General features: G+C 54.8%; 5 protein-coding genes and 4 long non-coding RNA genes across 10 annotated transcripts in view; 3 read left to right on the top strand and 6 right to left on the bottom strand.

Annotated features, from left to right (window-relative positions):
• The window catches only part of LOC138435679 (oxaloacetate tautomerase FAHD2B, mitochondrial), a 10,521-nt gene extending 841 nt beyond the window's left edge, over window positions 1–9,680 (top strand). Inside the window, exons 2-9 of one of the 2 annotated variants that reach the window (XM_069580604.1) lie at window positions 153–196; window positions 2,046–2,296; window positions 3,630–3,846; window positions 7,619–7,678; window positions 7,883–8,045; window positions 9,033–9,141; window positions 9,252–9,339; window positions 9,474–9,680. In XM_069580604.1, the coding sequence (XP_069436705.1) occupies window positions 2,052–2,296; window positions 3,630–3,846; window positions 7,619–7,678; window positions 7,883–8,045; window positions 9,033–9,141; window positions 9,252–9,339; window positions 9,474–9,536 (945 nt within the window). In that variant the 5' untranslated portion in view covers window positions 153–196; window positions 2,046–2,051 and the 3' untranslated portion in view covers window positions 9,537–9,680. The remainder of the gene's footprint in view (window positions 1–152; window positions 197–2,045; window positions 2,297–3,629; window positions 3,847–7,618; window positions 7,679–7,882; window positions 8,046–9,032; window positions 9,142–9,251; window positions 9,340–9,473) is intronic. The other variant, XM_069580603.1, reaches the window with a different exon arrangement.
• An 80-nt stretch (window positions 9,681–9,760) lies between these two features.
• Window positions 9,761–22,452, bottom strand: GPAT2 (glycerol-3-phosphate acyltransferase 2, mitochondrial). Its single transcript, XM_069580601.1, has 22 exons — window positions 22,393–22,452; window positions 19,820–19,948; window positions 19,579–19,692; window positions 18,830–18,903; window positions 18,318–18,422; window positions 17,948–18,076; window positions 15,529–15,628; window positions 14,974–15,107; window positions 14,562–14,661; window positions 14,248–14,460; window positions 13,790–13,909; window positions 13,540–13,622; window positions 13,079–13,197; window positions 12,318–12,388; window positions 11,987–12,245; window positions 11,752–11,900; window positions 11,542–11,619; window positions 11,001–11,132; window positions 10,803–10,923; window positions 10,637–10,702; window positions 10,352–10,407; window positions 9,761–10,059 (listed from the first exon to the last, which is right to left on the bottom strand). The coding sequence occupies exons 2-22, from the start codon at window positions 19,880–19,882 to the stop codon at window positions 9,943–9,945; spliced, it is 2,403 nt and encodes an 800-aa protein (XP_069436702.1). The 5' UTR covers window positions 19,883–19,948; window positions 22,393–22,452; the 3' UTR covers window positions 9,761–9,942.
• On the top strand, window positions 10,477–12,660 carry LOC138435680 (uncharacterized). Its single transcript, XR_011255177.1, has 2 exons — window positions 10,477–10,666; window positions 10,779–12,660. It is a non-coding gene; the product is annotated as an uncharacterized lncRNA (long non-coding RNA).
• Window positions 22,453–40,631: 18,179 nt separating the features above from the next.
• Window positions 40,632–41,372, top strand: LOC138438156 (uncharacterized). Its single transcript, XR_011256276.1, has 2 exons — window positions 40,632–40,883; window positions 41,002–41,372. It is a non-coding gene; the product is annotated as an uncharacterized lncRNA (long non-coding RNA).
• Window positions 41,373–65,119: 23,747 nt separating this feature from the next.
• Window positions 65,120–67,149, bottom strand: LOC138435677 (uncharacterized). The gene is made up of 3 exons (XR_011255176.1): window positions 67,067–67,149; window positions 66,834–66,975; window positions 65,120–65,899 (listed from the first exon to the last, which is right to left on the bottom strand). It is a non-coding gene; the product is annotated as an uncharacterized lncRNA (long non-coding RNA).
• A 5,296-nt stretch (window positions 67,150–72,445) lies between these two features.
• On the bottom strand, window positions 72,446–76,853 carry LOC138435676 (uncharacterized). Its single transcript, XR_011255175.1, has 2 exons — window positions 75,720–76,853; window positions 72,446–73,159 (listed from the first exon to the last, which is right to left on the bottom strand). It is a non-coding gene; the product is annotated as an uncharacterized lncRNA (long non-coding RNA).
• Window positions 76,854–89,806: 12,953 nt separating this feature from the next.
• On the bottom strand, window positions 89,807–94,225 carry ADRA2B (adrenoceptor alpha 2B). The gene has a single exon (XM_069583955.1). The coding sequence runs from the start codon at window positions 93,000–93,002 to the stop codon at window positions 91,659–91,661; it is 1,344 nt and encodes a 447-aa protein (XP_069440056.1). The 5' UTR covers window positions 93,003–94,225; the 3' UTR covers window positions 89,807–91,658.
• An 8,103-nt stretch (window positions 94,226–102,328) lies between these two features.
• Window positions 102,329–121,387, bottom strand: ASTL (astacin like metalloendopeptidase). The gene is made up of 9 exons (XM_069581936.1): window positions 121,369–121,387; window positions 116,383–116,508; window positions 114,246–114,307; window positions 112,763–112,853; window positions 111,665–111,782; window positions 110,755–110,936; window positions 108,081–108,162; window positions 107,837–107,991; window positions 102,329–103,659 (listed from the first exon to the last, which is right to left on the bottom strand). The coding sequence occupies exons 1-9, from the start codon at window positions 121,385–121,387 to the stop codon at window positions 103,415–103,417; spliced, it is 1,080 nt and encodes a 359-aa protein (XP_069438037.1). The 3' UTR covers window positions 102,329–103,414.
• Window positions 121,388–121,981: 594 nt separating this feature from the next.
• On the bottom strand, window positions 121,982–137,738 carry DUSP2 (dual specificity phosphatase 2). Its single transcript, XM_069583954.1, has 5 exons — window positions 137,691–137,738; window positions 124,231–126,394; window positions 123,999–124,117; window positions 123,009–123,228; window positions 121,982–122,878 (listed from the first exon to the last, which is right to left on the bottom strand). Exons 2-5 carry the CDS (start codon window positions 124,616–124,618, stop codon window positions 122,664–122,666), a joined length of 942 nt encoding a protein of 313 aa, XP_069440055.1. The 5' UTR covers window positions 124,619–126,394; window positions 137,691–137,738; the 3' UTR covers window positions 121,982–122,663.
• Between the last annotated feature and the right edge of the window lie 680 nt (window positions 137,739–138,418).

The raw sequence follows: 138,418 nt of genomic DNA, 5'->3' as shown, positions 1-138,418 counted from the left end.
TAAAGTGTCCCATGCTTAACACCCCGAGGACACGAGGACATGTTAACCCAAATCAAGAACTCCAGTGTCACCCGGACCTGGATTCAGGTCCCAGCACTTTACTGTAGATTGTGTATCTGTGAAATGGGACCAACAGACCCTACCTTCCACAGTTGTCAGGAGAATTAAATCAGACATCGCAGGTAAAGCACTTAAGGTAAGACCTGGCATTCAGTGGGATCTGTTTAATCTTAGTGTGTGAAGTATCTGGGTGCTAACACTGTAGCTTGAACATCCCTTGCCCGTGGCGTGGTAGGTGCTTGTGTAAGGTAGGAGGGTGGGAGGTTTTAAACTCCTGGTTTTCTGGTTAAACTCATCAGCCAGCACAGTGAGCAATCAGAACAAGAGACCTGGATCTAATCAGTGTTTAACTTCTCAAGGCAGATCAAATCATCAGACAACCAGGAATCTGGGATTACCTCCAAGTGCCTGAACATAATGCATGCTAAGTCGCTTCAGTTGTATCTGCTCTGTGACCCCATGGGCTGTAGCCCACCAGGCTTCTCTGTCCATAGGATTCTCCAGGCAAGAATCCTCGAGTGGGTTGCCATGCCTTCCTCCAGGAGATCTTGCTGACCCAGGGATTGAACCCATGCCTCTTACATTCCCTGCATTGGCAGGCAGGTTCTTTACTCAGGCGCCACCTGGGAAGCCCAAGCATAAAGGGCTACTTTTAAAAGCACGGAACCAAGAAGAGGAGGGACTTTGGGAACAGAGGCCAGACTTAGAAACAAAAAAAGAAGAATGGGTTTTGTCTTTGAGTGGAGCCTAGAGCTCAAGATGGGACCTGAGCCGTGTTGATACTTTCTCAGTGATTTGAGGAGGGATGGCACCTCCTCCTGAGATGGATAATCACCGAGCTTTCCCAAGTAGTGAAAAGTTAAGCCCCTGCTCCGACATTCCTGCTTTCAGCTGAGACTAGCTGAGACCCTGCTGCGTGGCGGGCACAGTACTAGGCACCATGCACCCAGTAATGAAAGAGACAGTCATGGCCCAGGGACCCAGAGAGGAGAAAGCCCCTGTCAGGCTTGGCCCCTGAACTCTCCTGCAGCCTCTCCCCAGGCAGCCTGTACTCTCGCCCATGCGTGCGTGCTTATTTGCTCAGTCATATCCAACTCATTGGGACCCCATGGACTGTAGCCTGCCAGGCTCCTCTGGCCATGGGATTTCCCAGGCCAGAATACTAAAGCAGGTTGCTATTTCCTACTCTAGGGGATTTTCCTGACTCAGGAATCAAACCTGTGTCTCTTGCATCTCGTGCATTGGCAGGCGGGTTCTTTACCATAGCACCATCTGGGAAGGCCAAATAGAGTAACAGGATCAAATTGGCGTTAAAAAAACATTGCTTCTGTCAGCTTGTCTTTGAGTGGAGCCTGTTTCACCTGTGGTCTCTTGTTCATGGTGGGCCCCCTTTAATGAATTCCTCGTCCTATTCATTTTAGCCTAGCCCACACTTCCTCAAGAAACTTAACCAAGGCAGGGCCCTCAGGCTCCCGAGCAGTGGTCTCAGCTGCTGAATCGTACTTAACCACATCAGTGAACATCAGCCTTCCCTGCAGGCAGGACGGCGGGGCTGAGCGTGTCTGACCTGCATTGTTTTCCTTCGGCGGTGCCAGGAACAGCGTAAGCTGTCAGGAAGCGCTGGGTGAGGGAAGACTGGAATCCTTGGGACCTAACTTAGTGGCTGGCATGAAGTAGTTGCTTCTCCAGAAGTGTTTCATTGTTGTTCAGTTGCTAAGGCATGCTCGGCTCTTTGAGACCCCGTGAACTGCAGCATGCCAGGCTTCCTGGTCCTTCACTTCTCAGTGTTTCATTACAGGCACAGAATTGAGCAAAACATGACCTTATATTCATGGTGAAATAACTTAAAATCTGGACCACTTCCCATGCCATGTGCCAGGAAAGGCTGATGGGGCAAAAAGCCTTGGGCTGCAGCTCGAGGAGCTTCGGGAACCCCAGCGATGGTCTCAGGCCCTCTGTCCTCGGGACCCACTTTCTCCCCATAGGGGCTGATGCTGGGGTCTGGTGGAAGGAGGTTGCTCACGACCGTCCTGCAGGCGCAGAGGTGGCCCTTTCAGCTCTCCAGAGACATGAGGTTGGTGCAGTTCCAGGCACCCCGCCTAACGGGACCCCGTCTGGGCCTGGAGTCGGGGGATGGCGGCGGTGTCATCGACCTCAACGCCTTTGAGCCCACACTGCCCAAGACGATGGTGGAGTTCCTGGAGCAGGGAGAGGCCACTCTGTCAGTGGTGAGAAGGTAAGTCAGCAGGCAGCACGACCCTGCCTTAGCTGCCCCGTTCTCTCTCGCTCCTTACCATCCCATCCCTGCCCTGGGAAACAGAACCAGGGTAGTTCTTTTGCAAAGGATCAGAGTAATGCAGGCTTCCTCTCTCTTAGCAGAGAGCCTTAGGAATCTTGTGTGTCAATAGCCTCGGTTTACAGGGGGACCCAGGGGGGATGACTGACCTCCCCAAGGCCACACACTTGGTGAGGGGAACAGGATTCTACTCTGTCCCCCTGCCTTCCCGAGGGGGCTAAGTCCTGCTTGCCTGAGGGGCTGGAACCTGGGATCCTAAGAGGGGAGAGGGCTGCAAAGATGTTCTTAGAGACAGTTCTTGGGTTTGAGTTGGATTAGGTGGGTGCCTCTCTGAACCCAGGAGCCCCATGGGATCTGGTCTAAAGATGTTGACGCACAGTAAATTAAAAACTAAATTAAAAAACTCAAAACACTCTGAGGTGTCATTTTCACCTGTTAAGCTGATATAAATACAGATGTTTGACAGCACACAGTGTTGGTAACAGTATTTTTCCCCTACTTTCATATTTTTGCAAGATTAGAAACTCCTTCCATGTCCTTTATTAGAGAATTGGGCGTATCTACTGTGCAGTAATATACAACCGTACAAAAGAGAGGAAGCTAATAGACTAACTAGCCAATAGCTAATACCGTAAGATCTCTAAAATATATATATTTAAAAAGGTGTATATAACATGCTGTCATTGGCATGAAAAAGATGGGAGAAGAGTGTACAGAGTGACTGAAGATCCATACAGGACACAGCACTTGTCTGTGGGGAGGGAGTGGGTGACTAGGAGAAGGGGCGGAAGACAGAGCTTTCCCTTATCCCCAGTTGCACCCTTTGAATTCACTTACATGGAAATCATCATGTATTTCTGTATTATGTAATTCCATATCATGTTGTTGTTTAGTCGCTAAGTAGTATCAGACTCTTTGCGACCCCACAGACTGTAGCTCGCCAGGCCCCTCTGTCCATGAGATTTTCCAGGCAAGAATACCAGAGTGGGTTGCCATTTCCTTCTCCCGGCTATCTTCCCAACCCAGGGATTGAACCCTCGTCTCCTGCGTTGGCAGGTGGATTCTTTACCACTGAGCCACCTGCAAAAGCCCATATTACCTAATGGGGGAGAGGAAATCGACACTGGATGAGCATATCAAGGGGCAATAGCTGGGCTTGATTTTCAACGCTGACTCTGATGGTTGATCTAGAAAGTATGTTTTAAAAAGCAGAGCTTGGTAGCAGCTGCAGGATCTCCCCAGCACGCCCCTCTCTCCTGTCTGGTTTTTGAAGAGCACTGGTCACCCAGCTGCCAGTCCTCCCACGGTCAGAGGTGACGTTCCTGGCCCCAGTCACTCGGCCAGACAAGGTGGTGTGCGTGGGCATGAACTATGCGGACCACTGCAGAGAGCAGAACGTGCCTGTGCCCAAGGAGCCCATCATCTTCAGCAAGTTCGCCAGCGCCATCGTGGGGCCCTACGATGACATCATCCTTCCGCCCGAGAGCCAGGTGGGTGCCTGCCCTCCATTCCCCACCCCGAGTCCCTAAGGCCATCACAGGAGCTCAGCGTCCAGCCTCAGGGAACCACCTGTTGCTCAGTAGCACGTTAAACAGAAACTTCAGGGTATTACACAGTGATAAGACAGCTCCTGGGGGAAAAAAAGACATTAATTGTTTTCCTGTTTGATTATAAAAGTAATATACTTGTTTTATAGAAAATAAATAAAATGTGTAAAGAAATTACATAATTTTCAAAATTATATAAATACATAAAGAAATGAAAAGCTGCACATGTCCCCACTGTTCAGGGCCTGCAACATTTATGTTTTACTGTAGATCTTCCCAGAATTTTTTTTTTCCTTTTTAACTTTTGTTTTGGGGGAATAGCCAATTAACCGTGTTGTGATGGTTTCAGGTGAACAGCAGAGGGACTCGGCCGTACTTATACATGTGTCCATTCTCCTGCAAACTCCCCTCCCATCCAGGCTGCCACCTGACATTGAGCAGGGTTCCATGTGCTGTACAGAAGGTCTGACCTTGTTGGTTACCCATTTTAAACACAGCAGTGTGTTCATGTTCATTCCAAAGTCCCTAACCATCGCTTCCCCCCTGCCCCAGCACCCGTCAGTTCATTGCAGCCAGTGAGCCTCTGCTGTGTGAGTGAGTTCATCTGTGTCGCTTCCCTTTATCCCACACACAGTCCCCAGGGCTTCTCTGTTCCTGTCTCTGTCTGTGCTGTGCATATGCCTACCATTTACTTAAGTTCCCCACCACGGACATTTTTCATGCCATGGAATATTCTCCCCAGCGGTTTTAGGTCACTGCCTAGTTTCCTATTGTGTCAGTGGCCATAATTCATTCCGTAGTCCTCATATTGCTAAATAGGTTGTTTCCAGTTTTTAGCTTTTATAATGTTGCAGTGAATATCCTTATAGAAGAGACTTTGCATATTCATGAATGTGTGATTATTTCCTTTAAATTAACTCTTAGAATGTGAATGTCTTTGTCAGAGTATAGGCAGGGTTTCAAAAATTAGCCAGAGTGACCTTCGGCTGCAAAAGCAGTTTACATGTCCACCAGCACTGTGCGTACCCTTACTCGTACTTTTAAATTTTTAGTTTAGAAATACTTTGAAAATTATAGGAAAGTTGGGGGGAAAATTGCAGTGACTGCCCAGAGTCTTTACCTGGAGTCACCATGTGCGTCTTGTTTGCTTTTCTCTGGCCTCCCCGCCCTGCTTTCCCGCTTCTCTGCTTCTTTCCTTCCCTCATGCCCCACAGGCACACACACTGTTTAAAGGGGGGTTAGGTAGAAAGAACTTTACAAAGGAAATTATAGACATTAAGACAGTTCACTCATAGTTGCAAGCCATATAGCGGAGCAGTCCTCTTCCTGGGTTTCCTTACCCTCCTGCTCTCCACCCAGGCGCCCCTGCCCAGTGAAGTGAAGTGAAGTCACTCAGTCGTGTCCGACTCTTTGCAACCCCATGGACTGTGGCCTACCAGGCTCCTCCCTCCATGGAATTCTCCAGGCAAGAGGACTGGAGTGGGGTGCCATTTCCCTCTCCAGTAAAGTCTGTTGCTTTGTCAGCAAAAAAAAAAAAAAAAGAATTCACTCATATAAACTTCAGCATACATCTCCTGAAAATAAGGACAATGTCCTACATGACCATAATACCATTACAACAAAGAAAGTTAATATGGACCATATCTAATATATAGTGCAGCTGGGAATATTACCAGTTGCCTCCAAAGGTGACTTTTAATTTGGGTCCCGTTTTGATTTTTGGTGTTGGTCCAGGATCAGTCAGGGTCACACGTTGTTTTTGGTTGTATCTCTAAGTGCCTTTCGTCTAGAACAGGGATTCACAGACTTTTCCTCAAAGGGCCAGTTAGTAGTAAGTGTTCGGCTTTGAGCACCCAGTAGTGTCTGCAGTAACAGCTCAGCTTCGCCACTGCTGTGTGAGAGCAGCCTGGCTGGTCCGTGAAGGGACATGTATCCCAGGAAAACTTCACTTACAGGAACAGAGCCGCAAGCAAGCGAGGGTGTGGCCGGTGGGCCACAGCTTGCTGGCCCCTGGTCTCAAGCAGCTTTCCTCCCTTTTTATCTTTCACGACGGGCTTCTTGAAGAAATCGGGCACATTGTCTCATAGCGTGTCTCATGCTCTGGATTTGTCCGGTCGGCTCGTCATGATTAGCTGCGGGTTAAACACTTCTGTCGAGCTCTGCACAGGTTAATCTGTCAGGCTGCTGTAAAAACACTGTGGAATGGGTGACTTATAAAGCAAGACGCTGAGTTCCTGAAATTCTAGAGGCTGGGAAGAGGCCAAGAGCAGGGAGCAGCAGATTGTGTGCCTGGCGAGGGCGCCCTTCTGGCCCACAGGCGCCTGTCTTCAGCATGGTCATGGGAGTGCGCTCTCTGACATCTCTTTCCTCACGGGGGCTCTGCCCTCGCGACTGCATCGCCTCTCACGCCGTCACAGTGGGGTCTGGCTCTCAGTCTGGGAGGGGCGTGGGGCGGGGCGCCGACGTCCCATGACCGCATCGCCTCTCACGCCGTCACAGTGGGGTCTGGCTCTCAGTCTGGGAGGGGGCGTGGGGCGGGACAGCAGCATTGTCTGAGGCAGCAGGTGCGTGCTTGCACCACATCCAGTTTCTCCTGGTCCTGAAGTTTGGCCGCCTAGGTTCCTTGGTGCTCACGTCGCCTCTGCGTGGAAAGGCGCCTTTCCCTGTGGTGACTAGTAAACCGTCTGCAGAGGAGTCCCTGAAACCGCGTGGCTATCTTATTTGCCCCGCAGGTGCTCTTCAGGGATCATCTGGTCGTCCTACCCTGAGTCCATTACTGCAGTGAGGATTAGAAGAAGGTGACTTTTTTCTTTCTGTCATGCCTTCTACTTTTATTAGCCGGTATTCTGTGGAGAAACACTGCTTGTTTTTTTGTTTTAGCCCTGTCCCTTTATCACTGTAAATTCCTGACTTTTACTTTTATCCAGTATGTCATGGTCCATAGTCCATCATTGACATTCTTTCCGATACTGAGAGGAGCTCAGTTTGGTCATGGGGCGGCTTTCGAACGGCCCCCACCGCATCACTGAGCACTTCCTTCCTCTGGCCGAGCAGTTCCAGGCTTCTTGCACTCTCCTTGCCGACATAGACTTGGCCACATCCCCAAGGAATCCAGTTCTTTGTGTTCATGGTGGTTACTATTAGAAAAGTCAGTTTGCCTGGCTAACTTGTGACTACTTCATATTTGCACTTTGCTGATTATGGAACTGGAACGGGCTGAGCATGTTTTCCTTTTTGTGGCCCTGTGTATTTTTGTGAACTGCTTATTCAAGCCTTTGGCCCATGTTTATTTTGGCATGTCGATCTTGTTATTATTTAAGTGAGTTAGTGCATTAAAGCACTTAGAATAGTGCCTGGCAAACCAGTAGGGTTAGCTATTGTTATTCGGTGTTTATCCTTTTTTGGAAGTATCAAGAGTGATTTTGGTTGAATGCCCCCACCCCGCCTGACCCCAGAAAAACGTTGCTCTTCCGCCGTCACTGGAGTCACTCTGCCTGCCTCCAGCGGGGCTGCCTCCACTGCCCCAAGGCTGTGGCCTGCGCGTGACACCTCCCCTGCGGGCCCTCCCCTATGGCCCTCCCCTAGGGTTGTGGTCTTCCACACCCGGGCCGGCAGCCACCCCACCGTTCAGAGGCCTGGCCCCGTGGCAGGAGCCCCTCAGCGGAATAACGGAGCCCAGAGCCAGGCAGCTTACTGCCCCTTTCCCGCCCTACAGGAGGTGGACTGGGAGGTGGAGCTGGCCGTGGTCATTGGAAAGAGAGGCAAGTACATCAAGGTGAGGGAGAGAGGGCCCACTGTCCTGGCACTGGGAAGTGGTTGGCATCTGTGGGCTCCCGATGCTGCCTTGCCCCTCACCCACCACCACCTCTGGCTATCTCCAGCCACTAACATGGGATCAAGGCTTTGAGACCCTTTGTGACAGGGCTTGGTGTCACCACGAGCTGACCTCCAATCTGGCCAAATCCCCTGCCCCCCACAGGCTGCAGACGCCATGGCCCATGTGGCTGGCTTCACTGTGGCACACGACGTGAGTGCCCGTGACTGGCAGATGAGGCGCAATGGAAAGCAGTGGCTGCTGGGGAAAACCTTTGACACCTTCTGCCCTCTGGGCCCTGCCTTGGTGACCAAGGACAGTGTGCCAGGTAGGTCTCTGGCGGCCCGCTTGGAAACTCCTCTCCTTGCTCCTGCATAGATGCCTCAGCGAAGCCGCTCTCCAGAAGGGGAGGGGGCGTGGCCCGCCGAGGGCCCGTCCCCAGAGCAGCTCTCTCCACCGGCCTCCCTCCCCATCCCCACTGCAGAGGCGTACAGCAGCAGAGGCGGTGACTCTGCACTCAGGACATGAATTACAGGGGAGGGCTCTCTCCTGATGGCTGGGTCAGGCTTCCTCTGGCTGCCACCATCTGGGAGAGTCCTTACGTAGCAAGGAAGCAGAGACGGCCGTGGAGCGTCACAGGAACAGCTGTTCCTGAGCCCCCGGCCCTCTTTAGTAAAGGAGATGGGAGCTAAGCCCTAGGGCCTCCCCCAGCCACCGTGTGGCCTGGCGGCAGCAGCTGCAGCAAGGGCACAGTGGGAGCCTGGAGAAGACGGGTGGAGAGGACGGCACAGCCCCCGGCGGGACTTGTCTGTGGAGTTCAGCCTCAGGGTGCCCCGTGCAGTCAGTCACCAATGAGGTTAAACCGCGCTCCTGGGTGTGCTTGTGCTTGTGTGAAACGCCAGAAAGCAGGACGGAAGTGCTGGTTGCCCAGGGCTCCTTCGCAGGTGAGCGTCAGGTGCAGGGGTCTGCACTCTGCTCAGGCTGTTACCCTGTTGCTTTATAACGCCCAGTCAGCCTCTGCTGCAGATAGGATCTGTTCTTTAAGGCAAAACCCAGCCACTGTTCTCTGCCCCTTGAGTCTGGAACACCCCCTCGTTAACCCACCCAGTGACCACTGGTGGGCGCTCTGCTGGGTGGTGGGCACAGGGAGGCCTGGGCAGGCCAGGGTCCACACAGACTCCAGGGTGGGGAGCCCAGCAGACAAGCCTCTCCCCTGGCAAGTTACAAGGCCACCCTGTGCTTCCGTTTCCTGGTTGTCAGGAGGGGGTTGGGGGTCAGAAGGGAGAATCCCAAACGTGTCGTTTTTGTGTTTCAGACCCGCACAACCTAAAGATCTGCTGCCGAGTGAATGGGGAGGTGGTGCAGAGCAGCAACACCAACCAGATGGTGTTTAAGACGGAAGAGCTGATAGCCTGGGTCTCCCAGTAAGTGGGGTGGAGCCTGGCCCCAACCACCACCTGGGGGCTTCACTGGGCCCCCCAGGCCAGGCTGTGGCACCCCAGCCCCTGACCTCACCTGGCCCTTCTGCCCGTAGGTTCGTTACTCTTTACCCAGGGGACATAATACTGACCGGGACGCCCCCAGGTGTGGGTGTGTTCAGGAAGCCTCCTGTCTTCCTCAAGGTAGGTTGGCTGAGTGAGGACAGGCAGAAGCCTGGCACGGTTGGCTCAGACCTGAGAAACCCAGGTCTGTATATGTGTCGCCGTGTGTGCGCCACACCTCAGGCCTGACAGCCCCATGGCCCGCTCTGTTGCAGAAGGGCGATGAAGTCCAGTGTGAGATTGAAGAACTGGGTGTCATCATCAACAAGGTGGCGTGATGCCTTCTGCTGCAGGCAGGCGGGGCATTTGTTCCCATGGAGCCCAACATGGCGAGAGGCCCAGTGCCAGCCCCCTTGAGGCTTCTCTTCAGGTAGAGGGGGAGGCGATGGTGCTCACCTCAATAAACTTTTTATCTTCCTTTAGGATGTGTTTCAAGGAGTGAGAGGTCATTCCCACCCAGTGGGGAAGGAGAGCAGATACATACACGTGACCACACCAGAGAAACAGTGCTGAGCCTGGGCACAGAGGGCTCGCCCAGTCCTCTAGTTTATTGCGGCAAAGGGTGCAGAAAGCAAGGCACAGTCGAGCCGCAAAGACGTGACGGTCCAGCTAGCAAGTCTTCTCCCCAAGGCAGGGCTGCGGTCCAGGGCTGAAAAGGCTCGACTCAGGCCCCTCCCCATGGCTCTAGCTGCAGATGAACTGCTGGATGAACCGTTGCAGCCTTTCCTGGCTGTCCCGGCTGGCGAAGGCCGGGGACAGGTGGAGCAGGGGGCCTGCGGGGCCAGGCATCTGCTGCAGCACCTGAGCCACAGAGAGGGGCTCTGAGTGCCCATGGGCGCTGGGCCCCGCCCCTGTCAGATGCCGCCTCTCAGACATCCCGATGCCCCACCTGGGAGCACGACGAGCCAGGGGTCAGGGAGACAGAGGGGCAGGAAAACTATCCTACCTGCCCCAGCTACTGTCCACACGCCTGTTCTTGGGAAACCCTGGGTAAATCCCCGAGTGGGTACAGCCAGCTCCCCTCAGCAGCTCTGTCAGGGTATGGGGGTGGGAGGCAGGGGGACAGGAGGATGGAGAGACCAGCCCCTCTCACCCCCAAGTCTCTGAAGGTCCAGATGGCACTGATGGCAAGATTTGGGTCCGCACACTCTGGATGAAAGAGAAGTGAAGGCTGTAGGTGGGGACAGCCCCCCGGCACAGCTTCTCTTCTCTTTAAAGAAGGAACAACCCAAGGAGAGGACTCAAGCTGGACCCAAAGGCCTCTGTACGCCGCAGCCAGTACTCCTGACCTTGGGCTTTCACTGCCCACTAGGGGGCAGCAGCCAGCAGCTGACCTCCTCCTGCATCCCGGGGCCTGGGCCTAGCTGCTGGGACTCACCGAAGAGCCCTTCCTCCTGGGCTGTGGCCTGTAAGAACTGGAACAGCTGCTCAGCGTAGCCGGACTCTGTGAGGGAGAGGGTTTGAGACCTGGGCCCCATGCAGGCAGAGCTCACCCCACACCGTGTTCGGCCTCTCCTTAGGATGGCACGGTGTGCGGGCCTCACCAGTATCCGGGAGCCGTCCCTGATGGAGGAAGGCCGCGGCCTGCGCAAAAGCCTTCAGCACTGGGCTGAGCAGGCGGCAGAGGAAGAGAAAGAAGTCGGGGCAGCGCGACTGCTGGCTGAGCTGGAAGGAGACAGGCCAGGGTGAGGGCAGCTCCCACCACCTCCCCTGCGCCCTCCCCAGCAGTGCCCCCAACGCACCCGGAAGTAGCGGCCCTCCGCCTCCTCAAAGTCGTCGCTGTCGCTGTCGGTGAAGTCCCCGCTCAGTCTCCACAGCAGTCTCGCACTCAAACGCTGCCTCCCCGTGTCACAGGCTGGCTGGGAGCCCGGGGTCTGAGGGCCGGGAGAGCCACGGGGCCCTGTCAGGCTGGCCAAGGTCCAGTCTCGAGGCCCCCCACCGGGGTACATGGCCATCCAGACGCAGAGCTGTGGGCGCCGAGGAGGATGCCCCAGGCCACGCCAGACGGTGACAGCTGCTGAGGACATGAGCACCTACCCTCAAGGGCCACAGCCCCTGTGGACAAGAGATGTGGAGGGCAGGGGGTCTGCAGAAGCCCCCTGAGAGGCGCCTGCCAAGTCCTGCCAGTGCAGGCGTGGTGACGGACCCCGAGGTGGAGTGTGGTGGCGGCAGGACCCGGGCGTCTGTTCAGCTGGGCGGGGGCTGCCCTCCCCCATCCCCCACATGGGGCAGAGGAGGAGCCGGGCCCCAGGCAGGCGCTTCCGTCTGCAGCCCCCTTCCTACCTCCTCAGCCACGAGGAGCCCACACTGGATGAGCCGGTCCAGCACCTCCTGACAGTAGCAGTAGGAAGACTGGCAGGGCTGAGGGGCGACAGGCATCCGCGTGACCTCAGGCAAGCCCGACCAGGCCTGCCGCCACAGGGCTCGGGCAGGCAGGGCCCGCCCCCGGCCCGGCGGGGAGGCGCAGGACTGAGTGGGCTGCGGAGGCCCGACCTGCAGCAGCAGCAGGTCCTGTGGCAGCAAGTGCAGCAGCAGCAGGATCTGGCCGTGCAGCTCCTTCTGGCTCAGCAGCTCGATGCCCTGCAGCTCCCAGGGGCCCTCGGGCGGCACCTTGCCTGCCAGCAGCCCTCGCACAGCACAGGCTGGGGGAGGAGGCGGCGGACATGAGGAGGTGCGCCACGCCCCTCACCCCTACAAGTTCCACCCACCGCAAGCCCTGGGGACTCACCACCCACAGCCTCGCTCAGGAAAGTGGGCAGCAGCTCGGCGCTCAGGCGTGCCAGGGACGTGAGGCCTGGGCCAGGGCGCGGAACCACCAGCAAGTCCCCCTGCTGGATGCGCAGCAGGGCCACGTGTGGCCGCAGCAGGCCCAGCGTGTGCTGCACCAGGCACCGCAGCTGCCCTGAGAAGCCCACGTCAAAGCCACGCAGCAGCGTCTCCTCTGTCAGCCAGGAGAACTCCCCCAGGAGCTGCGACAGGAACACGCCCTGGGTGGGCAGAGGGGCACTGAGCCAAGGGCCGTGGCTCCTCCCCGGGGCCCTGAGCACCCCGGGCCCTACCTTCTGGTGCTTGAACAGCAGCAGCGTCGCCATGATGGCCGTGCTCATCACCGCGGAGCTCGCCACGCTGGCTGGAGCCAGAGGTCGGGGATGCTGGTCAGGGCCGAGGCCCAGCAGCCCCGTCCCTCTGTCCCCGGGGAAGTTTTCCAAGCCAAGAACACACCTCCCTGCCAGCAGCCACATACACACTCCCACACAACTCCACCCTGGGAAGGGCAGGGCAGGCCTGGTCCTTGCGTGCCACCCTCCCTGGTGGAGAACTGACATTTATCAAATACATGCTGCAACCCAGGCTGGGAGCTCAGAAACCCTCCCTGCCTCCTGCAGGCCTGTGCTGTGCTTAGTCGCTCAGTCATGTCTGACTCTTTGCAACCCCATGGCGCTACCCACCAACTCACAGTCTCTGCCATGGCAGAGACACTTAAGAAGATGGTAACTATGCTGTTAAGAGCCCCCTCTGTTCCAGGTACCTGTTAAGCCCCTGACATACATTATTCAGTTCAGCCAATGTCACCTCAAAGTGTGCAGTGGGCCGGGCAGCTGCTTGCTGTGTGCTCTGACTTGGTGGCTCATGCTCCCCCTGGCTGCCCCTCCTCAGGGGCAGAGACAGGGACAGGCTCCACTCTTCCTGTGCCCGAGGTGGGCCTGCAGGAGGGGCAGTGCAGAAACCCACCTGGAACGGAGGGCCCTGACCCACTGGCCAACTCGGAGAACACAGTGCTCAGGAGCCTCCCCCAGAGGCCAGACCGAGGGCCCCTCACCATTCAGGACGTGCCAGCTCAGCCTCCTGACCAACAGCTGGTCCTCCTCCCTGAGGGCCCGAAGGGGCCCGGTTACGGGTGTCCACTCCTGCTCCTTCTCCGTGTCGGGGACAGCAGTACTAGGATAGAGACACAGGTCACAGGATGAGGGGACCAAACGTAAAGACAACCACGGGGGCACCCAGAGCTTTCCAAATACAAAGGTGAGGGTGCTTCCCATCCCTGCAAGAGCGGGCCCATGTACCCTTAGTGCTTTCCAGGCCAGTGTGCCATAACCCACACCCAACTTACAGGCGGGGTGGGGGGCACCTGGATGGTTTGAGATGAAAAAGATTAGCTGGTGAGGGAGGGCTGGGGCTGGTGATGTGTCTGTGGTCAGGAGAGGACGGGGTGCCAGCTCACAAGCCGGGGTCTGAGAGCTGCCTCCCTTGCCCAAGACCTTCACACTCCTCTGCCCTTACCACTGGCCCAGCACGATGGGCTGCAGCAGCTGCTCCAGGGTCTGCCTGCTGCCCCAGCAGCTTCTGGCATTGATGGTATATTCCTGCCCAGGACAAGGCTCTCAGGTGGTCTGCCCTGGCCCACCTGGAAGCCTACATACAGCCCATCTGAAGTAGGCCAGGCCGTCCTTGCAGTGGCCTGAGGGCCAGGCTGCCAGAAGCCTTAGGACAGACCACAAGTACGCCCAGCCTTGCCCAACAGGGCCCACACCTGCAGGGAGAAGGGCTGGGCCAGATGCACACGGACGCAGACTCGGCGGCCGCAGCCCCAGCGTCGCAGGCTCCGCAGAACAGCCAGAGCACCTGTCCACAGCCCCAGCGGGGCCAAGGCCTGCAGGGAGGAGGAGGGCGCTGAGGGAGCCAGCTTGCCTGGGGCACGCTTTCTGCTCCACTCCATCTTAGGCCCAGCCTGGTGCATGGCCATGACCTCTCCAGGCTCACCTTCTTGCCTGTGGAGCAGGAGACCCTTCCCTAGCAAGGTCTTTTGGGAATGAAGTGGGAGGATGGCTGTCACAGCCTTGGCGGGTGCCACAGGATAATGACCGTAGGGGGAAATCCCTTTGCACTCCCCCTTAACCCCAGCCCCGAGGGGCCTCAGTCACAGGGTACAACACTGCCTCCTCTCTGGAGACGGCATCCACCTGGGGACCCAGGGCAGGAAGGTCTTACGTGGCATGCGTCATGGGGTGCCTCTGGAACCAAGTCATAGGCGACAGCCACTGGCACAAGCAGAGCGTCTGGGACGATGCCTGCCTGGACCACCTGCACCACCAGGCCCAGCCAGGACAGGCCCAGAGCTGAGAGCCGAGGCCCCCGAGCCCCAGGGGGCTCCTCCAGGAAGATGAGCAGGGGCTGCCTGCTGGCCAGCAGCTGCTCCACAGTCTGGAAGTAGGTGGAGGGAGGCAGGTGTCAGAACCAGAACAGCCAAGGCCCCTGTTCCTTGGCCTGGCCCCATAAACCACCACTGGGGGCACAGCACTCACCGCGTGGACCACAGCTCTTGCAAGAACCCCCTCAGGGCTGTCCGGAGAGAGGTTGGCCTCAGGGGGCAGAAAAAGCCCCCCAAGTTTCTTCAGCAGAGCTCTGTGGGGCACAGGGCAGAGGAGGTAAGGTGCTCAGGAGATGGGACCAAGCGGGAGGCTAGTGAGAGCCGGGGCCCCCTCAGGGCCAGCCGGGGTCCTGCCTCACCACCTTGAGGCCGGGCATGGCCCTAGAGCCCACAGCTGACCCTCCAGCTGAGCCCCACAGGCTGGGCTGCACAATATGCTGAGAGCAGAGGGGCCAGGAAGAGACCCTCTGGGGAGCTGATGCTAGCAACACCACCTTCCCTCCCCAACACCTCTATCCCAGTCTGGGGACCTCGCCGCTGTACATCTAAGGGCACAAGCCTTTTACCTGAGGATGGGGGAACAGGTGCGGGGGTCCCAAGCCACACGGAGCACGCCCATGCCCTGGGAGAGCAGCACAAAGGGCAGCAGGATGCCATCCAGGACTGACTTGTGGGTAGAGAGGAAGACGAGCGGCGAGCCCTGCTCCGGGGAGAGCCAGAGGGAAGTGCCAAGCCACACCCCCGCCCTGAAGATGCAGGCAGCTGAAACCTAGCGCCTCCAGACCCAGGGCAGTCCCAGAGGGAGGGAGGGTTCGGCTGAGCAGGCTTTCTCTGAGTACATTTCCCAAAAGCGGAGGAGCTCTGTCAACAACTTTTAAGGTAATGCATTGACGTAATGGTTGTTAAGACATGATGAAAAGCCGTTAGAGGAAGCCTCTAGGGAGCAGGACCGTGAGACACGAAGACAAGGTCGTCAAAGAGCAGTGCACTTTTCCCACCCAGCTGACGGGGCTGGTCCCGACTCAGGGCTTGGCCTAGCCTCTGCTCCTGTCCCCGCCCTCCCACCCCATCCCCATCCCCGTCCCCGTCCCCATCCCCATCCCAGTGAGGGCGGGCCTTACTGCCTGGGCAGCCTTGTGGACCATCTTCATCTGGCCCCTGTACAGCTGCACGCTCAGGAAGAGGCAGTTCAGGAACCGCAGCAGTGCCCAGCTAAACAGCCTGCAGAGCAGGGCCCAGTCTGAGGTATGGGCCCCCCAGAGGGCCGCCCAGAACTCCTCTAAAGCAGGCACTACTACTGTCCTCATTTTACAGAAGAGGAAAGTGAGGTTCAGAGTGGCTGTAGAAGCTGCTGGGTCGGAGAGAAAGCCACGAAGTGGGGGTGCTGGGACTGGAAGGTGGGCCTGACATCAGGGCCCACCTCTGCAAGGTGCTGATACTCCCCTAGGAAGACGTCATGGGCCAGCTGCCTCAGAGCACGTCTGTGCCCCCATGCATCCCAAAGGAGATCAGAGAACCGAGACTCTCTCTAGGCATAACCAGCCTTGTCTTTGCAAAGTGCTGGGGCAAGTGAACTAAAAGGGAGGGGTTAGTGATTCAAGAAGGAAAGCGGACAATGAAGGGGCAGAACCTCCGGGGAGGGGATGTCCAGAGCCTGATGAGAGGACTGGCTTTAAGCGGGGACAGAAGCCTAGATACAGGTAGCATGGCGATATGGAGGACACGTGGCATGTCCCCGTCAGATGGCTCCTGTTTCTCCATAAGTGCGATCGGGACACAACGCGTGAGTCAGAGAAGCAGCGGTCCAGATCAGAGCCTTGGAGAGCGCGCTGTGCTCCTCTGAGAATCACACTTAAAAAGGAAGCAGGTCGACCCACTGTGCGTCTCTCCAGTGACATTCGGCTGCTTCGACGCAGAGAAGGCAGGTGGCTGGGTTCAAACACAACTGGGTTGTGCCCAGTGACTCCCTCCCAAGGACACTTCTGTCACCAGGGGCCCTGGAATCTAAGCTAGGCCTGGAGGGCAGGAAAGACAGGAGGTGGGCTGATGGCTGGTGTAAGGTGCTCAGGTCAAGGGACTGGAAGTCGTGGACGCATGGAAGGCTGGTCATAGGTCACCAACAACCTCTGCTTCCTCTTCCTGTTCACTTGACCTTTCAGTACTTTCAGGACAGCTGAGCCTCACATGTGCTACCCTGCACCCTTTCCCCCAGTGACTCACTCCTCCCTGGCTTTAAGCATCACCTACGTGCTAAAGATCTGCAAAGACCCATTCCTGGCCTCAACCTGTTTTTTGCACTCCAGACTCATATATTAATATATAAGCCGCTGCCTCAGTGTCTCCACCAGAATGTCAGGTGTCAGAAGACTTCTATGTCCAAAACACCTTTTGTGGGCCAAACTCACTCCCCCACAAGCCTGCCTCCTCCCCTCCAACCACACTGCCAGGCGCTCAGCCAGACGCCCCGCTCACCTGCAGCCCCCTTTCCCTCCACTGGCCCCATTCCAACCCTCCTGTACATCAGTGAGTCCTGTTAATTTCACTTTGGTTTCTCAATCCATTTTCCCAAGTTCTACTGCCATCCCCACCCCCCATCATCTCACCTGGACTAACAAACCAGCCTCCCCAGAGGACCTGTTCTCTATTCTTGACCTCAATTAACCTTGTTGTCATTCTCTGTCTAAAACCTTTCCGTTGGTTTTCACTGCACTTAGAAATCAAATCCAAACATCTTGTATACCGCTCTGCATATCTGTTCCCTTCTACTTCTCGATTTTGTTTCCAACAACTCCCTCTCTCACTTGCCAGCTTCCAACCACATCAGCTTCTTGAGCACACCTGGCCTTTTCCTGCAGCCACAGCTCACGCTGTTCCCTCGGGGAGAACTGCTCCCTGACGTCCTTACTTCCCCAAGGCTGGCTCAATTTCCCCTCTGTCCCTGGCTTACAGGTCTCCTCCCCGCCTTCAGGTTTTCTCAGTCCTGCCCTTGTTCCGTCCTTCCTGTAAGCATGTGCCACCTCCACTTCCCCAGAGGCTCGCTCTGCATCTAAGAGGAGCTGCACCCTGTGCAGGACGCACGTGGGAGGAGCCAGGGGGTGAGAGCGGCAGGTGTGTGTGAGTGAGTGGGCAGGCCTGCAAGACGGGGGACCACCGTCTCCTCTCGCCATAGGAGCCGGACCCGGGGCGAGGTGCAGGGACAGAGGAGGCACTGAAGTCCAGGTCACAACCAGGGGCTCCTGAGGTGATCCCCCTACGCCCCCACCCTCTCAGGACAGATACACACAGGACAGCAGTGTGAGAACCTGAACTGGAATCTAGGAGCTGGCTCAGATCAAAGCCCCTCCCCTCCCCCAACTGGTCGCCTGAAGGAGCCAGCTGTTTTCAAAATTCTTAGTGTCCAGATCAGGGCTCCCCCAGGCTGTCTGGCAAATACACCACCCAGCTCCCCCAGGAGGGGAGTCTAGTCTTTCCCCAAGCCCAGCCAATGCTCTCTCCCCAAGGGCAGAGGCCCCAGCCCAGGGCGCCCTTCGGCAGAGTTACCTGAGCAGGAAGGGGCGGGGCGGGGCCTGGATGTGGCCCAAGATGCGCTGTACCTCTTTCCTCACGTGGCTGGGCACCTGGCCTTCCCCAGCCCCTCCCGGGGCCCTCCCTGAGATGATATTCCGCACCCTGAGGAGTAGGGGGAGGTGTTGGTTGCGGTGTAAGGCTGAAGCAGGCCTAAGGTCACTTCCCTCAGCCCTGCAGTCCCCAGGGCACAGCCTCCAGCCTTCACCCTCCATCTTTAAAAAAGGGCCCCTGACCAAGCTAACACTCTTGAAACCAGCCCTTTCAACCAGCCCCACCTAGAGCCTTTGTCATCCCTTTAAGGATCCCAGAAGTACCAACCAGATCCCAATCCCTGCCTCCTCACCCAGCGCTTTCCATGATCTTCTGTGAGGCATCCTGGCAGGGTGGTATGTGTTGCTCCAGTGACCACAAGAAATAGCAGAGCCTCCGAACCAGCCAGCCCCGAAACCTGGACACAGCCCCCAGAGCAGGGGGTAGATATCTCAGAGGGCGCCCCCCCCAACTAGGGCCCACAGAGGGTATTCCATCAGGAAGGGATCACACCCTAGTCCCGTGGGCTGGGAACACCTGAGCTTGGCTTATCATGGTGCAGGAAGAGGAAGCACTTGCCCACCTGTGGCCCAGTCCTATCCCCTCTCCCCAGGGAACAGGGTACAGGTTCGGGGCTTGAAAGCTCACAAAAGGAGCTGCAGGAAAACTCCAAGCCTGCCTGTCCCCACCCGTGGGTTTGGAGCAGAGGGCACAGTCCATTCTTGTCCCATCAAAACAAGAAAATGATACCACAAAGCAGGGCCCCAGCAGCCCTGTACCCAAGGGCCCTGCCCACCACCCGGCCCCACCCCCAGCTCTGACTACCTGGTGTTTTCCTCCTTCACCAGGATCACATTGCAGAAGCCGAGGTCCATTATGCTTCTGTGGAAGAGGGACTCCTGCCGGAAAGGGGCAGAGAGCATGTCCTTGGGGGGGCCTTTGCAAAGCGGCAAAGGCAAGCTCCTGCTCTGTCTTCTGCAGTCTTTCCCTGATGGGCTACACAGTCTACCGAGAGATGGATTATAGCACTGCAGTTCCCAAAAGCTGTCTGACCTCAGATCCTGAAGTTCACTTAGGAGAGAGGGCTCCATGGTCAAAAGGGAAGGGCTGCATCCTCTACAGAATCACCCTTTTGGAGAGGAGCACATCATCTCTGAGAAGTTCCCTCACCAACAGCAGGGAACACGTAGCCTGGATCTCCACAAGAGCCCTGAGTCCCACCAGCACCAGCACACAGCATGGACCTACAGAGGCCCCAAGCACGTGCCAAGTGCTCGCTGACTTCGAGTGGACAGTGTCTCCAGGCCCTCCGCTCTGAGTGCAGGCATGCTCAGACCCCAGCCCTCTGGCCTCTCAGATCCCCCTGTACCTCCCCACCCAACTCTCCTGGGCCTGGGAGCCAGAAGCCAGGCCCAAACCAACAAACACTAGTGCACCCATTCCCCTGAAAGACAATGGGCATGGGGAAGGGCTGGGCTTGGAAGACATAAAGGAAACTGCTTCCCAGGGCTGCGGCAGCTGTGGCTCCCAGAACCAAGCTTCCCAAGGTAGGGCCTGGCTTGACAGTCACTCACCCAGCTCTTAGGGGTACAGGTCTGGCAGCAGCGACCCACAAAGGGGCGGTATTTTCCCAAGAATGGGGTGACAGCCTCCAGCTTCATCCCAAAGCCTGAGGACCACAGGCTGGTCTGGAAAAGGGCCACAGGGAGAGATGAGAGGACTCAAAGTCCTTGACAGAGGGAGGTGGGCTCCAGGAGTGAGGGGCACAAGGGGGAGGCAGGAGGGTAGAGGGTGTTCTGGGAACGGGAACACTACCTCCTGACCATCCTGGCTGCTTTTCTGCTGGGTTTGGAGTCTGGCTTCCGCCATGGTGTTCATGGGGGTCTACAGCATCTGGGAACCAGGCACCTCTGTGCCCCTCTTCTCTCTCCAGAAGAACCTGACCTGGGAAGAGCAAACAGGATGGAGGAGGTACTGGAATCTGGGCCACAACCAGAGGTTACTGGAGGGACCCCCACCCCAAAAGAGACAGACAACATGCAAGCCAGCAGTCGTTTGATCCAGGGCTGGAATCTGGCGGCTGCCTCAGATCAAAGCCTTTCCCCTCAATACCCAACCGATCCCACCAAGGAGCCAACTATCCTCAAAATATCTCACAGTGTCCAGATCAGGGCTCCCTCAGGCTAGCACTCAGAAGATGGGTTGTCTAAACATTGATATCCACTCTGCCTTCTCACAGCACAGATGGGGCTGTATTAGAGACTCTGACACTTTCTGTGCACCAGGAGGGAACAAGGCTGGACTGGCAGCAAGGAGGCATGAGGCTGCCAAATAGGAACAGGACCACTGTCCCGAGGCCACCAGGGCCTGCTCAGCACCAGAAGACGACCCTTTTCCTCTCAATCATTACAAGAATGAAGGCCGAGGGTACTGGATGGGTGACCGTTCTCTGGGTCAGAACTCAAAGAAATGCCACACAGACCTGTCCCCAAGGAATGGTCTTCTGGTTGGGGATAAGACACCTTTCCACAACTGGTATCCTCTCACACAGCACTCTCTACAGAAGATCCCACTTGGCATCGCCTCAGCCTCCTCCTTTCTACCACAATATAACATCCATCTTCCAAAAGACAGCATCGAACCCCTCCTAGTCCAGAAACTGGGCCCTAAAACCCTTCTCCCCTGATCTCTCTCCATGTCCTCGATGGATAGGCTGATCCAATTATTGCTATCATCTCTACCCTCACTACACAGCTCCTACTCCTACCTGGGAATGCCTTCTTCCTTCCCATCACCTCCCCAAATTCTAAGTCCACGGCTCTAAGTCCGTGACGCTCCTGCATCACCTTCTAGGTTTTTCCTCCCTTCCTTGGTTCCCCCAGCCCAAGCCTGCCAGGCAAGAAGCCTCCTCCAGGGTTAGCCCACATCGTCTGAAAGTATCCTGAGGGCAAGAGCTACAATGCACTCATCTTCGTATGCCCAGCCTTCTGCCCTGCCCAGAGGAGGGACCCAGGAGATGCTAGTTAACTGCCTGTAACTTCGTCTCCCAGAATTCCTCTGCATCTCTCCTCTTCTCCTCAGTTAGCAGTTTAGAACACAAGACCAAGCGGTACCAGGATCACAGTTCCCCACTGAACAGCTCTGGTAGATTCATCTGGAACATACCTCCTCCTTTGAAAATGTTCTCCCAGCCCAATTCACTGACACTTGGCGCAGGAAGTCCCCAAGACCCGGCTCCAGTCTGGAGTCCTGCCTGCTTGCCAAGGAGGGTGTCTGCTCCCCAGCTTCAGAACACCCCAACTCCCCAATCTAATCCCCCAAGATCTGGGCTAATGCTACAGGGACAGAGAAGGGAAGGATATGTTAAGACAAGGCAAGGGACAACTCCCAGTCACCAACCAAGTCAGCTACTCAGCTCACACAATCCAGGGCTCAGTTCTGGGCTACATCTTTCTAGCACCCCAGCCCCATAAATGGGGACTTCTCTGCAAGTCTGCAACTCCTGCCTGGACACCGCTCCCTGCAGGACCCCAACAGCAGAGACGGCAAACTGGCCACTAGATGGCCAAATGCAGTTCACAGATGTACTTTCTTTGGCCCTGCAATCTTCTACAACTTGATGGATTAACCTCAACATTTAAAACTAGAGAGCTTGTCAGTCATAAATCAATTAAAAATAAATAAACACTTTTTAAAAGCCAGAGAGCTTGTTACTTTAAAACAACAGCAACAAAACAAAGAAGAAAAAAAACCCCACGTCTCCAGCGGCTGTTGTTAAAAAAAAACAAACCAGTGACCTGGCGTCTCTGGCACACACCCCACAGGGCCTCGGCTGGCCAGAGCCCAGCGCCACTGTCCCTGTGCCCCTCGCCCCGGCCGCACGCGCCCTCCCGTCCACCACCACCTCAGTCACACCTGATGCCCGGCCCCTGTGCGCATCTGAGTTCGCATCCCTGATCAAAAGATCGCATCCAAACCCCTTCGCCTGTCTGGTATGCCTGTTCCCTACAAAGAACCACAGGCTGAACATGACCTCTTCACCCTGCAGCCCGCACCTGGAGTTGGGGGAGAGGGGACTCAACTCAGCCTCTCACAGACCCACAGCGAGCGTCCCCCGAGCTGCCATTAGACGGAAGGAAAGGGTCCTGCCACACTGGCTCTGCGTCCAGGGTGACGAGAAGCCGAGGACCACACTCAGCTAGGCTCTCTGAGGGGCTGCCCTTCACACCAAGGACCCCGCAGTGGGCCCACAGGGCCAGCCGCCCGTCCAACCCTCACCAATCCCCAGAAAGGCCCTCTGGGTTGGCACCCAAAGCGGGAAGGCCCCTGAGCAGCCCTGAGCCTGGCCCGATCCAGCCCAACCCCGGAGCAACTCCCTTGAATCCTACCTCACACCCGGCGCCAACTCCCGCCAAAGCAGCATCCGGAAGTGCACACCGACAGCCTCTGCGCGCCGCCTGAAAGGCATCTCTGAGAGCCAATTGGAAAGTGAGCAGGGCCCGAAGCCCCGCCCCTGGCGCCCAGCCGCGACGCACGCTGCGTGGCCTCGCGGCCCTGAGGGTGGGTGGGCGGGGCTGCTTGTGTGGGCGGGGGTGTGGGGTCGTCTGGTTGTGGAGTGTTAGTCTGGTCACGTGTTGCTCACTTTCCCAGGCAGGCTCCGCAGGTGCATGAGATGTCCGTGAGACCCAGAGTACTTAAAGAATGGGGATACGTTGGCTGCCAAGTTCTAATGAAAGCAGTTCCCAGGGTTCGTGAGTGCGTGGTGAGTCGTGTGCGACTCTTTGAGGGCCCATGGACTGAGGGTCCTCTGCCCATGGGATTATCCCAGCAAGGATACTGGAGCGGATTGCCTTTTCCTACTCCCAGGGATCTTCCCAACCCAGGGATCGAACCCGCGCTTCCTGCTGCTCCAGCATTGACAGGCAGGTTATTATTATATATTTGGTACACCTGCTGCCAAATTGACGTGAAGGCTCTAGCAAAATCCCAAATTAGGGACACTTGGAAAAGAAACCCCCAGAAGCCAGTTTTGGATCATGAAAAACAAGGCAGGCCTCCTCGGTGTCCTTTACTTTGTTGATTAGAATGCTAGATCACAATTAGGAATATACTGCAGTCACTGGATGCCTGAGTTTCAGCTAGCCCTGTGACTAGTGTGCTTATTGGTGTGGTTGTTCGGTAAATATCCAACTCCTATCTCCACCCTAACATCCCTTTGTTCTGGGAACACCATCTGTCTATGCAGTTGAATTTCACAGTTGTCAGTAGGACCCCACCATTCCTTCTTAGGGAGATTTAATGCTCAGAAGTAGCCCAAAACAGGTATTTCACACCCAAAAGTTGCATGGAATACTGATGGTAGAGACCAGGTCTGTCATCTAGCAGAGTTTCTCTCCTCGGTCATTTTGCTTCTTTGGAAGAAGTGTTTTTTGTTCATGTTGTTTGCTGCAATTTGGACATTCTAATAGAAGCATACTTCTCAGGCCTGGATTTTAGCTGGGATACCGAGAATTCAGTGTGCCCATCAAGCAGTGCACAGAAAACGTGGAACTCCCATGCCATGCGACCTGTGGGCCAGCTGCTGTGCAGACTGACTGGCTGACTGGGACCCTGGGAGAAACAGAGAAACTCTTTGGGTCTTCTTGGCCCCACCCGACCTGAACTGGACTTCAGGAGCCCCACCCCAGGCTCAGGCCAGATAGCATCGCCCAGAACATCCTGATGCACGTAACTGAGCCTCTGGACCCAGAAGGATGAAGAGCCTCCCTGTGGTTGGGAGCCAGTGTCCCCTGAATTAGACGGGCTTTCCTGCTGCATGTCACCTGGAGAAGAGGACTTGGGCTGGCGTCATCTGGGCAGGAGGGCTCTTGGCCCTCTCTGTGGGGTCGCCGGGTGTGTCCTCTCTTTTGTCAGACTTGGCGAGCAATGGAGGGCGTGGTGCTGAGGAACATTCCAGGCCCACTCCTCATCTCCCCATGGAAATTTCCTCCCTAGCATTTACTTATCAAAGGACTGAGTGCCTGCTCATTGCTGAGTGAGCACAAAGTCAAGATGAAGACACCGCCTCAAGTAGCCAGCTCATGCTCTTGGGAGGGGTGGCCCAATATATGACTGTGTTAAGCTAAGCCACTTCAGTCGTGTCTGACTCTGTGCGACCCCATAGACGGCAGCCCGCCAGGCTCCCCCGTCCCTGGGATTCTCCAAGCAAGAACACTGGAGTGGGTTGCCATTTCCTTCTCCAATGCATCAAAGTGAAAGTGAAAGGGAAGTCGCTCAGTCGTGTCCGACTCTTAGCGATCCCATGGACTGCAGCCTACAGGGCTCCTCCATCCATGGGATTTTCCAGGCAAGAGTACTGGAGTGGGGTGCCATTGCCTTCTCCGATATGACTGTGTGTGTTCTCCCTAAATTAATTTCTAACTCCACTATAATCACAGTGAAAATTCCAGCTGTGTAAACTTGCTCTGAAATCTGTGAGGAGAGATTAAAGGTCTCTAGATGTCTAAGTAAACAGAGGTGGGCAGGAAACTGCCTTACACAGATATTCAGATGTATGACAGTGATGTCGTTTTAAAAACAAATGAAAAACCAAGATGGTGTCAGTGAAAGAAGGGACAACTCCCTGGAACACCATGGAGAGCTCAGAGTTGGATCCTTGGTTATAGGGGAGCTTTGTATGTGATAAGAGGTGCACCACAAGCCAATGGAGAAAGAGTTGTTCTTATTGGGAAAACTCTGACTCACTTTATAGAGAAAAATGATGTTATCCTATATAAGATGGTGGATTAAAGAATCAATGTGAACAGACAAATTATAGCATTGATAAAAAATACATAAAGGGAACATCTTTGAGACCCAGAGGGAAGAAAGGTTTTCTTAGACAAAACTTCAAAGCACAATCCATAAAGAAAAATAAAGGGAGGAATTTATTGTGTCACAATTAAAAATATCTGTTCCAAATGATACATTACACAATGAGAGAAGATACATGCTAAGTCTAAAACAACAACAAATCCTTTGTCCATTTATTTTTCCTGTTAATTTGGAGGAGGCTCAATTAAAAGACGCTTACTCCTTGGAAGAAAAGTTATGACCAACCTAGATAGTATATTCAAAAGCAGAGACATTACTTTGCCGACCAAGGTCCGTCTAGTCAAGGCTATGGTTTTTCCTGTGGTCATGTATGGATCTGAGAGTTGGACTGTGAAGAAAGCTGAGCACCGAAGAATTGATGCTTTTGAACTGTGGTGTTGGAGAAGACTCTTGAGAGTCCCTTGGACTGCAAGGAGATCAACCCTGGGATTTCTTTGAAAGGAATGATGCTGAAGCTGAAGCTCCAGTACTTTGGCCACCTCATGAGAAGAGTTGACATTGGAAAAGACTCTGATGCTGGGAGGGATTGGGGGCAGGAGGAGAAGGGGACGACCAAGGATGAGATGGCTGGATGGCATCACGGACTCAATGGACATGAGTCTGAGTGAACTCCAGGAGATGGTGATGGACAGGGAGGTCTGGCGTGCTGCGATTCATGGGGTCGCAAAGAGTCGGACACGACTGAGCGGCTGAACTGAACTGAACTCAATATTCAAGGAACTCCTGCAAATTAACAAGAAAAATAAAGGGACAAAGGATTTGTTGTTTTAGTCTCTAAGTGAAGTCCTACTCTTTTCGATCCCCTGGACTGTATACCCCACAGAGCTCCTCTGTCTATGGGGTTTTCCAGGCAAGAGTACGGGAGTAGATTGCCATACCCTTCTCCAGGGGATCTTCCTGACCTAGGGATCAAACCTGGGCCTCCTGCATTGCAGGCAGATTCTTTATCATCTCAGCCATGAGAGAAGGTTCTTCCTTGATGGCCCAATGGTTAAGAATTTGCCTACTAATGCAGGGGACACGGGTTTGATCCCTGATCCCTTATGCCAAGGAGCAACTAAGCCCATGCGCCACAACTAACAAGCCCAAGCACCACAACTACTGAAGCCCACACACCCTAGAGCCTGTGCTCCGCAACAAGAGAAGCCACCGAAATGAGAAGTTCCCACTCACAACAGCTTGGGAAAACCTGCATGCAGCAACAAAGACCCAGTGCAACCATAAATTAATTAGTTAAATTTAAAAAATAAAGAGTATCTCTGTATTAAAAAAAAAAAAGATCTTGCAGGCCTTGACTAAGAGCTCATGCAGCCAAATAAATATTTTTAAAAATATATATCTCACACCATCCCTATGTGGTAGGCAGAATTCCAAGATGAGCCCCAGTGCCCAAGCCCTTTTATGAGCCTCTTCCCTTGAGCATAGTCAGGGCCCACAACTTGCTTCTAACTAATAGGATATAATGAAGAAGGTGATGGACTGTCAACCCATGGTTAGGTTACTCTGGAAGAAAAAGGTGAAGGGAATTTGCTGATGTAATTAAAGGCCCTAATAAGTTGATTTTCAGTTCATCAACAGGGAGATTATCCTAGGTGGATAGAACCTAGTCTGGTGAGCTCTTTTAAGAGGGAAATAGAGGTCAAAGACTCTCTCTCCCGCTGACCTTGAAGAAGCAAGTTTCCTTGATTTCTGTGAGCACAAGTTGATGATCTCTGCTCACCACCTGAGGCAGCCTAGAAGCAGGTCTTTCTCTAGGTAAGCCTCTGATGAGAATGCAGCCTGGCTATTATCTTGATTGCAGCTCGAGCAGAAGACCCAGCAAAGCCATGCCCAGGCTCCTGGCCCACAGAAAACGCAAGATTAAAAATGTATGTTCTTTTAAACCACTAAGTTTGTGGCAACATGTTACACGGCAGCAGAGAACTGATGCAGCCTGTTACACCGGGTCAAACACAGCTGGATAAAGTCTGCTGGTGGTGTTGGGTGGGCACGTGGGGATGTTCATCAGGGTAGGAGAGAAGCTACTGTGGAAGTATTTTGGTTAATAGCACATCTCCCCTGTGCTGTGCTTAGCCGCTCTGTCATGTCGAACTCTTTGCGACCCCATGGACTGTAGCCCATCTGGCTCCTCTGTCCACAGGGATTCTCCAGCAAGAGTACTGGAGTGGGTTGTCATGCCCTCCTCCAGGGAATCTTCCCAACCCAGGAATCAAACTGAGGTCACTTGCATTGCAGGCAGATTATTTACCATCTGAGCCACCAGGGAAGCCCAAGAATACTGGAGTAAGTAGCCTATCCCTTCTCCAGGGGATCTTTCCAACCCAGGAATCGAACCGGGGTCTCCTGCATTGCAAGCGGATTCTTTACAAGCTGAGCTACCAGGGAAGCCCAGTACATCTCCCCTACAACCTGCAATTTCATTGCCAGGTATAGATGTATGTCATGATGTTCACTGCAGAGTTCTTTGGCGGGGATCGGGAGCGGGCAGGCAAGGGTTGTTGGAGGCAAACTAGGTGGAAAGAAAAGTGAGAGTGATTCGCAGCATGGAGAACTATGTGGCAGCTAGAGGAGAGTAAATGCACACGGAGCAACACAGATGGGCCTTAAAACAATGCTGCGTTGTGTAGACTAAGAAGCAGCATGAGAGTCAAAACACTGCCATTGGCATAAATTTAAAAATACACAACAACAATAGTCATTTTGCACGAACATATATAGTAGGGGGGAAAGGTCCATTAGCACGCTGCCTGTGCAGAGGAGGAGAATGAGAGAGCGATAGATACAAGAGAATGAATAGAACAAGAGAGGGGCTTTATGGGACCAAAGATGAAGTTGTGCCAAGGAATTCAACTCAGCCTGAGAGCATAATGCGCTGCCCCTGAGGTCCAGTGGCAGCCGAGGTCGCAGCACTGTCCACTCCTTCAAAGGGGATGGTTCTGTTGGGCAGGCAGAGAAAGAAACAGCCAGTGCTGCCCAAGTGGGTAAGTGCTGTGTGAGCAGCATACGGACAGTGAGGAAGGAGCAGTTAATCCTGCCTGATAGGGAGTACTGGCTTTCTGTTTGCAGTGAATGACTTTCAATGTGAATGCCTGAAAGCCCTGCTCAAATTGTGTTTTTATTTTCAGGGTTTGCTTGTTTGTTTGTTTTTGTTTTCTTTGAACAAAGGGAATTTCTTGACTCAAATGACTGAGAAGTTCAGAGGTAAGTTTCAGGCATAGATGGATTCAGGTGCCGTAATCATGTCATCAGGATGTCCCCTAATGCCTTTCCAGTGTGCTTCCCTCTGGGTTGGTTTCATTCTTGGGCTGAGCCCCTTGGGGGACAAAGATGGTCCCTGGCAATACCAGCTGTATATTCTCCAGCTAACAAACCCAGCGGTGTGGGTGTCCCTTTCCTAGAGGTTCCCACAGAATCCCCAAGGCTGATGCTCCTGGGCCCAGAAGGAATCACATGTGCAAGCCTGAACCAATTCATATGATTCTGATGGCCACACTGGAGAGGCACAACTGTCTAGGATGAGTAAGGGGATTCTGGCGTGGGGAATGGCATAAGCAGAAAGCCCAGCATCATGAAGCAGGACCAGCAGAACATGAAGTTCCCTACTCCCCAACAGTTCCAGGGCAGCAGGCACCATCAGAGTTTCTGGGCATGGGAAGGTCTGATCATATCTGCAATTTGCAGGCTTCACTTGGCAGCTGGGGTGAGTATCCTAGAGGAGCAGAGACATTCAGGCCCTGTAGCATTTCCCCCAGGAAAGAAAGTGCCTCAAGAAATACCTTCCAAAAAAATAAATAAATGAAAGAAATACCTTCCTCTAGGGACTTCCATGGTGGGTCGGTGGTAAAGAATCCGCCTGTCAATGCAGGAGGCACGGGTTCGATCCCTGATTTGGAAAGACCCCACATGCCGAGAAGCAGCTAAGCTCTTTCACCACAACTACTGAGCCTGTGCTCTAGAGCTCAGGAGCCGTAACTCCCGAAGCCCGTGTGCCCTACAGCCCATGCTCTGCAGCAAGAGAAGCCACAGCAGTGAGAAGCCAGCTCACCACAACTAGGGTAGCCCCCACCTGCCAAACTAGAGAAGAGCCCGCGCAGCCAGATCCAGGGCAGCCAAAAGTGAAGAATCTGCCTTGCGGTGCAGGGGATGCAGGTTCAACCCTTGGCTGGGGAAACAAGATCCCATGTGCTGTGGAGCAACTACGATGGTGAGCCACAACTAGAGAGTCCGTGCATCCTACGATGAAGGTCCTACGTGTCACAATGAAGGTCCTGCATGCTGCAACTATGACCCAGCACAGTGAGGGAAAGAAGGAAAGAGACCTTCTTCTAGGCCCTTCTTTCTACCAAAGAGGCTAACCTGTTCAATGCTTCAGCACAAGTGGCCCTCATGGCGTCCTGGATCATTGCAAGAGAGAGTCCACATGGAAGCAAATCTTCATAATCAGTCACCCCAAAAACACTTAACTGGCCTGTATTCATTCTGCACCAGGCAGGCTGCGAGGACAGAATGGCCACACTCTAGCAGCAAAAGCCCATTCTGGGCCAGCCCCAAACGCTGGGAGCTCTCCAGCACTTAACCAACAGCCCTTCTACCCCACCTAGCATACGAACAGCTGGGAGGATGGCTAATGGCATTGTCTCCAGGGTCACTGAGGGCCACACTGGGTTGGGCAGGGCATGGTGGGGGGCAGCATGGGGGTTCTGAGGGGCAGGAACAGCCTTTTATGCAGCCCCCACAACATCCCTTTCAAAACCACTCCTCACCACTGCCTGGGGTTTTGAATGCAGTTCTCAGCCCCTTCCTGGCTGTGGTGAGCAACTAAATGCAAGAGGCTGAGCTCCAGCCATGTGGGCCCATAACGGGTAGCGTTGCTTTTTCCCAGTGGGGCTGGTTGGTGCTAGTCTGCACCTTCCTCCAGAGCAGGACACAGAGCAGAAGGAAACGTGGGTTCTTTAGAAGGATTTCACCTGCAAGGAAGAGAAGGCCCACCTTAAAGGGGCTTAAACAATAAGGGAGATGGGCCTTCTGTGCAAAGAAGCCCCAAGGTAGGACAGCCTGGGGCTGTTTAACTCAGGGCTGCAGTGGCAGCAACAGAGACCTAAGCCTCTTGCACCTTTTGTGCTGCCTGCCTCTGTCCTCAGACCAGCTTCCCTCATGATCCCAAGGTGGCTGCCTCAGTTCCAGCCATCACATCCAGCAGGGGATGGCATTCAGGAGAGGAGATCACCTCTTTCTGGATATGTCTTTTTAAGAGTGAGGGAACTTTCCCCAGAATCCCCTAAGCAGCTTTTCTGTTACAGCTCAAGTGACCAGAACTACATTACACACCCATTCTTGGTTGGTCTCCAGCAGAGGGCACAGGAAAACCACAACTGGCTTACATGGACTCCCCCCAATAGCACAGAATTCTAATGCCCCAGCAGCATCTGCTGCACCAGGACACAGGTTCTTCCCACTCAGAGAGCAGTAGAAAGGAGATTGGAATTCCAGTCTTGTTTTCTACACCAGTCACTGTGACCCTGGATACATCAGGTCCCCCACTGGTCCTCCATCCACAGGCATCCTCTCCTCACACCTTGTCGACACTACTCTGATATGACTTGGTGGCAAAGTGCCCAGCCAGGGCATGGCTCATGACTGTGGAAAGAGTTGTGGAGTACCTCTGGCTTTTATGGGGCTTCCCTGGGGGCTCAGATGGCAAAGAATCTGCCTGCAATGCAGGAGACCTGGGTTTGATCCCTGGGTCAGAAAGATCTCCTGGAGAAGCGAATGGCAACTCACTCCAGTATTCTTACCTAGAGAATTCTGTAAACAGAGGAGCCTGGGTAGGCTACAGTCCATGGGGTCACAAAGAGTCAAACATGACTGAGTGACTAACACTCATTTTCACAGTTTCTGCACTTTGTTAACTGCTTGCCTGGACAGCCTCCAGTGAAACTAGGGGTAAACACATGATCAACTCCCAGGCAAAGAGAAAGAAGGAGGACTCTGCTAGAGTCTGGGAGATTTTTTTTCTGTAAGAAAAGCCTCCTTCATTTTTCTCTCCTCTATCCTCCCTTCTTTCCAGTTTTATTTGCCATTAAATGAGAATGTGATGATTGGCACGTTGGCAGCCATCTTGCAGTCATGAGGGAAATACTAAGAAAATTTCAGACTTGCCATCCTCATGCTTCGGCTTTTGGGGGCTGTGGGACAGTCCTGCAACCACATTGATTTGTTATGTGAGTAAAATAAACTCCAGTTTAGTTAAGCCCACATTACTTGAGCTTTATTTACTTATAGCCAAGCGTATCCGAACTGACATGGAGCTCAGTTTCTTCATCAGTAAAGTGAAGCAGGTGGTTCTGAGGGTGGCCACCCTCCTTTGGGCTCTCATGTTCTGTGATGAGGGGTCATCCTAGAGCTCACCCGCCAGGGCACTGAGTAAAACCAGGTTCCTCTTAACTGTCCATCTGCCCTTGTGAACTTGAGAGGACAAAATGGTGTGATTGGAGGGTCCCTGAGCCCTATCCTTTGCTACCAGGAATCTCCACCCATCACCCAAATTCCCAGAGGACAAGGGTGAGGATCAGTTCAAACTGCACATGAGAAAAACCCAGAAACCTGACGGCAGTGTCTGAAGCAAACAGGGCTCGGGGGCTCTCTCCTGCAGTAATAAGAGGTCCAGAGGCCAGGAGGCCATGGGTGGTCACCTCCAAGGATGGACGTGAAGGTCCTTTCGGCTCTGCCATTTGCAGCGGGCCTCGTCCTCATGGTCAGAGGATGGCTTATGCCCCGGAGAGGAATAAGTGGCGGGACTTCCCTGAGGGTCCAGGGTTTAAGAATCTGCTTTCCAATGCAGGGAATGCCGGTTAAAAGATCCCACATTCCTCAGGGCAACTAAACCCAGACGCCTCAACTATTGAGCTCAGTTGCCTCAACTAGAGAGAAGCCCGCACACCCCAAGGAATGATCCCGCCTGCCACAACTAAGACCAAATAAATAAATAAGTTGAAAGCAAACGGAAAAGGGGGTGGCAGAGGACGAGATGGTTGGGTGGCATCACTGATTCAATGGACATGAATTTGGGCAAACTCCAGGAGACGGTGATGGACAGCGACGCCTGGTGTGTTGCAGTCCATGGGGTTGCAAAGAGTTGGACACAATTCGGCAACTGAAGAACAGCAAATATATATATGTATATAGAAGGTTAAGTGGTGGGTGAAGGACAAAGTTGAAGAGCCACTGGGTCTGACAGGAAAGCAGCAGCCCTCCTGGAAACCCCGCTGAGAGGAGACGCCTGTCATCAGGCTTCCTGAGTTGTGCAGCCGTCCTCTGCTTTGAGGGAGAGGAAGGGGAGAGTGGCTGGTAGGCAGACAGCTAGCCACGGAGCCGCCAGGTTTGGGGTCAGAAGACCTGGAACTCAGGCCAGCACTGCTTCTTGTCACCCTCCGGCCCTGGTGCTCAGTTAATACTTTAGCCTCAGCGGTCTCACCTGCCTGGCACAGAGGAAGGGGGCCACATTTCAAGTGCCCAAAGCCACATGTGGTCAGTGGCTACTGTGGTGGACAGCGCAGGCCTGGTGGCTATTCCTCTCGTTGTTAGGCTGGCAGTGGTGGGCATTAACCAGAACAGGGATTCATTTGTTAAGTTAATTTATTTATTTTAATTGGAGGCTCATTACTTTACAATACTGTAGTGGTTTTGCCGTACACTGACATGAATTCGCCACGGGTGTACATGTGTTCCCCATCCTGAACCCCCCTCCCACCTCCCTCTCCATCCCATCCCTCAGGGTCATCCCAGTGCACCAGCCCTGAGCGCCCTGCCTCATGCATCGAACCTGGACTGGCGGTTCATTTCACATATGATCATCTTCATGTTTCAACGCTATTCTCTCAAATCACAGGGATTCATTTGTTAGAGAGACAAGAGGGAAACTGCCAGCCCCTGCGGATCTATGGCTGTGAGCAAGACCGCTGAGAAGCGAGTTCTCTCCTGATGGGGCATGTTTCCGATTATGTTTATGCGTCTCAGAGTCCAGAGCTGTGGGCTCAGTCATGTGAGCAGGAAGGCCCTAGAAGAAGTGACTGCTTGTTGGGGCGGATGACAGTTCCTTGGGTTAAGGGCAGGGGGAGGAGTCCCAATGGAACACACATAGGTTAGGAAGGAAATTTTTTAAAGGCCTGTGCCTGGAAAGCTGCCTTTAAAAAAATCAGATGAACTCAGAGCATGGAGCCAACTACAGAGGGAGGGCGAGAAGCCTTCATATTTGGAAGAAATGGTTGTTCAGGTTTTGGACACAAAGCATCAGAAACTCCAGGAGGAATGAGATCAATTGGAAAAAAAAAAATGGGTTTGATCTTGTAGATCAAAAGGGAACAGTGGCGAACAGGCCAATAAACGGAGAGGAAAGTAGTCAGCCACTTCCGTGACTGCAACCCTGCCCCTCTTCAATGGAGGACAGTGGGGCCGGTTCAGAAACAGGCTGAAGGGGTTGCTGGAGAAGTGGCAGAGTAAGGGGGTGGCTGGGAGAGGAAGCGAAGCTGCGGACGTCGTGGGAGTGGGGTCGGAGGAAAAGCCTGGCTCCTGACAGGTCACTAGCATCACGTGTGGCTTGAGGACTTCAAGAACCAAGGGAAGCCTGTCTGGGTCCTAGACTCTCAGGGAGGAGCACTTACTGGTCCAGCCAGCCCTCCCGAGGCATGGACAAGGGCAGCAGCCCTCGGCGTCTCTCCCCACACTGTCGAAAAAAGAGAGCCGGAGAAGGCCAAGAGGGAGGGAGCTGGCTAGGATCCCCCCTGGGACGGTCAACCCAGGCCTCCTGCATCCCATGGACCTTGCCCATCACCCTGGGGGCTCAACCTTTAAACTCTTTTCTCAGCACTAGAAGAGTTCCAACCATTAGCAAGGGCCAAGCAAATGCCCCTGGCCTTTGACCTTGATACATGGCAGTGTTTCTCTTTTTCAGAGGAGGTGTGGGGCCTTCCCTAGGGGCTCAGTGGTAAAAATCCACCTGCCAAGTGGGAGACATAGGTTCGATCCCTGGGTCGGGAAGATCCCCTGGAAAAGGAAATGGCAACCTGCTCCAGTATTCTTGCCTGGGGAACCCCATGGACAGAGGAGCCTCCGGACTACAGTCCATAGGGTTGCAGATGAGTCAGACATGACTTAGTGACTAAATGGCAGCAGCAGGGACCCAGGAATGGAGAAGATCCTTCAGCCAACTTGTATATCAGCTCACTTAACTTCCCAACAAACATTCACGGTGGGCGTCATTCTTACTCACTTTATGGATTAGGAAGCAGAGTCTCATGGAGGTAAGGGTCACCCTGTGTAATAGCCAGGATAGGCTTGGTTATGCTGCTGTGACAAACAGCTGTAAAATCTCATACTGTAACACAACGCTTCTCATTCCCACTAGATATATCCTGGAGGCTGGCAAGGGATCTGCTCCACGCAGGCTGATAGGGACTCAGGCTGATAAAAGCTCTATTCTCCGGAGCAGCCCGTGCATGTGTGCTTAGACGCTAAGTTGTGTCTGACTCTTTTGGGACGCTGTGGACTGGAGCCTGCCAGGCTCCTCTGTCCAGGGGGTTCCCCAGACAAGAGTACTGGAGTGGGTTGCCATTCCCTTCTCTAGGGGATCTTCCCAACCCAGGGAGTGAACCTGTGTCTCCTGCTTGGCAGGCAGAGTCTTTACCACTGAGCCACGGGGGAAGACTCCTCTGGAGAAGTGTCCTTCTCAAACTCTCCAGCAAGGGAAGACACAGCCAGAGGGCCCACACACCGGCTCTTTGATGTTTTGGTGCGACACTGTCTAACTAGAAAGGAGCTGAGGAGTCCAGGAGAGCAGCTGGGATGTCGGATGAGCCACCCCAGTTAGGAAGCAGGAGCAAGATAAGCCCAGGAGAGTCTGATGTCAGTCTGCTCTCACCCCCCACATCAGGAAGCCCTGGATGACTGTGCAAGCTCGCTGTGAGCCGCGTGGCCACACGCAAATTCAAGGGGGTGTCAACACCGTGACGCCCAGACATTCTCATCCACCCCCTCCTTAGCCCATACCCAGGCAGACATTTCTGCAACCCTAGGGCCCTTGCAGGCCAGGGGGCAGTTGATGGCCCCTCCCCTGCCCTGCCGGTTCTGCCCTCCCGCCCTCCAGCTGCCCTCTGGCTCCTGAAGCTTAAGTCACGTTTTCATTCTGGTAAAACCTGGAGCCCCACCTCCAGCCCCCCATCCCACACCAGGCTCAGGCACCTGCCCACTCCTCCTCCCTGGCTGCAGCCTCACTAACAGCCTTGCTAATCTGTTAATTATCTACTGCTAGCGGAGATGCCTGTTAATTGAAAACTCAGCCCCCTCCTTTAATTGCTTGCCTGCCTCCTGGCTGTCTCCGGGTTGTCTGGGTTTCTTCTGGGTCCTTTCCATGCCCCCCGGGGCTCTCGGTTCTCAGTCTTGGGCTCCTGATTTCTTCCTGGTCAACACTGGCCTCCTGCAGAGCTCAGTCAGTAAGGCTTCTCAGGTCGGGGATGCAGGAGGCACACCCTCAGCAGGCAGGAGACATCACACCCCTGCCTGGTCTTTTGTGGGAGGCCAGAGCGGTTACAGCAATTTGCCTGGGGAATTAGTGGAGAGGCGCTGGGCCAGGGGGAGGACTCAATAGGGGAGCAGATTTCTACTTAAACAAAAGGCCGGACTCCTCTGGGACAGAGCTACCTGGAGGAGCTGCTGCCTGGAGGGCTGTAAGTTAGTTCAGTCACTTAGTCGTATCCGACTCTTTGTGACCCCATGAATCGCAGCACGCCAGACCTCCCTGTCCATCACCAACTCCCGGAGCTTACTCAAACTCATGTCCATTGAGTCGGTGGTGCCATCCAGCCATCTCATCCTCTGTCGTCCCCTTTTCCTTCTGCCCCCAATCCCTCCCAGCATCAGAGTCTTTTCCAGTGAGTTAACTCTTCACATGCAGTGGCCAAAGTACTGGAGCTTCAGCTTTAGCATCATTCCTTCCAATGAACACCCAGGGCTGATCTCCTTCAGAATGGACTGGTTGGATCTCCTTGCAGTCCAAGGGACTCTCAAGAGTCTTCTCTGGCTGTTAGCAGTCCTGAAAGGGGCTGAATCAGGCTCTGCCCTGCCTCTCCCCACGCCCCCCAGTTCAGTTCAGTCGCTCAGTCAGGTGCGACTCTTTGCAGCCCCATGGAGTGCAGCATGCCAGGCTTCCCTTCCATCGCCAACTCCTGGAGCTTACTCAGACTCATGTCCATCAAGTCAGTGATGCCATCCACCCATCTCATCTTCTGTCATCCGCTTCTCCTCCTGCCCTCCATCTATCCCAGCATCAGGGTCTTTTCCAATGAGTCAGGTCTTTGCATCCGGTGGCCAAAGTATTGGAGTCTCAGTTTCAGCATCAGTCCTTCCTGAATGAATATTCAGGACTGATTTCCTTTAAGATTGACTGGTTGGATCTCCTTGCAGTGCAAGGTATTCTCAAGAGTCTTTTCCAACACCACAGGTCAAATGCATCAGTTCCTTAGCTCCCAGCTTTCTTTTGGCCCAACTCTCACATCCGTCCATGACCACTGGAAAAACCATAGCTTTGACTAGATGCACCTTTGTCGGCAAAGTAATGTCTCTGCTTTTTAATATGCTGTCTAGGTGGGTCAGAGCTTTCCCTCCAAGGAGCAAGTGTCTTTTAATTTCATGGCTGCAGTCACCATCTGCAGTGATTTTGGAGCCCCCAAAATTTAAAATCTCTCACTGTTTCCATTTTTTCCCCATCTATTTGCCATGAAGTCATGGAACCAGATGCCATGATCTTCGTATTGTTCCAATGTTAGCATATGTGCTGCTGAAGTGAGTACCCACACCCGCCACCCCCAGGATTTTCTGACCTAATATCTTTGAGGCCCCTGACCTCATTCACCACCTCTCTCCCTGCATAACACCAGATGGGACAGGTATAGATACTAGGTTGGTGCCAAAGTAATTGCGGTTTTGCATTGTTGAACTTTGCCATTTGATATTGGAATACATTCTTAAACAAATGTGGTTATACTATACATCATTGTAACGCACATTTCCCACTTTATGGGTTTTTTTTTTCCTAATGACATTACTTGCTGTTTATTTTATATTGATTTTAGACTAAGGAAATGGTGTTAGACAAAAAGCAGATTTGAGTGATTTTCTTATTCGAGTTCAAAATGGGTCGCAAAGCAGCAGAGACGACTTGCAACATCAACAATGTATTTGGCCCATAAACTGCTAATGAACATAGAGTGCAGTGGTGGTTCAAGAAGTTTTGCAAAGGAGAGACTTAAAGATGAAGAGTGCAGTGGCCGGCCACTGGAAGTCGATAACGACTGATCGTGAGCCATCACCAAAGCTGATCCTCTTACAGCAACACAAGAAGTTGCGGAAGAGCTCAACATCGCCCGCTCTGCGGTCATTCAGCGTTTGAAACAAAGCGGAATAGTGAGAAAGCTCAGTAAGTGCGCACCTCGTGAGACAACCGCACATCAAAAAAGCATCATTTCAGTGTCATCTTCTCTTACTCTACTCAACAACAGTGAACCATTTCTCGGTTGGATTGTGATGTGCCATGAAAAGTGGGTTTTATACGACAACCGGCGACAACCAGCTCAGTGGTTGGACCGGGAAGAAGCTCCGGAGCACTTCCCAAAGCCACACTTGCAGCGGAAAAGGTCATGGCCACTGTTTGGTGGTCTGATCCACTACAGCCTTCTGCACCCCAGAAAAACCATTGCATCGGAGAACTATGCTCAGCAAATCAGTGAGATGCACTGAAAAACTGCAGTGTGGCAGCCACACTGGTCAACAGAAGGGGTCCAATTCTCCTGCACAACCGCACCCGACTGCTGACCAGTAGGACAGCCTTCTTCCCAATCCAATCTTTCCCCTCCTCCAGAAGGAAAGACTTCTGAAGGTGGAGGAAAGTGGGGGGTGCAGGGAGTGGGCACAGTGTTTGGTAAATCTTGCCTGAGGATTCAAAACACAAAGGTAGCTGCTGTTCACTCAGATGGTCCCTCCCCTGCTTCATCTTCAGAAACACCATCTCCATGTGGTCATTTTAGGAGGAGTCACCAAGCAAACAGGAACTTGAGGACCCAGAGGTCTGGGTTCAGGCCCAGGCTCTCCCACTAACTGGCTCTGTGGTCTGGGCAAGTCGGCTAATCCCTTTGAGCCTCAGTTTCCTCATCTGTAAACTGGGCTCATTACAATATCTGCCCACCTGATGGTCCCTCTGGATTTTTTTTTTTTTTCTCTTTTGGCTGCATTGGGTCTTCCTTGCTATGTGCAGGCTTTCTCTAGTTACAGCGAGTGGGGGCCACTCTTCATCATGGTACACAGGCTCTAGGCCCGAGGGCGTAAGTACTGATGGTTGTGGAACGTGGGCTCAGTAGTTGTGGCACGTGGGCTCAGTAGTTGTGGCGCACGGGCTTAGTTGCTCTGTGGCACGTGACCTCTTCCCCAACCAGGGATCAAACCCATATCCTCTGCCTTGGCAGGTGGCTTCCCAACCACTGAGCCACCAGGGAAGTCTGGGCCCTCTGGATTCTTGTGAGGACTGTCGTTCTGGCTGTTTTGGCTCCTCATAAGGGGTGACACCCAGGCAAACAGAAGATATCATGGTTGCTGTGGGTTCCTGGGTTCCTTCCCCCAAACCCCACCCTATCTCGGGCCTCCCCACCCAGACATGAAGCAGTCATTCTGCAACTCAAGAGAAGAGCTCGTCTCTGAGATTTTAGACAGGATAATTTCGTCTACCTCTCACACCTGCCTGTCCGGGAAAATCACACAACCCACACAGCAACCCCCCGTGGGCACCCACACGCTCCCGCAGCCATTGTTCCCCTCATCTGCCAGCAAAAAATCTCCCCATCTCTGCGAAACAGGGTGAGGCATGGGGAAGGAGGGGGAAGCTGAAGAAAGGAAGGGGGCTGACAGCCCTAGCCCCCGAGGGGCCCCCCATGCCAGGCCGCCATCAGGAGGCAGGGACCAGCTTCCTTTCAGAACCCCACCCCATCTGGGTTCCAGCAACATGGCTAGCTCTGTGCCGGGTCAGCCATCTGCAAGGCTCACCCGGCTGAGACCTCGTCCCAAGCCACCGCAGGAGCCGCACAAGGCAGGAGTGAGTGAGCGTCAGCGCCCTGGTGTCACGCCTGCAGGCCGAGAGGGCCTGGATCACACAGCCAGTTAGTGGCAGGGACCCAATGAGAGCTGCCGGGTCCTGTGCTCTTTCTGCACTGGAGGCCTGGAAGCCAGAAGGGCCAGGGAAGGAGGCACAGAGAGAGCCTGCACCCCGCTCTGGAGAGGAGAGTCCAGGGACACAGCACCCCAACTCCTTGCGCCCAGCCCTGACCGCACCCAGGTCCCTGCTGCCCGTCACTGCCTGGGCTGGGGCTCCGCCAGTTCTCAGAAACAGCAGGCCCCTCCCTCCCCACACTACTGTTTCCAGTGTACCATGCCATCCGTGCAGTGAAACCTCAGAAGTGAAAGTCACTCAGTCGTGTCTGACTCTCTGCAACCCCACGGACTGTAGCCCACCAGGCTCCTCTGTCCATGGGATTCTCCAGGCAAGAATACTGGAGTGGAGAGCCATTCCCTTCTCCAAGGGATCTTCCCCAAGGGATCTTCCCCACGCAGAGATCAAACCCAGGTCTCCTGCATTACAGGCAGATTCTTTTCCATCTGAGCCACGTTATTCCTGAGGTCCCCATTAAGTCTCCCCAACAGGGAAGGCATGCCTGGGAAGGGGTGCACCCTGGCCACCCTGCCCTCATGTAGGAAGTGAGCTCTGGGGCCGGGACTCAGGGACTGCTGTGAACCCCTCCCCCTCCCCCTCCAGGCCCTGGGCTGGGTGCTAATGATGGGCTAAGTGGGCTCGGGGAGCTGCAGAAATGGAGGTGGCGGCTGAGGGCTGGGTAGAAGGCAAACAGCATGCTGGGAGACTGGATCTCAGACCGGTTTTTTATTAAAACAATGGTACAAACTTCTGCTCAAAATCACTTTCCACATCTGTTTCTCTCAGGCACAGCCTTCTACTGAGGGTCTGGCAGAGTGAAGTCAGGAGTAGCTGTGGCGCCAGAGTCCCCCTCCCTTCTTCCAGTGGACCCCCTGGTGGAGACTGCTCCCCGCTCTGAGACTGAGTGGGGCAGGGTGGGGGGTGCTGCAAGACAGGAGAGAGCTGACCCAGCAGAAAGAAGAGGGTCTGGGAGAGGCAGGGCCTTCCTGTGCCCCCAAACAGGGCTGCTGGCCCCAGAAATGGGGACAGGCTTCATCTCTACCCTCCCCACTGACGCCTCTGTCCACCCCCATGAGCTCCCGCACCACTGCCCCTGGCCCCCACCCATCAGGAGATGGAGAGTGAGTGCCTCAGCATGCCAGGGTCACATCTGGCACCAAAGGGAAGGGACTTTCATGGGAGTCACTCAGAGGCAAACCTTGGGGCAGCATGGCTGGCCTGGGGGCTGAGAATTAGCCAGTCCCACCGTATCCACAGCCATAAATACTCCATGATCTTTGACCCACAGTAATCCCACTGTTTGGAATCCTCCCAAAGACATAATTGCAAAGGGAGAAATAGCTATATGTGCACAGCTGTTTATAGCAACATTATTTATAATAGTACAAAAGTGAACTCAGCCAAAATGCTCTGCAAGTTGTGGAAGGGAGGGGATGACATGTCAATAAGGCAGAACATTTATTACCCAGCCAAGAAAAATGGCAAACTTGGGAAATTCGTCGTGAAATAATGTTAAGGGGAAAAAGAACACAAAGTTTTACATACTTATTCTGTCGACAAATGATGACTACCCTGTCTCGGCAACTGGTCTAGGCACTAGAGAGACCACTGTGACTGCATAGAGCTGCTCGCCTCCAGGAGCGGACATTCCAGCACTGAGCCATGTGGTCAAGGAAGCAAGGCATTATGAGTGCCACCCCCGGAGACGGGAGATGGACAAACAGACAAGCGTCTTGGGACTTCCCTGGTGGTCCACTGGTAAGACTTGGCACTCCCAATGCAGGGAGCCTGGGGTGGATCCCTGGTTGGGAGGCTAGATCCCACTTGCTGCAACTAAGAGTTCTCATGCTGCAACTAAAGATCCCTTGCGCCACAGCTAAGACCCGGAGCTCCCCTGGCAGTGCAGTGAATAAGAATCCGCCTGCCAGTGCAGGGTACACTGGCTCAGTCGCTGGTCCGGGGAGATTCCACGGGCCACAGAACGACTAAGCCCACGCGCGGCAGCTACGGAGCCCACACTCTACGGCCTGTGATGCGTAACGACTGAAGCGGCGCGCTGCAGCTACTGACGCCCGCGCACCTAGAGCCTGCGCTCTGCCAGGAGAGACCCCACCGCAGTGAGAAACCCGTGCACCACCGCGGAGAGTAGCCCTCTCACCCCAACCAGAGACCGCCTCATGCATCAACAAAGACCCTGCACAACCAAAAAGCTTTCTAATTAATTACATTAAAAAAAATTTTTTTTAAGTGTCCTCACCCCAGCCCTCTGATACCCACTGTGGGGTCTGGTCTGTCTGGCTGGTGGGTCACCAAGGAGTGGCCCAGCAGAGGCCATGGACGTAAGGGAAAGCCATTCACCAGGCAGGAGCTGAGCCCAGGCGCAAAGAAGCCAGGGCCCCCACGAAGGCACCCGGCCCCTCAGTGGGCACAGCCAGGCTGAGGGTCTTCTCCCGGGGGAGGGGAATCTGTCAGGCTCCTCTGGGGAAGCATACGAACCCTTAAGGGTCTCTAGAGTGTGGGCTGGGTTTTCTACTGACCTGGCAAGTGGGGCCTGAGGACTGGGGGTTGGTTTTGCTCCCAGGGTGAAATGTGGCCTGTGGAGGTCTGGGGGATGTAATGGGGTTGGAGGGAGGGGTGGAAGTGTCATCTGAAGGGGGGCTGGCCCCCTTCCTGCCTGTCTAAGATATCCAGTCTGTGCAGAAGGGCTCAGAACCTTCCCACACTTGTCCTGTGTGTAGACAAGAGATTTCATGGAGTGCTGAGCTGAGAGGGCTGGGACACCCAGGTCTTCAGGAGCAGGAAGCCCTTTCACTCTCCCAGAGCCTGGAGGGAGCTCCCTGGGAGGTGGCGAGGAGCCGAGGCACAGAACTGCAAGGGGGTCCTCTGAGGCCCTGGGTGGACCAGGGCTGGGGAACGGGCAGGCCCCCTCCACCACACTATTCCACCCTAAGCAGGAGCGGAGACTCCCAATTCCGGGCCCGTGGGAGGCACCAGGCAAACAGAAGACTCAGCGAGCTAAGCATGCTATTAGCAGCAATGGAGATGTGCCGATTATCTGCACAGCTGTCAGCATCTCCGGCCCCCTCACACCCGCCCTCGGGGAAGGGCCGCTGTTCCTCTGCCTCCCAGGGACCGGATGGCCCTGGTGAGGGTCTGGTGAAAGGGGCCCTGCAGGCGAAACTAGCCCCTGAGCCTGTGCCCCTGTAGCTGGACCTTTGTTTCTCAAACTGTAAGTGTGGGGTAAGGGCCAGGGATGAGTGAGCCACCACCTACAGGGTCGTCAGGAGCACCCTGATGACATGTTTTAAGTGAAAGCACCTTGCAGATGATAAAGGGCTAATGGGCTCACTGGTGTTACCGTTTTTCCATCAAAAAACTGATCTTCAGCAGCTCTCACTATGTTTGCTCCACCCGAAAGGTAATAGAGGCTATGGAAGGTCAAGTGATTTGACCAAAGTCGCAGCTGCAAACAGAGGTGGGTCTTGGTTTCTGATGTAGAACCAGGAGGAAGCTCAAAGAACACCCTTCTTTCACCTTTGTTGCAAAAGGGGACCTGATGGAGTAGGAAACTGCAACCCACTGCAGTATTCTGCCTGGGAAATCCTCCGGAAAGGGGAGCCTGTCGAGTTACAATCCATGGGGTCACGAGAGAGTTGGACACGCCCAAGGAACTGAGCACACACTTATATCTGTGTATAACTGCTTCACTTTGCTGTACATCTGAAACTAACACAGCACTGTAAATCAACCATACTCCAATGAAAATTATTTTTTAAAAAAAAAGGACCCAAGATTCAGAAAGGTGGCTGCAGAGCAGGATGGAGGGCCCAAAGCAGGGAGGCCAGCTCTGCCTGCTCCTGCCAGGCTCGCTCCCCAGCGGGGCCTTGTCCTGAGTGGGGAGCAGATGGGGTAAAGGCAAAGTCAAGAATTAAAGCAACCCAGCCCGGGTCCCTTCATCTCAAGGGGACTCTCTTGGAGCCCCAGTGCCTAGCCTGGAGTAATACTCCTCTTATGGTGTGAATGTGGGCTCTACCAGCTGAAGGGAGGGCAGGCCTGCAGCAGAGCACTGAAAAGCCTGCCCAGACACCTTGGGGGTCATGCCGTCTGGAGCCTCTCGCTCCGACTGAGGCCCTTAGGCACCCAGCCTGTTTCCCAGACCCTGCCCCTGCCCTCACCTCTCCAACTCTGTCAGTGTCCACACCTGACGAGAGACAGCACTGGGGCCCCGGGGGAGGCCCAGGAGATGGACAGGTAAGTGAGAGGCTGGGTGAGTGCCCTGCCCACCTGCCCACCCCGCCTCCAGTCAGCCTTTGCTTTCTGAAAGCGCTCATGCGGGGAGGGTGGGCCGGGGAGGCGGGATGATGCTGGATCACAGAGTGGGAGGGATGCTGAGGGTGGAGAGGTGACTCACGGGACAGTGGGGGGCAGGAAGCATCTCAGAGAAGCACGTGGGAGAGAAGTTGCTCGTGGCTCAGGGACGGTGCGGGAGGAGCTCGCTCCCCGGAAGCTGCCAGACGTGTGCCCAGCACTGCGCACACAGGGTCCTCGGACTCCTGCTGGCTCTGGGGGCAGCGTTCACCCGGAGCCTCCCAGAGGCTCTGGTAGAGTTTCAGAGACCCGCACTCACAGCTGCCAGCGGACTCTTGGGGAAACTTGCTGAGAGGACTGGGGTGGCTGCAGACACCCCCGTAAGACCATTCCCCACAAACAGCAAGTGCCCTGGGCTCCCTGGCTCCCTGGCACCCTCTGCACCCCTGCCCTGTGCTGGGCTCCAAGACTGGTGGCCTGTTTTACTTTCTCTTAGTTTTGCCTGCTGCCTACAAGGCCCCTCTGGTCTCTTCTAATCAGTGCACTCTTAGCCATCCCTGAAGGCCCAGATCAAACGCCCCCTCCTCTGCCAAGCTTCTGAACTCCTCTCAGCAGAAGCCCACAGTCCTGCTGCTTCAAATTCCTTCATGTGGAACTTCCACACAATTCTCTGTCCACTTGTCACGTGGCCACCCCACTGCGCTGCGAACTCTTCAGTGGGAAAGACCCTTTCCACTTTATCTGGGTCTCCCCTCGCATTGCACCTGGTAGGCTGCAGGTGCTTCGTAAATGCTGAGTATCAAGTGAGTGAAAACTGCTTCCTTGGCCTCCTCCAGCCCTCAGCTCTCCCAAGGTTCTTGCCGAGGGGGCAGGGAAGTGGCGCATCTCTCACTCTCCAGGGAAAAGGATGCCCGAGGTCACCAGGCTGGGTGGGGCAGAGTGAGAGCACTGAGCTGGGCTTCCTGGCTCCTGTCCAGGGCCCTTTCCAGAACCAGGTCGGGGGAAATGGGCACGTTTCAGACCTGATGTGACAGCTGTCCAGGCTGGCGAGACAGTGCGGGAGGCAGGAGCTGAGGGAGCCGAGGGAGCTGAGCACTGCCACCGCCTGCTGCTGCCTGCCACCGAGGAGCGGAGGGGCGAGGAGGGCGGTGGGCGCTGGTCCCGGGAAGGGGCCCTGGGCCTCCTCCTGTAAATGCACAGTCCTCCCCGCGCCCTGCCCATGCTGGGTTAAACCTCACTCCAGGCAAAGGTGTGGGCCCTCGGACTGGTGGGCTCAGGGACCACCAGGGCACCGTTGGGGGGCCCAACGAGGGGGCCTTGGAGGGCTTGGGAGATTGGAATGGTGCTTCACCTATGTAGCCGGGCAGAGATTGGTGTCAGGAGCACCATCCAAGACTTCCCTGGTGGTCCAGTGGCTAAGCCTCCACACTCCCAGTGCAGGGGCCCAGGTCCAATCCCTGGTCAGGGAACCAGATGGCACGTGCCACAACTAAGACCTGGCACCAAATAAATTTGTTTAAAATTTGTTTTAAAAGAGAGAGAGAGCATCCTCCATTTCTGGGGAGCTCCAATGGGCTCTCGGGTCCAGCTCTGCTCCTCTGAAGTTGACTGCAGGATTGGGTAGGTGCTGTGACCTCTGAGTCCCACCCGAGCCCCATGAGAGCTGGCATGCTGAGCGCTGAGCTTCGCTGACCAGAGCACACAGCTTCTCTGGGCCTGGTCCCTGCTAGAGCCCAGCCAGTAAGGCCTCTGTAGGCCTTCTTCCAACTGCAAAGATCTACATTCCTGAGACCTGAGCCTCCCAAGCAGAGTGGAAGTGGAGGAGGTGGAGGAAGCACGGGGAAAGGGGAGAGCAGAAGCCACAGCCAAGAATTTATTTTTTATTTATTTACTAGGTTTTTAAGAATTTTCTTAAATTGCTCAAGAATATCTCTTTGCAAAAAAAAAAAAAAATTAAAAGTTCTAAACAATGCTAATGTGTCTCTCAACTACCTCCCTTTCCTCAAAACATGTTTCTGACTCCAGAGGTAATGACTAAAGCTAGTTTTTTTTTTTTTCTTTTTTAACAAAAGTCATACACCATAGAAAACATACGCGTGTTCATGGTAACAACTGAAGCAAATACCAAATGTCTGAGATGAAACATCTCTCTTGCCCGAATAAGCATTATTATTAACAATTTAGGGGGTATGCCTCTGTCTCTTTTAAAAGTCACATACAGGGCAGAAAAAGTTCGCTGTTTCCTCATAAAATATACATTCATTTTTTTTCTGCACAAATGAGGTCACACTCGGCACGCAGTCCTGCTCCTGTCTGTCTCACAAACACTCTCGGAGGTCTATCCTCACATACCCTGTGTTGGCACCGCACCCCATTTAACCCTCTCCCTGGCCTGGGCCGCTGGGGTGTCTCCAGCTCCCCTGGCAGCCTGGGGAGGAGCTTAGGAACCGTGATTCCACGTGGCTGTGCCAGGCACCATCAGCGCTTGGGGCTCCATGATGAGCACTCAGAGGGACCCAGGCAGCCAGCCAGGAGAGAGGGCTGCCTCTGTGGGGACCCAGGGCAGCCCTGAGTGGGAGGGAGGCGGGGACGGGTCCTGCCACCTCCTGGCTGCTAGTGACCTCAAACCAGCCACCAGCCTCGAGATCCCCCGCTGGGGCTGGGGGTGAGTGGAGTGAGTGGAGTCGACCTGCCCCTTCCAGCCTCCCTAAAGGTGGGCAGCGGGTCATAGCGGCCGCATCTTTCCTAGCAGGCGATGCCTCCCGCCAGAACCTCGGCTAGGGTTCCACTGCACCTGGGCCCGCTTCTCTTTACTCCTCTGTTTGTCCTAACGGCTGAACCCCTCAGCAGTGTCACGCACGGACTGGGAGTGTGTGTGCCCAGTGTGGCCTCTGAGGGCCAGGGCAGCAGGCTTGAGGGCCACCCTCAGGCCACCCCCAGCCACGGCAGACACCTCGAGCCAGCTTCTAGTTTCTCCCATTTCTCTCTCTACCACTGCTGCTACTGGTTCAACAGATAAAGTAAACACCCTCTCCACCGAGAAAATAAAAAATAAAAAGGAACAATAAAAAATGTAATACTCCTGGGATGTAGGTCTTCTCAAACAGGAGGCAGCTGTAGCTAGAGCCGAGTCTGGCAGAGGCCGGGAAGGGCTGTTTCATTCTAATCGGCATTTTTCAATTTTTCCCCAGGAGGTGCGTCTAGTTAAGACACATTCCTAGAATGGGAGCTCCATGCGCTTGGCTGGTAATTAAAGCCGCTGTTTGTTAATGTTTCCTCTGCCTATTTACCTAGATCGTCTGTAATGACGGCTGAAGGCTTCTGAGTGACAGGATGGTACAGTGGAGATCGGAAAGGGACACGTTTGCAAGGTCAAGGGGATGCTGCACTCGTAGCTAGGGGCCCACAGGGTCAACCAGCCAGGGAGGTCAAATCCGCCCTGGAGCCAGCCGTCTGAACACACTGACCAGACTATCTGTTGAATGGGATGAATGAAGACATTCTCAGGCATACCTGCCTCTTCTGTGCCTTTTCCCAGGAAATTTTTGGAACCGGTCTTTCACCAAAACAAGAGACTATTATTAAGAGATAGTTGGCAGCGCCCAGACGTGTCATTTTCAGTTGCCTGGAGGTGGCGACTCTTCCTCTGTCTTTGCTCCACAAGTAACGCCAAGGCCAGGGTGGGGAGCGCCAGGGAGAAGCTGGGTTAGTGAACAGCATACAAACCCAGACAGCCCAGCCGAGTGGTTCACAGGGAGAGGAAGAACATAGGAGTGAATTCAGGATTCATGTTCCCAAGACCCCTTGGCTGTGCTCCGTGATGGCACTTGGCAAGCAACCCATTATATGGGTTGGTCGCTGCACAGTCAAATATGGCAGCCTGCAGAGACCAGCCTCACACCCACAGAGTCCACCCGCCGTGCGCCCCGTGCTCCACGCCCCACCACGGTGCTGCTATGAAACAAACGTGTAGCCCAATATTGCCCCTCGCCCTTGACCCCAAGAGCTCAGTGACGCTGCTTGGAGCCCCTTCCTGCCCCCCTCCTTGAGCTGCGGTGGGGAGTCCAGGGCCCTTCTCTAAGGACAGTTTGGGACCACCTCCCGCCTGTCAACCCCGTATCCCCGGCTCAGGGGACGTCTAGTCTCAGCCCCGTGACTGAGGACCAGGGAGCCTCAGGCAAGGCCTCCTACTGTGCTGTGTACAGCCTCTCCCTCCCTTTCCTCTCTCTGACCCTCTGTTCCTCCCTGCCTCCTTGGGAGTCCAGAGTGGCCTCCCTACCCCCAGCCCCAACACATACATCTCTCCCCCCTACATGTGACCTGTGTTATACCCCTGGGGATGTTTGAACTCCTAACTCTGTTCAACTCTATACAGAGGAGTCAACTTTCATTCATGGGGCCCAAATGGGACAAACCCTGTCCTTTCGATGCCCCAGATCAATGAGCAAAGACATGACGGGGAAAGAACCGGTGGACGGCACACTGGCTTTCCCAGAGCTGAAGACCAGAGCTCCAGCTCACCCCGGTGTGGACTTGCGTGGACTTTTGGCGACATGAGGACTCAGTACATCTCCTGGCCTGAGCCAGAAGGAACAGGACTCAGGACAAGGATGTCCAGCAGCTGCTCGGGTCCCTCAGCCGGGCCCAGGTCCCCGCTTCCTCCCTGTGCTCGGCGAGCTGCAGATGGACCCAGCCACACTGCGCTGCACTAGGGGCACCCTAGCACCACCCTGGGGTGTTGCTGTGGCTCTCCGCCCCTTCACTGGCGCTGCAGTCTGCTGTGGCATTTCAAGAGGAATTCTAAGGCTGCCCTTGGGATCAGCAGGGGTAGATGTGTGATGGGCACAGGAATAGTTATGTGTGGACAAGGATTTTCGAAATCTAGTCCAAACAGCCTCTAAGATCCTGGCCCACGTCCATTGCTTTTCTCATGAGACAGCAAGGACCAGACACCTGGCCACAAGCCACCTGAGACGGCCCTAAGAGGCCAAGACAAGGGAGCAGCGGCCCCGGGGTTCTGCTGCTGACCCTTTTTCCCCCCTGGAACCCCTCTCCCAGAGGAGAGTCTGCAGCCCAGGGGAAGGGGCCAGGCAGGCGTGCCTCCCAGGCTCTCCCCATGGCCCCTCCCCTCCTCCTGGACCCTTGGGGAGTGGCACCATAATTCTGTGACAGTTGGCACTGGCAGTTGTCAGAGCTGTCTCCGTTCCTAAACGCACCTCTTAAGGAGAACCCATTAAGCCTTCTTTTATTATTGCATACTTACTGCCATTAGAGGGGCTTTGTGCTCTTTATTTTGGAAAGAAAACAGTTTTAAATCCCCAAAGCAAGAGAGGAGCACACTCCAACTTGGGGGTTCTTTGTGGGGAAGGTGTGGAGGCAGGCAGAGGTTCCTGGGGTGGGGCTCCGGGTCCCTAGGCTCCTGTGGACCTAGTCAGGGGACCAACACAGCTTGGAGCCGACAGAACTCCAAGTGGCTGGTGGGCCTGCCGCCGGAGGCGAGTGGTGGGACAGCTCACCTCCTGGCCCAGAGTCGTGGGATGCGGCCACGGGCCCCGTCAGGCATCAGAGTCTCCCCGCTACTCCTGCCCCACCATCATCACACAAACAGCCTCTAAGCCACTCCAGGGCCTGGCGAGGCAGGCAGGGCGGGGGTCAATATTCCCTTTACAGCAAGAAAACAGAGGATGGCAGGGGTCTTGCAGGAGGCATTGGGGATATTTTCAGTAAGAATAAGACTTGTCGTTCACTGAGCGTTCTCCTTCACAGACACCATCTCGCTTAGCCGTCGCCACGGCCTACAAAGGAGGCCCTGGTGTTCCTTATTTGGGGAGGCGCAGAGGCATAAGGCAGTGTCCCGCTTCACCAGCTCCTACGCGATGAGCTGGGATTTGAACCCGGAGTTTTCTGCCTTTGGAGCTTCTCAGCCTGTTCGTTCCTCAGTCTCCCAAGAGTGTGACTGGCCAGGGCCAGGCCTCCCAGGGTGCTCAGGGATGCTGTGCTCTGCCAGCCTCTGAGGGATCAGAATGCATGTCCTGAACCCCGACTGTGTGCAGGTGCTCTGTGCTGGGTGGGCAGGAGGAAGTGGGCACAGCCCTCTGCCAGGGAGGCCTGGAGAGCAAGGAAAACCCCTGGGGAAGCTCCAAATGGCTGTTCCTGCAGTCACTGGGCACCGCACCCCTGCCAGGGTGAGAAGAGGCGGGGAGAGGGCAACAGAGGCACAGAGGAGCAGAGGGTGCGGGCCCCGGGGGGCTTCACAGGCGGCTCAGCGGTGAAGAACCCGCCTGCCAGTGCTGGAGACTCGGGTTCAACCCCTGGGTTGGGACGATCCCTGGAGAGGGAAGGGTAGCCCACTCCAGTATTCCTGCCTGGGAAATCCCATGGACAGAGGAGCCTGGGGGATTACAGTCCATGGGGTCGCAAAGAGTAGGAAATGACTGAGCACGCATTGAGTGCATTAGAGGGGCTTCGATGTCTGAGGTTGAGACGGAACTGAGAGGGAAGAGCCCCCCTGGCAGGGGTCCCCTACTTGCCTCTGGGGCTTCGAGTAGGACTCCCCACCCCCTCACCCCTGTCCAGGGAGGGCTTTGCTGCCTGGAGCTGGCCAGAGAGGCAGACAGGATTCAGGTGTGAAAAGAAGTCTCCTCCAGCTCCTTTCATGAGGCAGCCTGGACGTGGTGGGGACAGAGGAACTCAGAATCCACCCCACGGCGTGGCCTTCCTTCTCTGCCCCACGGATTCCGTCTACAATCTTCCACGGTAGTCTTGAGGGCCAAAGCAGATAACAAGACCACTTCTATAAAATGAACACACTAGAAGGATGTATTGAGTTGGCCAAAAAGTTTGTTCGAGTGTTTCATAAAATCTTAGGGGAAAACCCAAGTGAACTTCTTGGCCGATCCAGTAAGAGAAAAGGGCTGGGATGTCAGGGAGGAAGAGCTTCTGAGCTATCCTAGAGTCCAATTCTCATTTTGTGGAGGAAGAGTCAGACCCAGGGAAGTCAGAACGTTTGTTCAGGGTAGTTAAGTGGAGACAGAACCTTGCCTTTCCTCTTACCCCATGCTGCTCCAAAATGGTGACTCTTCCCACTTTCTTTGCCTACTCCTGCCCCCAATTATTTCTCCCTGTCCTCCCATGCTGGATGGGATCACATTATTAAGACAGTTTCTCGGAGGCAGTTAATACGCATGGCCTTTCAGGCAGGTTTTAAATCAATATCAGTCGCTCATACCGTAGTATGAATTAGTTTCATCAGCTGCTTTCCCCAGAGCTAACAAAGCAAGGGTATTGGTGGGATGAAGATCTATTCTTTCATTTGGCTCCACCAGGTCCTGGTTGCAGCATACAGGATGTTCGATCTTCTTGGGGGCATGTGAGATCTCTAGTTGCAGTGTGTGGGGTCTAGTTCCCTAACCAGGGATCAAACCCAGGCACCCTGCACTGGGAATGCAGAGTCCCAGCCTCTGGACCACCAGGGAAGTCCCAGGATGGAGATTTTTTTTTAGAAAAGGGCAGAGAAACAGATAGCTATGGATCCTCCAGCTTTGTTCAGGAGGGCAAGCTTATATGGGCCCAAGGCAGCTTTTCTATTAATCGTGCAAAGAGAAGGCCTGATTTCAAATCCAGTTTCTCGAGTTTATTCATTCTGAGCTCCAAGTCCTATCTCCGTAAAACGGCAGCAGGGAACTGACTGAATCCGAAGTCTTTTCCAGGCTGACGCCCCACCACAAGAGAGGGTCCCAGGAAGGGGGTAGGCTATCTTCCAGCCTCCCCGTTCTCACCCCTGCCTGAGTCCCAGAAAGGCCAGACCTCGAGGCCCTGCGTGTCATTGTCCAAGCCCTGTCGTATCTCTTCCTGAAGACAGGAGGACAGGCTCCAGCAGGAGTCAGCCACAGAAGGACATTCCGGCCTTGTCTGCGCAACAGGAGGCTGATTCAACCTCAGCTCAACTCCATCTTTGCCTTGTAACGGCCTCTTCCAGGGAAAAGGACTTGACTCCCTCATGACGAACGTAAACTCACTCTATTTGTGAGTTCAGCTTACAGAGCTCTGTCATGTCCATTATTTCTCTCTTTTTATGTTAACAGAAGCACAGTATAATTAACATATAATGAAGCACATCAATCTTAACTACAGCTCCGTGAATCTCTGCAAATGCATATACATCCCTGTAGCCATCATTCACATCAAGAAAGGAGCCCTGCAACAGTATAATTTACTTACTCTCTCTATCTTTCGTGCTATGGTCCCGTATATTTTACTTTTATTATTTTTGCTTCAAACAGCCAAAAGTCTTCCTTGTTGTTGTTGCTATGAAAACAGTCTCTTGCATTTGTCTACATCTTTACAATGTCTCCCCATTTCTTTCTGGTAGTCTAGACTTCCCTCTGGAAATCTTTTCTTGGCCTGAAGGACTTCCTTTATCATTCCTTTCTCTTTTTTCTCTTTCTTTGCTTTTTGGTCATGCCTCACGGCTTACAGGATCTTGGTTCCCTGACCAGGGACTAAACCCAGACCCGCAGCAGTGAAAATGTAGAGTCCTAAATATTGGACTGCCAGGAAATTCCCCTTTAGCATTTCTTCCCAGGTGACTCAGTGGTAAGGTATCCACCTGTCAATGCAGGAGACACAGGAGACACGAGTTGGATCCCTGGGTTAGGAAGATCCCCTGAAGGAGGAGGAAATGGCAAGCTGCTCCAGTATTCTTTCCTGAATAATCACGTGGTTGGAGAAGCCTGGCGGGCTACAGTCCATGAGGTCGCAAAGAGTCAGACATGATTTACCAGCTGAGCACGCATGCACGCACAGGTTTCCTAACAAAGAATTCTCCAAGCTTTTGTCTGAAAATGTTTTAACCTGGCCTCTATTTTTGAAGGAGATTATTATTGCATATAGACTTCTAAGTTTGCAGGGTTTTTTTTTTCCTTTAAATCCTTTAAAATTGTTCTTCAGTTGTCTTCTGGCTTCAATTTCTAGTAAGAAGTCAGCTATAGTTATTAGTTTTCCTTTGAATGTAATAAGACTATACTTTCTGGGTGATTTTAAGACTTTCTCTTTACTTCTGATTTCTAGCTTGATAATAATGTTATCCTAGAAACAGCCTTTCTTGTCTTCATCCTGCTTGTTTTACAGAGATTCTTAAATGTATGGGTTAATATCTTTCATCAGTTCTGGAAAATGCTCTTTCTCTAGTTGTTTACTCTCTCCCCATTCTCTCTCCTTTTCATCTTAGACTCCAGTCATACTACTTAATATTGTTTCATAGGTTTTTGTTGCTCTGTTCCAAGGGCTGGCAAAGTTTTTTTCTGAAGAGTGTAAATATGTTAGGCTTTTCAGGGCCCTGTCACAATCACTCAGCGATGCCATAGGAGTCCTAAGCCAGCCATTCAGTTCAGTTGCTCATTAGTGTCTGACTCTTTGCAACCCCATGGACTGTGGCACACCAGGCCTCCCTGTCCATCACCAACTCCCAGAGTTTACTCAAACTGATGTCCATTGAGTTGGTGATGCCATCCAACCATCTCATCCTCTGTTGTCCTCTTCTCCTCCCGCCTTTAATCTTTCCCAGCATCAGGGTCTTTTCCAAGGAGTCAGTTCTTCATATCAGGTGGCCAAAGTATTGGAGCTTCAGCTTCAGCATCAGTCCTTCCAATGAATATTCAGAACTGATTTCCTTTAGGATTGACTGGTTTGAGCTCCTTGCTGTCCAAGGGACTCTCAAGAGTCTTTTCCAATACCACAGTTCAAAAGCATCAATTCTTTGGTGCTCAGTTTTCTTTATAGTCCAACTCTCACATCCATACATGACAATTCCATACAAGCCAGCCATAGACAATACTTAAGTAGAAATGCCTGTGTTTCAATAAAACTTCATTTACAGTTATAAACAGCAGGCCAGTCCATGTGTCCATAGACTGCTGAATCTTCCTCTGCTCTGCTCTTGGTGATGGTTTCTTTCTACGCTTCAGTCTGGATGCTTTATTTTGCCCTGCACTGAAGTTTCACTGATCCCCTCTTCTGCTGTATTCAATATGTTACTAAGCCTGTTAAGGGAATACGTCATTTCAGATGTTACCTTTTAATTCCAGAGTTTCAATTTGCTAATTTTTTGATTAATGTGTTTATTTTTATTATTTATTTCTGGCTCCACTGGCTTTTTGCACGGGCTTTCCCTAGCTCCGGTGAGCGGGGACTACCCCTCGCTGTGGTGCGTGAGCTGCTCATGTGTGGTGGCGTCCCTTGTTGCGGGGCACAGGCTGTAGGCACACAGGCTTCAGTAGTTGCACTGCACAGACTTAGTTGCTCTGTGGCACATGGGATCTTCCTGGGCCAGGGATCAAACCTGTGTCCCCCGCATCGGCAGGCAAATTCTTAACCACTGGACCACCAAAGAAGTCTCTGTTTATTTTTTAATAGACTTTATTTTTTATAGCAGTTTTATATTCATAGTAAAATTCACAGTAGAAGGTTCAGAGAATTCCCATATACTGCCTGTTCCCCGCTGTCAACATCCCTCACCAGAATGGTACATTTTTTATCATCAATAAACCCACGTTAAGACATCACGGTCACCCAGAGTCTACAGTTTGCTTTAGAGATTACTCTTGCTGCTGTTCTATGGGTTTCAGCAAATGTATGATGAGAGGTGTCCACCACTGTAGTGTCGTGTAGTAATACAGTATCACTGAGCAGTTTCAGTACCTTAAAAATTTGTCCGTCACCACCTCACTCAACCCCTGACAACCACTGATCTTTTTACTGTCTTCAAAGTTTCGCCTTTTCTATAATAGAATACAGTTGGAAGGCCACTATGTTCACCACGATACCACCAACACTGCACCGGAATAGTCAGTGTTCAGAATGGCTTCTTTCACAGAATAAAATGTGCTTAAGATTCTTCTATGTCTTTTAATGGCTTGGAATCTCATTTATTTTTAGCACTGAATAATATTCCATGAGCTTCCCAGGTGGTGCTTGTGGTAAAGAACCTGGAGATGTAAGAGACAGGGGCTCAATCCCTGGGTTGGGAAGATCCCCTGGAGGAGAGCATGGCAACCCACTCCAGTATTCTTGCCTGGGAAATCCCATGGACAGAGAAGCCTAGCAGGCTCCCAATCTATGGGGTCGCAAAGAGTCAGATACAACTGAGCAACTAAACAACAAAGCTTTGGCAGATTATCCAGGTTATCAAATTCATGGGCATAGAGTTCTTCATAATATTCCTTAAACCTATGGTTTTTCCAGTGGTCATGTATGGATGTGAGAGTTGGACTCTAAAGAAAGCTGAGCACCGAAGAATTGATGCTTTTGAACTGCGGTGTTGGAGAAGACTCTTGAGAATCCCTTGGACAGCAAGGAGATCAAACCAGTCCGTCCTAAAGGAAATCAGTCCTCAATATTCATCAGAAGGACTGATGCTGAAGCTGAAGCTCCAATACTTTGGCCACCTGATACGAAGAACTGACTCCTTGGAAAAGACCCTGATGCTGGGAAAGATTGAAGGCAGGAGGAGAAGGGGATGACAGAGGATGAGATGGTGAGTTTATTTTCATTTTTATTTAGTTTAAAATATATGTTGAGAAATGCATTGACCCATGTATTATTTGGAAATGTGCTCCTGGATCTCCAGTTATTCGGGGCTGTTTTTCCAGCTAGCTTTCTGTTATTGATTTCAAGTTTAGTTCAGGTTTGGTTTGAAAGCCGATATTGCATGATTTCTGTTGTTTTAAATTTTTTCAGGTATTTTTATGGCCCGAATGTGATCGACGTTTGTGAATATTTCATGTAAGCTTGACAAGAAGGTGCTGTTGTTGATGGCTATGTTTTTCTGCCAGATGGATCTGTCCGTTTCTGATAGAGGAGTGCTGAAGCCTAGATGGCTTCATCTATTTGTGCAGTTCTATCAGTTTTTGCCTCACATATTTTGATGCTCTGTTTCAGATGCATATGCATTAAGAATTTTTATGATTTCTTAAACAATTGACTGCTTTTTAAAAAGTATTTAAGATTCATTCCTTTTTTGACATGCACACACTGCTATATTTATTTATTATATAATATTTATTATTTATATTATATTTATATATTATATAATATATTATTAATATAATTAATATTATATGACAAATTAATTTACATATGTATGTATATATCTATGTGTTTTATATAAATATATATTTATATAAATATATTTCATATGTTTATGTGAGGTTGTTCTGGTTTTGCTTTTTTTTTTTTTACAGTGTTATACTTGGTGTTCTCTGAGTAAGTGCTAAGTGCTAAGGGAACCTGGCACTTACCAAGCCAAATGCTATGATCTGAGAGTTTGTATTCCCCCAGAATTCTTATGTTGAAACCTAGTGCCCAATTTGGCGTATTAGGAGGTAGGGTCTGAGAGGTGATTATCATGAGGGGAGAGATCTCATGAATAGAATTCAGTTCAGTTCAGTCGCTCAGTCGTGTCCGACTCTCTGCGACCCCGTGAATCGCAGCACGCCAGGCCTCCCTGTCCATCACCAGCTCCCAGAGTTCACTCAGACTCACGTCCATCGAGTCCGTGATGCCATCCAGCCATCTCATCCTCTGTCGTCCCCTTCTCCTCCTGCCCCCAATCCCTCCCAGCATCAGAGTCTTTTCCAACGAGCCAGCTCTTCGCATGAGGTGACCAAAGTACTGGAGCTTCAGCTTTAGCATCATTCCTTCCAAAGAAATCCCAGGGCTGATCTCCTTCAGAATGGACTGGTTGGATCTCCTTGCAGTCCAAGGGACTCTCAAGAGTCTTCTCCAACACCACAGTTCAAAAGCATCGATTCTTAGAGACCTAATAAAAGAAGCTGGAGAATCCTCCGTTACTTCTTCCACCACGTGAGGTTACAGCGAGAAAGTCGCCACTTACGAACTAGGAAGCCGGCTCTCACCAGGCGCAGTGCTTGTGCCTAGCACCCTGCCAGTACAGTACCTGCCAATACCCTGATCTCAGACTGCCAGCCTCCAAAACCGTGAAAAGTAAGTCTGTGTTTATCAGCCACTCAGCCTGCAGTATTTTGATATAGCGGCCTGAACTAAGACACCGAACTTCCCGGATCTGGGGTTTGGTGTCTGACATAACGTGGAGACATCTTCAGCCGTTCCTCACTGCTGTGGACACTCCCTCTGTTTCCTCTTCTTCCGGCACTCCTATTATGCATATATTACATCTGTGGCACTTGTCCCGCAGCTCTTAGATATCCCATACGTTTTGTTTTTTTTTTTGTCTTTTTGCGCTTTGCTTTTCCATTTTGGAAATTTCTATTGACATATCCTCAAGCTCAGAGATTCTTTTCTCAGCCATGTCCAGTCTACTAATGAGTCCATCCAAGGCATTCTTCATTTCTGTTACAGCATTATCTCTAGCATTTCTTTTCAAGTCTGAGAATTTACATCTACCTGCTTTTATTGCCCAGATGTTGTATGCTGTCTACTTTATCCATTAGTGCCCTTGACATGCTAATCATTGTTGTTTTACATTTCTGATCTAATTATTCAAACATCCCTTCCTTATCTGAGGGTTGCTTCTGATATTTGTTCTGTTTCTTCAAAACTCTTGCTTTTTCTCCTGGGCATATATCCAGGAAAAAAAAAAACAACCTCTGATTCAAAAAGATACTTGCATCTGAATATTCACGGCAACATTATTAACAATAGCCACGACAGGGAAGCAACCTAAATGTCCATCAACAGATGAAGGATAAAGAAGACGTGGTTCACATGTACAATGGAATATTATTCAATCATAAAAAGAACAAAATAATGCCGTTTGCAGCAACATGGATGCAACTAGAGATTATCATACTAAATGAAGCCAGAAAGAGAAAGACAAAATACCATATGATAGCATTTATCTGCGGAATCTAAAATATGGCACAAATGAGCTTATCTCTGAAACAGAATCACAGACAAAGAGAACAGACAGGCTGTTGACAAGGGGAAGGTGCGTGGGGAGGGATGGAGTGGAAGGTTGGGGTTAGCCAAAGGAAGCTTTTATATACAGAATGGACAAGCAACAAGGTTCTACTGTACGGCACAAGAAACTCTATTCAGTATGATAAGCTGTAATGGAAAATAATATTTTTTAAAAGGAATACATATATATATACAAATATATATATATATATATATAACAGGATTACTTTGATGTACAGCTTAAACACAACACTGTAAATCAACTATTCTTCAATAAACAACAGCAAAAACAATATTTCAAAGGTGAGTTCAGCACCTTCCCCCCATCCAGCAGGACTCTGGATCTAAGCCCTCTTTCTAGCTTTCTATTCTCCAGCTCTGCCCCCAATTGGTGCTTCCTCAGTCAAACCCCTATGGAGTTGGCAGGCCAGCTAGTCGGGAGTAGCTCCATGCTGCAGGCTGCCCCAGTTCAGACTACATACAAGTTCACCCAGGTGGTGAGAGTTGGGGCCTTTCCTCCTTTCCCGGCAAAGTCCCCCCACCTGTGTCAGGCCTGTTCCTCCACTCCCTGGTTTAAGCAGCCACCCCCATAAGGCAGCACAAAAGCAGCTGCCAGACTCTCCTCTCCGAAGGGCTCATCCTCTCTGTAACTTGGCTCCTTTTGACTCTGTGTGTGTGCGCACAGAGCTTTCCTTCGGCTTTAAAGAAAGCATTTAAAATTTTTGTCTGCTGTGCTCTTCGGTTTGGATAATTTATTTTAACCTGCCTTTGAGCTCACTGGTTGTTGTTGCTATGGAAGGAACAATGGTCTTTCACAATCATCTACATCCTACCAGAGCACTATCTATTATCTCTTTTCAGTCTCCCATTAGCTCTGAGGATTGGTCAGGTCAGGGGTTGGCTTCATTGTCCCCATTTCACAGTTGAGGTCACAAAAGAGGAGAAGGGTCTGAGAATGCGCAGAAGACACAATGAGACCTGGCCTAGAGTCCAGTCTCCCATCCCAGCTCCCTTCCCCACAGCACTCTGCCTCAGGGCCCCTGCCCCTGAGATCAGCCTCCTGTCCTCTCAGCTTAAGGTGGGCCCTAGGGTTCCGGTCCCCCTACCTGGAGTTCCCTGATCTCTGTGCCCAGTCCTGTCTCTCGGATTGGAAGGAGGGCTCAGGCATCCTTAGTGAGGCTTTTTCGTTCAGTTGTTCAGTCATGCAGACTGCGACTCTACAGACTGCAGCACGCCAGCCTTCCCTGTCCTTCACCGTCTCCTGGAGCTTGCTCAAACTCATGTCCATTGAGTCGGTGATGCCATCCAACCATCTCGCCCTCTGTCATCCCCTTCTCCTTCTGCCCTCAACCTTTCCCAGCATCAGGGTCTTTTCCAATGAGTTGGCTCTTTGCATCAGGTGGCCAAAGTACTGAAGCTTCAGCATCAGTCCCTCCAATGAATATTCAGGGTTTATTTCCTTTAGGATTGACTGGTTTAATCTCCTTGCTGTCCAAAGGACTCTGAAGAGTCTTCTTCAGCACCACAGTTCAAAACCATCAATTCTTCGGTACTCAGCCTTCTTCATGGTCCAATTCTCACATCCACACATGACTCCTGGAAAAACCATAGGCTTGCGTGCCCCCAAACTGAAGGTCCCTACAGGACATTCCCAGAATCCAGTGGGGCACACAAGCCTGCTCATCCTTAGACACGTGGACAAGTGTTCTCCATTTTCATCCAGGCTCCAAATATCCCTGCTTTTTCCTCCCCAACCTCTGCAGTTAAACCCTCTAAACCCAGGTTTTCAAGCCAATAGCTCAGCTAACAGCTAATGCCACAAAGGTGCCACAGATGAATCAGGGGACCATCTCTGGTATCCAGGTCCTCATCTGCTGGACTTTTCCTTCCAAGATATATAGTAAATGAATGTAATGAATAAATACCCCAGTTTGTCTTATACAATTTTGTCTAATTAAGTGCCCACTGTATGCCAGGTTTTGGGCACTAATGCCACAGTTCTTCACCTTAATATGCAATCTGGCATTTCAACCCTGTCCTCCCAAATTCCACTGCCCCTCACATGTCTGGAAATGAAGTATACCTCAAGATCATCCCTGATTTGCAATTTCATGGTGACCGACAACCTTAAACAATCTTATTAACTCTAAGACCGAGTCATCACCTCCTCCCCTTCCCTGAAGCATCCTCACTAAGCCCGTCGTGCTCGCAGTAGGGCTGATTGCAGGGCCCCAATATCAGACACTGATCTTGCCATATAATTTGTGTTACTTGCTCAGTCATGTCCAACTGTTTGCACCCCAAGGACTGCAGCCCGCCAGGCTCCTCTGTCCATGGAATTCTCCAAGCAAGAATACTGGAGTGAGCAGCCACGCCCTTCTCCAGAGGATATTCCAAACCCAGGGATGAAGCTCACATCTCTTAGCCTCCTGCTTCGGCAGGCAGGTTCTCTACCACTAGCGCCATCTAAGGATCATGCAAACTTTCAAATCCCAGTCTGCCGCTAATCACCGCTGTGACCTTGGGGCAATTACTTGACTTCACGGAGCTGGATTTCCTTATCTGAAAAGGAGGATGATAACAGCACCTGAGATGAGATGGTCCATGCAGAATGCACACCAGTGCACAGATGTGTTCGCTGGTGTCCACTGTCTGCCTTCTTCCTTTCTCTCCCCTCCCCCAGACCCAGGGAACTACAGAAACCTGCAGACATGATCAAGCAGACCTCTGAAAAGTCAGCGTGACTTGAGAGGTGTCCACAGATAAGTGACGGAGAAATCTGTGCCCATTTTCAAAGAGGAGAGTCAGGAACCTGCACAAAGATATGCTCGAATTTTATCTCTGGCAAGGTTCTTGAATTATTCAACAGCTTTATTTACAAGAGCTGAACACAGCATCTGCAGGCTCTTCTAGAGGGAGGCAATGGTCCCTTTCTCCGCTTTGATATGTGACTGGCATTAGCAGGAGAAGGTTAAAAGCGCAGCATTTCTCGATTTGGCAAACTACCTCATGACTCCCTGGAGGTGATATACACAGGCTACAGCGCAATAGCGTATTTTCATGTGTGTCTGAACAGCAAATTATTTACAGAGTGGGCCTCTGATACTCAGCCACAGGGGTCCATCCTGCCCAACAATCTAGGCAGTGAGTTAGATGGGCCATGGTCTCATATTAATCAACCTTGAGGATCACACTGACTGGAACAGATGGTGAGCTCATTGAACGATGGGATCGAGATTCAAAATTAACCCAAGAGGGACCTCCCTGATGGTCCAGCGGTTAAGAATCTACCTTCCCATGCAGGAGATGTGGGTTCCATGCCTGGTCAGGGAACTAAGATCCCATGCGCCGTGTGGTAATCAAGCCTGCTTGCCCAGATCCCATGGCTAGAGAACCTGGGACTGAATGGCTAAGCTGGCTCTCACAGCGTCAGTCTTTTAAGATCAGCGTAGTGTTTCTGAGACTCACCCACACTGCTGCTTGTCCCTGTAGTTTATTTCCTTTTGTCATTGAAAAGCTTTCAATTGTACGATTATATCATAACATGTTTATCTGTTCTGTTAAAGCTATTTCTAGTTGTTGGCTATTATAAATGAAGCTGCTAAGAACTGTTGTATATAAGCCTTTGCGTGGAAATATGTCTTCATTTCTCTTGAGTAAATATCTCATATTAGAATTGCTGGCTCATAGGTAGATATATACTTAACTTTAAAAGAAACGAACAGATCTTTTCCAGTGTGGCGGTGTCTGAGCGTGCAGCCACTGCTCCACACTGGGGTTAATTTTTAAAAAATATTTATTTACTTATGGCTGCATTTGATCTGGGGAAGAGGGACAACATGATGGTTTCCTTCAGATTCTTTAAAGGACACAGGACAAGATTTGCTCTGTGCAGCTCCAAAGGGAAGCCTGAGGACACTTCCAACACCTGGGAGTCACTGGCTTTGGGTCACAACAGGAAGCGCTTTCTAGAGAACACCCATGACCCTGAGACCTGCATGGCCCAGCACAGCGCCCGACACTGGAGAGCTGACTGCGCCCGTCCTCCCTATTCACCTGGAAGCACCAGGCCGGCGCACGCACGTGTGCGTGCCGAGCCGCTTCAGCCGCGTCTGACTCTCTGTGACCCCATGGACTGTAGCCTGCCCGGCTCTTCTGTCCATGGAATTCTCCAGGCAAGAATACTGGAGTGGGTTGCCATGCCCTCCTCCAGGGGATGGAATTCTCCAGGCAAGAATACTGAGAATACTGGAGTGGGTTGCCATGCCCTCCTTAAGGGGATCTTCCCGACCCAGGGATCGAACCCTCACCTCTTGCGTCTCCTGCATTGGCACAGTTGCCCATAAAGCAGTGAGTCCCCTCTCCCTGGAGGATGCAAGCAGACCCTGGATGGCCACGTGACATCCTGTGGATGGAACCCCTGCACTGGGAGGTCAGACCTGAGTGAGTCTCACCTGAGAATGCCCTTGGGAGGGATGCTATGCTCTTAGCCAGGCTGCTGCGAAACCGAGGTTCCAAACATGCATGCTTTCTGGGAGGGCCTGCAAGGCAGAAACCCCCAGTGCTGGGCTGCTGCCCAGGGCTCTGAGACCTTGAGTGCTGGCCAGGACTGTTACTCAAGGTCCTTGTGACCTTGAGCAAGGGACTTCACTGCAGGGGAGTGACACCAAACTAGCACACTTAAGAGGAACAAAAGCGGCCACACCTGTGCTGTCTCAGGGACTCCTAAGTGCATCTGCCACAGCCAAGTGGTGAGAGGCTGGCAGGCTGCCCAGTGTGGCTCTCATGGTCCACGCAGAGCCTCACCCTGAGCGGGCACCTCTAGGCCACTCACTCTCCCACCCTGGGCCGACTGTGTGCAGAAAGACCAGCCACATCGTTGATTTGCTTCCCAAGGGTGTCAGACCAGTCTCGCCATCCTAATAAACTTCCTCATGAGAACAGCCCCTTGCGGTTTGCAAAATGCAAACTGATGGAGCCTCTGCAGCCTCTAAACCTCTGTCCAGGTCAGGACGGAGGTCTGTCTTGGACTCACACTCACCCCAGCCTGGGCGCTGGGCCCAGCTGCCCGATCTGGAATGGGAGGCAGGAACTTCACTGGTGGCCCAGGGATTAAGACTCGGTGCTCCCAACGCAAGGGGTGCAGGTTCAATCCCTGGCTGGGGAACTAAGATGCATGGCCGAAAAGGGTTATTAAAAAAGGGAGGGGGATGTGAAAGAGAAGGGCCTTCCTGTCGCCCAGACGCCTGCCCTCCCCCTGGGACCCCTCTGCTTGCCTGGTGAGGTCATTGGATCCTTGACCGGAAGGCCGGCTCTCCACACCACCTCCTACTTCAGGCAGCATGTAATTTATAAAGGAAGTCTACCTACCTCACACCTTCCTTGGAGAGGAGAGGAGAGCTTGTCCAAGACCACGGTACTGGCAAAGGACAGGCGAGGTGGGGGGACGCACAACTCCTGTCTCTCCAAGCCCAGAGCACTGAAGCCACCCCTACCCCCTACCCTCTCATGGCGGGCTGGCTCTCTGGCTTCCATAGGTAAATGGGAAGCCCACCTCCCTCTTTTCCGGCCCCCACGACTCCCACATACCATGTAGGACTGCTTTCATTAAGAGGCAGATGGGATTAAGCTGTGAGGCTTTCACAGCACCTTCCCCTCCCTCCTGCCCTGGGGATCCCTCGGGCTCCAGTCCAGCTCCCCCCATTCCTTCCCCATAGAGGCACTGGCCTCCAGGGTGCTGGGGAGGAAGGTCATATTTGGCTCCAGGCTGGCCCGCCAGAGGCTGGGACAGTAGAGCCGCTCACATCTGCACATTTCTGAGCATCCACATCCTTGGGCTTGCTTCCAGGGGCCAAGGCTCCCACCCCTCTGCTGGGAACGGCCTCTCTCTGCCCTCCGCCAGTGGTGGCCTGTGAGTTCTGGCCCGACCACAGCAGAAAGGCATGCGGGAGGCCAGGTCTCCAGGCCCTCCTGGGCCGCCCACGTCCCAGTTCCGCAATCAGAGGCCTGCATCGTCCAGTGCTGGCCCTCCAGGCTGCTGCCGGGCACGGGCTCCTCCCACCCCGCTCCCTCAGGGCCACAGGCAGCGATTTCACACCCCCTGCCTCAGCTCGCCTTCCCTTTGCACCCCCCCACCGCCCCTCCCCATTCTGCCTCTTTCTTGCTAAGCGCCTCAGTCAGTCACATGCCTCCAAGCAAGGCCCAGCCTCACCTGCAGGCCCTGGGAGGGGCCACTCAAAGGATTTATTCCAGGTTTCCTTTCATCCCGGGTCCACCTCCTAACTCCCATGGATGTCCTTGGATACATATATATACTTGGAACTTTCCGTATGGTCCAGTTGTAGGCTTGTGTGTTCAGTTCACAGGAGAAGTGTCATAGCATAGCCTCATCCATCACATGCTTTCTCACTCAGCATTGTGTTTATAGGGTCTCCTGGTAAGCGGCGCCTTGTTCCTGATGGTTCTGTGGCCCACACCTGTGCTGCGCCGTGCTTAGTTGCTCAGTTGTGCCCGACTCTGCGACCCCATGGTCGCCCACCAGGCTCCTCTGTCCAAGGAATTCTCCAGGCAAGACTACTAGAGTGGGTTGCCATGCCCTGCTCCAGGGGATCTTCCCAACCGGAATCGAACTGGGGTTTCCTGCATTGCAGGTAGATTCTTTACCAGCTGAGCTACCAGGGAAGCCCGTGGCCCACACCTACCTGTACTCTAATGTTGGACCACTACATTTTTTTTGAAGTACAGCTGATTTACAATGCTGTGCTAGTTTCTGGTGTATAGCAAAGTGATTAAGTTATACACATATTCTTTTTTCCAGATTCTTCTCCATTAAAGTTTATTACAAGCTGTTGAATATAGTTTCCTGTGCTATACAGGGATGTATTGAATGCAGGTCCCTGGAGGAACTTGCTGTTCATCTTTTTGGATCTCTAAGTTATATATATTTGGCTGCACCAGGTCTTAGCTGCGGCTCACAAGATCTTTGATCTTCATTGTAGCACGCAGGATTTTTAGTTGCAGCACGTGGGAAATAGGTCCCTGACCAGGAATTAAACCTGGGCCCCTTGCAATGCAAGTGCAGAGTCTTAACCCCTGGACCACCAGGTAAGTCCCTGGACCACTAATTTAATCCCAGTCGACATGGCCATAAATAACTTCACGAGAAACATCCACATGCCGCTTCCTACAAATCCAGATGGGAGCTTCCTGGGAAAAACACCCAGCGTGGGATGGTGGCTCCAGACGTACACACACGTGTAGCCTAGGAGCTGTCAGATGCTTCCCAGAGTGACCGCACAGACCACAGCCCCACAGCCGGCCTGATGAGAGGGGAAAGGATGTACCCATTTGAAAAAGTCTTTGCAAGCCCTGGAGGCAGAAAGTGATGTTTCAAAGAAGGCAGGCTGAAGTGGCAAGAGATCAGGGAGGCTGTGATGGTCTCTTTGCACCACAGAGAAGGTGGGAAATGATGGAGAAGGAAGGGAGGAGACCAGGTGGGGACGGGGATATGAGCTGAAGTGCTACGGGAGACTTGGCAAGTGAAGACCACCACCCACACTCCAGGGAGATGGAGCCATGAGGGGCAGGTTCCTGGCACTTCCCTGCAGACTGTGAGGGGGAGGCTCACTGGAAGCAGAGCTGGGTGAAGGGAAAAGAAGCCCCACCAGTGGCCTGAGCCCTCCCCCAGCCCACCCCCAAGGGCCAGGCACACTCCAAAAAGTTGAAACAACCCGAATGTTCATCAGCTCTTGGGTAGATAAGCAAATGGTGGTATACTTATTCAATGAAGTATCATTTGGCCATAAACAGGAATGAACCACTAACGCAGGCCACAACGTGGATGAATCTTGAACATATGATGCTACTGAGAGGAGCCAGTCACAAAGGCCGCATGTTGTGTGATTCCACGTATATGAAACGTCCAGAGCAGGCAAACGCGTGGAGATGGGAAGCGGGTTTCGTTGCCAGGGGCTGGGGGGAGGAAGCGGTGTGAGACGTTGGAGACGACAGATACAAGGGTTTCTTTCAGGTGATGAAAATGTTCCAGTATTGATTGCGGTGATGAATGTGCAGCTCTGTGAACATACTAAAAGCCCTTAAAGTGTGCACTTCGGGTAGATTATATAGTATATTATGAATGATATCTCAATAAAGAGATACAACGATACGGGAATTATATCTCAATAAAGTTTGGTTTTTTTTTAATCTCCTTGGAGGATCATTTGCAGAAGTTCGGTCCTCTTTCTCTAGACCACAAAAGCTTCAAGGAGAGGGAAAGAGCAGCCCCACAAACCTGGCGGGTCACCTTCATCGGGCCACCTCCCGCCTCTACAGCTCACCTCGTCGTCTCAAGGATGGAGGGACCAGGTCATTTCTGAGGGCCGTTCTACCCTGTTATGCATTCACTCAAAACCCTGAAGCCTTTCGAGCCAGCAGCCCCAGTTCTGGAAATCTCGCCTGGAGAGCCAAGCTCATGCAGGAGAAAGCACTTATGTTCCAAAGTGTTCCATGCAGCGTTTTCTGTTGTGCTGAAAAAAACCAGAAACCACCTAAGTTTCCAAAAGCAAGAGAACAGTTACATAAATGGCAGTTGTGCCATTTGAAAACGTGGCCTGGAAACACTGACAAACATAGGGAAATGATGCGGCCGTGAGGTTCGGTGGAGAGGCCAAACCCGGAGCTGAGTGAGAGCAGTGGGCTCTGCGCCCCGCAAACGTCACCGGGTAGGAGAAGGGAAGACGAAAGCTGCGGTGTGCGCGGGGGTGGAGAGCTAAGACCGAGCTCAGCTCCCTCTTCTGCTTAGAAGTCCACCAGGGTCAGTGTCAATAATGGTGTTGGAAATCGGTTCTTTGGTGTCTCTTCTGCCAGTGCAGGGTACCTGCAGGCGCCTCCTAGGGCGGGTGGACTTGGGGGCAAGAATGTGAGGGGGCCCGGTGGCCACTCCCCAGGCTGCCTCACAATAGGAGGGCAACGGGCAGAATTTCTGCAGGGACAGTGGCCGTGGGCCGTCGTGGGCTCTGGTGGAGGGGTCCTGCCTGCATGCCCTCACCCCACTGGGTTCTCCCCTCAGGAGAAACTGGGGCTCCGTCTGGGGCAAATCGCCGCCCCCACAGAAAATCGGATCATCTGCGTCCTTGCCCCTCCACTCAGGAGCCAGCTGGGATCCGAAGCATCAGTGACAGCGAGGAGGAGATTCTGGAAGCAAACGTTGCCTCGGGGTGCAGCCCGTGCCCCACGGCCTCAGGGGCAGGCTCCCCCCGCCCAGCAGCTGGGGCAGCGGTGGTGGGGCACTGGCCCAGCACCCACGCGGCAGAGTCCCCTCCTGTCCTTTCAGAGACCCCATCACAGCTGAACCTGAAGGTACACACTTTCCTCCCTCCGCCCCGACCCCAGGCCTCCCGCGGGCGGCTCCCACCCCCACCCTCCTGTCATAGGGGCAGAGAGGTGGCCACACCCCGTCACCTGAGGGAGGAGATGAAGGACGTGAGGAAGGGCCCAGCGGTCAGTCGCAGCCCCCAGCTGGCTCATGGCTTGGGTCCGGGGTCACAGGCCTCACCTGAGTTCTGCTTCGGGCCGGTGGCCTTGGCAGCTGCTGTCTTTAGGCCTGAGAGACAGAGAACCAAGGCAGGCCAAGAACTGAAGTGGATAAGCTAGGGAGTGGGTGAGAAGGGAGTGCCCTGGGTCAAGGAGCTAACCTCTCAGAGTCTTGGGGAGACTTTTCCATTTTCCAGAGCAGTTTCCCATGAGGGCTTCTGTCTCATCGCAGCTTGGTCCCAGCCTGAGGGACAGGACAGACAAGCCACGTTTTATAAACCAAAGAGCCACTTGTAGGGCCTGCTCTGCCAGGCTCCACACCGGCTGTTGGAGGTGCCCAGTCCAGCAACAGACAGACAGACAGACAACTGAGAAGGTTGCAACGAGGAAACTTCTGGCAGAGTGTGTCCACAGGCTGCAGAGACCAGGCAGGGGAGACCTAAAGCTGGGGCTCTCTCTGAGCAGCAAGGCCCAGAGTGGATAAGGAGGGAGAGAAACAGCCAGGTAGAGAAAACAGCACCTGTGAAGACCGAGGGCTGATGTCAAATAGTTTCGATTACTGAGCACTACTAAGTTCTAGGTGCCCAAAGTCACCCCATCCCATAATTCCATGAGGGAAGTATTATCATCCCATTTCTTGGATGAGAAAACTGAGTCTTATGGTACATGATTTGCCCACAGTTCCTCCTAAGATTTTTGGAAGTTGGGGTAGGCCCACCGCTATAGCGAGGACACCCAAATCTCTGTGGCTTAGCAGGAATAGCTCACATCACAGTTCCGTGTGAGTCAGGCAGCTCAAGCCCCAGCCATGACTCAGGACCCAAACTCAGTTCATCCCCTGGTGCCACTATCTTTAGCCTGTGGCATTTGAGTTGCTACAGAGGGGAAACAGTGAGGATTGCAGGAGGGAGATTTCTATGGGCCAAAAAAAGCGGTATGGGTCTCTGCTGACCCCTTTCCACTGGCCTGAGTCATTCCTAGGCCAAGGGAGCTGGGAAATGCAGTCTAATGGGTGCTCAGGAAGAAGAGGAACCCAGGGATCTCAGAGACATAGACGGCTCAGCCCTGAGCAATCCATCTGGAGCCCAGGTCCCTAACTATAGTCTCTGCCTCCATTCACCTGGAGGAACTGGGCAACTTGGGGGCACAGCAGATACCTGGGAGATGCAAGGGTGGGGAGAAATAGCCCTGGAGGGGCCCCAGACATCTGGACCTTGTCCTTGGGCAGTGAGGAGCCACTGACAGCTTCCAAGAAGTGCCATGGGCAAGTCTGGGCTCCAAAGAGATAAGGCTGCCAAGGAGAGAGAGGCGGGGAAGCGAAGGGTAAGGAAATCAGGCCAGGGGGTCAAGTGAGTGGCCCAGGGTCCCTGGTGACCCAGAAGCCAAGTCTCTGGATCCCTAGCTTCAGGGTTCATCCTCCTTTGTCCCAGCCCATCTCGAAAGCCTCATCCAGGTGGTCCCTGCAGGGGTCCTAGGCAGGACAGCCAGCCCCATCCCCAGGGCAGCTGAAGGGCACCCTGGCTCCAGGAGGGTGGATATGAGGTTGTAATTCTATTGCAAGCATCTGGGAGCTGCAGGGGCGGAGGGACCAGTAACCATGTTTTCTTCATTGCAGGCGCCAAGGACATCACTCAGGGCCAGCGAGGAGCCATTAACCGGACTGAGTGGGCCCTGCGGGGACACTCAGCCGCAGCCTCATTAGGCCAGGGCCTCGCAGTGGGAGAAGGTGTGGGTGTGGCAGGACCACTGTAGAGACTGGGGGGCCTCCCCCAGGAAAGCGTGGGCGGAGCAGGTGGGTCATTTAGCCCTGGATCTTGGCTCATGAGTGACTGGGGATTGAGATAGGTGTTTCCTGATGTGTATGGGCCACCTGGTGACCAGGTACCAGCTCCTGTAACACCCCTCCCCGACTCAACTGCTTGGTAACATCCGCTCTCTCCTCCCACCCCTCTAGACTCTAGACACAGGTTATGCAAGGGGAGGTGGGAGGGCCTCCTGTGGGGTTTTCCCCAGCCCCTGACCCTGATCACAACTGCTGGCTCTTCCCCTCACCCATCCTCACTCCATCCACTGAACACCTGTTTTTCAGTCGCACAGTCGCTCAGTCACGTCTGACTCTTTGTGGCCCCACGGACTGCAGCACGCCAGGCTTCCCTGTCCTTCACCATCTCCCAGAGCTTGCTCAAACTCATGCCCATCGAGTCGGCGATGCCATCCAACCATCTCATCCTCTGTCACCCCATCTCCTCTTGCCCTCAATCTTTCCACCTCCCTCCCAGCTAACTAAAGTCACCACCACAACCCCGCCGCCCCCCCCAAACCCCAGGGCTTGACTTGTGTTATCTGACCTCATCTTCAAGAAGGACCTTGTGAGCACTGTGCCTCCCTAATCCCGGGAGGAGGGGCTGCTGCCCAGAGAGGGGAGGGAGCTTGCCTGAGGTCACAAAGCAACAGGGGCAAGAGGAAGCACTGCTAGCCCTCCCCGCCTGCCCTGCCTCTACTCTCTGTCCCCCTCTCCTACTGCGCTCCCGCTCCAGCCCCCCGCCCATCCTTTCCCTGGGGAGGAGAGCTCTGGCTCCTCTCTGGGTGCAGCCGGGGGTCGCTCAGGTCTGGGGTGGGGTGGGGTGGGGAAGAACCAGCCTGATGGGTGGACTCAGGGCTCCATCCCACCAAGCCAGAGGAAAGGGACGGCAGAAATAACTTCCAAAAAGCTAGCCTCCTAAGGGAGCCTCCCATGGTGGACTGGTCCCTCCAGCACCGGGGTGTTCTAACCACACACACAACACACAGACACACACAGCCTGGGAAGCCGGACAGCTGCCTTCTCCTGGCAGAAGCAGCCGGAGAGGATGTCCGAAGGGCAGCAGGGAAGGCTGGCAGCTGAGAGGTCCACCTGCAAGTGGGCTCTGGGGCCCTCTCCTCCACCCCTCCGGCCTGGGGAAGAAAGGAAGGAGAAGGCTGGCGGGGAGGGGCTGGAGAAGAGCACAGAGAAGGGTGTGGAAGAGCCAAAGAGAGGCCCTGGGCTGTCTCAGCCAGGATCTCGCCTCACTCCAGGCTGACAAGGTCACATCTTCAAGGCCGTGTCTACACAAACATGACTGACGTTCCAGTCCCTTCACAAACAGCTTCTGCAGGTGCCCGAAGTGTGGCTTCACCACCTCCCCCATACGAGAGCCTCGTGAGCCTCGTCCTGCCTCATCTCTGCCTCCAGCTGCTGCACGCACGGGACCGAGGTGCAGGGCGGCTCCTGGGCAGAGGGACTCCATGGCGCGAGTTCTCTGGCACCGGCAGCCTTTGGAGCCAAACCCTGGGTGTACCTTCCATCTTTCCAGTTTGGGAGCTGTGTGTCCCCGGGCAGGTTGCTTCACCTCTCTGAGCTTCCTGGCGTGTATCTAACATAGTCTAACTTACAGGGTTGTGAGTATCCTGTATTCACCTCACAGGCCACACCTAGACTCGTAGTCCTTGGAAACTGGCTCTGCCACCTCCTAATCTGATTGTCCAGGATCCCGGTTGTCTCTGGGCACTTCTGTCCGTCCACTTGGCCTCTAAGTCAGCTAGTGGAAGACTGAACTTATTGTTGAGCTCCACACCGGGTCCCCTGAAAATAATGGTCATACCAGATGCTGACACCAAGCACTGGGAAATCATCCTGGACTTTGTTTCTCAGCTTAAATGTTACCCATTGGTAAGTCCCTCACCCAAATCTGCCTTCACCCCAGTCCCCTGTATTCAGACCTGGGTCAGGACCAGAGCCTGTCCGTGGCAAGGGCTCACTCTTGTTCCAGCTATGGGGGGCAGATGGGGGATGTAGAGGCAGGGCCCTGCCCTCAGTGAGCTTTCAATCAAATACAGGAAGCCCCCTATGCAACTTTTCCTCCACAGCACAGAGAAACGGGGAAGGCTCCAAGGAGGAGGTGGCATTGAGATGGGAACTTAAAAGACAAGGAGCATTTGAATCAGTGCTGGAAGGGCGTTCCAGGCCAGGGAACAGTGACTTGTCCGTTTAGTGATATTTTACGGGGCTGTTAAGTGCGGGCACCTTCTGTCCAATAACTAGGACAGAAGACTCTACTCTTATGGAGTTTACAAATTCAAGCATGATAAGTACTACGAAGAAAATAAAACAGAGGATGTGGTGGAGAGTGACAAGTCGAGAAAGAGAGAGAAGTGGCTCAGTCGTGTCCGAATCTTTGCAACCCGATGGACTGTAGCCTACCAGGGTTCTATGTCCGTGGGATTTTCCAGGCAAGAGTACTGGAGTGGGCTTCTATAACAAGACATTTGCAGAAGGTCTTAATGATAAAAAGGAGTCATGTGAAACTGAAAGGAGGGACTTCCCTGGTGGTGCAATGGTTAGGAATCTGCCTGCCAATGCAGGGGACACGGGTTCGATCCCTGGTCAGGGAACTAAGATCCCACATGGCTCAGGGCAACCAGACCTGCGCACAGCAACTACTGAAGCCTAGGCACCTTGGCGCCCGTGCTCCGCAACAAGAGAAGCCACAGCAATGAGAAGCCTGCACGCAGCAACCTAGAGAATAGCCCCCACTCTGAGACTAGGGAAAGCCCAAGCAGCAGTGAAGACCCAGCACAGCCAAAAACAAGTGTGAATAATAAATAAATAAATGTTTTTTAAAAAACTGAACCGAAGTGTATTCCAGGCAAAGGGAACAGCAAGTGTGAAGAAGACAAACCTGACTTCTTCAGGGAAAAAAATACACTTATAATCCAGTTGGCTAGACATACAGACTAACAAGATAGAACCAGGGGTCCAGCAATAAACCCATGTATCTACATCCTTTCAACAAGGGTGCCAAGAGCATTCAATGAGGAAAGAGTAGCTTTTGTTGTTTTGTGTTTTTTGGCCACCCCGTGCAGCTTGCAGGCTCTCAGTACCCTGACCAGGGAGTGAACCTAGGCCACAGCAGAGAAAGCCCAGAATCTTAACCATGAGGCCACCAGGGGACTCCTCAAGAATAATGTTTTTGACAAATGGTGTTGGGACAACTGGGTCTCCACACGCCAGAGAATGAAGGTGGTCCCTTCCCTCACAGCACAGGCAAAGATTGACCCCTAAAGGATCAAGTATCCGAACGTAAGCACTAAAACTATAAAACCCTTGGAACAAAACATAGGAGTAAATCCTCATGCCCTTGGATTTGGCAATGGATTCTAAGATATGACGTCAAAAGCACAAACAAAAAAAGGAAAAAGTAGGTGCTTCCCTGGTGGCTCAGCGGTAAAGAATTCACCTGCCAATGAGGGGGACACGGGTCTGACCCCCGATCCGAGAAGATCCCACATGCATGGAGCAATCAAGCCTGCGCACCACAGCTACTGAGTGTGCTCTAGAGCCCAGGACCCCCAACTGCAGAAGCCCTGTGCCCATGCTCTGCAGCAAGAGAAGCCACACAACGCAAACCATAAGCAGTGAGAAGCCCGCACACCACAAGTAGAGGGTAGCCCCTGCTCGGCACAGCTAGAGACAAGCCCACAAAGTGAGGAAGACCCAGCACAGCCAAAAACAAACTCTGAAGTTTTTTTAAAAGACATACATTTTTTTTAATGTATATAAAAAAGAAGAAAATAGATAAATTGGGCCTCATCAAAATTTTAAAAGTTTTGAACATCAAAGGACATGATCAAGAAAGTGAAAATAGCAAAGCCTACAGATTGGGGAAAAGTATTTGCAAATCAGATACTTAACAGACCTGAAGAGATCTGGTTTGTAGAATATATAAAGTACTTTTACCATTCAATAATAAAAAGATAATCCCACTTAAAAATGGGCAAAGGACTTGAATAGATGTTTCTTCAAAGGAGATACATAAATGGGCAGAAAGCACATTAAAAGATGCTCAGTGTCACTAGTCATTCAGTTCAGTTCAGTCCAGTCGCTCAGTCGTGTCCGACTCTCTGCGACCCCATGAATAGCAGCACGCCAGGCCTCCCTGTCCATCACCAACTCCTGGAGTTCACTCAGACTCATGTCCAAAAAGTCAGTGATGCCATCCAGCCATCTCATCCTCTGTCGTCGCCTTCTCCTCCTGCCCCCAATCGTTCCCAGCTTCAGAGTCTTTTCCAATGAGTCAACTCTTCACATGAGGTGGCCAAAGTACTGGAGTTTCAGCTTTAGCATCATTCCTTCCAAAGAATTCCCAGGGCTGATCTCCTTCAGAATGGACTGGTTGGACCTCCTTGCAGCTCAAGGGACTCTCAAGAGTCTTCTCCAACACCACAGTTCAAACGCACTAGTCATTAGAGAGATGCAAAACAAAACCGCAATAAGATACCACTTCACATCCACTAAAGAGGCCAGACTGTTTTTTTTTTGGCTGTGCTCCATGTCATGTGGGATCTTAGTTCCCCAGCCAAGGATTGAACCCATGTCCCCTGCAGTGGAAGCACAGAATCCCAACTGCTGGACTGCCAGGGAAGTCCTCAGAGTTTAAAAATTAATTAATTAATTAATTAAACAATATAATGTGTTGTTGAGGCTGCAGAGAAATTGGAACATTCACCCATCGCTGGAAAGACTGCTTTAGAAAACAGTTTGGCTTTAGAAAATAGCTGCTTTAGAAAACAGTTTGGCACCTTCTCAAAAATCTATACATAGGACTTCCTGGTGGCCCCAGTGCCTAAGACTCCGAGTTCCCAAAGCAGCTGGGTTTGATCCTTGGTCAGGGAACTAGATCCCATATGCCACAACTAAGACCCAGCCTAGCCAAAAAATTAATTAATTAAAATAAACTTTTAAAACACAGAAGGAGTGTTTGGATGATGAGCCCCAGGCCCAGAGAGGGGGAGGGATGCGTCCTGCTCATGTGGCAGGAAAGCAAGACAGAAGTGAGGTCCTGGTCCCCCAGCCCCGGCTCACACCAGCTGTAGACTGCTCCCACAAGGCATCCTGATCCCACAGGATCCTTAAAAGTCCTTGACAGTCACACAAGAGGGCTGGAGGGTCATTCCAAGACCTGAAGAATCTGGCATCCACATGGGGGTTGGTAAAGCTTCTCCATCCTCCTCGAGAGGAAGGCAGGCAGGCCAGTGCTCAGCATGGACCTGGCTCGTTGTGGGGCCTGTAAACAGCATGTCAGGACCGGTGGAGCGAGCCCTGAGGTGTCTAAGGAAATTGGGAAAAGACGGGGCCCACGCTTCATCACGCTGTGTGTTCTAGCCGGAGCTGAGAAGAGCCTCTGGATTCTGAAGAATGAGCATCTTTCCTCAGAGGCGCAGAAAAGGCGGGCAGGAGGGCTTCCTCAGTGGTCCGGTGGTTGAGAATCTCCCCGCCAATGCAGGGGACGTGAGTTCCGTCCCTGGTCCGGGAAGATCCCACGTGCTGAGGAGCAGCTGGGCCTGGGAGCCACCGCTCCTGAGCCCGCACTCTCGAGCCCATGCTCGGCAACGAGAGCAGTTACCGCAATGAGAAGCTCGCCCAGCGCCAAGAAGAGCAGCCCCACTCGCCACAACTAGAGAAAGCCCGCTCGCAGCCACAACAACGCAGTGCAGCCAAAGAGTAAAGAAGTAAATAAATCTTTGGTGGGGCTGGGGGGTGGGGAAGGAAAGACAAGGCAGGGCCAGAGGCGGGGAAGAGGGGCAGGGGAGGGAAAGGCACTCCCACCTTGCCAGGCCCTCCTTGGGGTTGACAGCCAGGTGGCAGCCACTCTCTACCCAACCATCCCACCAAGCCCTGGGCCTGCTGAAAACACTGTGGGCTCTTAGGCCTACAAGCCAGGAGAACAGAGCAGGAGGGCGGGGACGGGAAGGGGGGACCTGGAGCTCTGGTCCCCGCCTTCCCTCGAAGCCTCTTCCCCTGGCCTGGAAGAGGTCCTGTCCACCCATGAGTCTCAGCTGTTAAAAATAACCCACCTCTCCATCATCCCGACAGCCGCGCTGCTCGGGGACAGTGTGTTCCAAGCCCAAGTTGCTCTCTAGGGACCAGAGTAGCAGGGCAAGAAGGGCGTGGATGTTCCTGGCCGGCCTGGGCCAGAGCGTGTGTTCTGAGGCTGGGGCCCCACAGGCTGTGACAGTTCAGTCTCCCTCAGCCCTAAGTCGGCCCTCCTGCCCCCGCAGATCCTGGGGCTTGGGGCCCTGGGAGGCTTGGGCTGCTCATGCTGAGCTCTAGCTGCCCTGGAGGCCCACAGGGAGCTACGGGATCAGGGGCCTCTCCTGGTGACCTGGAACTTTCTCCTCACTTACATGGAACCCCACAAAGAAGAAGACACCGTGGTCGTCGGCCACAATACAGCTTCCTGCTCTGATTCCCAAGAAAACACCCCTGGGTGGGCCTGGGGTGGGGCTATCCTGGGGGTCAGGGAGGAGAGAGAGGGAGCTGGTGCATGTGCAGCTGTGCCCTTGCCCCTCAGATGCAGCCCTCTCTCTGCTGTGGCCCCCTCCCCACAGGAGAGGAAGAGGGCAACAAGAGCTCTCAGAGGTAAGAGCCCAGCGTCTGGAGGCAGAAAGGCCGGTGTTCAAATTCTGCTCCCCACCCCTGACAGCTGTGACCTTAAGAAAGGTGCTCGACCTCTCTGTGTCCCAAGCTTCTCATTGGTAAAATAGATGCTCGTTTTCCCAACTTGTAGGGTTGCAAGAGCTAAAGGAGTTCCAAATGCTGCTCAATGCATAGTGTCCAACATCTAGTGAGCGCTCAGCCACAAGGACCCCTCTCAGAGCGCCGTGGTTAAGAACATCAGCTCTGGAATGGAACTTCAGCTCCTGTCTCCTCTACTGACCAGTTGTGTGGCGTCAAACAAGTTGCTTAACCTCTGACCTTTCATTTCCTGGCCTGTAAAAGGGAAGAAAACCACTTACCTCCTGGAACTCTTGCAAGGCTTCTTGGGTGGATGCCCTAAGGATGGTGCTGAGCACGTAGTGAACATTCAGTAAGTGAGCGAGGCCCCTGGGAGAGAAACCAGAGAGGAACAGGCCCAAGGCAGGGGGTGGGGGTGAAGGAGGAAAGACAGCCCCTTGGGCCCACAGTTCTGCAGGAGCCATTGGAGGTCTTCCTGACCGCACACTAAATGGACTGGAGGCTCTGGGGGTCTGCATACCCTGGGCTCACCTCCCTGCGGACCAGGGAGCCCCCGCAGGCTACCTGAGGCCCCCGCACAGCAGACCCATTCCAGCCACCTTCATGCTACCCTGCTGCACCCAAGGGTGGGAGAGGAGGAGGGAGACAGACACAGAGGGGAATTAAGAGACTCGGGATCCAGGGAAAAGCGAAGAGAAGGGGAGAAAGGAGGAGAGGTGAGAAAGAACGAGGGAAGGGAGGAGGAGGAATGAGACCCAGCATGAGACAGAGAAGACAGAGGCACAGAGGAATCCTGCAAATGTGGAAACCAGGAGTGACCGCTGCAAAAGGCCCAAATAGAAGGAGAGCGCTGAGAGGGAGAGGGCCAGCTGGGCGACTCTGAGGCGGGGCTGGAGGCAGCCTGACTCCCCTGCAGACAGGCTTTACCTAGAGATGGATACGCTGTCATGACGACAGAGTAGCATTTAGGGCAATTAGTGGTGAATAGCAGACGGAAGCGGGAACAGCCCGGGCTGGTGCTGCAGCCCAGGGAAGAGGGGTCTTGGAGGCAGCCCCAGGCCCCCATCAGCCCCTATCCCATCCCAGACCCTCATCCCAGCCTCCAGGCCCCCATCAGCCCCTATCCCATCCCAGACCCTCATCCCAGCCTCAGCTGAGCCGGGATCTTTAAAGTCCAAGAGTCTTCCCAGGGCAAAATTCCAAACCACATCCCCCTCCCCAGGCCCTGCCTCCTCTCCATCCCTCCTGGCCTGACAGCAAACTCAGGCACAGTTTCTGCGGCAGCATCAACGCAACTTAACTCTCCGCAACCCTCTGAGCAAGGCACAGCGCGGGCTTCATCTTAGAGATGGCAGTACAAGAGTCAGAGAAGTTGAGTAACTTTTCTGGGGTCACACAGCAAATAAGCTGGTGTCTGAAGGCCACTCTGGGATGATTCCCGGGACCTGGGCAGGCCTAGAGATGGACCATCGGTGAACATGTCACCCTCCAGCCTCCGCCGGAAAAGGTCCGAGACAGCATTCGTGGATGAGAAGAAAGCGAGGGACAAGATATTGAATGCACTGGTTCTCTACAGACACCGTCCCATTCCGTCTCAGAATAATTCTATTTTAGAGAAAACAGGCTGAGAGAAGTGGCTTCCCCAAGACCCCACTTGGCCAGGAGCAGATGCCAGCCCCAGCCCGTGATGACGCCCCACTCCTGGGCTGGTCCAGGCCTGGTTTGAAAGTGAAAGTCGCTCAGTCGTGTCTGATCTTTGCAACCCCATGGACTATACAGCCCATGGAACTCTCCAGGCCGGAATACTGGAGTGGGTAGCCTTTCCCTTCTCCAGGGCCTCTTCCCAACCCAGGGATCAAACCCAGGTCTCCCTCATTGCAGCCGGATTCTTTACCAGCTGAGCCACAAGGGAAGCCCAAGAATACTGGAGTGGGTAGCCTACCCCTTCTCCAGGAGATCTTCCTGACCCAGGAATCGAACCGGGGTCTCCTGCATTGCAGGTGAATTCTTTATCAACTGAGCTATCAGGGAGCAAGTGGCAAAGCAGCTCTCTGGACTCCGCAGGATTTCAGGAATTTAGGGGCTTCTGCAGGGTGATGGCAGGGCCTGGGCTCTGTTTCCTGGGGGTCCCGAGTCTAGGTAAGTAAGTAAGTAAGTAAGTAAAGTCGCTCAGTTGTGTCCTACTCTTTGCGACCCCATAGACTGTAGCCTATCAGGCATCTCCCTCCATGGGATTCTCCAAGCAAGAGTACTGGAGTGGGTTGCCATTTCCTTCTCCAGGGGATCTTCCCGACCCAGGGATCGAACCCGGGTCTCCCGTATTCCAGGCAGACGCTTTAACCTCTGAGCCACCAGGAAGCCCGAGTCTAGGGGCTTGGGGAATTCAGAGGCCAAGGCTCCCATCTGATTCCCCGCCATCGCTGGCAGCCCCCGTTACAAGGCCTGAGTGTCCACAGCTGCTCTCTGTTTCCATCCACCGGGCTGTTGGCCTCACATCCACAGAGCCTGCAGGCCGACCTCCACTCCAAGGCCACCAGGCCGAGGGGTGCTGGGCCATGTGGCGTGCCTGAGCGAGCGGGCAGCCAGGAAGTGCATGCTTGGCCTCTGCGGGAGGGCACGTTTGTTAGTAATCCCAGTCTCTGGGAGGATGAGGTTCTGGCCTTTCACAGGCCTTCAGAGCTCGGCCTGCCTGGCGCCAGGGTGAGAGTAGGGCCCTCTTAGCACTGTCCTGGCCCACTCTGAGGGCAGTTCCAGGACTCCAGCATCTCCCTGAAACTGCCACAGAACCCGGAAAGGCTCGCCAGGGCCGAGACCTGATCCAGCTGGAAGGGGAGAAAGCTAAGGGGCTGGGGGCTCCCAAAGCGCTTCTCACTGGGGTGTGGAGCTAGCGGAGGGATGGGAGGATTGTGTGTGTGTGTGTCTGTGTCTGCACGTGTGTGCATGTGCGTGTGTGCGTGTATTTGCATGTGTGGGTGTGCGTGTGCACGCACGTGTGTGGCACATGTGTGCATGCATGTATTTGCGTGTGTGCATGTGTGTATGTGTGCGTGTGCAAGAAAGCTCACTAATGGAATGGACTACAGTTGGTGGGGCGGGGCTGAAGATTTTAAGACTTTCTAGAGAATTTATCAACTGACTTGACAAAACAAGGGGAAAGAAGAGGAAGAGGAGATAGAATCAAGGGGCTGATGTCCCTGCACGGGGCCCCTCCTGGAAGCCGCCTGTCAGTTTGGGCCTCCCCTCAGTGCCTCCTCTCCATGCAGGCTGGCCCCTGCGGCTGCCAGTAGCACAGGGCCTGAACCAGCCCTCCCGAGGGGCTCACAGCCCCCTCACACAGTGATGAGGTGGGGTGGAGGATAGGTGAACAGCCAAAGGCCCCCAGAAGAACAAGAGTGTCCCAGCGCGGAGCTGCCCGGGCACGTGATCTCTGCATCGCCAGGTTTCAGGCCAGTGGAGGACACTTCCAAGTGGGAATGAGAGAGAAGAGGAGGGGGTGCACTGGTCACAGGGAAGACTAGGGAAGTGGGCGCGCTAAGGGAGAGGCCAGGAGCTCTGGGAAGAGCCGGAGGGGGGGCTGCGTCTTCTGAGCCCCTGCCCCAGGCCAGAGGTCAGGACATGAGGGGCTGCATCCATGTGGCTCAGATGAGCTCTGCATCCATGATGATCGGTGGGCTCTGCACTGGCCTCACCCCTGAGCCGAGGGGCAGAAGGCGCCGGGCTCACCAGGTGACCCCTAGGCATCTGCAAAGCTGCCCCCAACCTCCAGAGTGCAGGGCACGGGGGAGTATGTGTCACTGGCAAGCCAAGCCCTTGAGGGTACGGAAGCCCGATGGGTGGGGTGTCACGTGAGCCCTGATGACTTGCGGCGTGGCTGGTGTCCGCCTCCTCTCACAGTTCCGCACACCCCACTGGCCCCTCCCCACTGCCTGCCCTTCCTCTAAGGACATCCGGGTCATGGCTGGGCCAGGTTTGAGCTGAAGCCCCTCAGCCCCGCAGAGAGCCGTGACGTGAGTTCAGGAGACCGGGCTCTGACCGCAGATCCAGGCACCACCAGCCGTGGGACAAGTCCTGAAACCGCAGGGCCCAGTTTCTGCACCTGGGATGGAGGGCAGAGAGGAGACTAATGCTCCCGGGATCATGCTCTTCTTCCAAACAGGGGCTTGGTAACCTGGTCCCCTTTTCCTCCAACTACATGGTCCCAACCCCTGTTCTCCACTGCATGCTTGCATGCCAAGTCACTTGAGTCGTGTCTGACTCTTTGTGACCCTATGGACTGTGGCCCAGCAGGCTCCTCTGTCCATGGGATTCTCCAGGCAAGAACACTGGAGTGGGTTGCCATGCCCTCTTCCAGGGGATCTTCCCGACTCAGGGATCGAACCCCCGGTCTCATTCATCTCCTGCATTGGCAGGTAGGTCCTTTACTACTAGAGTCTCCAGTGACAGGGTCTCAAAGGAATGCATGGGAAGTGAGATGCTGGGCTGGTAGCCAGGGGTCTGGGGACACCCACAGGTCCGCAGAGACCAGCGCCCCTCACCCAGACCCTGGGAGGGAGCTGTGGCCTGAGAGACTCTAGACCAGAGAAGAAAATAAACAAACCAGTTCATGGGAGGCCTCCAGCTGCGGCTGCAACTCGGCCCCTTTCCTCCTCCCTCCCCCTCCTCCTCCTGACACTCATCTCTTCCCCACTTCCTGGAGCCAGGAGACCCTGACATCCCGATTTATTTTTAGTCTGCTGCCTCTGGAGCAGGGCTGCTGGCCCCAGACCTCACCCTGCCCTGCCCTCTGCCCCTAGGGAGAGGCAGCCTGGGGCCAAAAGGCATCTCAGAACGTGGGGGAGAGCACACCCGAGCCACAGTAAGGCTCACAGCCCTCCCCTCCGCCCTCTCCTGCCTGAGACTCCAGCCACCAGACTCCAGCAGGCCTGCCCCAGCTTCCCGCCCCCAGCCAGCCCCAGCCCTGCTGCGCCCCTACCCTCAGTGCTCTGGGACTTTGTGCTGGAAGCCCCTCCTCCACCGTGGCACAACTCAGCACCAGGGTTCAGGCTGGTGCTTGTGGAATCCTAGCCCAAGGCCACAGACGGGAGCTCAGAGTCAAGGTCACCTCTGAAGTTGTCTGAGCCCCTTTGTAACCGTTGCTAAAAGCCCCCCTGATTGTCACTAGCTAACTTCCTCACCCCCAATTAGGCAAAAATGCCCACCTGGTACTCATCCTATAGCGTCCCAGCCAATTGCTTAATGCTACCATTCCGTAGGCATTTTCTTTGCCTTGAGGCTATAGAAATCGGTTACTAGCCCACAAAAAGGCTCTCCCTGGAGCCGGCCTGCTGTTCTAACAGTGTCTCATCTGCTTTCCCTGATCTGTCAGGAGGTCAGCAAACTGTGTTCGCAGCACCCACATTATCTCTGCTTTTTGTTTTTAATAAACTCACTCCCTTCTGAAATGCTCTGCTAAGTCTTATCAGTCGTGTCCGACTCTGTGCGACCCCATAGACGGAAGCCCACCAGGCTCCTCTGTCCCTGGAATTCTCCAGGCAAGAACACTGGTGAAGCGAAAGTCGCTCAGTCGTGTCCGACCCTTTGCGACCCCATGGACTGTATAGACCATGGAATTCTCCAGACCAGAATACTGGAGTGGGTAGCCATTCCCTCCTCCAATGCATGAAAGTGAAAAGTGAAAGTGAAGTCGCTCAGTTGTGTCCGACTCTTAGCGACCCCATGGACTGTAGCCCACCAGGCTCCTCCATCCATGGGATTTCCCAGGCAAGAGTACTGGAGTGGGGTGCCATTGCCTTCTCCCCTGAAATGCTCTGGGTCTGGAAATTCTTTTCCAATCTGTGCTCGGACTACCTCGTCAGTGTTGGCTCTCTCTGTAGCCCTTTAAACGGGTCACAGAGCTTGGCACACTGAAAAGGCAAGACAGGAGGGGACCCAGATGTCCAGGCAGGTTCAGCACAAGGCCCTCCAAACTGCTTATCCCAGACCAGCCAGCCATCCCAATACGGCAGCCAAGATGGGCGTGGGGGCAGCAGACATCACTGGGGGCCACCACTGCCCATCTCCATCATCCCAGCAATTCCCTTCCACCCGAAACGTCCACGCTCCACTCTGCCAAGCTAAAGCTGTGCAGTCGGGGGGACTCACAGCCCGCCCTCTGGGCTCCCCAAAGATGATTCAGCCAACAGCCCACATCTGCCTACTCTTCCTCCCTCCCTGGGAGGAGTTCAAATAGCTGTGACTTCCTCCGCCTCACCACACCTCCAGGGACACATTAGTGCCCTCGGGACTGGCGTCGGGGCAGCTGACTGCAATCCCTTATGTTTTCGCTCTTTGCCAGGCACCGTCAGCCCTGGGCTGCACCGTGAGCAAAGCAGATGAATATCCCGGCCCTCTCAGAGCTTACAATCCAGGAGAGGACAATGGTAAGGAGCAGATAGGCAGGTTGAATCATCAGTATGATAGCTGGAGATACATGCTGAGGAAAAACCTTACAGCAGAGAAGGGAGGTGAGTGCATGGCTGGGAAAGAGGCGGGGCAGGTGCAGTGAGTAATAACGGTCAGGGATGGATTGCGACTGCTGGGCTGGCCCCGCTGCTGTGGAGCACTGTACAAGTGAAGGGACATGAAACTCAAATTCCTCTCCTGGAGCAGAGGGAGCAACAAGTCTGCTCAGACCAGGTGCTCAGACTCACAAGCAGCATAACAGGCCATTCAGCTGTGGGGACTGGGTGGCTCTTGAACCATCCTTACCTTGCTTTGCACACTCTGAGAGAATAAGACCTCCAAGGCGCCCCAGCATCCCTTTCCCACTCCTACCGCTCTGCTCCAGCCCAGGTCGCAGTGTGAAGCCCAGAGAATTCCCTGGAAGTCCAGTGCTTAGGACTCTGAGCTTTCATTGCTGAGGGACCCCATTCAATCCCTGGTGGGGGAACTTCTATCCCACAAGCCACATGGGACAGCAAAAAAGAAAAGTGTGATAGTCCAGGAAAAGTCCCGTTCTCACCCAATTCCCACCATGATGTTTAGCCTCAATCCTGGAAATCTGCTCCCAGACGCCCCCCTCTGCTGGAAACTGTGTTTCCATATGCAGTTTTCTCAGAATCTCTGGGGTCCTCCTGGGATCTGCTGACCTCTGGGTGCCCCGATTGCAGCAGCAGTGCCAGGACCCTAGACGTCTCCAAAGATGGCTCCCTTTCTCATCTCAGTAGCTCCCCTCACATCACGCTGGCAGCCCTTTTCCCACGCCTGCAGAGGACAAGGTCAGGGCTCCCCTTAAACCTGAGAGACAAATAGGTTTTCTCTTGTACATTAGCTGCAATCGTTTGATTATGCCTTCCTGGCACCCCCTTAAGCCTCAGCTCATAGAGTGCTGGTCTCTGTTACTAATGTCTGTCATGGGCACAGTAGTAAGGCTGTAGGCACAGGTGTGGCGTGCTGTATTTGACATTTGCCAAAGAACATTTCCCTCTTAGCTACACACTAGAGAAAGCCTGGCAGAAGCTCATGGAAGCATGGGGTGAGGGAAGGTGGGTAGAGGAGATTCCGTGAGCAGGATAAGGCCATTTTCCAGGGCAGAGTCCACCCTCCTTCTATCAGGCCACTGAACAGTGAGTCAGGGCACACTTGGGGGCCAGCAGCTTCAGCCAGCTCACCTTGGAGAAGACCCAGGCTTCCAGAGGGGTCATCATAACGACTCTGCCATTCACAGTGCCCACTCTGCCCTCTTGCTCTCTATCAGAACATTTCATGCATCATCTCTTCATCGCAACACACCTTCCCATCTTAAGGAAGTTAGCATTATCCCATTTAAAAAATGAGGCAATTGATGCTCAGAGAGGTTTTACACTTTGTCTGAGGCCACATAACCAGCAGAAGATGGAGCCAGGTTTGACTGCAAATCCAAGAGCTGCTTTCGTGCTGCCCTGGGATAAACCAGGCAGGCCCTCTCCCTGCCTGTACCCCTCTGCCCTGCTGCCCCTGGGGTCACCCGGGAGGCCCTCTCCCTGCCTGTACCCCTCTGCCCTGCTGCCCCTGGGGTCACCCGGGAGGCCCTCTCCCTGCCTGTGCCCCCTCTGCCTTGCTGCCCCTGGGGTCACCCGGGAGGCCCTCTCCCTGCCTGTGCCCCCTCTGCCCTGCCACGTTAGCTTGTCCCCACTCTGGGACAGGGCCCTGCCACCACCTCCCAGGATGCCCCAGTGCTTCCCCAGCTCCACAGGACAGTTCTCTGCCTGTAACTCAGCCAAGCCCAGGATGGAATCTTCCAAGAGAATTTCTCTAGGAAACTATGGGAAAAACATAACAAATCAAAGCAGAAAAATTAAACATCCAATCAGAGATGCATTCCCGGAGCACAGGGTTCTCAGCCTTAGGTGACCAAGGCCAAGGCTGTCCCAAATTGCTGGGAAAACAAATGTTTCTGTGTGCTGTCTCCATGCCGCACTGTGCTATTAGGCGAGGGTTGGGCATCAAGGAAGGTGAGTCCCTGCCCTCGCCCAGGAGGCCTGCAGGCACGTGTGCCCATGGCAGGGCTTACTTAAGAACCATATCTTGTCCTTGTATCATTCTGGGCCGTGACCCCGTGGGAGCCTGTTTTCCCCGGGAGCCCCATCCTTTGCCAACCCCTGCTGGAGGACCTGGGCTCACTTCCTCCTCTGTGACCCCCAACCCCCAGCTCAAGCCCCCTTCCAGCCTTACTTTAGACATGGTGTCAGGCGCAGGCTTGCTGCTGCCACCCCCAGGCACATGCCCACCCCCTCCCTTGTCCCACCAGCCCCCAGCCTGCCTTGAGGGAGCGTCCTTCAAGATGGCCCTTCTGAGGTTCATGCCACCTAGATTTCCCTGGAACGCTGGTGTCACAAGCAGGCCAGGGGAAGTGACTGAGGGTCATTACTTGAGCCTCGGCTGGGGAGGAGATGGTGGCCCTAAACGCCAGCAGAGGAGGAAGCCTGATGGGGGGCCGGGGGGGCTGCTTCCTGAATGACAGACAGGGGTGAGGTGGGGGCGGGAACCTGCTGACTCAGTCCCCTCTCCTCTCTGTGCCCCGTGCCCCAGGGCGTCATCTGAACCATGCTCTAGTCTGACTCCACCAGACGATGAAGCATTTGAAGCCCAGAGAGGTGAAGGGATTTGCCCAATGTCACACAGCCATTTGGCAGCCTGGCTGGGGCAAGCCTCCGGACCTGGCCGGTGCCTCCGAACCAGCCGAGGAAATGCTTCTGAGGGCTGCCAGCCCTGTGCCCACCTTAACTCCAGCAGGGGGTGAAGAGGCCACAGCTGGGATTTACGGCTCAGACAGCCTTGTCCCATGAGCAGCTGAGGACAAGGGGCGCCCAGGGAGCCTGCTATCTGTGACCACCCCGCCCACCCTCCTCCTGCCCTGGGACAGGGAGGACCAGCTTTAACCCTCACTGGCCCGAGTGTCCAGGGACTCCAAGCGACAGGATCAGCCAGCCTCCCACGCTCCCTCCCTCCCAGCTGCAGCTGGGCTGGGGTGGGAACAGGGACGACTCAGGGACAGCCGGGCTCCCCACAGCCTGTGTGGCCCAGCCCTTTCCCTCTTGAAGCAGCCCAGGGCCCCTGCCATTTGGAGGTACTGGCATTGCATCCGATCCCTGGCTGCACTAAGATCGGAGAGTTCCCCACGCACCCCCCCACTCCCCCACCCTGCCCGACTCCAGAAGGGGCATGCCCCCTCCCCAGGGAACTCAAGAGGTCAGGACCTTTGCACACTTGGTTGGAGCCCAGCGCCTTCCCTGCCTGCGGGGGAGCCCAGGGGCCCCAGAGGGCTGTAGAAATAGCCAGAAATAGCTCCAACTCGCCAGGGAGGGAGGCTCTGTTTTTGGTCCCCAACGCATCTGGTCCCCGTGCCATCGATGGTCCATGGAGCCTGCGAGCCCCAGGAAGAGCCAGGCCTGTCCGCAAAGGCAAGGCAGGAGTCAGAGGGTCAGTGTCAGACAGAGGGGAGACCGAGAGAGGGTGGAGAAAACCCCCGAGGGCCCAGAGGTGGGAAGAGCCAGAGAAGGGGAAAGAGGGGAGAGAGAGGAGGGAGCAGGGCAGATCCCCAGGGGTAGAGGGTGGGTATCGCCAGGGGTGTGCCTCACCCTTTGAGATCACTGTTATCAGTAAAAGGTCACAAGGTCAAGCCAAAGGCAAGAGCCTTTGGCCAAAGGCCAGGCGAGGGTGTGAGAAGATCAGAGGCAGTGAGCCCTGGGGAGGGTGCAAGCTGACATCCAAGACTCCTCAAGCCCTGGCCTTCTGACAACCACCATCCCCACACGCCACTGCCGGACGGAAGAAGGAGCGGATACGGATGCAAGAGCTCGAAGAATCTAATTTTAGCTGAGTGCTCCCTGCTCCCCTGCCAACAGCCAGCAGAGCCTGGAAGGGTGGGGACCTCCCGCTCCCTGCCCAGTGCCAGCAGCAGGGAGGCTCCCCCCAAAGCCATGGGGTCTCTGCGGGTGAGACCCTCCAACTTACACAAGGCAGGGGCTTTGCTGGGCTGGGGGCCACAGGGTCTGCTCCCCGGGCTTGAGGAGGTGGGCACTAGGCCAGTGAGTGCCGCAGTTGAGGTTAGATTGGGTGGATTTGTGTCCTGTTCTGGGTGATCTCAAAGAAGGTCCTCAACCTTCCTCGGCCTCAGTTTCCTCGGCTATAAAATGGGTACGCCAATCTCTCCAATCTCAGATGACACGCCAGGCACTGGCTCTAATGACTCACAGCAATCGCTACTCCTCTCACCACTGCCCAGCTGATTCCAGAGCCGGTCTGCATCTGCACTGAGGTACAAAGATGAGGAAAACTGTCCTAAGCTGCCCAGGATGTCGGTTCTAAGAACAACTGATTAACTCCAGGAATCTCTATGTCTGGACTTTCGTGGGAGCTGGGGTGGGAGTGGGGCAGAGGTGAATCCTCAAGCTAGGGGTGATCCCTCATGGGCAAACAGGTTCATCAAGGCCCCGAGAGGGACCCAGCCCTGCCCAGGAACAGATGGAGGGATGACAGCCGAAGGAGGGTATGACCCTGGCCTCTGTACCACCTCCTCCCCGGGATTTTCGCTGGCATGGAAATCCCACGACAGTCCTGCCCCCCACAGCAACCAGGGCCTCTGTGCAGAACTCCCAGCCTGCGCAGGGGACATGAAAGGGCCTGGTGTCAACCCCAGCTGGGCAGATGCCTCCTGAGGCGGAAGCAACCTCATTAGCAAGTCGCATGTCCCCTTCCTGGAAGACCCACCCCCTCCACCAAAACACACGCGGAGATCAGACGGAGGACAGGGAGGGGCAAGGGCCTGATGGACCCATGAGCCTCCCTCCACCTACAGTCTTGCTGGCAGGGCAGCAGTGCCCTCATGCCATGGGTACCTTCTAAGCTGGTGGATCTGAAGTGCTTCCTGCAACAATGCTCCAGCGAGGAATTCCCAGCACCCTGGCTTTCTCAGTAGCTGGCCTAAGGCAGGGGTTGTGTCTAAACTCTGTTTCAGGGTTATTCTTTGTGACCTCAGGACCCAGATTCCCACAGAGTGGATGCAGATGAGGGGAGGGGTCTTCCTAAGCCCTCCCCCCGCTGTGCCTTCTCCATCTTCTCTGTCAGTGTCTCCCTTTGGTCAGAGAAATTTCTTTTTAATTTATTCATTTGGCTGCACTAAGTCTTAGCTGCAGCGGGATCTTTGATCTTTGTTGAGGCATGCAGGGTCTTTGGTTGCAGCATGCAAACTCTGAGTTGCAGCATGTGGGTCCCTGTCCAGGGCTGGAACCTGGACCCCTGCATTGGGAGTGCAGAGTCTTAGCCACTGGACCACGAAGGGAGGAGTCCCGGAGACATCCTAAGGAAAGGGGCTTCCAGAAGGTGGAAGTGCCCGGCCAAGATGGCTCACCCGCTTGCCTGCTGTCCCCTCCCTCACCTCCAGGCCATTCACCAAGAGTGCTCCTGGGAGGAGAAGGGCTGCACCCCACCCCCATATCTCTGCTGGTCTGAGCTCAGCTCATTGAGCCACTAACCCTCAGATGAAATCTGAGGGCTCAGGGTGAAATCAAAAGTAGGTGCTGCTCACACAGAGCAGCAGGAACAGGGCGTGAGAGGAGGAGAGGGCCAGGGTGGGAGCCAGGGGTCCTGGGATCCAGCTCCAGCTGCACAAGCCTAGCACAGGACCTGTCAGACAGAGGACTGTCAGCAGACGTGTCCTGAATGTGGACCTTTTATTCCTGTGTCTGGACGCAATCCCTTCAGTGTGAAGCTGTGGTGTGGTGGGCACAGAGTCAGACCGCCTGGGTTCAACGCCTGGCTCTCCCGCTGTGTGACTATGGTGCTGGGGGATGAGGGCGAAGGCTCCAACCCAGTCATCTCTCTCTGGGCTTCCGTCTCTTCGGGACTGGACTGAGCTGTCAGGAGCGGAAAAGCTGTGACACACACTATCGCTCATTCATTCCCTGGCAGTGACAGACACGAGCAGTGGGTCACAGCGCCACCACTAACTGAATCGAGCCAGATGCAGCCTCAGCATCCCCTGACACCCAGCAGCAGCTGGGTGACCTTGACTCCCAGTTTCCTCTTCTGTAAAATGACCACACCCAGCTACATTATGAGGATTAAACAAGATAATATATCCGTATGGGACTGCCAGCAGTCGGGCTCTAGCAGCGGTCTTTTTCTGCCATCGTTTCCAGAGACTAGACCAGATCTTCTTCCAGAACAGCAAGGAACAGTGTGGTCCAGAAGAAAGAGCTTGGGCCTGGATGACCTCAGGCAAGCCATCTTACCTTTCTAAGACTCAGTTTCCCCAGAATAAGATGGGCTGATACCTACCTTATAGGATGAGCATAAGGATGAAACGAGTTGATCAGACAAAGACACCAGAAAGGCCATGAGCTCAGTGAATGGGAAGAGGTGAGCTGCCTGGTGGCTCTCAGGATAAAGAGCCTGCCTTCCAATCCAGGAGACATAAGAGGCGCAGCTTTGATCTCTGGGTTGGGAAGATCCCCTGGAGGAGGGCCTGGCAACCCACTTCAGTATTCTTGCCTGGAGAATTCTGTGGACAGAGGAGCCTGGTGGGCTACAGTCCATAGGGTCACACAGAGTCGGACACAATTAAAGCAACTTAGCATGCACGCAAACATGAGCTACCTTGATCTGCCCTCATCTGGCTGAGGCTTTTAGGGGTGGGTATACAGGCTGGTGTGAGGTGATGGGAGCTCTTCAAGGCAGGGCGTGGCTTCCTTGTAAAGTCTCCCTTGAAGCCCCATTGAAGTCCACCAGTGATGATGAATGCATTAGAGTCTCAGGTTGTTGCCCCTCCTCCGCCGGCAGAAGCCACGGTTCCACTGAAGTGTGAAAGCTTGGTTGCGAAGTGTGAAAGCCTCCCCCCACCAGATCTGCATCCTCCCCTCCCAGGCCTCATCCTTCCCTGGGGTCTGCCATTGGTACCCCTGCCCTCTGCCAACTGCTACTATTAATACAACCAGCCTGCTTCCTGGCCTCCCCTGCCAACAGAACCTGGCCAACCTAGTTCAGGTCCCAGAGACTGCCTTCTCTGAGGCGACAGGAAGCCTGCTGGACTCAACTCCTGACCCAACTCATGGAGTAACTTGGGGCCTCAGAAGCTTCACCTGGAAAGTGGGGAGACAGACAGGAGCCATCTGCAGGCCTTCCAGCTCTGAATCTTCATGCCGAAGAGCCTGACGTAAAGCAGATCCGTCCCAATCTCCTGCCCCTCCCTGAAGTCATTGTTCTTATTGTTCAGTCTCTGTCGTGTCCAACTCTTTGTGACCCCGTGGACTGTAGCACGTCAGGCCTCCCTGTCTTTCACTGTCTCCCAGTTTGCTTAATTCACGTCCATTGAGTCGGTGATGCCATCCAATCTCATCTTCTGCCACCCTCTTCTCCTTTTGCCTTGAGTCTTTCCTTAGGCATAGGGTGAAGGTAGCAGCTTAAAACATTCCTTTGAGTGACCTTCTTTCCCTCCCTCCCTCCCTCCCCGTGTTCCTCCCATTCTGTGTGGGTGGTGCCTATCCACCTCTGTCGGCCCGCCTGTGCTGGTCTCCTGCGCAAAACACCTTCCTGTCCTCCTTCTTGGTGTACTCCTGCTCTTCACCCAAGGCCCTGCCCCAAGGTTACCTCCTCTGGAAGCTTTCCCTCCCTTCCTTCCCAGGCAGCCAGTCCCCAACTCCCCTGGCGACTCTCACCCCCACTGACTTGAAATGATGAATAAGGGAAGCAGAGTGGACAAACTCCGGCAGGTGGGTGGGGACCAGCCAGCCACACCCAGAGGAGGAAAAGGCAACTGGCCCTGGGAGGGCGCCTGTGCCGGAATCTGCTACACAAGTAGCTGAGAAAGAACTACTATCGGTCGTCTTTGGGCAATGAGGACACAGCTTGCTTATTACAAAATATCCTTTATTGATAAAATAGCTCAGACTTTAAAAAAAAATAAAAACCTGCATATCACAAGGGGACACCGGCAACAACAGCAGGGGTCCCGCGGGGGCACACGTGAGACTAGCCAGCAGATGACGCAAGTCAGCCCGTCCCCGGGCCCAGCCTTCCTGGCTCTACCCCCAGGCCAGGCCCAGCCTCACACTGAGACCAGGGAATGAGCTGGATGGCCTTCTGCCCCAGGAGCAACTCTGGTCCCCTCCGTTCTCTCCACCCCAGAAAATTCCCCCACATCCCTCCAAATCCAGCCAGGCCCATCAGTGCCTGTGCTGCTCAGCCCAGCCCCCAAGATAAGACCCTCACTGGCTTAATGGTGGAGCCAGGCATACCCACGGGGAAGGCTGGGAAACATCCTCCCAGTGCTCCCAGTTGTTCCAGGAGGGATGGGAGAGGGAACCAAGAGGGAGAGGCCCCTGGAGCCCCCTCAGTGGGGTGGAGCAACACAGCTGGGTCTGAGATGGGCAGACAGCACCCACCAGGGGCAGGGTCAGCTATGCATCACAGGGGCCCATGTAGGGCTTGGAGCCCCCCTAGGAGTCCACAGGGCCCCTACCCACCTGCTCCAGCCCCAGCACACTCTCATCTCACCCCATTCCCTTGAAGTGGGTATCTTTAGAGATCTTGGGGAAACATTCACCAGCTTGACGACAAAAGATTGCTCCCCCATTGTGGGGGAGTGGGGTCCAATCCAATGAAAACCCTCCTGGTGTTGCAGGTGAAACGTTGAGAAGTTGTCATGCAGCTAATAACTCAAATCTTTGCAGGCATAAGAACACATTCTCAAAGAAATCCTTGAACTGAAACTGTGGTTCTGTCTGCCACTCCCCACTTCCAGTTTGGGGTAGGAATTCACACCCCAGGCACAGAACAAAAGTCTACAGGAAGACAGGCAGTGGTAAACACAGAAAGGGGGCATTTTTATATCACCGAATAATCACATTTTCTGGTTCTCTAGTGCGTTACCCCATGGAGCTCAACGCTTTCAGCCATGCCTTTCAACTCCCAACGGCAAGTAGGCAGCAAGCTATTGTCACCCCAGTTTTTGCAGGGGGTGAACGCTAGTGATCAGGGCTCTCCCGTCGAGGAGGAGGCCAGGCCTCCAGACCACTCCACTGAGGCATCCACACACCCACCCGCCTTCCAGAGGGGGGTCGAGTGAGGAAAATGATACGAGACTCTGGTCTTTAAAGGAGTTACAAACCCAAAAGCAGGACGAAGGCAAAAAAGGGCCCAGAGACAGTGCCAGCCCATAAACCCCCACCCAGTGCCTCATTGGGACATGGGCACCCAACATGAATGCCTGTCATCATTTCTGCTTCTTCCTCAGCAGCAGGCCCTCCTGGAAAAAGTGCAAGGCTGGCTTCCTGCTGTTTTCCAGGGGAAGAAGAGAAAGAAAGAAAACACCGCAAGTGGTCAACCAGAAGACACGGGATTCTCAGGGGAGGGAAGCCCACCAGTGGTTGGCAGGGGTCTGTGGTTCTGGGAGGGGAGCCCAGAACATTCAGCTACGTTCAAGATGGGCCAAACCTCGTCCATTTGCCCTTGCATAGGCAGTGGGTGGAGAAGATGGCCCCCCACAGCCAAGCCAGCAAGTGTGTGTGTGTGTGTGTATGTGTGGATTAGTTGCTCAGTCATGTCCAACTGTTCGTGACCCCATGGACTGTAGCCCGCAAGGGGAGCCTTCAAATAGACCCCCTGACCCTCCCAGGGAGACCCCAGGATGAGGCTTCAGGACCAGGAAGGGACCAGAAAGCCCAGGGAGGTGGCCACCCCACACGGGCAGCAGGCTGGCGGGCTCACCAGGCCGTCTGGGTCCACTGGCGGCACAGGATCCTCCGGAAGGCACGGCGAAAGTCCTGGTTGAAGATGGTGTAGATGACGGGGTTCAGCGAGCTATTGCAGTAGCCGATCCAAAAGAAGAACTGGAAGAGGCCGTGGGGCACCTTGCAGTGCAGCGGGCAGATGGCACCCAGGCTGTAGCTGAAGAAGAATGGGAACCAGCAGAGCACGAAGACGCCGATGACCACGGCCAGCACGAAGGTGAACCTCTTCTCCCGGCTCAGCTGCGTCCGCCGCCGCCACCACTGAGCCCCCGCAGCGCCTGTGCCCCTGCCCAGGAGCACCTGGCCACGCAGGGTTGCCAGCACCCGCAAACCCTGCGGCTGCTGCAGGGGTGGGCTGCAAGCTGAGGCAGGAGACGTCGGCAAGGCCTGTGGCTCACAGCCCTCTTCTCCCTCCTCTTCTGCCTCCTCCTCCGGAGATGAACCGCAAGCCCCTTCCTTCTGACCCTGCCCTGATTTCGGGATGGCAGGCCAGCTGGGTGGCAAGGCAGGAATGCCAGGGGCTTCAGGGGTCTGCCCCTCCCCCTTCGCGGCTGGGTGAGGTTGGGAGCATCCGTTGGCCTCTCCAGGGGTGGCCAGTTGAGAGGCCAAGGTTGGCAGTTTGGCTGAGTCTGAAACTTCCCCAGGGACAGGGTGTGGCTGCTTAGACTCCCTCCCCCCAGGTCCCCCTTTGGCCCTGGGGCCTCTGCAGTGGCTGCGCTTGGCGATCAGGTAGATGCGCAGGTAGACCAGGATCATGATGAGGCAGGGCGCAAAGAAAGATCCGATGCTGGAGGCCAGAATGTACCAGGCCTCCTGGTTGAGCTTGCACTGAGGGCGGGCCAGGGGCTGGGGACCCTGGTCGCCCTTGTAGATGAGGGGTGGCAGCGAGATGACCGCTGCGATGAGCCACACGATGAGGATGATGAACTTGATGCGGCGCGGGGTGCGCTTGGAGTTGTACTCCAGGGCCCGGCTCACCGCCCAGTAGCGGTCCAGGCTGATGGCACACAGGTGCACGATGGAGGAAGTGCAGAAGAGCACGTCGAGCGCCAGGTACACCTCGCACCAGGTGCGCCAGAAGTACCAGTAGCCCAGCAGCTCGTTGGCCAGCGAGAAAGGGATGATGAGCGTGGCTACCAGGATGTCGGCGGCGGCCAGCGACACCAGGAACAGGTTCTGCGGGGCGCGCAGCGAGCGGCTGGTCAGCACAGCCAAGATGACCAGCGCGTTGCCGAAGATGGTGAAGAGGATGAGGAAGGTGATGACCGCCGCGATGGCCGCAGTGGCCTGCACCGAGTAGGGCTCCTGGTGGTCCATGGCGGGGCCGGACGCGGCCAGAGCGGGCGCTGCTCGCCCCAGCGCGCGCACAGCCGGCGACGGCGCTGTCCCACCCAGGTCGGCTGGACGAGGGGGTCGCCCCCTTGGCGGTGCTAAAGGCGCTGGAGCCCCATGGCCAGGCCGAAGGGGGTCGGGGGACGCCCCGGGGCCGGCCACGGCCCTCCTACATCCTGGTGTACCGGAGCCCGGCGCCCCTGCCGTCCGCCCCAGAGAAGTTTACCAAGTTGTCCCTCTGAGGTCCCCGCCCCGCCGGGAACCAGGGGAAAGTTGCGCCCTGACGCGGGGAGGCTGCTGGACTCACGCTGGGGCGCGGGGCCCAGGCAGGGGGTGCGCAGCCGGTTCGGAGGAGGCGCGGAGGCAGACCCGCTCCCGGAGCTCCTGTCACCCGGAGCCGCGCCTGCAGGCAGCGCGCCGCGGCCAGAGAGTAGGGAGAAGAGCAAGCGCGGCTGGAGGAGGGAGGAGACTGGAGGCGGGAGCGGGAGGAGGCAGGAAGGCGGGGCGGGACCCAGGGTGGGTGGAAGGTGCGCCTCGCTGGGGGGCGCGCGGGCCGCAGCCTCCCCGCGCCCCCGGCCTCCGCTCTGGCGCCCCTAGCCTTTTCCTCCCAGCCTCCACTCTGCGGCAGGTCAGAGAGGCCCGGCGTCTGGGATCTTCCGGACCGAGGGAAGGATGCCGGCAGAAGTGGAAGGGTCGGTGCACCAAAGGAGCCGGGACGCGGCGCTGGAGGGTCCGCGGGCACCAGGCGGGATGTGTCTCCTGCGGATTGCGCGGCTAGGGCCGGGCCCTCGGGTCTGGGGGGTGGCCGCAAGCAGATCTCTCCTCCCCGCCGCCCAAGAGCCCCAAGGAGAGGGTGGGTGGCTGTGTCGGGGCTCTGGCGCATCATAAACCACACGCGCTCCCCGGAGCCCGGAGGGCCAGAAGCCGAGCGGAGGGCATGAGGCGAGCGGGCAGACCCTTCCCCAAATGCTTTCCCGCCCCGACTGGACTCCGTCGGGCCTGCGGACCCCGAGGAGGCGCGCGTGACAAGGTAGCGAGCGCCCCCTGCCGCCGCCCGCCTGCGAGCTTGTCCTCGGCCACCGAGGACCCGAACGCGGTCGCTGAGAAGGCTCCCAAGCCTGGGGTCACGCAAGTGCTCAGAGCCTGGGATTGCCGACTTCAGCTTTCCTGTTTCTCCTGCACATGCCTCAGTTTCCCCTATTAAGGGCAAAGAGGTAAGAAAAAACCGGCCTTGAAACCAAGTCTCGGCAACACCTGAGACTCAGGCGGGGGAAGGAGGTTGAGAGGGGCGGGCGGTTTCCGGCAGTTGCAAACTCCAACCTCCTGACCAGCAGAAGAGGATGTCGCCTGGTGCAGAGTGAGAAGATCTAGTCAAAGGCGGGGTCTTTTGACACAATTTCTCAGACAGTAGAGAATCTGCCTGCAGTGCAGAAGACCCAAGATTCCATCTCGGGGTCAGGAAGATCCCCCGGAGGAGGGCATGGCAACCCACTCCAGTGTTCTTGCCTGGAGAATTCTATGGACAGAGGAATTGTTGGGCTACAGTCCATGAGGTTGCAAAGAGTCAGACATGACTGAGCAAGTAACTTTCATTTCAGAGAAAATGTAGGTTTCAGGGGCAGCTTGCAAGGAAAGAGCTGTGCAGTGACCCTCTCCCTGCTCCAGTCTTGCTGATGGCGCCCGCCCCATGCATGCTGCACACCCCTCTTGAAGTGGCCCTGGAAAGTACAGCTGAGGTAAGAAGAAACTTCCAGTTAACCACACACTCAGTCCTGTCTGACTCTGTGACCCCATGGGCTGTAGCCTGCCAGGCTCCTCTGTCCATGGGATTTCCCAGGCAAGACTGGAATGGATTGCCATTCCCTTTTCCAGAGGATCTTCCCGACCCAGGGATTGAACACAGGTCTCCTGCATTGCAGGCAGATTCTTCACCATCTGAGCCACCAGGGAAGCCCAATTAAGCGCATATCCCACCCTGACTGCCTTCTGGCCTCAAAGTGCTTCAGAAGACAAGGGCTCCCCATGCTCCCTCCTCCTACCCACACTCCCTGTGGCCACTGCAGTGCCAGCCTGGGGAGCTTCAAGGGCATTTTTTCACTGTTTCCAGAGCCTTTAATGCTATAACCCCGGCCTAGACCCAGCCCTCATATTTCTAGCCCACAGCTGTACACGGCATCCTCCCCTATAAATAAGCATCAATCTGCTTCTGAAAGTAGGGCTCCTCCAATGGACATGGCCTTGATCCAGCATGCCTGCTCCATCTTGATGGGAGCAGGGAGTGTGGCCTCAAGGTGCCCACAGTGTCTCACCCCCAGCCAGGCCTCCAACACAGGGCAAGACTGAGGGGGCTCGCCCTTGATCCTGGGCTCTCCCTGCCTCCACCAGCCTCTCTGTTAGATGCGAGTGCCCACAGCCTGGTGGGGAAGGTGCTGCCTAGGTTCAGTTAGAGAGGCAGCCAGCCTCCCTGGTCCCCTCCAAAGTCAGGTGTCGTGAATGCATTCTTCCACTTGCTGGGCTTCCACGCCAGGGTCGCCAGGGACGGGGAGGAGTCATCAGACCCTTCGCTGAGGGCGGGCAGGCAGGTGGCCACTGGAGCCTGGGAATCAGCCACTTGAGCACATTCCTGCCTGTCCCCGTGGTTCCCTGCCCCATGCTCTCTGTCCCGCGGCAGGGAACCTGGGCACTCTGGTGGCCCAAATAGGCTTCGGAAAGGACTGCTTCTCATCCTCTCCAACCACTGTCAGGCTGGGGGGCCAGCAGGTATCTCCCCAGACACTGCAACTCACAGCAGCCTTTTGTCTGCTGGCCTGTTTTCCTTGAAAGGCCAGGCCTCCAGGGCTCTGCAGAGCTGAGGCCAGGGCTCCTCAATCCCACTCTGCCCCCCCCAACCCCGTGCTGATTCTCAGCCAGGCCTTCCCTGTAGAGGCAGCTCACATCCACCTGTCCCTGGGCCCTGCTGGGTACCACCCTTGGGTGAGGACAGCCAGAAAGAACCCACAGGAGCCCACGAGGTTCAGCCAACGCCCAGGCTCTGCGTCACCCACTGCCATCCCCCAGCCCCACCCAGCCCCGAGACCAGTGGCTGGCTCTCGGGGCAGTGGGGGCTGTTATATAACTCAACTCCCCACTGCTCTCTGCCATCTCCTTCTCCCCCCCACACACCCCTTCCCCAGCTGCCTGCTCTGCGGAGCCCTTTGTGAATCAGAGCCTCAGGCCACAGTAGGGTTTCCTCCAGCCCTTCCCAAACTAGCTCTGACCTACCAGTATCATCCTGCTCCACCAGGGCTGGCAGAGCTGTCCCAGACCTGCAACCAGCCAGCAGCAGCTGCTGCCGTTACTCCCAGCTACATGTGAGGGGGAGGCGGAGGCAGTGACAGGCTCTGGCCCACCCTCCATCCCGCACCAGTCTACATGCTGGCCCCTGGATGTGCCCTGAGTGCCCACATCTCCAGTCCTTTCCAGGGACTGTTTGCTCGGCCAGAAACACCCTCCCCACCCTCTTTCTGTGCTTCGTGGAGCCCTACTCTCTTCTCAAGGACCGCTCACCCATCACCACCTCTCCTCCCTTGGTGCCACTTTCACGCCCAGAGGCCATCCCACAATGGGGTCTGCTGGCCTGTTGTACCACCTCTTTCATCAGAGCAGACATCCCTCCTCGGTCCGCAGTACCTGGCCAAGATTGTTGAAAAGTGAAGGGTAATGGCAGTAGGCATCAGCAGATGAAATACACATAAGCTTTTTTCAGACAGGTGGTACCCAAACGAAGGAACCCCCAGGGATGTCCTTGAAAAGAGGGGCCATGGTGGAAAGGTGACCTAGTAGCATCTTTTCCAAGACAGGGGAGACAGTTGTCCTATCCTGGCCGTGAGAGCACGGCAGGAGATGCACCGTGTTAGCTGAAAGCCCTGGAACCACTTCTTTAGGTCCGATAGGCAAGACTGGACCCACTGTCTCCACTGCTGCACTTCCTGCCCCGAGAGCCCATGGGGATGATTCCCAACCAGGCTGCACCCACCCCCAGCTTTCCCCAGAAGCCCCAGCCTCTCAAATCCCCAGGAACCTTACCCCCAGACCACCCTGTACCACCCAGCCTCCCGTCCTCCCCAGATCCCTGAGCCACGCCCTCTGTGGTGTCAGTCGGTCATCCTCTCTCCCTGCATCGTACCTCACCCGACTAAACCCCAACCCTGGTCAAACCTAAATCATCCACCCCGCCTTGGAAAAAGTGGCTGCTTTTTCCAGAGCAAAACGCTCACTTCATCAGCTGGCTTCGCTTTAAATTCGCGACCACAGACCTCCAGACTTTCCCAGTGTGCTCACCTCCCCACGCCTCAGAATCGGCATCCGTCTCCTGCTCCTCTTCCTGCCTGAGCCCTCCTCACAAGCTGTGGCTTTGCCTTCTACTTAAGAGAAAAGGGGAGCCACCCCGCAGGCACACAGTCCCCACACACCTGCCTCCGAGCCGCGTCTCGCCTCCTGGGGCAGGTCCTCTGCAGACACCTTGGACCTCGAGCTCTCTTGTGTAGCCAGGGGCTCTGCTCTGTTGATTGTCCCTTCACCGGCTGTTACTCCCTCCACCCTAAGGGCTAGCCCCCTTCTTAGGAAGCCCTCCACGCCCTCTGCATGCATGCGTGCGTGTGCTAAGTCACTCTGGTCATGTCCGACTCTTTTGCGACCCCATGGACTGTAGCCCACCAGGCCCCTCTGTCCGTGGGATGGATACTGGAATGGGTTGCCATGCCCTCCTCCAGGGGATCTTCCTGACCCAGGGATTGAATTCGCATCCCTTACCTCTCCTGCATTGGCAAGCAGGTTCTTCACCACAGGATCACCTGGGAAGCCCCTGCAGCCTCCACCTTCTTGTCTGCCTGGTCACTGTCTCTAGCCCCTCACGTTCCCCTTCACCCTCCACTGAGTCCACTCCTGGGCGTCATTCATGCCTCCGCATCACCAAGGGCCAGGCTCACGTCTGTGTCCTGCTCCCACGCAGTTTCTCAGCCGCATAAAACGACAGACCCTTCCCTGGGGCCACTCCACAGGCCCTGCTCCCTCCTAACAGGCCACTCCTCCCCAGCTTCCTTTCCCTCTCCCAAACCCCAAATCAGAGATTCCCACTAAGACTGGTTTTTGCCCCTTCCCAGGGACGTTGGGCAACGTCTGGAGGCATTTTTGACTCTCACCACAGGAGGCAGGAGGTTGCTACTGGCATCCCGCGGGTAGTGGCCAAAGATGCTATCAAAACACCTTACAAGGTCCAGCACAGCCCCCTCTCCCCAGCGAAGACTCATCAGTCAGAAAATGCTGCTAGGGCCAAGACTGAGAAACTGCAGGGGGCGATTCAGCACTGGTTCAGTCCTGGGATCCTTTCCTCCTGCACCTGAACTCTTCTTGGGGAATTTCACCCAGCCCCCGGTACCCACCTGCATTCTAATCACTCTCCAAAGTACGTCCTGTGCCCTGAACTTCAGACTCAGAAAGCCCACAGACTTCCTGACCGACCCATTTGACATCCAGTAGCCACCAACTTCCCTGGTGGCTCGGCTGGTAAAGAATGCGCCTGCAATGCGGGAGACCAGGGTTTGAACCCTGGGTTGGGAAGATCCCCAGGAGGAGGGCATGGCAACACATTCCAGTATTTCTTGCCTGGAGAATTTCATGGATGGAGGAGCCTGGCGGGCCACAGTCCACAGGGTTGCAAAGACACGACTGAATGGCTAAGCCCAGCCCAGCCCCCGACTTGCAACACCGATTTCTCCTGAACCCTCTCCCCTCGGTTCTCAAGGCTGAGATGCCTTCATCCCCTGCTCATCCAACGGCAGGCGTGCTTATTTCAACCTCCAAAACACACTCCCCGAGCACCCACTTTCGCCCTTTCCCATCATCCCGCCACTCTTGCTCATAACTGCAGGGGCTACCAGCTGTTCTGCCCGATTCCAACTCGCTTTTCAAAGCACATCCAAATAACTTTTTTTCATGTTTTATTATTTTTTTACTTTACAATATTTTATTGGTTTTGCCATACATCAACATGAATCCGCCACGGGCATACACGTGTTCCCAATCCTGAACCCCCCCTCCCACCTCCCTCCCCATACCATCTCTCTGGGTCATCCCAGTGCACCAGCCCTAAGCATCCTGTATCCTGCATTGAACTTAGACTGGCGATTCGTTTCTTATACGATATTATACATGTTTCAATGCCATTCTCCCAAATCATCCCACCCTCTCCCTCTCCCAGAGTCCAAAAGACTGTTCTATACACCTGTGTCTCTTTTGCTGTCTCGCATACAGGGTTATTGTTACCATCTTTCTAAATTCCATATATATGCATTCAATTCAGTTCAGTCGCTCAGTCGTGTCCGACTCTTTGCGACCCCATGAATCGCAGCACGCCAGGCCTCCCTGTCCATCACTAACTCCTGGAGTTCACTCAGACTCACGTCCATCGAGTCCGTGATGCCATCCAGCCATCTCATCCTCGGTCGTCCCCTTCTCCTCCTGCCCCCAATCCCTCCCAGCATCAGAGTCTTTTCCAGTGAGTCAACTCTTCGCATGAGGTGGCCAAAGTACTGGAGTTTCAGCTTTAGCATCATTCCTTCCAAAGAAATCCCAGGGTTGATCTCCTTCAGAATGGACTAGTTGGATCTCCTTGCAGTCCAAGGGACTCTCAAGAGTCTTCTCCAACACCACAGTTCAAAAGCATCAGTTCTTTGGCGCTCAGCCTTCTTTACAGTCCAACTCTCACATCCATACACGACCACAGGAAAAACCATAGCCTTGATTAGACAGACCTTAGTTGGCAAAGTAATGTCTCTGCTTTTGAATATGCTATCTAGGTTGGTCATAACTTTCCTTCCAAGGAGTAAGCCTCTTTTAATTTCATGGCTGCAGTCACCATCTGCAGTGATTTTCGAACCCCCAAAAATAAAGTCTGACACTGTTTCTACTGTTTCCCCATCTATTTCCCATGAAGTGATGGGACCAGATGCCATGATCTTCGTTTTCTGAATGTTGAGCTTTAAACCAACTTTTTCACTCTCCTCTTTCACTTTCATCAAGAGGCTTTTGAGTTCCTCTTCACTTTCTGCCATAAGGGTGGTGTCATCAGCATATCTGAGGTTATTGGTGTTTTTCTTTCTGGCTTACTTCACTCTGTATAATTGGCTCCAGTTTCATCCACCTCATTAGAACTGATTCAAATGTATTCTTTCTGATGGCTGAGTAATACTCCATTGTGTATATGTACCACAGCTTTCTTATCCGTTCGTCTGCTGATGGACATCTAGGTTGCTTCCATGTCCTGGCTATTATAAACAGTGCTGAGATGAACACTGGGGTACACGTGTCTCTTTCAATTCTGGTTTCCTCGGTGTGTATGCCCTGCAATGAGATTGCTGGGTCATAAGGCAGTTCTGTTTCCAGTTTTTTAAGGAATCTCCACACTGTTCTCCATAGTGGCTGTACTAGTGTGCATTCCCACCAACAGTGTAAGAGGGCTCCCTTTTCTCCACACCCTCTCCAGCATTTATTGCTTGTAGATGTTTGGATCGCAGCCATTCTGACTGGAATAACTTTAACATAATTATGCTTACTTTTGGCTGCTCTGAGTCTTCGCTGTCGCGCGTGGGCTTTCTCTGATTGCGGTGCTTGGGCTTCTCCCTGCAGTGGCTTCTCTCGCTGCAGAGCACGGCTCAGTCGTGGCGCACACGCGTAGTTGCACCGCGGCTTGTGGGATCTTCCAGGACCAGGGATCAAACTGTGTCTCCTGTGTTGGCTGGTGGATTCTTTACCACTGAGACACCAGAGAAGCCCCTGAATGACTTTTTAAATTTTTAGATCGGGTCTTGTCACACCTCTCCTTAGAAACTCTCAGCAGAGGCCCCTGCTGCTCTCAGAATAAACCATCCGTCCATGACTGACCAGGCCCTTGCCTGCCTCCTCCTTACCGCCCGCACACACCCCTCTCTCCACACACGCTGGCCTGACACACCTTGCTTCTTCCTGCCTCAGGGCCTTTGTGCTGGCTGTTCTTTCCCCAGATGGCCCCAGGATAGCAGCGTCCTGCCATTCAGGTGAAATGCCATCAACACACGCTCCCCTCTTCCATCACTTGTCAATCCCAGATGCTTTATTGGCCTGTTTACTGTCCATTCCTCTCCCCATCCCCCAATAAACTCCAGAAGAATAGAAAGCCTGCCTTGTTCCCTATGTTATTCCCAGTGCCTATAACGGAGCCTGCCTGGCCCCCAAATACAACAGATGTGTGTCGGGTGAGTGAATCAACTGATGAATGAGCCCACAGAGCTGTGTGGTCGGGGATTGGCAAACAAGTCTCAGGCCGTGAGAGGTGGCAGCTAGCCCCCTGGGCTCTGGTTGACGCCCCAGGGTCGTCTCACACGTCACACCCTCCATGCTGGGGCTCCGGGGACCAGACCATGACTGGGTCATCAGGACAGTGTGGGGCTCAGGGGACAGGCCTGGGCCCAGAGCTGGCCTGGGGCCCGGACTCTACTAACAGGCGTCTTCTTGGGGAGGACAGGACAAGGACAGCCTTGTCCCTGATCACTGCCAACAGAGAGTAAGCAGTCTTCCCTGGGAGGCATCAGGATCAACCAGCCCCACTGCCCTGTGCAGAGAACCCAGCATCCAAGATCAAAAGCCGCCTGTTAACAGAGGCTCATGACAGCAGCCTCTGCGAGCTGGGCGGGCCTTGCAGTGCAGAGCACATCACCTCCTCTGACCCACAGTGGCCTTCAGGAAACCCCAGCCTGGCGTCAGCGGCCTGGCTCGCTACTCAGAGACCCACAGGTCACGAGGCAGCCATGCTGATAAACAGGCTCACGTACCATCTCTAGCCTAGGGGTGGCCCAAAGTCTTTTCCTGGGAATCTTCCAGGGGAGCAGTCACCCTGCTAGGAGCATGGCCAGAGCCCTACTTCTTCGCTGTAAACTGTGGCACCCACCTCCCAGGCCTGGGAGCAAGACAAGGGACAGCATCCCCACACCACAGTCCTTCCCTGACATTCACACCTGAGCTCAGGCCCTTGCTCAGTCTCAGAAAAATCCTTGACTCAGGACTGAAACCCCAGATAGCCCGAGGGCAGAGGCTCCAGGTCCCCTGACACAGTGAAGAGGATGGCAGAGGGCGCATCTCAGCCCTGCTGCTCAGCCCTATTTCCTTGGGCACACCAGTTTGCTTCCCCGAGTGTGTTCCTGCCTCTGAAATGTGGGTCTCAGCACCTAGAGGGCCCCTCCCAGGAGAGGTCAAGGCACCAGGTATGAGGTAGTCAGCACAGCCCAGCACCAGACTCCTGGAGCAAGTTCCCAACTTTATTTCTACTTTTCCCGAGACATCAGGGGACCTGGCCCCACTGGGACAGGCAGGGCCTCCTGCTGCCCTCCCACCCAAAGCAGGCCCCAGACCTGCACGGGGTGGGGGTGCGGGCGTCCAGCTCGCTCACTGCCATCCCTAGAGACTTTCTTGACCCTGAACAGCCCTCACCAGGGAGGCCAGCAGCTGAAGGAGAGGAGTGGGGATCGGCTGAAGGAAGACAATCAGGGTGGCCCCAAAGACCCTTCCCACCTTCCAGGGCCTCCTCGGGCCAGGTCTGGGGGGCGGGGTCTGAGTAGAGGCCAAGTTCCTGGGGAGAGCAGCGCGGGTGACGGCAGCTTTGAGTCCTGACTTCAGGTCCTAGTGTTCTTGCTGAGTTTCCCGCAGCAAATTTCCCCGCACCTAGGCCCCCACCTCTTCCTCTCCCCGGGGGGCAAGGGAGGAAGTGGGGTTCTGGAAGCCTCCTGGAGCGCAGGGCTGCGTTCCCAGGTTCCCAGCGCTCAGACAGCCGGGAGAGGGGCTGCACCCAGGGTCCCGACCACGGGGCGGCCTGAGGGAGCGGTGAAGGTACCGTTAGTCCCTGCGGGGGGCTCCGCCTCAACCTCAGAGGGGCTCCCGGGGCCTTCAGGGAGGCCCAGCCCTCCAGGTCCCTGTCCCTGGAGCCGCAAGAAGTCACCTCCCATCCTCCCTGGGGGCTGAGGCAGGAGATGAGAGCCGGCAGAGCCGGCACTCCCCCTGACTGACCTAGAGGGTCTCTCTGTCCTAGGAGCCTTTGGGGAAACGTGACAGGGAAGGAAGGAGCAGAGAGGGGCCCAAGCCTCAGATGGAGGTCCAGAGAAGCTGGGAGGCAGGGGTGCTGCCCAGAGGGACAAAGGGGCCGGAAGCCACAGGCTTGACTTCTGAGTGTCCTCATAAAGCAGTTTCTGGGTACACAGGCCCCTGGCAGAGCAGGGTTCCCCAGAAGAGCCTAGATGGATGCGGATTGGTCTTCTTCTAGAGATGGGGCACTTGGTGCTGCTGGGATGGCACCAGGGCAATGTCAGGAAAGACTGCCCCAGGCCTTGGCCTCAGGGGAGGAAGCTGGGGGCTGACAGGGCAGGGTCGGCAGAGGCCTTCACTTCAGAATTCCTCAGGGTCGGGGGCTTCCATGCATGAAGGCTCTCTTCAGACCTGGCAGCGGCATGTTGGTCTTCCGCCCCGAAGCCTCTGGGGTCAGATCTACTGGATTCCTCCAACAACGCCTTCAGAAGCTGCTGCAGCGGTGACCTAGAGCCCGGAGTGGGGCTCCTACCACCCCCAGGGGTCTGGAGCCCTAGAGCAGGAAAGACAGGTTATGTCCCAGAGTCACAGAAGGACAGTGCGAGAGCCAGAGCACCCTTCAGCCTTGTGCAGAGACCTAGAACCCACCATGATCCTGCCACGCCACTGCCCAACACCTTTGAAACCCTGATTCCCAGCTCCCCCAAGAGACAAGAAGCTCGGAGCCATGCCATCCCCTCCCCACGTGGCCCCAGAGGTCACCGTCAGACGGTCAGCCACTGGGACCCTCAGTGACCTCCCACCATACCCTGGCTTCGCTGATGGCCAGCTCCCAACCAAGCACTGCAACCCTCAGCACAAACGCCCCGGGGCCACTCTACACAGCAACACGTCATCTCTTGCCTGTATCCAAAGCCTTTTCCAGAACTTCTACACTTGTAGCTACATCCTAACCCAGGGTGTCAGCAGGACACACGTGACTGTCAGGCCCAAGAGCTCAGTGGGGTGGGTCCTGTTGGCCCTTCTCCGCCACTCCCAGACCACAGCTGGCTGCCACCGGCTACTTCTTAAGACTCATTTTGGGCCCAAGTTATCTGGCTGGCCAGCCACACCCTCTAAGCACTGCTTTGATCCTTGCCCGCCCTCCAGCTGCTTCCTAATGAGGCCGTATCTTCCATTATGAACACTGGCCCATCTGAGCTGACACGCTTCAACCAGTGACTTCCCAGGCCGCTCCCTGCCTGGACCTGCAGGAACCACGACCCCTGAAGTCCTGGGCCCCAGCAGCCCATCCTCTGGGCTCTGCCTCCTCTGCTTCCAGCCCACTTGCCTCAGTGCCATGACCCTCCAGCCCCGCTGAGCCCCCAAAGCCCATCCTCTTGCTCCATAGCCTCCTCACTTCCGAAACACCCTCCACACCTGGCATGGGTCCCCTAAACCTCACTGCAGTCACTCCCTGAGACATCCCCAGGCCCCCCAACTCTGGCAGAACTGCCCAGAGCACCCCAGTCCTAGAGGACGAAGTGACTAACCTAGGCCACCCCCGTCAGCTGCCCAGCACCACCGCGACCCCACTGAGTGTCTCTCAGAGGTTTCCTCTCCTGAGCCCCAGTCAGCCACTCCACGTCTTTCCCTCCCCGCACATCCTCTTCTCCCAGCCTCTCACCTCACTCCTTTGCCATCAAAGCCTGGGACTGAAGCCCCTCATAGCACATCAAGACCACACACCAACTGGAATCTGCTTCCATCTTCTTCCTTGCCACTAGGTCCAAGAAAGTGCCTCAGCTCCCAAGGAGAACAGCTCCTTCTCGAATATTCTGGATATTCTTCTGCCCCATGAATCCTTTCCCCCTTCTCCATGGGGTCATTATTTCCATACCCAAACTTGCTTGTATATCCACTATCTTGATGCACTTTCCACTGACTCATGACCACTTCTAGCCACCTCTCAATTCTGTTCTTGAAGCTAGTCAAACCTCTCAAATAGTTGCCCACAAAACTCTTGCCATTGTCTCTTATTGTTTTTAATCTTTCTAATATTTGATATCATAGGAAATAAGTCTGCAAAATGGTGCTGGAGCTGCATAATTACATGCAAAACGACTGAACTATTAAGCGCAGCGCATGTCCAACTCTTTGAAACCCCATGGACTGTAGCCCACCAGGCTTATCTGTCCATGGAATTTTCCAGCAAGTATACTGGAGTGGGTTGCCATGTCCTTCTCCAGGAGATCTTTCCAAACCAGCGATTGAACCCAGGTCTCCCATATCACAGGCAGATTCTTTACCATCTGAGTCACCAGAGAAGCCCTGGTGTACATGCAAAATACATTGGATTAAATCTACATGACCTCGAGTTGGGCAAATCCTTCTTAGATATGACACCAAAAGCACAGTGATAAGAAAATACAAGTTGGACTTTGCATCAAAATTTTAAATGTTTATAATCAAAGAACACCATCTAGAAAGTTAAACCACCCATGAAATGTGAGAAAATATTTCTAAATGATATGTCCTATAAGGGACACGTATTCAGAATATCTAAAGAACTCCCACAGTTTACCAGTAAAAGACAACCCAACAAAAAAAACAGGCAAAAGATTTGAACATTTTTCCAAACATATACAAAAGACCTATAAGCACATAAAGAGGCGTTCACAGGCATTCAGGAAATGCAAATCAAAGCTACAACAAAATACCACTTCACACCCACTTGGGCACAGTTATAACCAGAAGGGGTGAAAAGGGCTGCTACCAGCATGTATGTGAAACTTCATATACATGCTGGCAGAAATGAAGAGTACACCCAGTTTGGAAAACAATTTAGCAGTAAAGTATGGAGTTACCAAAGAACCCAGAAATTTCACTCCTAAGTATATATCCAAAAAGAAAAGAAAATACATGTCCACATAAAATCTTGCACATGAATGTTTTTTGTCTCACTAGACTAGAAATGGCCCAGAGAGCCTTTGATAATGGATTAAAAAAACGTGGCATCTCATTCAAGAGTAAAAATGAAGTCCAGTTGACCCTTGAACAACACAGGTTTGAACTGCAGGAGTGCACTGATACGTGACTCCTCTCAGCAAATGCTCTACAGTACCATACAGTCAGCTGAATCCTTGGATGTGGAGGACTGACTGGAGTTGTAGGCAGTCAGAGGGTCTGTTGCACAGAGGGTCAGCGCCACTAACTCTCAGACTGTTCAAGGATCAGCGGTACTGATATGCTATACCATGGACGGACCTTGAAAGCATAATGCTATGTGAAAGAAGCCAGTCACAGAAGACCATCTTGTATGGTTCTGTTTGTATGACTTGCCCGGAGTAGGCAAACCTAGAGAGACAGAATGCAGAGTAGAGACTGCCTGTGATGGATGGGGAGTACACGTGTGCGAAGATACTAAGGAGTAGATTCTGAGTCATGGGGTACACACACTTCAGCTTCGCAAGCTACCGAATTGTTTTCCAAAGCGGTGCAGCACTTATACTCCTATCGGCAGAGTATGCATGTCATCATTGCTTCGTCGTCCCATTTGTAGCTGGCAGATCTGACTTCTAAATGTCTGCCAACTTCTAAGGGATGAAAAAGGGTGCTGTGGTCTTTATTTGCATTTCCCCAATTACTAATGAGGTAATGGTGACGAGAAAAGGTTACCAGGGCAACCAGCTTCAGAAAAATGTTTCTTCACAAGACGAAATAACAGTTGCCAACTGGTGGCTATCTCACAGGCTAGAAGGCAGTCACCTGGTCATGCCCAAATGCAAGGGGGATGGACAAATGTGGACTTTATCCCAGCCAGCCATGTGCTCAGCTGAAAATCAGCGGGCCTGGCACACAGCACAGGGAAATACAGTCAACACGATACACGGAGCTGTCTCGATTCTCTTTCCTGTCGATCTCATCACGCCTCCTGCTTCTCCCTTGCACAGCCACTGCCTGGTTCTGCACTCTCACCCCTGCCTGGACCAGCTGCATCTTTTTAAAGACTTAAAATGTATTTTAATAAATTGATGCTGCATTACAACTGACTTTTGTATATTGATTATATTCACCTTTAAAAATTCTTATTAGTTCTAGTAATTTTTTTGTAGATTCCTTTCAATGCAGATTGTCATCTATGAATAGTGACTTTTTTCTTCCTTCTCAAACCTCAAGCCTTCATTTTTTGTTGTACCACAAGGGCTAAGACCTTGTTGAATAGATGAGACAAGAATGGAAAAACTTCTTAGTCTTAATGTTTTGACATTTAAAATGATTTTTGGTCTGGTTTTTTTGTAGGTATGTTAAGGTTAAGAGGGGCTTCCCTGGTGGCTCAGAGGTTAAAGCGTCTGCCTCCGACGTGGGAGACCCAGGTTCGATCTCTGGGTCGGAAAGATCCCCTGGAGAAGGAAATGGTAACCCACTCCAGTATTCTTGCCTAGAGAATCCCATAGACAGAGAAGCCTGGTAGGCTACAGTCCACGGGGTCGCAAAGAGTCGGACACGACTAAGCGACTTTACTGTCACTTTCACTTAAGGTTAAGAACGTGACCTCTATTCCTATTTGCTAGCAGTTTTTATCATAGCTGAGTGTTAATTTTTTTCGAGTGCTTTTTCTGCATCTGAATGGTGAGCCCCTGGTCTGCCCCTGCTCACCTCTACAGACTTCCCTCCTAGCACTCGACCCTCACTAATACCACCTCGCCCTTCTTGCAGCTCCTCAAATCACCCTACTCCCTGTCACTCACCTCTCCCACTGGGCTCGTGGCCACTTGGGCTGCAGTCATAAAACTTGCGGACCCGTGCAATGTCTGAGTTGCTTAGGTTCCATCGCTGGCCAATGGGGACACTGCGGGCCCAGAGTGGAGTGATGGTGGGCAGCCCACGCCGGCTGAAGGCAAGCCTGAAACCCAGGAGGCAAGGGCCTGAGTCCAGACTGGCTGGGCTGGCAGGACAGTGAGGAGGGAAGAAAGTCAGAAAGGGGGTGCTCACCTCCCATAGTGCATCACCGAAGAATAGTCATAGGGCACCAGCATGTTGCTGCTCCGAGATTTGATGAAGTTCATTTCAAAACCTGAAGAAAGTACTCGGCGGTGGGGAAGAGGGCCAGGGGAGGAGGGGAAGGCGGCAGGGGGCTCCTGGGAGTGTCCAGCCCACCTGAGGGGGCCCAAAACCACACCCAGAGTGCATCTCTTCACCCCACCCCATTTCTGATCCCCGTCTCCTCGGTGTCCCGGGAGGGTTCCAGATCTGCGCCAGCTGATGTATTAATACAAGCACAGGGACTTGGTGGCTGGCCCGCCATCGCCTCCTAAGACTTCTCTCCCCCGTCTCTTCTCCTCTCAGGCTTGCCCTGTGTGAAACTATCTTTATACTAATACAGTCCACAGCTTTCAAGAAGTCCCACGCTGCTCAGGGCCTTGGATGCCCACTACCAGCGAGATCAAGTGCCTAGTCCCCACCCCAGGCTTGGAGACCTGTGAGCTCACCATCTACCAGGGGTACACCCCACCCCCAGGAGCAAAGCCGCCTGCCCCACCCCCAACCCCCGGTGTGGAGTTCAGCCTTTTCCCATTGGCCAGAGCGCTTGCTTCTTCCTGTCCCTTGGCCCCTCCAGGCCTGGGAGCAACAAGCTTCCCTCCCTCAACTCTTCTCCTGCCGTTCAGTGTGCCTCTGAAAGAACGGTTTTACCCCCCGTCTTTGCTCCCCTAAAGACCCCAGGCCTAGCCAGCTGCCTTTACACTCACCCATGGTTACCAGCAGCCTCCTCACCACTAAAATGGTCATCTAACACCTTTATATCCCATCCCTGCCTGGAAATACCTACCCAGTAGAGTGCTTACTTTTTCCTTTTAAAACCCTTTAAGTTATTAAACATAATTTTGAGTAGGCAAGATATTCATCTGACTCAAAACTCAGAAAATATGAAGATACAGAATGCTTCCCACTCCATCCCCCTTGAGTTCCCACCTCCACAGTTAATTGATGTTACCAGTTTGTATATTTTAGCAGTTTGTTATTTACATATTAACTATGTACAAACATTCTCATTTTTCTTCATTCTTTAGCAATTTTTCCCATTAGGGTAGCTGATGTTTAATTTTATTGTTAAAAGAAAAAACAGCTTTTTCATTTATTGGTGCTGTTTTGTTTTCTAACTCATTAATTTCTGCTTTTCCCTTCACTAATGCCCTTTTTTCTTAACTTGAATTGAAATGCCAAATTTGTCCTCTATTTTTGTGGATCTAAGTATTTCAGTCTACATATTTTCCCTGTGTATTGCTTTAGCTATGAACCCTTGGTTCTAATTTTCAAGCTCTAAGAATTCCCGCAATTTGTTTTTAACTCTGTAGCTTAAAAAACGGTTTGTTGTTTTCTAAATTGTAATTTTCAACTGGATAACATTTTTCACTTTGTTACTAGCTTCTACTTTTTAGATCATGATCAAACTGTTTGTATTAACCCTACTTTTTCAAATTTGAAGTTTTTGTGGCTATCATAAGCCTTTACAAGGATTCCATGGGCACTTGAGCTTTTTTTTGTGTTCACTGCGCAGTGACATGCTCCCTAGAATGGAAGCACAAAACCCTAACCACCGGACATCCTGGGAAGCCCCTTCATAAGCGCTGGAAGGTCTGCAGCCTATTTTTATAGCGTGGTGTTGCTATGGCCTCCCCACCTCCAGACTAATCTCTGATCTCAATCTCTAGCCCCCATCCCACTAAGAGGCGCTGCCCATTTTCCCATCCCATTCTCGCATGGGGGTCATCCATGTATGATGGCTGCTGTCTCGGGCCTCCTCCCCTAACCATAACCCCACAGCAGCAGCAAAGGCATTCATACCAGAAGCCCTCCTCTTACACGAAGCCTTTCAAGCTTTCATTTGCGTCCATACCCCCAAACCCAAATCACTCACCTCCTCTGCTCTCCTCCCTCCTGAATCAATTGTCTCGACTCCTCTCACCTCCTATATCAGGCTTTCCCCCGCTGCCAAAGGACAGGGCCTCACCGTTGCTGGAGCCAGATCCTTGGCACCTTGCCCAGCACATAGCTGCGGCTCCCTCGCGTCCAGGGCAGTGACCCGCTCTCCGGACCAGCTCTCCCACTGCCACTTTTCAGGACCTGGTCTCCCTACCCTTTATCCCAGAGGCCCGTCAGCAGCCATCTCACAGCCTCCACAGGGTTGCCCTCCACCTCCTGTGTCGGGCACTTGGCACACGCGCATAGCCCACTACCACTGAGAGATCTGTCTTGGCTCAGCTCCTCAACTGGAGCACAGTCCCTGGCCAGAGCCTCAGGAGCAGAGTCCCAGGCACGCAGGGCTGCTGGTGAGTGTGAGTGAGCAGGAGTCATAAGACCATCAGCTCCGCCCTCAGGTAGCTACCGGTGTCAGTGAAGAGACGAGGCAGGGCAGATTGATGCCCTAGTTTAGGGTGACTGTGGGCGGCACTGAAGCCTCAGGGCCATTCTCCATCGGGGTCATTCTCCATGTCTTGGAGGAAAGCAGGAATCCCACCTTCCCCATGGGAGACAGGCAGGTAGCGGGGAAGATGGAAAACCTTTCCCAAATGGCCAGGCAATTCCTTGGGCGCAGGCCATGCCTGCCGCCTTCTCCTGACAGGACCACCTCTCCTCCACCTCCCCCACCATGCACGGCCTGGCTTACCTGGGAGGATCTCATTCCAGTTCACGCGGATGTAGCGGTCCCGGTCGGCCCGCGAGTGCTCATGCCAGAAGCCCAGCACGTGCATGAGCTCGTGCAGGACGATGCCCGGGCCCCTCTGGAGACAGCTGGGCCCTAGAGACACCACCTGCATCCCTCCACTGCGGCCAATGCTCGAGAAGCACCTGCAGGGCCACGAAAGTGCTGGGTGGGCACCGGCCAGGAGAATCGGCAAGCCCAGGCCCCTCGCCCCTTCTCCCAAGACCTGGGATAAGAGCACCCAGAGCAAGTCCCCGTCCTGGGCTGTAGCCCCGAGCTTGTTGTTCCCAAGTCCCCCCGACTGCCTGGCCCTCTGTGAACGGGGTGTTCTGGAACCCTGTTTCCAGCCTGCCCTGTAAGGAGTTGGTGAGAACTGATGTTAACATCGATGACGGAAGCAGCTGATTACGTGAATGTCTCCACACGGGGAGCCCCGAGTCAAAGCTCTCGTGCACATTCTCTTAGGGGCCTACCAAGCTAGGAAAGCAGTATTACCATCACCTGCATTTCAGAGAGAAGACAGAAGGGCCTCAGAAGTTAAGGGACTTGCCAGAGTCACCTGGCTCCTGCACCATGGAACCTGGATCCGAGGCCAGGTCTGCCCCATGACGCCTGCACTCACTCCCCAGGTCACATAGTCTCCCGGGAGCACCTCCTTGCCCACCTCTCCTGAGCATTTGCCCCAAGTATTTGAAGGTCTAGCTCATGCGGAGCAGACCACTCAGATGGGCAGGAGGACTCTAGACCCGGGAGAACAGGCCCAGACACAGGTTTTAGACAACAGTTTTGTTAATTTCGGGCTGAACTCAAAGACAGCTGAGGCTCTCACCATGCACACATAGGCACACTGGCACACACACCAAGAAGCACTTACCCAGTCATGGGGACGATGGAAATGAAGTCCCTCTGGCCATCGTAGGCAACAAACCGGATGCACGTGAAGCGTTCAAACTCAGCAAATGCCTCCAGGATGACTCGGCGGCTGGGCTTATCTGGGGAAGAGACTCGTCCGCTAAAGCCCCAGCCAGGCTCCCTCCACTCCTCTCCCCCAGCTGTCTGCACGTGGGGAAGGAGCTGAGCTTTAGGTCACTCTCCAGTGTGGAACGTCAAGCAACGTCAGCGTGGGGCTTCCCTGGTGGCCCAGTGGTTAAGACTCCGTGTTCCAAGTGCAGGGAGCATGTGTTCCATCCCTAGTCAGGGAACCAGGATCCCACATGCCTCACAACACGGCCAAAAACAAGTAAGGATGGACGGATGGATGGAGGGGTGGGTGGGTGGTGGATGTAGATAGATGGGAAGAAAGGGCAGCAAGAGGTGTGGGGAGGAAAAAGCAGGGCTCCAGGTGCACCCTGGCTGTGTGACCTTGGGCTGGTCACTGTCTTCTGGGCCGTCTGGTCTTGAAATGGATCAGACTGTGCCTAGGTGTGTCTTCCCCATCAGCTCCTCCAGGACTTTAGCAGCCCAGCTCAGGGGCCCATGAGACAGAGGGCTTCTGATAGAAGGGTTCTTTGGGTGATGGTGGAAGAAGCACAAAGGGGAATTAAAACCCATAGAGAGGACTTCCCTGGTGGCTCAGCGGTAAAGAATCCGCCTGCTAATGCAGGAGACATGCTTCAATCCCTGTTCTGGAAAGACCCCACATGCTGCAGAGCAACCAAGCCCGTGAGCCACAACTGCTGAGCCTGGGGTCTGGAGCCCACGAATTCTAGCTGCTGGAGCCGGCTCACCCTAGAGCCAGCACCCTGCAACCGGAGAAGCCGCCAAAATGAGGAGCCTGGGCACCCAGCGAATGAGCAGCCCTGCTCACTGCAGTCAGAGAAAGCCCGTGCAGCAGTGAAGACCAGCACAGCCAGTACAAATAAATACAAATGAAAAACAAAGTCTGCTGTATGTCACTACAGAAACAAAACGAAGAGGAGCCGCGCTGCACAGGGAGAAAGGCCCGCGGCTCCAGGGCTTGGGGCCGACTCACCGTACTTGCTGGAGAGCAGGAAGGGGACATCCACGACACCGCCGTTCTTGGGCCACTTGCTGCTGGTCGCCGAGAACAGCCGGAAGGGACTCTGGGGAGAGAGGGCGGCTTGGGGAGTAGCCGGCCAAGCTTCCCGCCCCGAGGCTGCCACCCCTCAGGCCCCAGGAGCCCTCAAGATGCGTGCAGTGAGGGTGGCTGCTCATCAGAGAAGGGACAGAAACTGGGAGGTCGGTGGCCAGCTGTGTGATGCCCAGCACAACCCTTTGTTCTAGAGAAAGAAGTTGCCACTTACTCTATCAGGGAGAGAAACCCATGAAATGCAGTAATGTTTATCTTTTTGCCAGTTTTTCTAAATGTCCTGTGGACATCTGATAACAACATATGAGATACAATTTTAAACAATTTGTGTAGGGTATGATTAATAAAATTAAATATAAATCTATATTTAAATTATTAATGATATCATTCAAGATCCTAATTTTTTCTGCACTTGATAAAATATTCTCAGAAATGTTAATATGTCTCACTATGATCATATATTGTTCTTTCCCCCTCATATTTCTTCTGACTTTTGCTTTATGTATCTTTCTTTGTTTGTTAAGGTATCTAATGGTTTATGATGTATCTTTTTTGTGAGTTGTACCTTTTATCATTTTCATCTGTTTCATTTAAAAATAAATTAATTTTTTTTAAAAAAGAGAAACCCAGACAAAATATTTCCTGCAGAGGCTACCAAAGGATCCTGGCTACTGGATCCTGCTTTTACCCTGTGTATTCACTAGGCGACTGGGAACGGGGGCCCTGCCCTGCCCTAGGGGTTCCTGCCCTGGCCTGGGCTGGCCTTTGGCTCTTCTGCCCAGCTCAAGCTGAGCCATCAGTGGACAGCCTCAGACCAGCACCATAGTCTTGCTCTCGCCAAGTCACTGTCCTATTCAAGAGCCTTCTGCCATCCCCAGCCTCCTGAAAGAAGGCCCTGATCCCATCCAGCCGTCTCCCTTTCTGACCCCGCCCCTCACCCCTAGGCAGGATGGTTAGCTTGTTAGTCCTCATTCTGTCTTCCTCAGACCATCACTGCCGTCCCTGAAGTTCACCACACACGCCTCCCCATATCCGCACCAGCCACTCTGCCAACCTGTGCTCGCCTCTTCCTTCATCCCAGTACTCCCTGAGCACCTCCCCGGGGCAGGGTAGCAAGCTGGGGCTTGACGTTCCAAAACCCCTCCTGCAGGAAGCCCTCCCAGACTGACTGCCACCATTCCAGATGTCACACCCTCTGCCAGGCTGGCTTATTCCTAACAGCATTCGCGCTGACTTTGACAAGAAGAGCTACGAGCAGGAAAGATGAACGGCTCACAAGTCACACCCCCATGACGCCTAGGGATGGGCTCACAGGTCTCTGACACTGCTGTGAGGTTATTGTACGTGTGTGTGTGTACGTGTGTGTGTACTTGGTGTGTGTGTGTGTGTGCACACTCCCACTCACCGGCCGGAGGATGTCCCCCTCAAGGAGGAAGCTGCTCTCTGGGGACTCCTTTGGAATCAGCCCTGAAAAGGAAGGGACACACGTGCGTGGGTCCATGCCCCCACCCCCACAACAGACTCTAGGACATGCCCAGCAGGGACCTCCAGCCAAGCAACCCCAGGGCGCACCCTTCCCCGGGCCCTGAGGCTGTGTGACCCCAGGCAAGTCACACAGCCCCTCTGAGTCCCCATCTACAAGCACGAGCAGCACTTCTCAGCCTGATCACACCCTTCCCGCTCAGACAGTACGTTTCTCCCGGGACCACACACGCACACTACCCAATCCCAGGGAATTCTCTGGCAGTGTAGTGGCTGGACTACACACCTCCACAGCAGGGAACACGGGTTCAATCCCTGGTTAGGGAACTAAGACCCTGAATGCCATGCAGCACAGCCAACAGAAAAAAGCCCAGCCCCAGCTCCTGCCTCCTGCATCTGACACCCTCTGCTCCCAGAAGTTGCCATCTCTTCCAGCTATCTCCACACTCCGCTCCAGCCCGAGCCATGGGTCCAGCACATGCCCTGGCCCTCCTGCTCCACTCACCCCCGACCCATCCGTGCGGCACTCCAGACCCTCACGGTGGCAAGTCACCGAAAGTCCAGCCCTCGCCATCACGGCAGGGGGGCTACGGCTCCACCCTCCCCTCCCACCACGCCCACCCCCCCCAGCCCCCTGCACAGTGGGCAGCCCCTCCCTGCACAGCCTCCCTTCTAGGACACCAGCCCCAACAGGAGGCTTAGAAGAGTGCCTTGCATCCTGAAGGTTAGGCTGTTTTGGCCAGTCGCTCAGTCATGTCCACCTGCAGCCCCACGGACTGCACCAGCCAGGTTTCCAAGTCCTTCACTGGCTCCCTGGGTTTGCTCAGACCCCTGTGCGTCCTAGAAGCTGGGCTCCCCAGAGCAGAGCCTGAACCAGGGGGCCATCTGCAGGTGACTGAAGCTGGAGCGCCCGGGGGAGGGCTGGGTTCAGCAGGAGGGCCGCCCAGGCTGACCTCACAGGACCTTCAGACCCCAAGACTCACCCCGCCTTGAGGCAGGGGGCCAGACACCTGCCTGTGGATGCCCCTGTGGGAGGGCCGCCCCAGGCGAGGGAGGAAGCACTTTCCCGGCATCCCTGGACAAGGGCCTCGGGCTACAACGAGGGCCTCGGGCTACAACCAGGTCTGAGGAGCATCCCCAGCAGCTGGGGAGGCGGTGTGCCTCCCGGTAGAGGGCCTCCCGACTGTCACTAGGCTAGGCTCACGGGGAGTCCTCGGGCCACCAGCAGCCCTAGCAGTGTCCTCCACAGCCGCTGAGAAACAGTGCCAGCGCAGCCTCGGGCTGCTCTGGAGTTGGCCAGCTCCAATGCTCTAAGGTGGTCAGCCACCCTGCTCCAGCTTCTCACAGAGCAGGAGGGGGCGAGCCGCATCCAGGAGGTTCACAGCTCCCAGGACAAGCTCTCCCTCCGACCCCCTCCCGCTGCGCTCTGAAATCCCCGTCTTCATTTCTGTGCGCTTTGCCCCAGGTTTTCTGTGTGTTCTGATTCTTCAGCGGAAATCCCCAGGCAGGGAGGCCTGAGACTCACACTTCCTGAGACCCGCAGCGTCTCACACCTGCAGATCATTCCACACCAGGTGGAAGGCATGTTTCCTAACAGCCGCTAATAATTCCACTCACACCAGACTCGGCCTGATAAAAGCCAAGCATGTGTAGTCAATTGCTCAGTCACATCCCACTCTCTGTGACTCCAGGGACTGTAGCCTGCCAGGCTCTTTGGTATTCAGGCAAGAATACTGGAGTGGGTTGCCCTTCTCCAGGGGATCTTCCTGACCCAGGGATCGAACCAGGGTCTCCTGCCTTACAGGCAGATTCTTTACCATCTGAGCGACCAGGGAAGGGGCTCGTCATATTTTAAAACCTCTGCTTTTCCCCCTTCTCATAAAGGTAACACCCCAGTAGAGAAGACACAGAAAAATAGACTTAAGAAGTTTCCCACAGCCCACTTAGCAAGCTGGCATCCCCTTGCAGCTTTTTCTACGCATCTGAGTGTTCAGCTTGGTTTTCATAGGTTACATGGACAACTTCATACCCCTCACCCCACGAGAAGACAGTGTCCTCACCCTGGTTTATTGCAGGAATGTCCTTGTCCCAAGATGTCTGGGTCTCCTCAGGGGTGAGGTCTTCTGAGAATCTGGTCCCACAGGCTCCAGCGCAGTGAGAGGCTGAGGGCGCTCCTAGGATGAAGCCTGGACCAGACACAGGTACGTATGCACAATGGTTACGCAGGATAACAGGACGTGGGGTGAGGGGAGTGGGCTGTCAGACCTCAGGACCCAGGCCCTTCAGGCAGGCCTCCAGGAGGAGTCAGTCCTGGGAGCCCACCTGGCCCTGAGGCCTGGACAACCTTGCAGAAGGAACTTCCCTAGGGGGACAAGTGTTAGATGCTGAGTCGTGTCCGACTCTTTGTGAGCCCATGGGCACGTAGCCCGCCAGGCTACGTGTCCATGGGATTCTCCAGGCATCGCCAAAGGATCTTCCTGGCCCAGGAATCGAACCTGGGTCTCCTACGTTGTGGGCAGATTCTTTACTGCCTGAGCCACTGGAGAAGCCCAGACAGTAAAGAATCCAGCAATGCGGGAGACTTGAGTTCCATCCCTGGGCCAGGAAGATCCCCTGGAGGAGGAAATGGAGACCCACTAGGAGGACCAAGACTGGGCTTCAAAAGGCAGCCCTGGGCTCCGAGTGTCTGGGCAAGTATGAGGCAGGGAGGGAGGGATAAGGAGGGAACAGGGAGGGGCCTCAGCCTCCAACACTGAGGCCATGGTGTGGCTTAGCTTCAGACCCTGCCCCCAGCCCCCTCCTCAGCCCAGGCCTCGGGAAGTGGGCCGGGCAAGCCTGGCACGGAGGGCAGGGCATGAATGTCTGGAGGTGTCAGTCCTGCTGTCTCCTGCCAAGCAGGGCCTCTGCCCCCCAGCATCTTCGGGAGGTCCCCCTGGGACCTGACTTCTAGGAGCATCCCTAGAAGCCCATTCTCCGAGCCATGCTGGTCAGCTTGCATCCCTGCAAGCTGCAGCTATGCCCTCTGGCCACTCCGCACACGGGCTCCACAGGCTGGAGCCAAGGTGAGGGGGCAGGAGAGTGAGGCAACCCACTTACCAGGCAGACAGACCAGAGTCAGGGCCCATGGCCAGAGGCCTTCCATACTCATGCTGCCTGCAGTGGCCCCGCGGCCCCTCAGCTGGCAAGGGCTCCGACTCCCGCGAGATGAAGCAGCCTGGCCGCAGGCTTAGGACCACCGCCTTTCTCAAATAGCAGCTTCGCCAGCCCCCACCTGCAGGCCCTCCCCAGCCAGTTCCACCTGGAGCCCCACCCAACAGCTCCCAGCTGCAGCCCTGTCCTCTCCTACCTGCACTCCCCCTCCCAGCCCAGGCCCACGCCTTCCGGACCCTGGCCTGGCTAAATGGGCTAGCAGGGGTCCCCAGCCTCTGGGCTCTGATGCCCGATGATCTGAGGTGGTGCTGATGGGGCAATAATAAAGTACACAATGAATGTAACGTGCTTGAATCATCCCGAAACTGCCCCCCCCACCCCCATACATGGGAAAGTTGTCTTCCACTAAACGGGTCTCTGAGCCAGAAAGGCCTGGGACCACCGGAAGAAGCGGGCACGAGGCAGCCTGCAGGTGTCCCACTGAGGGGACCTCGTCTCAGGTTCCCTCCCACCACCAGGGGGCAGAGAAACACTGCAGAAAGGTGAGGGCAGCCAGCACAGGGCGGAGCTTCATCCTCCAGTCTGGGCCGACCCCTTTCCTGCCCCTGCCCTGTGCTCAGACATGGGGAGCACTACCTGAGACCCTGAGGCACCCCCAGTCTGACTATGGAAGGAGGAAGAATCACTACGTTTCTATAAGCTTTTATTATGGTGGCTCAGACTGTAAAGAATCCGCCTGCCAATTCAAGAGACCTGGGTTTGATCCCTGAGTTGGGAAGAATTCCCTGGAGAAGGCAACAGCAACCCTCTCCAGTATTCTTGCCTGGGAAATCCCATAGACGTGCAGAATAGTAAACAAGCACACAAGCAGGGAGAAATGAAACTCATAAACTGAACACGGGGGTCAACAGAGCCCCCAGAGGAGCCTAGTTTGTGGAGAAATGGAACTTCTGGATAGCTAGGCCCTCACAAGGACGCTGCCTGTCACCCTCGCAATAGCCTTGCACATCAGCGTTTATCCCCATTTCGTGGGTTCAAGAACTAAAGCTCCTTCCCCATATTCCCCTCCTCCATACCCCCCTGGCCTCTCAGAAGCCTCATCCTCAGAGCTTGCTCACCAAGGGACAGCCTGGATTTAAATCCTGGAGGTGAAGGGTTTGGGGACATCCTCCCCACAATGCCCAGTAAACGGAGTGACAGAGCCGAGGCAGCTCGGCATCCTGCCCTGCCTGGAATCCAGCGCTTCTCAGAAAATAGGAGTCAGAATTATGGGCAGAGGGACTTCTATGGCAGTCCAGTGGTTAAGACGTCATCTTCCAATGCGGAGGTTGTGGGTTCAAGCCCTGGTCAAGGAACTAAGATCTCACATGCCTCCTGTCCAAAGAAATAAAACGTAAAACAGAAGCAGTATTGTAACAAATTCAGGAAAGGCTTTAAAAATGGTCCACATCAAAAAAATCTTTAAAAAGAAGTCACGGGGAGAACGTGATGAAGACAGGCACCCCAACTGCCCAGGCAGGGTGTTACCATTGTGCGTCCATGGGACATCGCTTCAGTCATGTCTGACTCTGTGCGACCCTATGGACTGCAGCCCACCAGGCTCCTCTGTCCGTGGCTAACAGTGCAGGGATGGAGCGGACTGCTTCGGATGAGTGCTTGGTAAAATAACCATAACCGTAAAAGAAACAGATTCGTAGTTTAAGAAAATGCAGCTTGCCTTGAGGGCATTGTGTTAAGTGAAATAAGCCGCTCACAACAGGACAAATGGTGCATGGTTCTCCTTACAGGGTGTTTCTGGAGGAGTCAGACTCAGAGGCAGATGGTAGGACGGTGGTTGCCAGGAGCTGAAGGAGCAGGGAACGGGGAATTGTTTAATGGGTACAGCGTTTCAGTCTTGGAAGACGAAAAAGTTCTGGACATCTGTTTCATAATAATGTGAATGAACACTCTTAACATAATTAAAGTGTGCACTTAAAAATAGTAAAGATGGTACATTTTGTTACATATTTTTACCACGATTGAACATTTTTTCACAAATTAAAGGAAGAAAGGGAGGGAGAAAAGAAGGAAAAGAAAAGAAGGGAGAGGCTTCCCCGATGGCCCAGCGGTAAAGAATCCACCTGCAGGAGACACGCATTCGATCCCTGGTCCGGGAAGATCCCACCTGCTGCTGAGCAACTAAACCTGTCGAGAGCCCGGGAGCCACAACGCCCGAGCCCACCTGCCGCAGCTACTGGAGCCCGCTCGCCCTTGAGCCTGTGCTCCTCAGCAAGAGAAGCCACCACACCGCAACTGGGGAGACCCCCGCTTGCTGCAGCGGAAGAGAAGCCTACACAGCAATGAAGACTCGGCACAGCCAAACACAATAAATACTTTTTAAAAGATCCTTATCTGCAAAGTCCCTTCAAATAAAAGAAAAGAAGGGAAAGAAATGCAGTTTGCTTGAAAGGCAGACTTAAGAACAGGGAGAGAAGGGTGGAGGGGAGTGGGGGGTGAGGTGGAGAGAGGGTGGGATGGAGCTGGGTGACTGCAGGGTAAGCAGGGGCCTCAGCCCCCTCTCCTGCTGCCCCAGATGCCCCCCATCCACCCCGAGCTAGGAGTGGGGGTTGTGTAGACAGAACCAAACAGACCCGCTCAGGGCCTGCAAAGTCCCTGAGAACAACCCCAGCTCTGCTCAGTCCTCACTGGGGAGCAGCTCCCCCATCCCTAGAGCAGAGGGCACAGTGCCCCTGGGGGGACCCCACGGGGTGGGGGGCACGGCGGGTTAGGGGGCAGCAGGGGGGGCGGTTGGGGGGCAGTGTTCATTCGGTCTGAGCACAGGGCTGAGCAGACCACAGGCCCTGCCCTCCTGAGCATCCAGGCTGGCTGAGGTGCACAACTACACACCTGAACACCTTCCTTCCCGGGTCTTCAGAAGCTAACATGTCCTGAGCACCTACTGTGTACAGGTGCTGAGCTAAGCCTTTACTTGAATTGACTCACTGATTCTCAGTACCACCCTACTCAGCAGGGGCCAATGACAAAACCCCATTTTACAGACCAGGAAACTAAGCTACAGAGAGGTAAGCCATATCGGGCCCCTAACTGTCAAACTACACTGCCCTCCTCAGGTGTATCCTGCTGGACAGTCAGAACGCCGGCAGTAAGACCCAGCATACTGCAGAGGTGGCCCTGTGCTGAGTTTGGAAGGACAAAGTAGAGTTAGCCAGATGACACTCTGAGGCCTTGGAGGATCAGCTTGGAGGCTGACACAGGACCGCTGCTCACTGAGCTGTCCCCCAGGGCCTCAGCACCCCTGCTCTCTGGAAAACCACGGCACCCCCTTTCCAGCATCCTCTGCTGCTGGCTGGGCCCAGGGCTCATGTCTCCCCAGACACGCAGTCCACTCTGGGCACACAACTCACGCTCAGTGAAGACATGCTAGTTGGCCGGTGTGGAGAGCAGCGAAGCCCACCCCAGGCCACCTGTCCTCCCCCCTGACATCAGGCCACATGCTTTCCGGGGACAGGAGCAAGCCCTGGTCACTACAGGCATTCTGAGGCCAGGGGACCCAGCCCAGGGATGTGGAATAAGAGCTGAGGGACTTCCCTGGTGGCCCAGAGGCTAAGACTCCGCGATCCCAATGCAGGGGGCCCAGGTTCCATCATGCCACAACCGTGAGTTCACAAGCTCCAACTTAAGATCTCACATGTCACAACCGGAGCTCCTGAGGTGGCCCTAGTAGTAAAAGGGACCACCTCCCAGTGCAGGGGATGCAAGAGACGTGGGTTCCATCCCTGGGTCGGGAAGATCCCCTGGAGGAGGGCATGGCCACCCGCTCCAGCATTCTTGCCTGAAGAATCCCAAGGACAGAGGAGCCTGGCGGGCTACAGTCCATGGGGTCTGAGGCGACTTACCATGCACGCACACACGCATGCCGCACTAGGGATCCCACATAACGCAGTGGGGGTCCGTGGTCCCGAGCGCCACAGCTGGGACCCAGCACAGTCAAATAAAGTAATGATTTTTTGAAGTATGCAATTTGATGAACTAAAATAAAAGAAGGAAGTGAGGGCAGCACCGCCCCGGTACAGGCACATGTTGCACACGGCCCAGGGGGCCCACGACAGGCACAAACACACACGCCGCCAGGCGCGCAGGCCACCAACAGACAGCCGCGTCCACAGGGAGAACCACACACATGGCTGCACACACACACACACACACACACACGCTTCCAGAAGGAAGTGGGGTCTGACCAGGGCAGCTCTCAATGGTACACAGTCTTCTCCCAAGATCAACGCTGATAACTGGAATAAGGCTGGAGCCAGCCTTCCAGAAATCCCCGCTTTCGGCTCTGCCTGGAAAAGAGCACCAACAGGGCGAGGACCGGGCCGGGAGGTGAGATCACCCCTGCACCTTCCTCCTTCCATTTCCCAGACTCAGCCACACAACGGAAGGTGAGGTCTGCCTAATAAACAGCTTTTAACACTTCCCCAGGCGTTGACTTGAGACCAGACGCTTAAGTCGTTTCTTAAACAAAACAATATTTTATTGACGCATCTTCAATGTTCCGTATAAATATAAAGTGCTAAGTTTCCAAACCCCCCACACCCTCCCCGCTGCCCACAGGGCTGGGAGGAAGTGGAGGAGGGAGTGTTAAGTGTCAGTTGATCACAAATAACTTTCCAGCGTCAACACAGGCGTGAAACGCTCCTGTGCACACACGCAAGCAAGAAGTTCAGACACAGCACAGGCGTCACTTCCCTGAGCCCGGGCACAGGGCTCAGGCTCCAGGCCCCGGGGTGGACCACCCCCTAGAAAGGGGCCCTGGTTGTCACAGCTTGTTTCTTAAAGCCCTCAGGCTGCCAAGAGCTCCAACGGGGTGGTGAGACCAGTGGGAGTCGAGGGTGTAGAGTCCAGTTAGTTTCTGCCAGAGGACGAGGGAGGAGGGAGGCAGACACGCCCTCCAATCTCCTTCCAGGATGAGGATGAGGGCTGGCCCTCAACCCTCTAGCAGAAGAGCACCAGGTGAGAAAGTCCAGCATCCCCGCGTTTCCAGTGCCCCCACCTGGAGGCTTCTCAAACTCCAAAGGGGCAGCTGTCCCTGAGGTGGGAGGCTCAGTGGGGAACTGGGGCCCCAGTTGTCCCCAGGAATCAGACAGCTTTCCGCACCTCCGCCCTAGTGGAGTCAGCATGGTGGGGCCTGGCCTCAGTGACAGAGCACCTGAGTCTCAAACTGCAGCAGCTGCCCCATGAAACTGAAGTTGGGGGAAATGACTCCCCGGCGTTGCTTCACAAAGTCAAAGGCCTCATCCAGCCGCACGCGGCGACTCTGTATCAGGTATGCCAGGCAGATGGTGGCGGAGCGCGAGATGCCTGCCTGGCAGTGCACCAGCACGCGACCCCCACTGTTCTTCACTGAGTCTGCAAGGGAAATGGGGAGAGGGGAGAAGCGAGGTCAGACGATGACGGGAAGGTGGGCAGAGAAGGAGGCAGGTGCCCGGCCTCCTCCCCTGGAGCCCCCACAGCCCTGGGGCTGTGGCCCGCCTCTTACCAATGAAGCCAATGGCCTCCGGGAACCAGGCGCTGATCTCCACCATCTGATTGTCCTCCACGGGGATGCTCTTGTAGCGCAGGAGGCCCTCAAAGTGGTTGGGGCAGCTGGCCGAGACGTTGAGCACGGCGGTGATGCCACAAGCCCGCAGCCCCTGCAGGTCTGACGAGTGGCTGCAGCTGCCCAGGTATAGGTAGGGCAAGATCTCCACGGGGCCGCCCTGGGGAGGAAAGAGGGACGGTGGTGAGGTCTCAGCCCTGGCCCACGGGGCTTCAAGCCTTCTGGGTGGACAGAGATAGGGCAGACTGGCCTGGGCCACAGGAGCTCTTAGCTAGGGATCACTGGTCAGGGGTCAGACTCCGAACACAGAGACACACACCCACAGATACACTCTTCCCCCAAAACCCCCCAATTACACTGCTCACAGGACATACACAGACTCACAGCGGTGCACACCGGCAACCCCCACCCAGGCACACCAAAGTCGTGGTACCATTTGAGAGCGGAGACACACACACACACACACAGCCCCTACGCGACGGACTGTGGACATGGACATTTGAGGCCAAAGACACACACACACATACATACATACATACACACAAACACACACACACACACACCCTACGGGACTGTGGACGTGGACATTGGCGAGCAAAGACATACACACATACACACAACACACACACACACACACACACACCCTACAGGACTGTGGACGTGGACATTTGAGAGCAAAGACACACACACACACACACACCCCACGGGACTGTGGACGTGGACATTTGAGGCCAAAGACACACACACACTGGTGACTGTGTGTGGACTGGTGACTGGATGACTGTGTGTGGACTGGTGACTAGGTGACTGTGTGTGGACTGGTGACTGGGTGACTGTGGACATGGACATACTCCTGCGTCCACAAACGGCAGCCTGCCCTGCACCGCGGGGTGGGCGGGACACTGACAACCCGCCCTTGTCTCAACTCACCTGGTCGTAAGAGGGAGCCCTGGAGTCGGAGCGGCTGTTGCCGTTGTCAGGCGCCATCGCGGGGACCGGGGACTCAGAGCACAGATCGGGGCAGCAGGCTTGAAAGCGATCGAAGCCTCCTGCAGGGAGGACCAAGACACGGTGAGCCGGGAAGGCCTGCCCGGGGCCGGACGCCTGACGTCCGCGGGCAGGGGACGCGAGCGGGGGGTGCGGGCGCCAGGCCCGCGCTCACCTGGCAGGAAGCACACGGCGGTGGGTCCCGCGCGGGTCTCGTGCAGGAGCGCGGCGAGAAGCGCGCGGGCCGGGCCGTCAGGCGGGAGGTCCGCCACCGAGGCGCTGCCCTCGTCCAGCACCACGGCCCGCGCCAGCTCCCCGCGGGCCAGGCGCGCCCGCAGCGCGCGGTCTGGCAGCAGGCAGGCGAGGGCGGCGGCGGGCGGGCCGCGCGAGCGGCGGCGCAGCAGCGCGTTCCAGGGCACAGGGCGCGCGGCGCGCACGTGGCGGCGGCAGAAGGCCAGGAAGGGGCGGCAGTCGAGCACCAGCGTGCGCTCAGCCTCCCGAGGCTCCCGCAGCAGCGCGCCCAGCGCCGCGCAGTCCAGCTCTCGCGCCGCCTCCAGCCCCATGTCGGCCCTTGGAAGCCTCCTTTCCCCTCGTCCCGCTCCTCTTCCTCTCCTTCCCCCTCTTCCTGCGCGCGCTCCCCGGGCTCTCGCGGCGGCCGCACTGCCCCAGCCGTCTGTTCCTGGCACCCTCTCCAGCGCCGCGGTTTAAATAGCCGTGGGCCGGCCTCCCGGGTCGCCAAACAAGGGCAAAGCAGGAAGGCGCCGGTGCCGCCCCCGCGGTCTCACGGGGTGCGCAGGCGGGGCGGGCCCGGGACTGGGGCAGGCTCGGGGGAGGGATGCGCTGGTAGAGGAAGCTGGGGACCAGCTCTGCAGGGAAGGCGTTTGCCCAAATACCCCCTCCCACCTTGGCGCCCCAGGGCTCTTTCTGAGAGCTCCCACCCCTGGACCTCACTCAGGGCCTTGATGCCCCTTGACTGGCTTCCTCTCCCATCTCCCTGTTCCCTTTCCTTCCCGGAGCCTCCCCACTCCTAGGAATCTGTTACTGACTTCAAAAACTGACTTCTGTGATGGCTCAGCGAGTACAGAAGCAATGCAGGAGACACAAGAGACACGGGTTCAGTCCCTGGGTCAGGAAGATCCCCTGGAGAAGGGAATGGCAACCCACTCTAGTATTCTTGCCTGGAAAATGGTATGGACAGAGGAGCCTGGCGGGCCGCAGTCCATGGGGTCACTGCTGAGGCACTAAGCATGCTGTGACAGAGGATGCTTTCCACACTGGTGGCTGGGGAGCCATGCTTAGTTGTACCTTGTCTCTTCTTCATAGAGACCCTTTGCAGGAGGAGCTTTATACCCCCACCCCCATACCCCCACCCATTTCATGGCTGAGACCAGCACTGCTGCTGCTCAGAGGCCAAGCGAGGCCAGAAGATCGCCCTCTGAGCCCAAGCCCCAGTGCACTGGCCTGAGGAGGACCCCTGAGCTCTGGCATGGGGCAGGCAGGGGACCTGTGACGACCTTCCAGTTATTAGTGGAGTGAGGTTTTCTCCCGTGGAACTCAGGGAAACCCCAGGGCCCAGGGTGAAGCACTTCCCCAAGTCGCAGGCAGGCCCTGAAGGGGAACTCAGCTGACGCTGCTGGGCTGTCCCTGGGCCTTGTGGGAATTTCAGGAGCCTCTCCAAGGGGAAGAGGGAGAAGAGCTACCTGAATCTGCCTCCCCCGCCCCATCACTCCCCCTCAGAGCCCTCCAGAGGCCAGCAGCTGGGACCCAGCACTGGACTTGAGCAGGGCCGGGAGCAGTAAGACTGGGGAGCCCTTTAGTCCACATCCTGCCCACCCCCACCTCATCTGCCAGCCCTTGGGCGGATGTGGTGAGCCTCAGGTGTGCGTGGGGGTCTGGGCCCCTGGACTGGGGCCAGCAATGTTGGCAGCTGAACTCCGCAGAAGAAGAGACATTTAAGTGTGTGGGGACAGTGCTCTGGAGTGGGAGCTACCCCCACCCCCAACCCAGCTGCATGGGATTTCTGAACCCACTCACCAGGCTCCCACTCAGGGCCTGTGTAAGAGCCTTCCAATCCTGCTGGAGACCCCTAGGTCTAAACTGTCTTGGAGGACGGCTGCCTGGCCCCGTTGTGTTCCCCCAAGCCCTCCACTTGGCTGGTTAACTCAACTCTTCCCAGTGGTATGTTGACGTGCCTGTGCGTTCATCACATGTGCTCTGCGATGCTGGAGACAGAACTGGTAGCTTGTGTGCTGCGAGGCAGGGGGATGCAGCGGAGAGGAGCCTCAAGGACTCCAAAGATTCCTGGGGCAGGTCACCTTCTCAGGCCTCAATGTTCCCACCTGTAAAATGGGAGCTTATAATAGACCAACTGCTCACCCACACCGGTCCAAAGGCTCCGAGGCTGTGCCACGGCCCAGACACCCTCAGTGCTCCGTCCCTCCCTCCCAGGCCAGTCCAGAGGCTGAGGTGGCAAAGCCCACAACAGAGCCAAGGAGTCTGGGCCACAGATCCCAGCAGCTGATATGGGCGCTTATCCTTGGCATCAGCCCGGTGAATGACTTAATGGCTGACTCTGGGGGCAAATTACAGAGCACATAGAAGGGTAGTCAGGCCCCATCTTGCTGACCCGTGGGCTGGCGTCACCTGCTCTGCTGGGAGCCACGGACTTCCAGCTCCAGGGGAAGAAGCTGACGGGACTGGCCAGCTGAGCTTCTGGCTCAGAAGTGAGATTCAGGCCAGCCACACAGGGGCTCTAGGACTCCTGTGCCGGGCTGAACATCCTCCCCGCCAGGGCGCCAGCCATGCCAGGAGGCCCCACGTGGGCTCGGGAGTGGAAGCCTGTTAGTGAAGCTTTGCGGGGCCCTGCCCAGCCCTCTGGTCAGAACCAGTGACTTCTGCCCGAGGTGACTACACGCATGTTCCCATCCCCAATGCCTGTCTTTGGGGCTGTCCCCTTTTCAGCTCTGAAACACAGATTCAAGTAGGCCTGACTTAGCCACAAAGGAAGGGGTCGCCTCGGCCCCTTTCTTCTAGTCCCAAACTAGGGAAACCCCCACCCCAATAGGGGTGGCAGCCTGAGCTCAGGGCGGGAAGAGATCAGGAAGAGGATGGAACCCACGTCCCACCCCCACTTCTGCTCTGACTCAAGATCCCCCCACCCTGGGTGAGTCATGGCCCCCGGATGGCTCTCCCCCATCTGCCACCCCCTCAAGGACCACCATGCCTGGCAGAGAGGAGGCGGGGCTCCGGACGCGTGGGTGCAGAACAGTGTGAAGAGGGGTCTCGGCCACACTGGCCCCCCACAGACCACAGGTCCTGGAGGGAAGGCCCCGGCCCTCTCCACTAGGTGGTAAGGGGACAGCAGGGGCCAGGGATGGCGGGTACGGGAGGTGCCATACCCAGAGGTTTTGGGGGGGCTGTTTTCCTGGCCTGGCTGTTACAGAGCAGACACTATCAAGGAGGTCTGAGACTCAGCTTCTCTTGGACTAAAATCCCCAACTGGAACAAGTGATGATCCTGTGTCATTCTTGTCTGTAACCGTCTATTTTGACGGCTCTTTATGTGTCACTAGCCTCCTGCCTTTGGGGTTCCCCGTCTTCCCCTGCCCAGGCCAGCACATGGACCTAGCTCCCCCGCCCCCGCCCCTCCTATGCAGAGAGGTTCCCTTCCACAGGCGCACAAAGCCCCGTGTCTGCATTGTGTTGTGCGTTTTGCGCTGGTGTGTTTTCCTTCGTCCTGCCAAACCCACACCCCCAGTAGGTGCGCCTGGGGAGAGAGGAAGAAATGAACGGTGTGACTACACCCCTTAGGCCAGGGCAGGTAAGAAGGTGAGAGTGACAAGTGACAGCCACCCCCAGCACGCCAGAGCGAGCCTGTGAGTCACGGTGACGTCAGGCTTCCGGTGCCAGGCCCCTGCCTGAGCAGCGTGGGGCCACCCCCACAGGCTCCTGCCTGGTGAGGACCGTGGCCTCCCGCTCTGTGAAGACGGCCCTGTCTAGCGCAGTGGGGAGGGCAAGGAGGGGCCGGTGAGGAAAGAGTGCCCGCGGGCAGCCAGCCCTCAGCAAGGCCGACTCAGAAGTGGCCGGCAGGTGGCTGAGGGGGCTGGCGTCTGGCCCCTTGCATGTGTCCTGGCAGTGGACGCTATGGATGCATCAAGAAGAAAGTCTCCTAGAGAACAGGCTTGTGGTTGCCAAGGGGGACGGGGAGGGAGGAGTGATCGATCGGGAGTTTGGGGCTAGCAGATGCAAACTGGTATATATAGGATAGATAGACCGCAAGGTCCTCCTATACAGCACAGTCCGTTCAGTTGCTCAGTCGTGTCTGACTCTGCGACCCCATGGACTGCAGCACGCCAGGCCTCCCTGACCATCACCAACTCCTGAGCTTGCTCAAACTCATGTCCATTGAGTCGGTGACGCATCCAACCATCTCATCCTCTGTCGGCCTCTTCTCTTCCTGCCTTCAATCTTTCCCAGCATCAGGGTCTTTTCCAATGGGTCAGTTTTTCACATCAGGTGGCCAAAGTACTGGAGTTTCAGCTTCAGCGTCAGTCCTTTCAATGAATATTCAGGACTGGTCTCCTTTAGGATGGACTGGTTGGATTTCCTTGCAGTCCAAGGGATTCTCAAGTCTTCTCCAGCACCACAGTTCAGAAGCACCAACTGTATAGCACAGGGAACTATGTTCGATATCTGGTAATAACCTGTGATGGAGGGTTATCCCTGCTGGTCCAGAGGATAAGATGCCGCACTCCCAGTGCAGGGGACCATGTTCAGTCCCTGGTCAGGGAACCAGGTCCCACATGCCTCTCAAAGAGCCTGCATGCTGAAACTAAGACCCGTGCTAAGTGCTAAGTCTATTCAGTCGTGTCTGACTCTTTGCAGCCCCAAGGACTGTAGTCCACCAGGCTCCTCCCTCCATGGGATTCTCCAGGCAAGAGTGCTGGAGCGGATTGCCATTTCCTTCTCCAGGGGATCTTCCCAACCCAGGGATTAAACCCGAGTCTCCTGTATTAGCAAGTGGATTCTTTACCACTGAGTCGCCTGGGAAGTCACTGTACTTCAGTAAAATAAAACTTTTCAGAAAAGAAGAAAGTTGCCATCTGGGGCTGGTGCGCCTTTTGTGCCTCTCAAATATTTGCTTTTCTCATTTTAACAAAGGCTCCAGAGCTTCTCTGAGCATCCACGTCCAGGTCGCGCATTCTTTTCCATGTTTATTCATTTACCAGTCCCTCACTCAGAAAACATATGTTGGGTACCTGTTACATGTCAGGTACTGTTTTGGGTGCTAGGGATATAGCAATAAGTCACAAACCACTGCCTTCAGGGAGCTGACCTCATTGTTTGAATAACATTAATTTTTGTGACTACGTTGTATTCATGGTTATACACCATGAATAATGATGATAGAGTAAAGATATGGTTTCCTTTAAAAATAAATTTTAGGTTTGTAAAAATGGAGTTGAATGGTACAGATGGTACCCATGCGTGCTAAGTTGCTTCAGCTATGTCCAACTCATTTTTGACCCCATGAACTGTAGCCCGCCAGGCTCCTCTGTCCATAGAATTCTCCAGGCAAGAATACTAGAGTGGGTTGCCATGCCCTCCTCCCGGGGATCTTCCCAATCCAGGAATCAAAATTGCATCTCTTATGTCTCCTGCATTGGCAGGCAGCTTCTTTACCACTAGCACCACCTGAGAAGCACACAGATGGTACCCAAGGATGTTAGAAAGTGTGATGCAGGGGGGAGATGCCAGGGTCTTTGCCAAGGAAGGCATCTGTGTGGCCGCTTCCAGCTCTGGCATGGTGCACTTCTGTGGGGGCTGCTTCTCCCCCGGCCAGGGTCTCCCATCCAGAGAGGAGCCTGAGGCACGAAGGGAAGAGGTGGCCAGGCCCTGAAGAAGAGAATCTGGAAAAGCCAAACCCACTGCCAAGGTCAGAGCTGGCCCCACCGCTTAGGGTCCCTTCTTGCTCCATGGGCGTATTCATCAAGGGGACCTGGGTTTAGCTGCACCCCGGGATGTGCCTGGGCTTGGAGTCAGAGGAGACTCTCTTCCCCTGTCTCTTCCCCTGGCACTCACCCACTCCCAACACACTCTTGGCCCCCAACCCATGGCCACCAGTGATTAAATGGGTCCCGTTCCCACCTATTGGCCAGAGATGCTCCTGGCTTGGGCCCAGGTCGCCAAGAGGAGATGGGAGGTTGCTAGGGAAGAGCTCTGTCACTAGTAGCAACTATTGGGCAAGTGGTGAGGGATTCTCAGAAATGTGGCCACACTGCGGTCTTGCCTGTGGCAAGAGAGCTCCCGGGGCTGCCCCGAAGCCAGGGGTGGATGCGGGCTGAAGGGTGGCAAAGGGCCTTTGAGGCCCAGAGGACCCAGAGACTACTCCTTTTTCCTTTCCCCCCGACACCTCAACTGCCACCAAACACCAGGCTGGGCCTCTCCCTTGAAGACCAGCAATACCAGGAACAGTGGCTGAACAGTGGCAGCAAGGGCGCCCATCGGGGAGCCTTGGCGCCAGCACAGCTGGGCTGCTTGCAACCTCGCTGCACCCACTTTAAACAGCAGCGACACCCAGCACCGTGCTCGGCATCTTCTAAGCATTGCTGCATCTATGCTTAAAGCTTGCGCTTCGCTGGTGGCGCAGATGGTAAAGAATCTGTCTTCAATGAGGGAGACCCAGGTTCGATCCCTGGGTCGGGAAGGTCCCCTGGAGAAGGAAATGGTAATCCACTCCAGTCTTCTTGCCTGGAGAATTGCATGGAAGGAGCAGCCTGGTGGGCTACAGTCCATGGGGTCTCAAAGAATCAGACACAACTGAGCAACTAATACTTTCACTTTTCAAGCTTAGGGCTTGGGGGCAGCATCATTTCCCTCACTTTGCAGACAGGAAAACTGAGGCCTAAAGGGGTTATGTGGCTTGAACGTAGGCCACACAAACTGTCAACAGGAGCTCTGGGATCGGAACCTGGGCTTCAACCACTAGACCGTGCTGCCTCCAGGGTCTGTTGTCTGCCCCCTGCCTCTGACCCACTTGTGTCTGCCTCCACCCTCCCACCAGGGGACACCTCCTGCCAGCTCTCATCTCCCTAAATCATGACAACCACACAACAAACACAGGCTTGCCCTGTGCCTGGCCTTGTACTAAGACCTTGACAAGAGTTATTACGCTTAAACTGCAAATACCCCAAGGGAGGGGAATGACTGACACCCCCACAACAAGTGGGGACACCAAGGTAGCAAGAGGTAACTGGCTGACCCAGACTGTCACAGTTAGTAGGTGGTGGCGCCGGGGGCTGAACTCGCGGGGATGTGTCCCTCTTTCCTCTGGGTTCCGTGTCCTCCCAACCTGCTCAGACTCTTCCCATCTGCCTCCCACCCTCAATCAAGGCCCTCCTAGCTCTGTGCGGGGCTCAGGACACCCAGGCTGCTCCCTCGAGAGACCTTGTTGTTTTTAGGACCATAGGCGCTGTCTCCTCAGCTCAGCTCCTTGGGGACGCAGGATGCACAGGCCGGGGAAGCACAGGGCACGGCTCACGCTGGGAGCCCCATGATGCATCTCCACAGATGCGGTGACTTGTCCCTGTGACCCCCAGCCAGTCCTCAAACAGGAAGCTGACTGCAGAGGAAGGTGAAAGCCCTTGTCACTGGACAAAGGTCAGCGTCGGCATGGAGCCCTGCGGCAGCCCTCGCCCGCCCCCTTGCCCTGCTCCAGGGCAGAAGTGGTGACCTGAGGTCCCCAGAGCAGAGGATGATGGGTCTAGACGTAAAGACGCCAGCGTGGGAGTGGCCAACCCCCTGCAACCCGTGAGGGGAGCTAGATGTCCTGGGTTCAGGGGTGAGCTCCGTCACAGGAGAAGGAAGCGGGGTCGAGAGAGGACTGCACTGGAGCTGGGGACTATCGGGTGCAGCCTGGCATACGCAGGATGGATAAACAACACGGTCCTAGTGCACAGCACAGATTCAACATCCCCTGACAAACCGTCCTGGAAAATAATACAAACAAGAACATACACATATATGCATGACGGAGCCCCTTGGCCGTGTAGCAGTAATTAAAGCAACCTTCTACTTCAGGCATTTCCCTGGTGGTCCAGCGTTAAGACTCCACACTTCCACTGGAGGGGCATGGGTTCGATCCCGGGTTGGGGAGCTAATATCCCACATACCAAAAAGCATGCCCCCCCAAAAAAAAAACTAAACTTCAATAAAAAAATAAATAAGAGACATTCTTCACTTAAAAAAAATGCAAGGTCTGCCAGCACAGCTGGGAGGCCCTGGGCTCACAGCAGGCCCCCGGCTTTCCTCAGGTGCTAGCATCCAAACACTCACTGGGGACCTAGAGCCAGGCTGCATTCTGGATGCTGGGGCCAGACCACAAACAGGACAGACAAGTTTCCTGCCTTCATAGGGCCGACCTTCCAGCGGGAAACAAAAGCTGGATGAGTTTAAAATGAGATAACAGGGATGGGGATGGGGAAGAGAAATACAGGTGAGGGAGACGAAGAGACACACATTTTCCATTGCAGAATAGCTGAGTCATGGGGGTGAGACGCGCAGTGTAGGGAACACGGTCAGTATTTATGTAACGCCCGTGTCGGGTGACATGGCGCAGCCACACTGTCTGCAGTGATCATTTTGAAACGCCTGGAAATAAGGAAGCGCCACGTTGTGTAACAGGAACCAACACAGTGCTGGAGGTCAGTTATATTTCCAAAACAAACACATAAACAGACTCAGAGAGGAGAGCAGATTTGGGGCTAACCAAACGTGGGGAGTTGGAAGGGGATTGGATGAAGGCAGTCAACAAGCACAACTTTCCTGGGACTTCCCTGGCGGCCCAGTGGTTAAAACTCTGTGCTTTCACTGCAGAGAACGCGGTTCGATTCCTGGTAAGGAACTGAGATCCCGCATGCTGTGTGGCTTTTAAAAAAAAACTTTTTTTTGTAAGTACAAACTTGCAGTTATAAGACAGATAAATAAGTACTAAGGTTACAAGGTCCAACATGATAAATATAACTAACACTGCTGGATGTTATATGTGCAAAGTTGCTAAGAGAGTACATCCCAAGCTCTTAGCACAGAGAAAAACACTTTTTTCTATTTCTTTAACTTTGTATCTACATGAGATGATGGGTGGTCACTAAACTTGTTGTGATCATCGTTTCATGAAGAATGTAAGTTAAATCAGGATGCTGAGTACGGTAAATGTATACAGGGCTGCGTGTCAGTTACGTTACTGTAACACTGGAAGAAAAAAATGAGATGGTGTCATACGAGGGTAGGCTCTGTGGATGACACCCCAGAGGGGAACGAGAGAGAACTGGGGCAGGCCTCTGGGAAGAGCGCCCTCGCAGCTATAACTTCAGCGATGAGAAGGGGCTGGCCAGAGCAGGGGGCAAGGAAGATCAGTCCAAGTCAGCGAGTGGGAGTAGGGAGAGAGGGAAGGAACAGCGGTCCTAGGGTGGAACAAGCTAGCAGCCTCCAGAGTTGCTGTTGTTTTCGATGTACAGCATTATGACTTGACTTACGTATATCAAGAAATGATGACCACAATAAGGTTGGTACTATCCATCATCTCGTATGGATGCAAAGTTAAAGAAAAAGAAAAGAGTGGCAGGTCTTCCTTGGTGGTGGAGAATCTGCCTGCAATGATGGAGACCTGAGTTTAACCTCTGGGAAGATCCCTTGGAGAAGGAAATGACAACCCATTCCAGTATTCTTGCCTGGGAAACGAACAGAGGAGCCTGGCAGGCTACAGACCATGGTGTTGCAGAGAGTCGGACACAACTGAACGACCAACGCTTTCATACTTTCCCCGGTGGTGGGCAGATGGCAGGAAAGACAAAGCGCAGCAGCATTTTGGGTCTGGTCAGCCTGGGTGGATCTGATTTGATTAAAAAGACAGTTAGAATTCTTGGAAGGTCTTGATTAAGGGGACTAACCTATCTGATTGGCACCAGAACAAAGTCCCTCCAGCTGTGGGTAGAGAATGGCTTGGAGCTACAGGGAGGCCAGGGAATGGACCCTGGACCCAGGGTGGTAGGGAAAGTGGAGGCGGGATGCAGGGTCAGGCGTGGGGAGAATGGACAGGAACTGGGGACGGAGCAGAGGAGGAGGCTTCTCGGGTTTAGGCTGAGCAGGAGGTGACGGCTGACTAAGAGAATGAGGAGGAGGAGGCCAAAGCTTTCTGTCCCTTCCTCCTGGCCCCACCCTGCCTGGACACCTGCTCCTCGGATGCGACTCAGGAGCCAGCGAGGGAGGCCGGCTGCTGTGTGCACGCCCCCTGTCCCTCCCCACCCCAGGACTCGGTGTAACAACTGGAAGAGGGACATTCTGAGAGCTAGAGACAGAGAAGCGAAGCTGCTGGCAGCACCCCAGCCGGACAGGAGCTGGGGGCCGGGGAGTAGCCTAGGGTGGAGGCTGGGTTCGGAGCAGCACAGATGGCTGGACACGGAAGCCAGAGAGGAAGGGCTGGGATCGGATAGGGAGATTTAAGGTCCGAGATCAGATTATGCTGGCCCTGAAGACGGCAGCTCCTGAAAAAGCTGAAGCCATTGAGACTCAGAGAGTTGCCCTGGACATCCACAGGTGCACACCCATGCACAGAGACACACACTCACACCCTCTCCTCACACATATGGTGTCACACACCATCACACATGTTCAAAGCCAAGCCCCTGCCCATCACCATGGACATTACACATGCCCCAGGGATGTGGCCTCCCCAGCCCCAGGACAGCCCCCAGAAAACCCTCCATGAGCCACCCCGCTCCAGTGGCCCCTGGGGCCAGTCCACAGACCTGCAGCCCTGCCCTGGCTCCAGGGCCCCTCGCACTGTCTCACCCGACTGCATCCCCAGCCTCACCTCTGCACAACCTGCACCCCACTCTGTATAACGCTGTATAACAGAACGCTGTCCAGTCTGGACACCAGTCCCCAGGGTCAGTTCTCACTTGGGCAGCTCAGATCTGACAGTCCTCTCCCCGCATCTCCACCCCACCCTGTCTGCGCTGCCACAGGAAAACACTGGCTCTCCAACTGGTGATGTGTTGGAGAGGAGCCATTCCTCAGGGTCTGACCTCTGCCCTCTGGAGCCACACATACACATACATACACACATGCCACCTACATACATATACACATATACACACGCCACACACACATCCATGCCACATACACACGCACGCACAAGGTGCAAGGTGGCCCCATCATCAGCACTGTTCTTTAGAGGGATGTCACCTTGAGGTTGGGCCTCCCAGGTGGCTCAGTGGTAAAGAACCCACCTGCCAATTCAGGAGACACAGGCTGGAGCCCTGGGCTGGGAAGATCCCCAGGAGTAGGAAATGACAACCCATTCTTACCTGAAAAATTCCGGGGACAGAGGAGCCTGGCAGGCTACAATCCATGGGGTCGCCAAGAGTCGGACATGACCGACAGCTGAGCACGCACACACACTTTGAGGGTAAACAAGGTGGCCCAACAAGACGATTTTGCAAATATGGAGGTAAGGGTCCTCCTGGCTGTCAGGCACCACGCTAGGTGCCCCCGGACGCCTCACTGGGAGCTGGGCTCTGCTGTCATTCCTACCGACGCAATCCCTTGGAGCCCACCCACTGCCCCAAGTTAGGAACCCCTACTCCAGGGAGAGGGCGGCTGGGTCAGAACGGTCCCAAGGGCCAGGCCACATCCTCACCAGGCCCTTCTCGAGCATCCCAACCAGGAAAGGCTCTCCCTGCCGCCCCTGCTCCTTTCTGGATTGCAGCTGTTGCCAGCCTGACTCGCACACAGCCAGGCCAGGGCAAGCAGTGTTGGCCTCAGCTGCCCCCGCCACAGGGGCAGGCCCCCAGTCCTGCTGCTGCTCAGTCACTCAGCCGGGTCTCACTCTGTGCGACCCCATGGACTGCAGCACGCCAGGCTTCTCTGCCCTTCATTGTCTCCCGGAGTTTGCTCAAACTCATGTCCATTGAATCAGTGATGCCAGTCTAGTCTGAGACAGGAAAGGCCCCTGGAGGCTGGGCCAGGTGGCAGCAGTAGTGATCCTGGCCCAGTCTCCCCGAGAAGACAAGGGCCAGGCACGACCAGGGCTGGCTGAAGCTGCAAGGTCACCTGGCAGTGGCGTGGGGGGTTGGGGGGGGGCGGGGCAGGCAGGAGGCCAGAACAAGGCCACGGGCCCCAGGCTGCAGCTCCAAAGACAACAGTCACTAGGCTAGGGCCCCAGGGAGCTGGAGCCTCATCATGGCTGGTCTGGTTGCTGAGGGCAAGGGAGGGGCGCTGGGGATACGGGAGGGCGGGGCAGGGTGCGCTGCCTTTGCCTGGGCCCCATGGGAGGAACCACGGCAGGACCGAGGGCGACGCCACGAGACACAGCAGACTGGACTCCATCCTGGGGTCGGGAAGATCCCCTGGAGGAGAGGGCACGGGCAACCCACCCCAGTACTCTTGCCTGGGAAATCCCATGGACAGAGGAGCCTGGAGGGCTACAGTCCAGGGGGTCGCAAAGAGTCGGACACGACTGAAGCGGCTGAACACACACAGCACCTTCTTCACTCATCGGGCACCTCTGCCCAGGCCTCGGACTCCAGACCAGAATGGCCACTTTGCTGATGGGCCCAGGCAGGAACCACCCAGAAGCTATCCCACACTCCCCAGGAAGCTTGACCAGCACTGGGTAAGGCCAGGGCCTTCCTCCTGTGGCCCCACTTGAGACCCTAAGGGCTTCCTTGGCTCTGTGTCAGCGCCCAAGGGATCTAGGTGTTGCCTCATTCTGGCTGAAAGCAGAAAATTCCCTGTGTTAGGATTCACGCTTCCACAGCAGGAAGCCTGGGTTAGATTCCTGGCCGGGGAACTAAGATCCTGCATGCTACATGGTACGGCCAAAGCAAAATAACAAATGAAAAAACACTCGGCAGAATTTCCAGACTCACACTTTCTGGGACCCCCCGTGGGCTAGATATACCCCGTCACATCTCCATTGGCTTTGCATCACTCTAAGAGACAGGAATTACTCATTCTTCCTGTTTTGCAGATGAAAAAAACTGAGGCTCAGAGATTTTCCCTAGCCTGCTCAAGGTCAAGCTGGAAAGACAGCCCTTTCTTTCCCCGTGAGGTCCCTGTGATCTGCGCACTGGTCCTGCCTGTCTGGGGCCAGACCCACCCCACCACACACACCACCTGCAGGAGAGGCTCCCCAGGGATGCGCGGCAGGCCTGCTGGGCTGCCTGCCTCCGTGGCCCCTGGCAGCTTCTGATCTTGGTTGAAGTCAGCAGCCCCTCCCCTTACGTGTGGTTACAAACAGGGGGCCAGATTCCCTCTTCCAGGGGAGCCCCCTCCACTTTGGCTCAGAGAGGAGCTCGCCTCACCTCTGCCTCCAGGCAGCCTCCCCGCGAACCCGAGTGGAGCACTGACTCCTCTTGGGAGCACCAAGCCCCACAGAGCCCCCCAGGTGCTGCCCAGTGGAGTCTCCACCCTCTCAACTGCTGCCAGCCCACCTGCTCGCTCAGCCCCTGCCAGGAACAGGGCCAGGGTCAAGGCTGGTGACCTGACTCACCAGCCCGCCCTCACAGAGGGGCTGCCCAGTAGCGATCACTGGGAAGGGAGAGACTCCCGCCCAGCTGAGTTGGCGGGAACTCACCAAGTGCACAGTCACGCCCGCCTCTCCCTGCCTTCCCTCGTCCAGGCCTCAGCCCAGGGATTTTCACCACATGAGGAAACAGGGGCCCAGAGAGGGGAAGTAAGTCCCACAGGGCCAAGTGCACAGCCAGGGGCTGGCAGAGGCGACGGCTTTGTTCAGGCCACCCCCCCTGCCCCCGGGTCAACCCCAGAGCCCCGTGGGCCTCCCACAGGGCCCCCCACACCGGACCAAGCTAGGGTCCTGCGGGGCCAGGGGCAGGTCTCGGGGCTGCCAGGCCCATCTTCAGTGAAATCCCGCCTCCCGCCGCCCCATCCTCCAGAGCTCCAGGGGCTGGAGAAGCAGCCACGAAGGTGGGCCCTGGAGCGCCCGAGCAGGGGCCACGCGGGTCTACGGGGCACAGAGCAAGGCTGGGGCCAGCCGCCCCGAAGGCCTGGGGCGAGGCCAGCCAGGGCTCGGGGCCAGGCCTGCTCCCCCACACTGGACCCCGTGAACCGTAGCCCACCAGGCTCCTCGGTCCATGGGCTACTCCAGGAAAGAATACTGAGTGGTTGCCGTTTCCTTCTCCACGGGATCTTCCCGACTCAGAGATCGAACTGACATCTCCTGCACTGACAGGCAGTTTCTTAACTACTGGGCCACCTGGAAAGCCAGGGCTCGGGTTAGGCTTAGGAACAGGCCCCACGGCCCCAGTCAGCGGATGAAACAGAAACTGCTCTTACAGCAACAAC

Source organism: Ovis canadensis, chromosome 3 (genome assembly GCF_042477335.2).
Source record: "Ovis canadensis isolate MfBH-ARS-UI-01 breed Bighorn chromosome 3, ARS-UI_OviCan_v2, whole genome shotgun sequence".
NCBI lineage: Eukaryota > Metazoa > Chordata > Mammalia > Artiodactyla > Bovidae > Ovis > Ovis canadensis.
Note: the sequence above shows the minus strand (reverse complement) of the source record. Positions and strands in the feature narration are given on the sequence as shown.

Excerpts from the sequence above, each read along its gene's own strand:
- GPAT2 (XM_069580601.1), bottom strand. The coding sequence starts at position 19,882 with ATGAACACCATGGCGGAAGCCAGACTCCAAACCCAGCAGAAAAGCAGC. Across the intron at positions 18,423-18,829 it reads GTGAAGGAGGAAAACACCAG|GTTTCGGGGCTGGCTGGTTC; the intron begins GTAGTCAGAGCT and ends GGCTGTGTCCAG. Across the intron at positions 12,389-13,078 it reads GAGCTGGCACGTCCTGAATG|CCAGCGTGGCGAGCTCCGCG; the intron begins GTGAGGGGCCCT and ends CTCTGGCTCCAG.
- ADRA2B (XM_069583955.1), bottom strand. The coding sequence starts at position 93,002 with ATGGACCACCAGGAGCCCTACTCGGTGCAGGCCACTGCGGCCATCGCG.
- ASTL (XM_069581936.1), bottom strand. Across the intron at positions 112,854-114,245 it reads AGGGGGACATCCTCCGGCCG|AGTCCCTTCCGGCTGTTCTC; the intron begins GTGAGTGGGAGT and ends CTCTCTCCCCAG. Across the intron at positions 107,992-108,080 it reads TCGGTGATGCACTATGGGAG|GCTTGCCTTCAGCCGGCGTG; the intron begins GTGAGCACCCCC and ends CCTGGGTTTCAG.
- DUSP2 (XM_069583954.1), bottom strand. The coding sequence starts at position 124,618 with ATGGGGCTGGAGGCGGCGCGAGAGCTGGACTGCGCGGCGCTGGGCGCG. Across the intron at positions 124,118-124,230 it reads CGCCGTGTGCTTCCTGCCAG|GAGGCTTCGATCGCTTTCAA; the intron begins GTGAGCGCGGGC and ends TCCTCCCTGCAG. Across the intron at positions 123,229-123,998 it reads GGGCTCCCTCTTACGACCAG|GGCGGCCCCGTGGAGATCTT; the intron begins GTGAGTTGAGAC and ends TTTCCTCCCCAG.